The sequence below is a fragment of the Erinaceus europaeus genome, chromosome 20 (assembly GCF_950295315.1).
Source record: "Erinaceus europaeus chromosome 20, mEriEur2.1, whole genome shotgun sequence".
Taxonomy (NCBI): Eukaryota; Metazoa; Chordata; class Mammalia; order Eulipotyphla; family Erinaceidae; genus Erinaceus; species Erinaceus europaeus.
In genome coordinates, this window is record NC_080181.1 from 9,096,934 (window position 1) to 9,239,162 (window position 142,229).

General features: G+C 47.5%; 3 protein-coding genes and 1 long non-coding RNA gene across 11 annotated transcripts in view; 1 reads left to right on the forward strand and 3 right to left on the reverse strand.

Moving 5' to 3' along the window:
- Window positions 1-369: 369 nt before the first annotated feature.
- Window positions 370-24,578, reverse strand: EI24 (EI24 autophagy associated transmembrane protein). Of its 5 annotated transcripts, none has more exons than XM_060179782.1 (11): window positions 24,378-24,573; window positions 21,195-21,305; window positions 17,051-17,196; window positions 13,834-13,894; window positions 12,927-12,993; window positions 12,238-12,362; window positions 11,785-11,904; window positions 10,885-10,996; window positions 8,073-8,184; window positions 6,333-6,407; window positions 370-1,395 (listed from the first exon to the last, which is right to left on the reverse strand). In XM_060179782.1, the coding sequence occupies exons 2-11, from the start codon at window positions 21,234-21,236 to the stop codon at window positions 1,233-1,235; spliced, it is 1,023 nt and encodes a 340-aa protein (XP_060035765.1). In that variant the 5' UTR covers window positions 21,237-21,305; window positions 24,378-24,573; the 3' UTR covers window positions 370-1,232. The 5 variants fall into 5 exon arrangements, with proteins under 5 accessions (XP_060035765.1, XP_060035766.1, XP_060035767.1 ...); XM_060179783.1 differs by lacking the exon at window positions 24,378-24,573 and adding an exon at window positions 24,339-24,356; XM_060179784.1 differs by lacking the exon at window positions 6,333-6,407 and having other exon boundaries at window positions 24,378-24,572.
- A 1,707-nt stretch (window positions 24,579-26,285) lies between these two features.
- Window positions 26,286-51,952, reverse strand: LOC132534964 (uncharacterized). Its single transcript, XR_009546730.1, has 3 exons — window positions 51,751-51,952; window positions 26,539-27,905; window positions 26,286-26,369 (listed from the first exon to the last, which is right to left on the reverse strand). It is a non-coding gene; the product is annotated as an uncharacterized LOC132534964 (long non-coding RNA).
- A 373-nt stretch (window positions 51,953-52,325) lies between these two features.
- FEZ1 (fasciculation and elongation protein zeta 1) lies at window positions 52,326-90,731 on the forward strand. Of its 4 annotated transcripts, XM_060179788.1 has the most exons (11): window positions 52,326-52,569; window positions 58,022-58,368; window positions 70,651-70,750; window positions 77,034-77,162; window positions 80,596-80,685; window positions 82,346-82,526; window positions 82,865-83,136; window positions 83,285-83,365; window positions 84,253-84,328; window positions 88,363-88,428; window positions 90,433-90,731. In XM_060179788.1, the coding sequence occupies exons 2-11, from the start codon at window positions 58,058-58,060 to the stop codon at window positions 90,447-90,449; spliced, it is 1,323 nt and encodes a 440-aa protein (XP_060035771.1). In that variant the 5' UTR covers window positions 52,326-52,569; window positions 58,022-58,057; the 3' UTR covers window positions 90,450-90,731. The 4 variants fall into 4 exon arrangements, with proteins under 4 accessions (XP_060035771.1, XP_016042593.2, XP_060035772.1 ...); XM_016187107.2 differs by lacking the exon at window positions 77,034-77,162 and having other exon boundaries at window positions 52,330-52,569; XM_060179789.1 differs by lacking the exons at window positions 52,326-52,569; window positions 58,022-58,368 and adding an exon at window positions 65,946-66,044.
- An 8,699-nt stretch (window positions 90,732-99,430) lies between these two features.
- PKNOX2 (PBX/knotted 1 homeobox 2) overlaps window positions 99,431-142,229 on the reverse strand; it is a 53,816-nt gene continuing 11,017 nt past the window's right edge. Inside the window, exons 2-9 of the mRNA XM_060179791.1 lie at window positions 141,632-141,803; window positions 127,444-127,632; window positions 119,602-119,731; window positions 119,147-119,244; window positions 118,449-118,568; window positions 103,185-103,261; window positions 102,443-102,621; window positions 99,431-101,329 (exon numbers count right to left, since the gene is read on the reverse strand). Of these exons, the coding sequence (XP_060035774.1) occupies window positions 101,094-101,329; window positions 102,443-102,621; window positions 103,185-103,261; window positions 118,449-118,568; window positions 119,147-119,244; window positions 119,602-119,731; window positions 127,444-127,632; window positions 141,632-141,803 (1,201 nt within the window). The 3' untranslated portion in view covers window positions 99,431-101,093. The remainder of the gene's footprint in view (window positions 101,330-102,442; window positions 102,622-103,184; window positions 103,262-118,448; window positions 118,569-119,146; window positions 119,245-119,601; window positions 119,732-127,443; window positions 127,633-141,631; window positions 141,804-142,229) is intronic.

The following is a 142,229-nucleotide window of genomic DNA, read 5'->3' on the forward strand; positions in this document are numbered from 1 at the left end:
AATAAATAAATAAAAACCAAAACTCAATAACCCCAAATTTCTTCTTGAGATGTAAGCATGATTATGATCACATCATTCAAATTTCCCCAGGGAATACTTATCAGGAATCAAAGCTATAACCAAACTACCCAAGATAAAAATCTTGTGATCCATAAATACATTTCTTGGAGCGATCTGTAAAAAAAATTTTTTTTATTTATTCCCATTTGTTGCCCTTGTTGTTTTGTGATCTATAAATTTAACCACCACACACTCTGTGGGAAACCAGCTCACGTTTTAATTGTGACATTTGAAAATTGTACAAGTGTTTTGATGCCTACCCCTCCCCCCATATGCAGTCTGTTAAAATGACAGGAAACACACCAATCACAGGTTTAATAAGTTTATCCTTTCAGTTCCTATTTGCAATACCCCATATTCCTTTGAAATACCAGACAGAACAGCAGTAGCCAACAGTGAATTTAGACCTTTAGAGATTACAAATTCAGCTTCTCTTGAGCATTCTGTGTTACAGTGGCACATGTCCAAAACTGGTACCTCCCTGTAGCTGGGAAACTGAGAAAAGTACCAGAGAGGAAAGCATTCTTCCCCACTAGAGGAAGAGAAGAAATCACTCTTCAAATCCCAGCAGACCTGGCTGTGAGATCTTTCCTCCTGTCCCATGTTTTCAGACTTGTTTTTTGCAGTGGACCAAACAGAGACCAAAATCTAACCTGAGTTACAAGAAACAAGACAGTGATGGCTGTAAGGGAGTGGCAGGAGTGGCTGAGAGACTCCTTCAGCCCCCCAAACATCTGATATATGTGCTTCACAGGAAAACAACAATAAAAATAACAAGTCACAAAATACAACAGCTAGAATTATAAAATCCATTTGTCCCAGGGTCCCAGGGCAGTGGGTGGCAGGTGGGGGGGGATGGGGTGTAGGGAGAGATGGCACAGGGAAAACAACTTCCTCACGTGGGTCCAGGCACAGGGGCTGGCTGGAAAATGCTAGAAAAGAGCTGCAGAAACCCGAGGTCCTAACTGGTGTTAAAAATCCACATGCTGGTTTCAGGAAGAGGCTGCAGCCTTCCTTGTACCAGAGACAAGAATTCCAATTTCTCAGAGATTGGGAATAGGCAGTGGGCCCTCGGCGGAGCGGGTCGTGCCTTCCCCGGTGGGAAGGTGAACACAGGAAAGAGCTGCCTTGGTCTCTTCCACTCCCACCCGCCCCTCCAGATGCCAGGCAACTCAATGGCCTGCAGTGGCCTTCAGTTTGGCAGGAGATGGATGTGGTGAAGGGAACTTATCTGCAGAGACCGAGCTACTCAGGGCAGACTGCAGGTAGACCGTCTTGTGGAAGAGTCTGTTGCTTAAGAAAACCACCAAGGAGAAGAGGCGCAACTGGAAAAGGCTAAAAGGTAAGAGAACCAATGTTAGACCCCGAGTGGATTAAAATCAGCTTTAGCTAGGTGTCAATGGACTTGACTAAATCAAACAACATGATTTTCTCTTTAGAAAACAAGGCAATTGCTATCTAAAGGCTGAAGAGAGAGAACACCAGGTAGGGTGAATGCATGGCCAGCACATGGCCCCAGTTCAAACCCCAGCACCAGATGCAAGGTGCCATGACACTAGGGATGGTCGGGTATTGGGTGTCCCTTCCTCACTCTGAAGGCAACCACAAGCAGCGGAATCACTAGTGCTCAACCCCCACACTACTTACCACCCCTCCAAACTGTCCTGCAAAAGAAAAAGGAAATCTGAAGGAAGAAGTAGAAATAGCATTTGTCATGCAAATGACTCAGGTTCACATGTGGTCCTACCACACTGGAGAAACTTGAGTGCTGTGGTGTCTTTCCTTCTCCATCTCTCTCTGAAAAAGTCAGCCTGAAATGGCAAAATCCCAGCAATGACAAAGAAAGAGCTGAAGGAAGGAAGGAAGGAAGTGAGGGAGTGAGGGAGGGAGGAAGGAAGGGAACATTGATAAACAAGGTGAACCACTACTTAGAGTAGCAGGGCTTATAGGAAATAAGTGCTGTATAGAAATACTGTCCTGGGAGTCAGGCGGTAGTGCAGTGGGTTAAGCACACATGGCATGAAGTGCAAGAACCAGCACAAGGATCCTGGTTCAAGCCCCCGGCTCTCCACCTGCAAGGGAGTCACTTCACAGGCGTTGAAACAGGTCTGCAGGTGTCTATCTTTCTTTCTCCCTCTCTATCTCCCCCTCCTCTCTCCATTTCTTTCTGTCCTAACAACAACAATAATAACCACAACAACAATATAAAGGGCAACAAAAGGGAAAAAATATATATAAAGAGGTTGTTATCCCCATCAAGATCCCAAGCACATTTTTTAGGAGAATAGAAAAAATGCTACAAATGTTTATCTGGAACCAGAAAAGACCTAGAATTGCCAAAACAATCTTGAGAAAAAAGAACAGAACCGGAGGCATCACACTCCCAGATCTCAAACTGTATTATAGGGCCATTGTCATCAAAACTGCTTGGTACTGCAACATGAACAGACACAATGACCAGTGGAATAGAATTGAGAGCCCAGAAATGAGGCCCCACACGTATGGACATCTAATCTTTGACAAAGGGGCCCAGACTATTACATGGGGGAAGCAGAGTCTCTTCAACAAATGGTGTTGGAAACAATGGGTTGAAACATGCAGAAGAATGAAACTGAATCACTGTATTTCACCAAATACAAAAGTAAATTCCAAGTGGATCAAGGACTTGGATATTAGACCAGAAACTATCAGATACTTAGAGGAAAATATTGGAAGAACTTTTTTCCGCATAAATTTTAAAGACATTTTCAATGAAACGAATCCAATTACAAGGAAGACTAAGGCAAGTATAAACCTATGGGACTGCATCAAATTAAAAAGCTTCTTCACAGCAAAAGAAACCACTACCCAAATCAAGAGACCCCTCACAGAATGGGAGAAGATCTTTACATGCCATACATCAGATAAGAGTTTAATAACCAACATATATAAAGAGCTTGCCAGACTCAACAACAAGACAACAAATAACCCCATCCAAAAATGGGGGGAGGACTTGGACAGAATATTCACCACAGAAGAGATCCAAAAGGCCGAGAAACACATGAAAAAATGCTCCAAGTCTCTGATTGTCAGAGAAATGCAAATCAAGACAACAATGAGATATCACTTCACTCCTGTGAGAATGTCATACATCAGAAAAGGGAACAGCAGCAAATGCTGGAGAGGGTGTGGGGTCAAAGGAACCCTCCTGCACTGCTGGTGGGAATGTAAATTGGTCCAACCTCTGTGGAGAACAGTCTGGAGAACTCTCAGAAGGCTAGAAATGGACCTACCCTATGACCCTGCAATTCCCCTCCTGAGGATATATCCTAAGGAACCCAACACAGCCATCCAAAAAGATCTGTGTACTCATATGTTCTTGGCAGCACAATTTGTAATAGCCAAAACCTGGAAGCAACCCAGGTGTCCAACAACAGATGAGTGGCTGAGCAAGTTGTGGTATATATACACAATGGAATACTACTCAGCTGTAAAAAAAGGTGACTTCACTGTTTTCAGCCGATCTTGGATGGACCTTGAAAAAATCATGTTGAGTGAAATAAGTCAGAAACAGAAGGATGAATACGGGATGATCTCACTCTCAGGCTGAAGTTGAAAAACAAGATTAGAAAAGAAAACACAAGTCGAACCTGAAATGGAATTGGAGTATTACACCAAAGTAAAAGACTCTGGGGTAGGTGGGTGGGTGGGGAGAATACAGGTCCATGAAAAATGAATGAAATAGTGGGGGTTGTATTGTTAAATGGGAATCTGGGGAATGTTATGCATGTAAAAAAAAAAAAAAAGAAGTAGAAACGCAAAGCAGAAATTGACTGAGTTTGGAGTATGGCACCAAAGTAAGAAAGCAGAAGTACACTAGAGTTTGCAGTGAGTACCTCCCTAATACTTCCTCTCCACTTTTCCCAGCTTTGGGTCCATGATTGCTCAACAATTTGTTTGGCTTTGTATGTTAACTCTCTTTTCAGTCACCAGGTTCCAGGTGTCATCAGGATGCCGGCCAGACTTCCCTGGATTGAAGACCCCACCAATATGTCCTGGAGCTCAGCTTCCCCAGAGACCCACCCTACTAGGGAAAGAGAGAGGCAGACTGGGAGTATGGACCGACCAGTCAACGCCCATGTTCAGCGGGGAAGCAATTACAGAAGCCAGACCTTCTACCTTCTGCAACCCACAATGACCCTGGGTCCATGCTCCCAGAGGGATAGAGAATGGGAAAGCTATCGGGGGAGGGGGTGGGATATGGAGATTGGGCGGTGGGAATTGTGTGGAGTTGTACCCCTCCTACCCTATGGTTTTGTTAATTAATCCTTTCTTAAATAAAAAATAAAATAAAAATAAAAAAGAGGTTGTATTGTTAAATGGGAAACTGGGGAATGTTATGCATGTACAAACTATTGTATTTACTGTTGAATGTAAAACATTAATTCCTCAATAAAGAAATAAAATTAAAAATTAAAAAATATATATATATAAAGAAATACTGTCCTATGGCTGACTACAGAGCACAAACTTCACAGCCTGTGTCTAAAGATCATGTGATCATGTGCTGTATGCCATCAGTTTCAAGTGCAAGCCAGTTAACACTCACAGAGCAGACATTGAGCTTTGCTGGAAAGCAAACTCCTGCAAAAATCCAAACTCATGCAAATTTCTAAAGCATCTTCACTATTTAAGCAGCATTAACCAGAGAGTAACTGAACTTTTCTTTCAAATGATGTACATTTACAATGCTACTTGGTAACAAGTTATTTTAAAATACTGAATGTTACTATCACTATCAAAAACTCACATAGCCAGAGAACATGGTCCACATTTTCCCCTGGTATAGACTGGTCATTTGCATAGAAATGAGGTTTGGTATGGGTGCATACAAATGCCTTATATCTACTGAATTACTAGGTTTCTTTTAAAATATATTTTATTTAGTTATCTATTTAGGAGACAGAGAGAGATAAGAGAGGAGAGGGGTGGTAGAGACACCTACAGCTACAGCACTGCTTCACCATTTATGAAGCTTTCCCTCTGCATGTGGGGACCGGGGGCTTGAACTTGGGTCCATGTGCACTGTAATCTGTGCACTTAACCAGCTGCACCACCACCTGGATCCCTGAATTGTTAATTTTTTAAGCTTTTTTAGAAATGTTTTTCATGAGAGAGAAACACCAAAGCACTGCTCAGCTCAGCATATAGCAAATTCTTGAGGCCTCAGGCATGAGACTGAAGTGCTAAAATTTAAGAGTGTGTACAATAGGATCAATTTTTGAAACATGTTTAAGGGTTTACCCCCAAAGTGTTTTTCTCTCATTAAATTATATATTGGGCTGAGGAGACAGCGTAATGGTTACACAAAGTCATGTATGAGGTTTCAAAATCCCCAGTACCATTGTAATAAACCAAAACTGAGCAGTGTTCTGGTAAAATAATAATAAATAAATAAATTCACTGGGGCCAGTAGTGGCTCACCTGGTTGAGTGCACATATTACAGTGCACAAGGACCCTGGTTCAAGCTCCTAGCTACCATGGACAAGGGGGAAAGCCCCAGGAGCAGCAAAGCAGTGCTGCAGGTGTCTCTCTCCTTATCTCCCTCGTCTCTTTCAATTTCTCTATCTTTATCCAAAATACATAAGTAAATAAAAATGTTTTCCTGCAGCGTAAGAGGTTATTTTAAAAAGTATCATTCCGGGAGTCAGGCAGTAGCACAGCGGGTTAAGCACACATGGCGCAAAGCGCCAAGGACCAGCTTAAGGATCCCGGTTCGAGCCACCAGCTCCCCACCTGCAGGGGAGTCGCTTCACAGGTGGTGAAGCAGGTCTGCAGGTGTCTTTCTCTCCCCCCTCTGTCTTCTCTCTCTATTTCTCTCTGTCCTATCTAACAACAACGACATTAATAACAGTTATTACTGCAACAATGACAAAAAAATAAACAGGGACAACAAAAGGGAAACTAAATTAAAACTTAAAAAAAAAAAAAGAGAGAGTATCATTCCAAATGGCCAGGAAGTGGCACAGCTGGTTAAACGCACACATTACTATGTACAAGGACCCTGGTTCAAGCCCTCCGCTCCCCACCTGCAAGGGGATGCTTCACAAGTGGTAAAGCAGGTTTGCAGGTCTCTCTCTCTCTCTCCCACCCCCTCCCTCTCTCCCTCTCTCTCTCCCTTACTTTCTACATATCCTAGTTAATAAAAATAGGAAAAAAAAACATCATTTCAATCATTATTCACAGCCCCAAGGCCTCATATAAACAATGTATAGCACTGGCAAATACTCACTAGGCTTTACCAGGGGTCTTTGCTTCATTAGCGCTGATAATGAATAAAGGAAAGAGGATAGAGAAGAGGCAGCCACTGTAAGGAGAAAAAAAAAGTTAGTGAGACATTCATAAAACCAATGACCTTGAAGAAAGTAGCAGCCTGACAATTCCTGCCTCTTACACCAACATTTTGGCTTAGTGAAACCTCAGTATAACAAAAACAAATAAAAACACCATAAAATAAAGGGATTTTCTAAGCACCAGCTGTTTGTTACCTCTCTCTTTAATTATCTTTACTTATTTACTGGGTAGAGACAGCCAGAAATTGAGAACGATGGGGGAGAGAGAGGAGAGACAGACACCTGCAGGACTGCTTCACCACTTGCAAAGCTTTCTCCCTGCAGGTGGGGACCAGGGGCTCAAACCTGGGTCCTTGAGCACTGTAATGTGTGTACTTAACCAGGTGCACCACCACCCAGACCGTTTAATACTTCTCCAAGAGGCAACATAAGAGTGTGGCATCGCATCAGGATGCTAGCCAGGCTTCCCTGGACTGAAGACCCCACCAATGTGTCCTGGAGCTCAGCTTCCCCAGAGACCCACCCTACTAGGGAAAGAGAGAGGCAGACTGGGAGTATGGACCGACCAGCCAATGTCCATGTTCAGCGGGGAAGCAATTAGAGAAGCCAGACCTTCCACCTTCTGCAACCCACAACGACCCTGGGTCCATGCTCCCAGAGGGATAGAGAATGGGAAAGCTACTGGGGAGGGGGTGGGATATGGAGATCGGGCGGTGGGAATTGTGTGGAGTTGTACCCCTCCTACCCTATGGTTTTATTAATTAATCCTTTCTTAAATAAAAAAAAAATTTAAAAAAAAAAAAGAAAGAAAGAAAGTGACTGGGATCCATGTGGATTCAGTCGGCTAGGAAGGATCGTCAGTTTCCCCAATGAATGGAAAAAAAAAAAAAAGAGTGTGGCATCGGGAGTCGTCCAGTAGTACAGCGGATCGGCATAAGGATCCCGGTTCAAGCCCCCGGCTCCCCACCTGCAGAGGAGTTGCTTCATAGGCGGTGAAGCAGGTCTGCATCTGTCTATCTTTCTCTCCCCCCTCCTCTCTCCATTTCTCTCTGACCTATCTAACAATGATGACATCAATAATAACTACAACAATAAAAAACAACAAGAGCAACAAAAGGGAAAATAAATAAATTTTTAAAAAGTGTGGTATCCAGGATCAGTCAGAATAGATTTGAATGCTGACAAGTGTGTATGACCGTACGTCTTTATTTTATTTTATTTTATTTTATTTTATTTTATTTTATTTTTATTTTTGACCAAGGCACTGCTCAGCTCTGGCTTATGGTGGTGTGGAGGATTGAACCTGGGATGTGAGAGCATCAGGCATAACTATTATGCATAACCACTATGCATAACCATTATGCTATACCCCCACCCTATGATTGTATGTCAAGGAGGAAATTTGTACTAATCTTCTTAGAGACAAAAAAGAATGTAGAATGCTCACAAAGAAGCAGGAATACAGAAGGTGTTCCCTTACTGCATCTTTCTTCTTCTTTTTTTAATAAAAAAAAAAAAAAAAAGGAGAAAGAGACACCAACAGCACAGCCTCACTGCTTATGATGTTTTCCTACAAGTGGGGACCAGGGGCTTGAAACTGGGTCCTCGTGCATGATAAGGTGTGTGCTCAACCAGGTGTGCAATTCACCAGTCCCCTTCAAGACCTCTGCACATATTACCTGATAATGTATGAGGACTGCATTGCAGTGAGGAAAGCCAGGGGCAAACCAAATCCAAAATAGTAAGGCCAATTCCTTTCTATGTTTGACAACCGCTGGTGCATTTCAATTCCTAAAACAAGAGAGGCAGTATCATTAGATTTTGTATTTCCTTTCAGTCAAATGATTAAACATGGTAGATGAATTATTTCAAGTTTGGGTTTTCAGTAATATATCTGCCATTCAGAACACAGCTATAGGATGTACATTAGAATTTACAAATCTGCCATGACGCTCCCATCCAAAGCTTTTGCAATTCATTAATCACAGTTTCAAAGTTGGCAGATTAAGCAGAATATCCTCCTTTGTCAGGATTAGCCTTGAACAAAAGCGAGATATCAAATAATTAAGTCATCCTGTAGAAATCAGTTCACCTCACTCAACCATACACACCAAGACAAATACACCAAGGACCTTTAAAACATCCCTCAAGTAGGGATTTTGGCGGTAGCGCAGTGGGTTAAGTGCACGCGAAGCGCAAGGACAGGCATAAGGATCTTAGTTCAGAGGCTCCAGCTCCCCACCTGTAGGGGATTTGCTTCAAAGGAGGTGAAGCAGGTCTGCAGTTGTCTTTCTCTCACCCCGCCTTTCCCTCCTCTCTCCATCTCTCTGTCCTATCTAACAACGACATCAATAACAACAACAATAACTACAACAATAAAAAACAGCAAGGGCAACAAAAGGGAAAATAAATAAATAAAAAACATGCCTTGGGGCTGGGCAGTAGCGCACCAGGTTAAGCACACATGGTGTGAAGTGCAGGGACCAGCACAGGGATCCTGGTTCGAGCCCCAAGCTCCCTCCATGCAGTGGGGTTGCTTCACAATGAATGAAGCAGGTCTGCAGGTGTCTTTCTCTCCCTGTCTTCCCCTCCTCTCTCAAATTTCTCTCTAAACAATCCAACAACAGCAATAACCACAGTAACAATAATAATAAGGGCAAGAAAGGTAGGAAAAAAATGGCCTCTATGAGCAGAGGATTCATAGTGTAGGCAGCGATAACCCTGGAGGCCAACAACAACAAAATCCTTCAAAGAATTTGAATACAGGGGCTGGCAGTAGCACAGTGGGTTAAGCACAAAGCACAAGGACCAGCATAAGGATCCCAGTTCAAGCACCCCGGCTCCCCACTTGCAGGGGGGTCGCTTCACAAGTGGTGAAGCAGGTCTGCAAGTGTCTATCTTTCTCTCTCCCTTTCTGTCTTCCTCTCCTCTCTCAATTTCTCTCTGTCCTATTCAAGAACAATAACAACAACAATAAACAACAAGGGCAACAAAAGGGGGGGGGAAGTCCACAGGAGCAGTAGATTCATACTGCAGGCACCGAGCCCCAGCAATAACCCTGGAGATAAAAAAAAAAAAAGAGGGAGTCAGGTGGTAGAATAGTGAGCTAAGTGCATGTGGCGTGAAGTGCAAGGACCGGCTTAAGGATCCCGGTTCGAGACCCCAGCTCTCCACATGCAGTGGAGATACATCACAGGTGGTGAAAAGCAGGCCTGCAGGTGTCTGTCTCCCCCCCCAGACTTTCCTTCCTCTTTCCATTTCTCTCTGTCCTAACAACGATGACATCAACAACAGCAATAATAACTACAACAATAAAACAAGGGCAACAAAAGGGAAAACAAACAAATAAATAAACAAAATCTTTTTAAAAAAAGAAAGAAAAAAGAAAAATTCAAATAAAAGAAAGAATTTGAATACACTCACTCATGTCAAGTGGAGGCCATTTCCCCCATTTTTTTTATTGGATAGAACAGAGAGAAATTGAGAGGGGAAGAGGAGGGGAAGATAGAGAGAGAACAAGAAAGACAGACACCTGCAAACCTACTTCACCTCTTGTGAAGCATCCCCCCTGCAGGTGGGGAGCCAGGGGCTTGAACTGGAATCCTTGTGAAGATCCTTGTGCTAACCCAGTGCATTTATAGTCTGGCCCCTTTCTTCCTTTCTCTCTCTCTCTCTAATATATATATATATATATATATATATATATATCTTTAAGATTTTATTTATTTATTTATTTATTTTTGAGAAAGATAGAAGGAGAGAGAGAGAGAATGAGACATCACTCTGGTACGTGTATTGCCAGGAATTGTGCTTGGGACCTCATGCTTGAGAGCCCAATGCCTTATCCACTGTGCCATCTCCTGGACCACTCAATTTAGTTTCTCATTCAGAATAGCTCTTGCTCTTTTATGCCACTTTATGGTGCAGTCAGGTACATCACACAAAGGTAATGTGACATCCCCCAGACTCCCAAGATAAAAAAATAAACTCCCCAGAGCCAAAAATAAATTCCCTCTTGCCAAAGAGGCCACTTCCCTCCAAAGACAGTTTGCCAAGGACCTAAGTATTGAAAAGTTGAAGTCTGCTAAAACACACCATTTCCGGGAGTCGAGCTGTAGCACAGCGGGTTAAGTGCATGTGGCGCAAAGCGCAAGGACCGGCGTAAGGATCCCAGTTCGAGCCCCCGGCTCCCCACATGCAGGGGAGTCGCTTCACAGGTGGTGAAGCAGGGTCTGCAGGTGTCTATCTTTCTCTCCCCCCATCTGTCTTCCCCTCCTCTCTCCATTTCTCTCTGTCCTATCCAACAATAACGGCATCAGTAACAACAATAACTACAACAATAATACAAGGGTAACAAAAAGGGAATAAATAAATAAATAAATAAATAAATGAAACACCAGAGCAAGGCTTAGCTCTGGTTAAAAAAACAAACAAACAAAAAAACCACATCATTTCCAAACTGGACCTCCAACTTTCTTTAGATGGACTTACCTTTATTAAACCAACGATATTCAAAGCAATACAGTGAGTAGAGAAGGGACATATGCAGGAGACTAACCAGTTGACCAATGAGATAGATGGGAAAGAGACTAACAAACATCCCCTGAAAAACAAGTTAACAGGAAATCTTGATTCCAGCACTTCAGAGACCCAACACTATCCACCCACCTGCACTGAGCCAACCCTGTGCCCACATGGCTTCATAGCTGTCCCTGGAGTTTCTAAATAACAGCAGAAAGCAGGGTAGAGAGGTAGAAGCACACTACCTATGTCTAAATTTGCTCCTTGATTTCTCTTTTTTTTTTTTTTTTTTGCCTCCAGGTTTATTTCTGGGACTCAGTGTTAGCACTACGAATCTGCTGCTCTTGGTGGCCATTTTTTTTCAATTTTATTGAAGAGGACAGAGATAAATTGAGAGAAAGGGGAGAGATAGAGGGAGACAGAGGGGCCAGGCGATGGCGTGCCAGGTTAAGTGCACATGTTACAATGAACGAGGACCTGTTTTCAAGTCCCTGGTCCCCACCTGTAGGGGGGAAGTTTCACAAGTGATGAAGCAGTGCTCTCCCTCTCTGTCTCCATCTTCCTCTCAATTTCTGGCTTCTCTAGTAAATAAATAAATATTTAAAAGAGAGAGGGAGACAGAAAGATAAGACACCTGCAGACCTGCTTCACTGCTTGTGAAGCGGACCCCCTGCAGGTGGGGAGCCAGCTGGTTAAGTGCACTAACCGGCTACACCACTGCCTGTTTCACTCGTTCTTGATTTCTTTAGTTGTTTCTGTGGGGAGAATAACCTCTCGGCCCCAGGACAACAGCAATGCCACCTCTCTGTGACGCTCCCCCAACAGCGTGTTTGCACCCGTGCGCATGTGTCCTGAGGAGACCAGTCTCACCTGAATGAGGAAAAGCGCCTGGAGCAAGAGGTTGAAGAGCATATCAGCAATGATTTTGCTGACACTAGGGAATGGGTGAGGCTTCCTCCCTGATACCTCAAATGCAAGATCAGCTATGTCCTGGAACAGAGAAAATCATTCACCAAAACATAAATCAAATTATTGTCCTACTAGTCCCCTTCCCTCCCCCCAAGCTAAGGCTGCTATCTGCCACCAGCCCTGCCAGGTGAGAACAGGCCCTGGGGAACTGCCAGTGAGATGCTTCACTGACCCCAGACAATTAATCCTTTTACAAACGCACAAAAATCTCCCACTAGTTGCTGAGCTGCTGGGCCAAGAAAGACTGCCCTGTAAAACTGCTCCCCTCATAGTCACTAACTTCATAGGCTAAACCCCACCACCTGTCTCCCCAGCATGCTGTTGGACCTAGAGCCTCTCCCACCCTGAACCTACTTGAAACCATATAGCATTCACAACTTTGCTAAGCACAAAGAGCGGGAGCACCCAGAGAGCGCTGAAAATGGATGTGAGGAAGAATTCCAGCCACGACCAGACATCTCCATGCAGTGATGGGTCACCTGGGAAGGGGCAAGAGTTGTCAGTTTCACCTGGTGAAGTAGAAAACCAGGAGACTCAACAGGGAACCCCAATTTGAGGTGATTCTCTCCATCATACACACCACTGTATCCTGCCAGAATATGACTGTTCCCCACAACATTTTTCTTTGCTGACATGCCGCCTGCTGGCCACAGCTCCAGCTCAGAGTAGCCACAGCTACGTGCTGCCTAGCTTGGGACAAATCCATTGACCTTACTTAGTGCCTGAGCTTAAATCCTAGCTCAGCCAGTTACTATGGGTTTGACTTTCAAGTTTCTTTCTTTCTTTCTTTTTAATATTTATTTATTCACAAGAAAGATAGGAGGAGAGACCAGAGCATCACTCTGGTATATGTGCTGCCGGGGTTTGAACTCAGGACCTCATAGTTGAGAATCCAATACCTTATCCACTGCGCCACCTCCCAGACCACTCAAGTTTATTTCTATTTCCCCTTCCATAATGGGATATGTGACATTATTCTATCAAAGAGTGGAGTGGTCTGGGCTCCTGGTACATAGGAGAGTTTATAGCATGAAGACACTTACCAATAATCTGGGCTGTCACTGACTGAAGAACAGGAATGAACACTCGATAAAACAAGAGGAGACTGAACTAAAGGAGAGAAGCAATAAAGTCAGCATTAAAAGCCTTTTTTTAAAACAAGACTTTCATGATCCAGGGTTATTATTTTCCAGATAAAGGTGCCTTTAATAAATTAGGAGGTCTTAAGAGGCACCAATACTAGAAACATGTTACTTTCCCAACACCCCAGCTCAGAATACCAATGCCAACACTGCCAGGACAAACAGCAGTCCTCTGAGAAACACACAAGAACTTAAATAATGGTGAGCCCAAGAACCAAGCAAACAGCAAATATGTGGTGACACTTTACTACTTAGATCTAACAGCTGAAAATACCCAGGAAGTGTTTCAATTAGAAGTTAAATTACATTGATTTCCAAGTCAAAGGAAGTATTTAACTACCAGTTTTTCAGAGTACTCAATTTCTCTTGAGCCTGTGTTGGTTGACAATGAGTGGCTGGCAATTTCCTGTTGTGGGTTTGACAGTAACCCATTCTTTTTGGTCAACTGCTATGACCAGATGCAGCCACCTTCCCTCTGATTCCCCAGAATTGGTTTTGGCAAAACTATCCAGCAACAGGCAAAAGAACACATTGTCTACAACAACACTAAGCATTGAGAGAGAGAGAGAGAGAGAGAGAGAGAGAGAGAGGGAATGCAAGAGGGGGGGAAGAAAGAGAGATCAAATTGTATATTCAGGGTCATCCATGACATCTCATAAAAGTGTACTTTGAGTGGAGAAAACATCGCTGCAGCAGCCCAAATGGAAGTTACCTGTCTCAGTTTCAATAAAACAGTTGAGGAGTATGAACAAAGCAACAACCTGAAGATGTTCACACAGCATCTGAAAGTTAAGGAATAGGAGCTTACCCAGAACACTCCGCCATTCCAAGCACAGCACTGGAAAATTCTATTGACAATCCGGGGCTCACTGGAAAAGACCACATGGCTTTAGCTCAGGGGGCATTTAGGCTTCCTCCACATTGTCATGCAGTAGCTCTCCATTTCACATCTCTTACAGATGTCATATTACATTCCCAGAAACTGTTGTTCTCCCAATGTTCTAATGTTAATGAGAAAGGACTAAAAATAATCCTCAAAAGCAGTTTTTCATAAAAAAAAAATACATTTTCCCCTTGGGGTAGGAAGATAGAGCATGGGATTTGCATGTAAGAAGTCCCAGGATTGATGTGTCTCTCTCTCTCTGTCTCATTCTTTTTTATTATTATTATTTTACTTATTTATTAATGAGAAAGATAGGAGGAGAAAGAACCAAACATCACTCTGATTTATGTGCTGCAGGGGATTGAACTCAGGACCTCATGTTTGAGAATCCAATGCTTTATCTACTGTGCCACCTCCTAGACCATAACCAAGTTCAATCTCCAGCACCAAGCTGAGCAGGTCTCTTGCAAACAAAGCAAAACCAAATTTTAAAACAAACAAACAAAAAAACAACAGGGAGTAGGGGGTCGGGCGGTGGTGCAGTGGGTTAAGCGCACGTGGTGCAAAGCGCAGGGACCGGCGTAAGGATCCCGGTTCGAGCTCCCGGCTCCCCACCTGCAGGGGAGTCACTTCACAGGCGGTGAAGCAGGTCAGCAGGTGTCTATCTTTCTCTCCCCCCTGTCTTCCCCTCCTCTCTCCATTTCTCTCTGTCCTATCCAACAACGAACAACATGAACAATGGCAATAATAATAACTACAATAAGGCTACAACAACAAGGGCAACAAAAGGGGGAAAAATGGCCTCCAGGAGTGGTGGATTCATGGTGCAGGCACCAAACCCAGCAATAACCCTGGAGGGAAAAAAACAACAACAACAAAACAGGGAGTCTGGTGGTAGCACAACGGGTTAAGTGCACGTGGTGCAAAGCGCAGGGACCAGTTTAAGAATCCTGGTTAGAGCCCCTGGCTCCCCACCTGCAGGGGAGTCACTTCATAGGCTGTGAAGCAGGTCTGGAGGTGTCTATCTTTCTCTCCCCTTCTCTGTCTTCCCCTCCTCTCTCCATTTCTCTCTGTCCTATCCAACAACGACATCAATAACAAGAACAATAACTACCACAACAATGAAAAACAACAAGGGCAACAACAAAAGAGATAATAAATAAATATGTAAAAAAACAAAAAACAAACCCCCCCCAAAAACTGAATTAAGCAAATTAACAAAATATATTAAAAATGTTTCTTCCTAAGCCCCAAAATGGAAGACTAAAAAATTGTGGGAAGACATCCAGAATAGTCTCAGCATGTGAGGTTGGTTTGAACTGGCTACAGGATTGTGCAATCCATGGCCTGATCATTCTGCCTGGTCAACAAAGAGCTGTAACTCCTCAAACATGGAGAGGTGTCAATGGAGCCAAAGCTCCAGGTGCCATAGCACCAGGCCATAGCCTATTTGATATCTGATATGAATGAGGGGCTACATAATTTGCTGACCACGGCAGCCATAAAAGCTGCGAATGCCGCTAAGGAGAGACCTTGAATATTAGAGGAGACTTCTAGCTTTACCTCTCCTTATTTGTGGTGCCTCCTTATGCAGATTTTTCCCTCCACTTGATCCTAGTATCAAACTGTTCTACTAATTTTAAAATTCTTCTGACTGATCTTGAACTAGTAAAAATCAGGGGACCCAATGGGCAGGGCCTCACTACTAATTTTATATCAAGAAAGTAAGTTGGTGGGAGTCAGGCAGTAGTGCAGCGGGTTAAGTGCATATGGTGCAAAGCACAAGGACCACCATAAGGATCCCGTTGGAGCTCCCAGCTCCCCACTTGCAAGGGAGTTGCTTCACAGGAGGTGATGCAGGTCTGCAGGTGTCTATCTTTCTCTCAACCTCTGTCTTCCCCTCCTCTCTCCATTTCTCTCTGTCCTATCTAACAATGACGACATCAACAACAACAGTAACAATTTTAAAAAAACAAGGGCAACAAAAAAGGGAAAATAAATAAATAAAGTAAGTTAGTGTGAACCATGCTGTGCCTCTTTAAAACCAGACTTGAGTCTTAAGTAATTATTCACTGATCTTGTATTGGAAATTGCAAGTCACCCCACAAAAAAAAAAAAAAAAGAAATCTAAGAGTTTTTCTATTAATAATTCACGGGCCAGAAAAATAGCTCACTGGATAGTGAGCCTGTTTTGTCATGCATGTAGCCCAAGTTTAAGCTTTGATGCTGTGATATCTTTCTCTCTCTGTTCTCTGTCTACCTGAAAAAGTCAGCCTGGAGCAGTGAAGCCACACAGACAGCAAAAAAATAAACTAATTCACATTTTCCTAGAAATCTCCACTAATGCAAATACTTTTTTTAAAAAAAAATATTTTTATTTATTAATGAGAAAGGAAGAGAGAGAGAAAGAACCAGCCATCACTCTGGTACATGTACTGCCAAGGATTGAACTCGCGACCTCATGCTTGAGAGTCCAATGCTTTACCACTGTGCCATCTCCCAGACCACCAAATCCTTCTCTTGTAGCCAGCAAGTAGCAGTGGATAAAGCATTGAAATATCAAGCACAAGGTGCTGAGTTCAGACCTGGCACTGTCTGTGGATGATGCTCTGGCTCCCCCCCCCATATAAATAAACAAATAAATATTAAAATACTTTCTCTTATGGTCCTTGATTTACCATTCTAATTTAGGATTCAAGATATTTTGAGTGGGGCCAGGTGGTGGCACACCTGGTTGAGCTTGAGTGTGCATGTTACACTGTGCAAGGACCCAGGTTCAAGCCCTTGATCCACACCGGCAGGGAGGAAGCTTTAAGAATGGCGAAGCAGTGCTGCAGGTGTCTCTCTCCCTCACTATCATCCCCTTCCCTCTCAATTTCTGGCTGTGTCTATCCAATAAATACGTAAAGATAATTAAAAAAAAAAAAAGATATTTTGAGCAAGGGCTATTGCTAGGCCCTCATTTAAGTCAATATTGTCAGGGCAACCATATTTTCCACGTCCTAATTACAATAAATACAGAGGGGTGTTGATTCTCCAAGTCATTCTGTGGAGCCTCCTCCCCTAAGGGCCAGTCTCCTCTTGCTGGGCCCCTCCCTTAGACATGCCCACCTGCCCCCCCCCAACCCCTAGACCTCCTCACCTCTCCTGCTTCCTCTCGATGCTCTGAGCTCTCCTCTGTGCCAGGACACTGCTTGCCCGTCTTCGGCGCTGCTCTTCTCTTTTCTGCTGAATTCGAGCATCTAATTTGGAGATTGTACAAATTCCCCAGATGGAGTCTTTGATTCCCTATAAACAAAAGGGAAGATTAAGATCAGAGAAGACATTTCGAAGTTACAAAAGGGAAAGATCAGTAGAAGTCACTGTACTTAGCTGAGCAGTGCTCTGGTGTCTCTGTCTCTCTGAATCTTTCTGTGGCTTTCATTAAAATAAATAAAAATAATAATTTAAACATAAATAAAAGCAGTTTCTCCTTCTTTCCACCAGGGCCTCATGATATGTATGCCTTTCGATTCCACTACCTTTAGCAGACTTTTTAAAAATCATTCTTTTTTCTTTTTTTCATATTTATTTATTTATTTTCTCTTTTGTTGTCCTTGTTTTATCGTTGTTGTGGGTATTGTTACTGTTGTTATTGATGTCGGTGTTGTTGGATAGGACAGAGAGAAAAAAGAGAGGAGGGGAAGACAGAGAGGGGGAGAGAAGGATAGACACCTGCAGACTTGCTTCACCGATTGTGAGGTGACCCCCCCTGCAGATGGGGAGCTGGGGGCTTGAACCAGGATCCTTATTCTGGTCCTTACACTTCATGCCATGTGCGTTTAACCCTCTGTGCTACCACCCAACTCACTCTTAGTAGACTTTTCTTTCTTTTTTTTAAAAAATTTTTTTAATTTTATTTATTTATTCCCTTTTGTTGCCCTTGTTGTTTTATTGTTGTAGTTATTATTGATGTCGTTGTTGTTGGATAGGACAGAGAGAAATGGAGAGAGGAGGGGAAGACAGAGAGGGGGAGAGAAAGACAGACACCTGCAGACCTGCTTCACTGCCTGTGAAGGGACCTGCCTGCAGGTGGGGAGCCGGGGGTTCGAACCGGGATCCTGACGCCGGTCCTTGAGCTTAGCGCCACCTGCGCTTAACCCGCTGCGCTACAGCCCGACTCCCTAGACTTTTCTTTCTTTACCAGATAGTGGGTGAGAGAGACAGACATCACAGCACCACCACTAATGAGGTTTCCCCTTTGCACTGTGATCCTATGTGGTTGCTGGGGGCTTGAACATAGGTCCTTGCACACACTAACGTGTGTACTCTAAGGACCCAGTAAAAGTATGACTCTCAAGCAAGAATGCAAGGGGAAAAAAAGGGGGGTAGAATTAAGGATACTCAGAAGTAGGAGATGTGTGGGGGCTGGGTGGTAGCGCAGCGGGTTAAGCGCACATGGTGCAAAGTTCAAGCCCCCGGCTCCCCACCTACAGAGGGATCACTTCACTGGCAGTGAAGCAGATCTGCAGAGGTCTGTCTCTCCCCCTCTCAATTTCTCTCTATGTCTTTTCCAATAACAACAACAATAATAAAAAACAATAAACAACAAGGGCAACAAAAGGGAAAAAATAGCCTCCAGGAGCAGTGGATTTGTAGTGCAGGTGGATTTGCAGTGCTGAGCCCCAGCGATAGCACTGGAGCAAAAAAAAAAAAACAGTAGATGTGACTTAGAAAGAGAAGGTAGACCATAGGAAAAATGGGCAAATACATATAAATATAGATACTTATAGAAATAATAGTCAACCCCTATCTGTGATCTTAGGAGAACTATTGAAGTTTCCAAAGGAAGGAATGGCAACACAGAATTCTGGTGGTGGGAAAGGTGTGGAATTATACCCGTTATCCTAGAATTTTATAAATTAATACTAGATCACTAATAAAAAAATTATGTGGCCTGAGAGGTGGTATAATTTTATACTTCCTAGCATGAGGTTCCAAGCTCTATACCTAGCATCACCTGTGCCAGAGTAATGCTCTGGTTCCTTTTCTCTCTCTTCATATTGAGCCAGAGAGGCAGTGAGAGAGTGAAGAAGACCAAAGCTATCTATCCAAGTGAGTCACTGTCTCCTGGTTCTCTCCCTCTCAATAAATAAATCTTAAAAAATATATAATAATAGGGCGGGGGTAGATAGCATAGTGGTTATGCAAAGAGATTGTCATGCCTGAGGTTTTGAAGTCCCAGGTTCAATCCCCCGCACCACCATAAGCCAAAGCTGAGCAATGCTCTGGTGTTTCTCTGTTTTTCTCTCTCTGCATTTCTCTCAAAAATAAATAAAAAATAAAATAAAATAATAATAATAATTTAAAGGGGGAGGGGTAGACAGCATAATGGTTATGGAAAAAGACTCATATCTGAGGCTCCAAAGTCCCAGGTTCAATCCCCTGCACCACCATAAGCCAAAGTGGCGTGGTCTACTGGGGGGAAAAAGGAAGGAAGGAAGGAAGGGAGCGAGCGAGCGAGCTGGCTGGGAGCGAACCAGGTTAAGTGCACATAGTATGATGTACAAGGATCTGGGTATGAGCCCCTGGCTCCCTACCTGCAGGGGAGTCACTTCATAAAGAGTGAAGCAAGTCTGCAGGTGTCTATCTTACTCTCTCCCTCTTTGTAATTTTTAAAAATTATTATTTATTTATTTATTTAAAAATTTTATTTATTTACGAGAAAGACAGGAGGAGAAAGAACCAGACATCACTCTGGTACATGTGCTGCCAGGGATCGAATTCGGGACCTCATGCTCATGCTTGAGAGTCCAAAGATTTATCACTGCGCCACCTCCTGGACCACACTTATTTATTTTTTTACCAGAGCATTGATCAGCTCTGATTTATGGTGGTACGGGGAATTGAACCTGGGACTTTGGAGCCTCAGGAATGAGAGTCTCTTCGCTTAACCATTATGCTATCAACCCCACCCCACCCCACTTCATCCTCTCTCCCCTTCTCTCTCAATTTCTCTCTGTCTTATCCAATAAAAAATGGGAAAAATGGCCACTAGGAGGAATGGATTCATAGTACCAGCACTGAGCCCCAACAATAACCTTGTGTATGTGTGTGTGTGAATGTGTGTGTGTGAGAGAGAGAGAGATGGAGATGGGAAGATGTTTCAGTGGTCATGAAAACTCCCTCTATGTAGGGGCTCCACTTAGAGGCCTGGGGCTTGAACCTAGATCCCTATACAAGGAATGTGTGTATTCTACAGGGTGAACTGCTAGCCAGTCTCAGTAATAAAGTTTTTAAAATACCCTCAAAGAGTTAAGAGCCCCCTCCATCAGAACTGGTCTCTCTCAGGGGCCAGGCGGTGATGCACCTGGTTATATATCATCATGTGCTAGGACTCAGGCTTATACTTATGTTCATACCAGCACAGTTTGTAATAGCCAAGACTTGGAAGCAAGCCAGGTGTCCAACAGATGAGTGGCTGAGTTAAGTTGTGGTCTGTATACACAATGGAATACTACTCAGCTATTAAACATGGTGAATTCACCTTCTGTACCCCATCTTGGATGGAGTTTGACAATATCATGTCAAGTGAGATAAGTCAGAAAAGACAGAAGTTGAAAAATAAGATCAGAAGGGAAAACACCAAGCAGAACTTGGACTGGATTTGTTGTATTGCACCAAAGTAAAAGACTCTGGAGGTAGGGGGGAAGGGTTCAGGTCCTAGAACATGATAGCAGAGGAGGACCTAGTGGGGGTTGTATTTTTTTTAATTATCTTTATTTATTAGATAGAGACAGCCAGAAATCGAGAGGGAAGAGGATGATAGAGAGGGAGAGAGACACCTGCAGCCCTGCTTCACCTCTCAGGAAGCTTTCCCCTCACAGGTGGGGACCAGGGGCTTAAACCCAGGTGTGCCACCACCTGGTCCCTGGGGGTTGTATTGTTATGTTGAAATGTTATACATGCACAAACTATTCTATTTTACTGTTGACTGCAAACCATTAATTCCCCAATAACATTAGGGATATGGAGGAACCCTGTACTGTCTATAATTTTTCTTTTAGTCTACTGTTATCTCCAAAACATAAAAGTTTATTTCTATATTCTCTGAAACCAAGCTAGCCAGGACTCCAATACTAGAGATACTCACTAGAAAAGTCTCCTGAAAGATATAGAGTATCAACTACCTGAAGAGTTTATAGATAGGCTGAAAATCTATATGTGACAGACCCAACAAGTGCAATAAAAATTCTGAATTCATCAGTTCCTACAGCAAAGAGGAGAAAGTGTCCAGTTGCACTCACCCGGGCCAGGTCCTGGAGAAAGGTCTTGACACTGTCAGCCATCTCGTCACCACCAGCTACCAACTACACAGAAGAGAGCGCTGTGGCCCCTGGACTTTCATCATGAAGGACCTGGAAACAGAGGAACATTCAGAAGGGAAAACATTTATCTTCCAGCCGCTTCCTGCCTGTCCACAATCTGATCACTAACAGGAGTGCTGCTACCGCCAGCACTTTGGTGGATACATTTAAACCTGGCTCGTAGGGCTGGAGAGAGAGCACAATAGTTATGCAAAAAGGTTTTATGCCTGAGGCACCAAAGGTCCCAAGTCCAATTCCCAGCACCACCATACACCAAAGGTGAGCAATGCTATGGTAAATAAAAAAATTAACCAAATTTAAATTTTAAAAAAGCCTGGCTTATGGCAGTGTTGGGATTGAACCTAGGATCTCTGAGCCTAAGGTATGAAAGAGACATCTTAGCAGTTCCCATGTGGTGTTGGAGCTAGAACCTGTGCTGCACACATGGCAACGCTCAAATCTACCAACTATCCCTCCAGTATTACTGGTATTTATTTTGCTACCAGGGCTAAGGGGCAGAGAGAGAGAGAGAGAGAAGCACAGTTCCAGTACTCATGAAGCTTCCTCCACTGCAGCTCAAACCCAGGTCCTAGCATATGGTGTGTGTGCCCTCTACTGGGTGAGTCACTTGCCAGCCCCTGTATTATTAGTTTAAAATACTGTGGTTCCACTTAATGAGTTTAAGGTAAATAGCAACCCATTCTCAGGAGTCTGCTAAGGAACTTGGGCTTCTAGAGACCTCAGCCCCTACTGAGTCAATCCAGAGTATTCTCAACTCAAAAGAGCTGACCAGAACATGACAGGATTTCACAGGCAGCTTTTACAAGTCTCCAATTTCAAAATCTAAGCACATTTTCCTGACCTACAACCACTTTACCAAACAAGCGTATTGACCCAACTGGACCACAGCCACTAGAACTGGAAAAGCAGGGACCAGTACAGTGGCAAGCAGCTTGCACAATGCAGGACCCACCACCTGCTCAAGTCAGCTACTGCTCCGGGGCCCTCCACCTAGAGGAGGAGGAAGAAACTTCCATTACTATTCCCAAGGAAAAACCAGAAGCCCAGTGCTGAAAGGCTAACTTAGGGGCAGACAGGTAGCAAATATTCAGAGGTGAGCAGACTGCTAAGAGGACCCTGAACTCATTCTGAACCAGCTACTTCCTCAGTTCCTGAAGAAGGGCACTTAAGGAAACATTTAAAGAGTGTTTTGTTTTGTTTTGTTTTACACTACACAGAGCAATAATGTGAAGATTAAAAAAGAAGCAAGGGACGGCAAAACAGCTCACTTGGACAGTGAGCTGCAAGGTCGTGTATATTATGCAAGTTCAAGCCCAGCCCCCACTGCATTGAAGGAAGTTTTGATGCTGTGTTCTCTGTCTATAAAAAAGAAAGCAGGGAGTCAGGCTTAAGTCAGGCAGCGGCTTAAGCACAGGTGGCACAAAGCGCAAGGATGGGTGTTAAGGATCCCGGTTCCAGCCCCTGGCTCCCCACCTGCAGGGGAATCGCTTCACAAGCGGTGAAGCAGGTCTGCAGGTGTCTTTCTCTCCCCCTCTGTCTTCCCCTTCTCTCTCAATTTCTCTCTGTCCTACCCAACAACAATATCAATAACAGTAATAACCACAGCAATAAAACAAGGGCAACAAAAGGGAATAATAATTTTTAAAAAAAGCAAATTAAGAAGGCAGAGATCTTCAGCCAGCAATTTGTAGATGTTACCATGACACCAATCTGACTTCACTGGACAGATGACCTGACCAATGTACCCTGGAACCCCACCTCTGTAGAACCCTGCCCCACTAGGCAAAGATGGAAACAGGCTGGCTGTATGGATAAACCTGTCAACGCCCATGTTCAGCAGAGAAGCGATTACAGAAGCCAGACTTTCTACCTTCTGCATCCCATAATGATCCTGAGTCCATACTCCCAGAGGGATAAAGAATAGGAATGCTTCCAGTGGACGGGATGGAATGTGGAACTCTGGTGGTGGAAATTGTATGGAATTGTACCCCTCTTACCCTACGGTCTTGTTTATCATTACTAAATCAATTAAAAAGAAAAAGAAGAAGGTGGCGGCAGAGGTCATAGCACCATACTACAGACTCTCATGTCTGAGGGTCCAAAGTCCTAGGTTCAATCCCCAGCACCACCATATACCAGAGTTGAGCAGTGGGAAAAGGAAAGAAGTGAAGAAAAAGAACCTCGACTATAAAGAATCCCATAAAGGAGTTAGCTGGGAGTTGAAGGCACCCTAGCTGTCTGTGTTCCTCAAGGACCCGGACCCCCAACACGTCCAGCAGAACAGCTGTGCTACCTGGACTGTGGCCATTGACACCTGGCTTCTGCATGTACCAAGTAGCAGGTGACCTACTGACCAGCACGGACCTTTGAAGGACAAGTCCCTTCAATTGTCATGGAGGATCCTAGTAACCCATCGAGTGGGGAAGGGGTCTTGCCACTGGGAGGCCACAGAGAGTGGGAGGAGGAAACAGAAGCATCTGGTTCAGGTCGTTTTACAGATGGAGCTAGCCTCCCGGAATTAAATGGCTTGCCCAAGATCATAGCCAGGGACAGGCTCCTGCGAACGAACTTCAAGACCTGGGGTTCGAATCCTCTCATTCGGGACTTTTCATTTTCCAAGCTGGGCCACAAGGACTACCGTCTCACCTGTACAGCCCTTGGACAAAGAATTCTACACCCTGGAAATGCAGCTGGCCATGATTCCCAACAGGCATTAAACTTCCCAAGCACCTAGGGACACAGTCACTATGCCACTGAGCCCCGGTAAGGAAAATGGGGCGCTGACACAGTCCCCACAGGGTGCACAGAAGGGGAGCATCCTCACTTCTCACGGGGGTCCGGGCACGGCCTCCGAGGGCAGGGCTCGCCTAGACATGTGGTTGCCACAGGAACCGGGTCATTCCGCCTGGGGACCACGGTCCCCTCCGGAGCCGGGTGTGCGCCGGATGCCTCCTTCGCTCGCACCCACGTCCCGAGTGAAAGGTGGCCGCGCCGCTCCTGCCTAAGCACCCGCAGCCCGTGCCCGGCCAGCCCTGCCGCCCAGCGACCCCGCACGTCCCGTACCGGCCGCGCGGGCCTCCGCTCTACCGAGCCTGCACCTACCCCTCAGCTCCGCCGCCGCGTTCGGCTCCAGCCCGCTTCCCGGCCCCTCGCGGGGCCCCTCCACTCCTCGGCGCCCGGCCGCCCACTGCCGCCCGGGCGCTCCCAGGGCCCGGGCCGCTGCGCCCGCACTGGGCATGCCCGGGCCGCACGGGGCCGCTGGGAAGGCAGGCGACCGCCCAGCCCCGCAGCCCAGGGCGCAAGGGGCGGGACAGCCAGGGGCGGGGCCAGGAGCAGGGGCGGGGACACACGGACAGGCGGCTGGGAAATGCAGTCCCGCAGCCTCGGAACCTGGTCCCCCCTCCCTTCATCCCGCCTCCACCTCTGCTTTCCCGCATGTACTTTTGCAGGGTTTGCTAGTTCTAAGAAAAAAAGATCTCAGAAACCTAAGAATGGTGACACAACCAAATACAGAGGTCACCTTGGTTTATCTGGTTGGAGGTTTTCTGCAGTTCTAATGATGAAGCTTCATTCAAACCTAAGAATACTACCAGCAGCCCTGTGACAACTGAGAAGAAATATATAAATAACAGAAATAAAACTGCTACCACTGTCTCTCCAATATCACGGGCCCACTTCTACCCAGAGATGAAATTTCTTAGCATCAGGCCTCACATATTGTTATGCCTAGAAGTTTGAGTCCCTATCTCACCCCAAGAAGACCAGAATCACATGCAATAGCAAGAGCCTTTATTGGGAAGCTTAAGCTTAAGTATATAAGTATATGACAGTATATGGTTCTTTCCACTGGGGCTCAAGTGTCTCTTTTTGGTGGTGTCTCACCAAGACTGAGTCTCCGGGTTGGAAGGGATGAGGGTTTGGAGGGGGTGCAGCTTCACATATTGCTCTCAGTCTTGGCCACACACACACTTTTGGACTCGAGCTATTATCTGTAAAGAGGCAAGCAGGTTCTGATCATTAATATCAGCAAGCAAGTCTGATCTCAAGGCTAGGATTATGGGAGGGGGACAACCGAACATGATCTCAAATGGGGTCAGCTTTGCAGTATAGGGGGGTATTTCTTACTCTATAAAGGGAAAAGGGAAGGAGAATTACCCAGTCTATGCCAGTCTCCATAGTTAATATTGTTAAGGTCTCTTTTAAAGTTCTATTCATCCTTTCTACCTGTCCTGAGCTTTGGGGCCTATAGGCACAATGTAATTTCCATTTTGCCCCAAGGACACCTACCAAGTTCTGGGTTACCTGGGAAGCGAAGGCTGGACCACCATCTGAACTTAACTGAAGGGGCATACCAAACCTGGGAAAAATCTCGAGTAGCTTCTTCACTGTCTGGGCTGTCATCCTCTTAGTCGGGAACGCCTCAGTCCATCCTGAAAAGGTGTCGACAAACACTAACATATATTTATACCCATACTTTTCCAGTTTTACCTCAGTGAAGTCTATCTCCCGGTAGGCACCTGGTCTGGTTCCTTTCTCATGCACCCCGGGATTTGTAGGCTGGTTGCTAGCATTTGCAAGTCTGCAGGCTTTGCATTCTGCAACTATTTCCTTAATCAGTTGGCTCTTATTGTGGATTCTCAGGCTGGCTTTTTGCAAAAGTTTGGTCATTTTTCTTCATCCCAGGTGGGTGGTTCTGTGTATATGCTGTAGGTGTTTAGCCACGGCTTGGGGTAAGATGAGTTTACCATCAGCTGTTACCCACCAGTTACCACGCTTGTCAGCAAGAGATAACTTTTTTTATCTGGAGCTCATCATCTAATGTATATTTTGGCTCATCAGGCAGGGTGGGCTTTCCAGGGTCTGGCAGACAAAGAGCTAATTCGTCAGTTCTTTTTAATGCAATTCATCTAGCTGTGGCATCCGCTAGGCGGGTGCCCCGTGCCACAGGTGTCCAGGGCAGTGTATGATGGCCACCTACCTCTTCTGGCATCCAGATAGCCTCCAACAGGTCCAACACTTCTTGCTGGCCCTTTATAGCTTCACCTTCAGCTGTGAGCAGTCCCCTTTCTCGATATATATCCCCATGGATGTGGGCTGTGGCAAAGGCATAGCGGCTATCAGTGTAGATGTTAAGTCTTTTCCCTTTTCCTAGGTTGAGGGCTTTTGTGAGGGCAATTAATTCAGCTTTTTGGGCCCAAGTCTCTGTGGCAGGGCAGCTGCCCACACAGCCTCGTGTTCAGTAGTTACCTTGGTCCCAGCATACCTTACCCCATCTCCGATGAAGCTGCTCCCATCAGTATTCCAGTCCACTTCTGCTCCTCTCAAAGGCTGGTCCTTCAGGACCTCCCGGAGGTCAAACGTGCAGCCCAGAATCTCAGAGCAGCCATGCAAGGGAGTGTCCAATTCAGGGTCAGGGAGCAAGATAGCTGGGTTCAAGGAAGCTTCATTAACCAAATTTAAAGTAAGGATAGGAACTGGCATGGAGTCAGTGGTCATAATTACTGGTCTTTGGGGCTGGAAAGTAATGGTTGCTCCCATCTTAGAAAGCAGGTCTCTCCCAAGAAGGGGGTAGGGGCATTTGGAAATAAGCACAAAAGAATGAGATACCTGTCCCTTCCCCAAGTCCACAGTCCTCTGAGTAGTCCAGGAATATTGTTTCAGGCCAGTCGCTCCTTGTACCCAGGTCTTTTGTTTGGATAGTTTTCCCATGGATTGGGTCAACACTGAATGTTGAGCCCCCTATCTACTAAAAAGCTAACAGGTTTCCCCTCTATTGTTAAAGTTACCCTGGGTTCGGGGAGGGGACCCGAACCCTGTCGTCCCTAGTCACCCAGTTCTAGGATTTTTGTCCCAGTGTCTTTTTGTCTCTCCTTTCTTCTCGGACACTCTCTAGCCCAGTGACCCATTTCCCTGCAATATGCACACTGATCTTCAAGGAGCTTCTTTTTTCCCTCCCTGTATGGACCTCTGCTTTTTTCAAACCTTTGGGAAGGATGGGCCTCTCGGCCTTTCCACCAAGGGCCTTGAGCAGTAGCTGCCAACAATACCTTAATGAGGTTCCAAGTCTGTCACTCGTTAGCTGCTGTCATTGTTCGTAATTGGCGTTCTTCAGGGGTCTCTCGGTTGTTAAAAGACTTTCTCTGCTACTGCCAATAGTTCCTGTAAAGACTTACCTACTCATCTATTTTCTGAAGTTTTTTCCAGATTTCAGGGGCAGCCTGATTTATAAAAGCCATAATTACTGCTGACTTATTTTCTGGAGCCTCTGGATCTAGGGGAGTGAACATTCGATACGCCTCCATAATTCTTTCTAAGAAAACAGCTGGGGTTTCTATCTTTTCCTGTTGCACACTACTAATCTTGGCCAAATTAGTGGGTCGGTGTGCCGCCGCCCCAAGACCACCCATCAGAGCCTGGTGATAGACCTGAAGCTTCTCCTTACCTTCAGGTGAGGTAAAATCCCAGGTGGGTCTTATCAAAGGGAAGCTGGCATCTATCTATCAGGGCTGGGTTTAAGGTCAGGTTTCCGTCCGCCCCAGGCACAAGTTTTCAGGCTTCCAAGAGGATCCTTTCTCTCTGTTCTGTGGTAAAAAGAATCTGCAGAAGCTGCTGGCAATCGTCCCAGGTTGGCTGGTGGGTAAAAACAACAGAATTTAATAAATCAATGAGTGCTGCTGGTTTTTCTGAAAACCTAGGGTTCTGCATTTTCCAATTATAAAGGTAACTAGTGGAAAACGGCCAATATTGTATTAATTGTTCGCCATTTTCATTCGGGCGGTCCTAGGTCATCTCACTCTCTGGGTGGTGAAGGCTTTCCTGAACTTCTATAAAATTTCTGTAGGGCAGGGATAGATAGCATAATGACTATACAAAGAGACGCTTATGCCTGAGGCTCTGAAGTCTCAGGTTCAATCCCCTGCACCACCATAAGCCAGAGCTGAGTAGTGTTGTGGTTAAAAAAAAAAAATCTGTAAACAAAGTTCAGGAGAGGGTCTCGGAGATAGCTCAGCATTAGAACACCAACTTGCATGGCTGGGGTTCCAGAGGGCCAAGGCTCAGTCTCCAGCTCCACCATCTGCTAGAAAAGAGCAGTGCTCTCGTCTCACTCTTGTAGAAGAAAGAAACTGGGCTGGCAAAATAGCTCAGATAGAACACCACTTGCTCATGTGCATGACCTAGGTTTGAACCTGTTAACCTATTACAATGGAGGGAAATTTGGTGTTGTGGTCTTTTTTAGTCTCTCTCTTTCTCTCCCTCTCTCTGCTTTCAGGGTTATCGCTGGGGCTTGGTGCCTGCACTACAAACCCACTGCTCCTGGTGGCCATTTTGGTGTTGTTGTTGTTCCCATTTTATTGGGTAAGACAGAGAGAAATTGAGAGGGGAGGAGGAGGTAGAGAAGGGGAGAGAAAGATAGCTATCTGCAGACCTGCTTCACTGCTTGTGAATTGGCCCCCCTGCAGGCAGGGAGCTGGGGGCTCGAACCAGGATCCTTGCTTGGGGCCTTGCACTTTGTACTATGTGTACTTAACCCAGTGCACCACCATTTGACCCCCTGTCTCTCTCCCTCTCGTTCTCTCTTTTTACCACAGCACTGATCAGCTCTGGCTTACGGTGGGGTGGGGGGACTGAATCTGGGACTTTGGAGCCTCAGGCATGAAAGTCTCTTTGCATTGCTGTTATGCTATCTACCCTTGTCAGTCTCTGTCTGAAAAAGTCATCCCAGAGTGATGAAGCCTTGGTGGTGACTACCTACTACTACCAACACTAATGAAATAAATAAGATAAATCAGGAGAGATAATATAGTGGTTATACAAAAAGATTTTCACGGGGCTGGGTGGTGTCACACCCTGTTAAGTGCACATATTACCGAGGACCTGGGTTTGAGCCCCCACTCCCTCCTGCAGGGGGGCACTTCATGAGCAGTCAAGCAGGTCTGCAGATGTCTATCTTTCTCTCTCCCTGTCTATCTCTCCTTACCTCTGAATTCCTCTCTGTTCTGTCCTAGCAAGTATAACAGGAAGAAAGACAGATGGAAGGAAGGAAGAAAGGAAAGAAAAAATGGTCATTGGGAACAGTGGATTCATAGTGCGGGTAACAAGCCCCAATGATAATGTAAGTGGCAAAAATGGAGACCCTAAATCTTTTTTTAAAATTTTTTAAATTATTTATTTCCTTTTGTTGCTCTTGTTGCTTTATTGTTGTAATTATTATTGTTGTCATTGTTGTTGGATAGGACAGAGAGAAATGGAGAGAGGAAGGGAAGACAGAGAGGGGGAGAGAAAGACACCTGCAGACCTGCTTCACTACTTGTGACTCCCGAGACACTAAATCTTATCTGCTCTATTCTTATGCAATTATTAATCAATCTGTTCTGCTTTATATCTTTTCTTTTCTTTTTTTATTAACTGCTGGCTTATAGTGGTGGTGAGGGGGATTGAACGTGGGACTTTGGAGCCTCATGCACAAGGGGCTCTTTACATAACCATTATGCTATCTACCCCCCACCCCTTCATATCTTAATGCTTTTCAGCCACCAAGTTACAGACGCTACCATGACATCAACCTGACTTCCCTGGGCAGATGACCTCACCAATGTGTTCAGGAACCTCAGCTGTCCAGAGCCCTACTCCACTAGGGAAAGAGAGAAACAGGCTGAGGGTATAGACCAACCTGTCAACACCCATGTCCAGTGGAGAAGCAATTACAGAAGCCTAAACTCCCACCTTCTGCACCTCAGAATGATTCTGGGTCCATACTCTCAGAGGAAAAAAGAATAGGAAAGCTTCCAGTGAAGGGGATGAGATACAGAACTATGATGGTGGGAATTATATGGAATTGCACTCCTCTTATCCTATAATCTTGTGAATCATTATTAAATCAATTTAAGAAAAAAAGAAAAAAGAAGACTTTCTTGCCTGGGGCACCAAACATCCTAAGTTCTATCCCTAGCAGAACTGAGTAGTGCTCTGAAAAAGGGGAAAAAAAGGCCCCACACCTATGGACATCTAATCTTTGACAAAGGGGCCCAAACTATTACATGGGGAAAGCAGAGTCTCCTCAACAAATGGTGTTGGAAAAAATGGGTTGAAACATGCAGAAGAATGAAACTGAATCACTGTATTTCACCAAATACAAAAGTAAATTCCAAGTGGATCAAGGACTTGGATGTTAGACCAGAAACTATCAGATACTTAGAGGAAAATATTGGCAGAACTTTTTTCCGCATAAATTTTAAAGACATTTTCAATGAAACGAATCCAATTACAAGGAAGACTAAGGCAAATATAAACCTATGGGACTACATCAAATTAAAAAGCTTCTTCACAGCAAAAGAAGCCACTACCCAAACCAAGAGACCCCTCACAGAATGGGAGAAGATCTTTACATGCCATACATCAGATAAGAGTTTAACAACCAACATATATAAAGAGCTTGCCAGACTCAACAAAAAGACAACAAATAACCCCATCCAAAAATGGGGGGAGGACTTGGACAGAATATTCACCACAGAAGAGATCCAAAAGGCCGAGAAACACATGAAAAAATGCTCCAAGTCTCTGATTGTCAGAGAAATGCAAATCAAGACAACAATGAGATATCACTTCACTCCTGTGAGAATGTCATACATCAGAAAAGGGAACAGCAGCAAATGCTGGAGAGGGTGTGGGGTCAAAGGAACCCTCCTGCACTGCTGGTGGGAATGTAAATTGGTCCAACCTCTGTGGAGAACAGTCTGGAGAACTCTCAGAAGGCTAGAAATGGACCTACCCTATGACCCTGCAATTCCTCTCCTGGGGATATATCCTAAGGAACCCAACACATCCATCCAAAAAGATCTGTGGGGAGTCGGGTGGTAGCGCAGCAGGTTAAGCGCAGGTGGCGCTAAGCACAAGGACCAGCGGAAGGATCCCGGTTCGAGCCCCCGGCTCCCCACCTGCAGGGGAGTTGCTTCACAGGCGGTGAAGCAGGTCTGCAGGTGTCTGTCTTTCTCTCCCCCTCTCTGTCTTCCCCTCCTCTCTCCATTTCTCTCTGTCCTATCCAACAACAATGACATCAATAATAATAACTACAACAATAAAAAACAACAAGGACAACAAAAAGAATAAATAAATTAATAATTTTTAAAAAAAGATCTGTGTACACATATGTTCTTGGCAGCACAATATGTAACAGCTAAAACCTGGAAGCAACCCAGGTGTCCAACAAAAGATGAGTGACTGAGCAAGTTGTGGTATATATACACAATGGAATACTACTCAGCTGTAAAAAATGGTGACTTCACCATTTTCAGCCAATCTTGGATGGACCTTGAAAAAATCATGTTGAGTGAAATAAGTCAGAAACAGAAGGATGAATATGGGATGATCTCACTCTCAGGCAGAAGTTGAAAAACAAGATCAGAAAAGAAAACACAAATAGAACCTGAAATGAAATGGAATTGGTGTATCGCACCAAAGTAAAAGACTCTGGGGTGGGTGGGTGGGGAGAATACAGGTCCATGAAGGATGATAAATGACATAGTGGGGGTTGTATTGTTAAATGGGAAACTGGGGAATGTTATGCATGTACAAGCTATTGTATTTACTGTTGAATGTAAAACATTAATTCCCCAATAAAGAAATAAATTAAAAAAAAAGAAAAAGGAAAAGAAAATCATTTTTGGTGTAAGTAAAATTGCATTCTGCTTTACCATGTGTTTAACCCAGGGTTGAGTCCAGTCCCAACTAAATAAGGAAGTGTCAATGCTGTGGTGGTCTCTCTCCCCCACTGTCTCTTTGTCTCTGTCTGTATCTGAAAAAGTCATCCCTTGAGTGGTGAAACCCTCATCATGCCGAATAGTGATAACAATAATAACAATAATAATTATTTTGTTATTGCTGGAGTACCATTGCTCTGAACCATATTTTCATTCAGAGAGACAAAAAGAGGGACAGACAGCACAGCACCAAAGCTTCCTTTGCTGCCATAGTACCTGCCATGTGGTTCCAGGGTTTAAGTCTGAGTTGTATGTATGGAAAGGCAGACACCCTACTTGGTGAGCTCTTTCTCAGACCTCCCTAAATAAATATTTTTTTAATTTTTTTTTTTTTTGCCTCCAGGGTTATCACTGGAGCTCAGTGCCTGTACTATGAATCTACTTCTACTGGTGGCCCTTTTTTCCATTGTTGCATCTGTTATTGTTATTTTCACTAGATACGACAGAGAGAAATGGAGAGAGGAGGGGAAGACAGAGAGTGGGAGAGAAAGACAGACACCTACAGACCTGCTTCACCGCTTGTGAAGCGATTCCCCTGCAGGTGGGGAACCCAGGGCTCAAACCAGGGTCCTCATACTTTGTACTATGTGTGCTTAACCTGGTGTGCTACTGCCTGCCCCCCCCCCCAATAAATCTTGAGGGAAAAAGTTTCAGACAGTCATTATCCTTTGCTTCACTCCAATTCTCAGCATCCTATAACATCCCATTACCATGGTCACACTGTCCAAAGTCCACACCAGGACCCTATACAGAACACTGTAGTGCACTTTACAAATAGACCTGTGAAAATATGTGTCAGCCATCAAAAGGTATTATAAATAATACATTATTCTGTCCTATCTGACAGTAATTTGCAAATGAAACAGTAGAGGTTTCATTTTGTTCAAGTGAACTACAATAAATTACTGGTCATCATAACTATTCTCCCTTGAGGCTTTCCTTTTGTGGCAGACTGAACCTGTATTTTATACTCATCACTTCATTTAAACCCCAAGGCAACTCTATAGGAACCTGTAAGATGAAACTGAAGCAAGACAACTGAGTTGCAGGAACATGGCTCCTTCTGTGGCAGTTTCAGAAATGGTCTCCTTTTCCCCTTCACCTTGACAACAGCCAGGAATTAGAGAAGCTATACATGTATGGCAGAGCTTAAAAAGTTCTGTGCTGAATTCATTGAGTCTGGGAATGAGAACAAGCTTAAAAGAATCCCTCCTTAGTTAGCTAGTGATTCAGGCCAAGGGGTCTGCTTTGTTTCACTTTGTATGTTAAAGTACAAGAGCTCTTAGAACTCAGCAATTTGCTACCATCTAAGAACATTTTGGGGGGAGGGGTTTAAACAGCATTATTGAGACATAATTTACATTCCAACCATCTCAAATGGCGAAAATGCTTTAGAGTCTGTTCACAGTGTTGTACAGACATCACCACAACCTAATTTTAGAGCTGTTTTCCCGAAAATGAGCCATACCCATTAGCCACACTCCCCATCCCCCCACCCCAGGGCTTAGCAAACATTCTGTCTCCAGATATGCCCACACTGGGAAGTCCCTATAAATGGAATCGTACAACAGGGAGCTTTTGTGTGTCACTTCTGTCACTTAGCAGTGTTTCGAGCTTCATTCATATTATAGCATGTGCCAACACTTCATTCCTTTGACAGCTGAACAACATTCTATTGTATGAATATGTGGTACCTTTTGCTCATCAGTATATAAATTGGTGGACTTCTGGCTTAATGTCCATGTCTTGTTGGATATTACAAATACTGTTGCTATGACCACTCCTGTGTGAGATTCAGTGTGGGCAGGTGCTTTTTTTTTTTTTTAATTTTTGTGAGTAGATTTCACAGGCTTTTTAAATTTTCCCTTTTGTTGCGCTTGTTTTTTATTGTTGTAGTTTTTATTGTTGTTGTTATTGATGTTGTTGTTGTTGGATATGACAGAGAGAAATCGAGAGATGAGGGGAAGACAGAGGAGAAAAGATAGACACCTGCAGACCTGCTTCACCGCTTGTGAAGTGACTCCCCTGCAGGTGGGGAGCCAGGGCCTAGAACCAGAATCCTTTTGCCAATCCTTATGCTTTGCTACCACCCTACTCCCCTGGCAGGTGCTTTTATGTCTCCTGACTTTACACTTAGGAGTGGCACTGCTGGCCCCTGTAGTAATTTGATGTTTCTTATTTGTTTCAAATTGTGTGAAAACACACATGATATAAAATCTACCATGTTAAGCATCTTAAACATCCAGTTTGGGGCAGGACGGTAGTACAGCAGATTAAGTGCACATGGCACTTAACGCAAGGACCATTGTTAAGGATCTCGGGTTCAAGTCCCACTCCCCACCTGCAGGGGTCGTTTCATAAGCAGTGAAGCAGGTCTGCAGGTGTCTGTCTTTCTCTCCCCCTCTGTCTTCCCCATCTCTCTTGATTTGTCTCTGTCCTATCCAACAACAACAACAACATCAACAAGGGCAACAAAAATGGGAAAAAAATGGCATCCAGGAACAGTGGATTCTTAGGGAAACAAAACAAAACAAAAACAAAAAACGTCCAGTTGAGTAGCATATACACATGAGTTTGAAGTCAAGCTCTACAACTTCTTCATCTTGCAAAGCGAAACTGTCTTCATTAAACAACTCCCCATTTCCTCCTCCTCCTCCCAGTTTCTGACAGCCACCGTTCTACTTTGTTTCTATGGATTTATTCCACATAAGCCATATAAGTGGGCCTGTACAGTATCTGTCTTTATGTGACTGGTAGGTTACATTCAGCACAATATCTGCATGGCTGATCCATGTTATAGAATGTGTCTCCCCACCTGCAGGGGAGTCACTTCACAGGTGGTGAAGCAGGTCTGCAGGTGTCTGTCTTTCTCTCTCCCCCTTTCTGTCTTCCCTTCCTCTCTCCATTTCTCTCTGTCCTATCTAACAACAACAACAACAACAACAACAACAACAACAACAATAACTACAACAATAAAACAGCAAAGGCAACAAAAGGGGATAAATAAATAAAGAACATTTATAAAAAATGTGTCAGAATGTTCTTTCTTTTTCAAGACTTATTTATTTTATGAGAAAGAGAGAAAGAGGGGCAGAGAGAAAACAGAACACTAGGATATGGTAGTGTAGGGGGCTAAACCTGGGGCTTCAGAGGTTTCAGCCATATCAACCCTGTGCTCTGACATTGAGCTAGCCCTTAAATGTGGCTTTCCTTTCTTTAGGAGGTTCAGTAATATCCTGCTGTATGTGTATACTGTATTTTGTTTGTTGATTCACATACAGACACACACTTGGATTGCTTCCACCTCGTGCCTATTGTGAGTAATGCAGCTATGAACATGGGTGTATCAGGGAGGCAAATCTTTATCCCTGCTCTCTCTCTCTCCTGTTTTGTTGCTAGGAATCTATGAATTAAATGGACAAAAGACAGATTGACAGCAGAAAAAGACACATCATATTTTATATTATTGTGTCTATGCATGGGAGTTTATAGAAAAGAAGTGAAATCCCAGTGACTAGACTTGGGGGCTTATAGCCTTTTTAGCAAAGAAAAGAGGGTTTGGCTTCAATGGACAATAAATTATGGAGAAGATACTAGAAGATAAAGTAAGGCAACTGATAAAAAATAAAGGTGATTTTAGGAAGATATGTTTATGCAAACTCAGCTTGGTGTTCACCCCCAACATCTGAAAATGAGTCCTTCCTTCTTCTCTTCCTTGCTTTCATATTTATTTATTTATTTATCATTTATTTTATTTTTTACCACCAGGGTTGCTGCTGAGACTTGGTTCTTGTACTACAAATCCACTGCTCTCTTGGTGACCTTTTTTTTTTTTTTTTAAATTAGATAGGACAGAGAGAAATTGAGAAGAGGGGGGGAAATGGACAGGACAAGAGAAAGAAAGACACCAGCAGACCTGCTTCACGAATAGTGAAGCATCCCTCCGGGGGGATGGGGACTAAAAGCTGGGTCCTTGTGCATGGTAACACATGCACTTAACCAGGCACACCACCACCTGACCCCTAACTTTTTCTTTTGTCTCCAGGGTTATCACTGGGGCTTGGTGCTGGCACTACAAATTCACTGCTCCTAAAGACCATTTTTTCCCCCATTTTTAAAAAATAGGATAGGACAGAGAGAGATTGAGAGAGGAGGGGAAGACAGAGAGGGGGAGAGAAAAATAGACACCTGCAGACCTGCTTCACCACTTGTGAAGTGACCCCCCTGCAGGTGGGGAGTGGGGGAGGGATCCCTGTGCCGTCCTTGTGTGTTTAACCTTGTGCACTACCACCGGGCCCCACTACCTTATTATTTTCTAAACAGAGCACTGTTCAATTCTTATGACTGGTGGTGCTGGGATTAAAACTGGGATTTCTTGCACACAAGTACTGTGGACCACAACTGGGATAACTCTCTAGTCCTAATATTTTGCATTTTGGAATAATAAATTATTTGATAATTTTCTTTTGAATTTGATATTAAAACCCACTTCTTTATAACTTGAGGGAAAACAAACACACGGTTTTTAAGAGCCAGCCCAGGGAGGAGAAGCACCAGAGGAAAGCAGGAAAGCAGGAAAGAGAGTGCAAGGGAGACCAGAGCCTGCTTCCAGCTACACAAAGAGCTCAGACGGACTAGTATATTTACATATTAACATCAGCTTCACAATGTGGTGTCTGTTTGGACCCCACACTAGGCAAAACAATGGACCTGAGCCAGTGCCAGGCATCTCTCTGGGCTTATGGAGGAGAGAACTGGAGTGGAGACAACAGGATCTGGTCCAAGGTCCAGCCAGGAGATGTCAGAGATGCCCAAGGGGGGTACTCCAACATGCCCTAAGTTGACACCCCTTGATTCACTTTGTTTTGCCTTGGGGGAAATGGCAGCCTCCCTCTGTCCTGTGGACACCGCAGGCTCCTTAGTAACCATGGGAACCTGATTGGCATGGCAACCTGGCAGTCTTGGGAAGGCAGCCAGGGAAAGAGGGATGGAGGGTGGGAGTCAGGCATGTGTGTGTATGTTTTGGGGTGGGGTGGGGGGAGAAGGCAGCAGCTTTCCTGCGAAGGGTGGAGGAGGACAGAGGCCCAGGCCTCTGGTTGACCCCAAGGAGCTCACTCCACAGCCCAGGTGCCATGACACTGTGATGCCGCCCCTCTCTCTGTGAATGAAAGAGGCTGGAGCAGTGAAATCAACACCATAGCACCTTTCACATGGTGCTGAGACTCAAACCTGCATCATGCCAATATGGCAAGGCAGACACCTGACCCAGTGGGCTATCTTTCCAGCACAACAAGTTTTCTTTTTAATATTATGTGCAGTATTACTGATATTGTGTAATTGTATGTTAATACAGCAGCTCTTTAAAAATAACAGCCTATTAGATATAATCACATACCATAAAAGAAAGCATTTATGAATATACTACTCAGTGGATTCCAGTATAATCTCAGAGCTGTGCAAACATCACTCTCATATAATGCTGGTATGTTTTCATCACTCACAAAGAAACTAAAGAAACCATACACTCACCAACAGTCACTCTCCTTCACTTCTGCCACACAGCCACTGACCTGGGTTCAGTGCTGGCACTACGAATCCACTGCTCCTGGCAGCCATTTTTTTTTCCATTTTATTGGATAGGACAGAGAAAAATTGAGAGAGGAGGAGAAGATAGGGAGAGAAAAAGATAGACACCTGCAGACCTGCTTCACTGTGAAGCATTCCCCCTGCATGTGGGGAGTCAGGGGCTCGAATCTGGATCCTTGCGGTTTGTATTATGTACACTTAACTAGGTGTGCTACTGCCTGACCCCCTCTTTCCTTTCTTTCTTTACTCTGGACATTTTCTAGAAATGGAAGCATGCAATTTGTGGTTTCTTGGTGTCTGACTCCTTTCATTTAACACATCCCAGGTCATTTTGAGTAGCAGCCTGTCTCAATATTCTGTTTTCTGGCTGTGTCATGCCCCTTACTGTGCACATCCCACCATTTGCTCATCCATTCACCTGCTGACAAACATCTGGGTTGTTACCATTTTTGTGAATAAAACCACTGTGAACATTCAGCTGTAAGGTTTTGACTGTCTCTGTAATGTATGTTTTAGCATATGGGTTTATCAGGCCCCACAGTCTACATGTGACCAGATTAAAAAGAGGTAAATATGAAAGAGAGGCTGATGTCATCTTAGTTTGTTGTCAGATGTTACTTAATGATGTCAGCAAAGTGAAAGAGGTCCCCAAAGCTGTCCCCAAACCATGGGGGTTTGTGTAGCTACACTCTGTGGTATTTGCATAACGATAAATTGCCAAAGGACAGTTTCTCTAAGCAACACAGCATTGTATTTCTTTATGAATTCCCTCTTGTTCATACCTTTCTTTATTCCTTTCCCCTCAGAAGATTGATTGACTAATTTCTTTATTTGCAGAGAGACTGGTGCATTGCACTGATGCTAGATATTGAAGTTGGGGCCTGAGGTTTGCAAAGCATGTATTTTGCCTGCTGAGCTACCTTCCAGCTGCTCCCTCTCTCCTTTGACTGCCATCTCTCCCCTTGGAGCGGCTTCCAGAGCCTCATGACACTCTCTAGACCTGGCACTCTGAGATGCTCATAACACTATTTTTGAAAAGGAGGGGCTGAGGAGAGGGACATTGATGCATAAGACCAGACTTATTAATCAAAGACAATTCAAATATTGTTATAACATTGCTTTAAACTCTTACTGAGATGTGCTATGCAAAAAAGCGTACAACTCAGTAAGTGATCACGCATCATTTAGGAGTTGTCCATTTCTTTTTTTTTTTTAATTTTTTAAAAAATTTATTTATTTTCCCTTTTGTTGCCCTTGTCTTTTTTTTAATTGTTGTTGTAGTTCTTATTGTTGTTGTTATTGATGTGGTTGTTATTGGATAGGACAGAGAGAAATGGAGAGAGGAGGGGAAGGCAGAGGGGGGAGAGAAAGATAGACACCTGCAGACCTGCTTCACCGCCTGTGAAGGGACTCCCCTGCAGGTGGGGAGCCGGGGGCTGGAACCCGGATCCTTGCGCTTTGCGCCACCAGCGCTTAACCCACTGCGCTACCGCCCAACTCCCGGAGTTGTCCATTTCTATCAAAGTCAAGAAAGCTATAGGGTTGCTAAAGAAAAAACAAAATGGGGGTCAGGCGGTAGCACAGCAGGTTAAGCGCATGTGGTGCGAAGTGCAAGGACCAGTGTAGGGATGTGGTGCGAAGTGCAAGGACCAGTGTAGGGATCCCTGTTCGAGGCCCCGGCTCCCCACCTGCAGGGGCGTCGCTTCACAGGCAATGAAGCAGGTCTGCGGGTGTCTGTCTTTCTCTCCCCTTCTCTGTCTTCCCCTCCTCTCTCCATTTCTCTCTGGCCTTTCCAGCAATGAATGACATCAACAATAACAATAATAACCATAACAAGGCTACAACAACAAGGGCAACAAAAAGGGGGGAAAATGGCCTCCAGGAGCAATGGATTCATGGTGCAGGCACTGAGCCCAGCAATAACCCTGGAGGCAAAAAAAAAAAAAAAAAAGGGAGTTAGGCGGTAGCACAGTGGATTAAGTGCAGTTGGCGCAAAGCGCAAGGACCAGCCTAAGGATCAGGGTTTGAGCCCCCGGCTCCCCACCTGTGGGGGAGTCACTTCACAGGTGGTGAAGCAGGTCTGCAGGTGTCTGTCTTTCTCTCCCCCTCTGTCTTCCCCTCCTCTCTCTATTTCTCTCTGTCCTGTCCAACAACGATGACAGCAATAACAACAACAGTAATAACTATAACAATACAACAACAAAGGCAACAAAAGGGAATAAATAAATATTAAAAAACATAAAAAAATAAATAAAGAAAGAAAATAAAACAAACAAAATAAAATAAATCTTAAAAAAACAAGTGACTGAGGTGGTGCACTTCCTGGTTAAGCACACAACATGCAAGGACCCAGTTTCATGTTTTTTTTGTCCCCACCTGTAGGGGGGAAGCTTCATAAGTGGTATAGCAATACTGAGGTATTTCTCTCCCTCTCTGTCTTCCCCTTCCCTCTTGATATACCCCTTGTCTTTATCCAATAAATAATTATAATATGAATTAATAATAATAATAATAATATATAGAGATGGGATGTCTAGTTAAATCTGAATTCAGATAAATAATAAAAAAATACAGGGAAGATGGGGCTGGATGGTGGTGTACACAGTTAAGTGCACACAGTACTTTTTACAAGGACCCGCTCAAGGATCTGTGTTTGAGGTCCCCATTCCCCACCTGCAGGGGGGTTGGTTCACGAGTGGTGAAACAGGTCTGCAGATGTCTATCTTTCTCTCTCCCTCTCTATCTCCTCCTCCCTTCTCAATTCTCTCTTTTTATCAAATAATATGGAAAAGAAAAAACAAAGGAAAAGAGAAAAATGGCTGTCAGGAGCAGTGGATTAGTATTGTTAGCACTGAGCCCCAGCAATAACCCTGGAGGCTAAAATAAATAAATAATAATAATAATAATAATAATGAAAAATATGTCACGCATATTGCACAGAATAGACTTACACTAAAAAATTATTCACTGCTGCAGCCAGAGAAGTTGTGCAGTGGATAAAGCTTTGGACCCTCAAGCATAAGGGTTGATCCCTGGCATTGCATGTTACCAGCATGATAATCTGGATCTCTCATTCTTTCTTCCTCAATAATAAATAAATCTTTTAAAAATTATTCACTGCCTATCTGAAATTAAAATTGAGCTAGTGTCTCATATTTTCATTTGGTAGTCTTAGAAGGGAAAATTAAAGAACACCCCACTCATCAATCATGTTTATGGCTAGGTAGTAATGGAGGTTTCCTTAGAGAAAACCCCTGAATAAAAGGGGATTTTGAGTTAATTTGTAGGTTTAATTTGCCTTGCACTCTCCCTGGGGTTTTGTATAACTAAGTATGGCGTCATCTTGCTCTGTGAAAAGCTTAAGTGTCCAAATACCCATAGAGAAACAAAGGCACAGAAATCAAAAAACACTGATTCCCTCAGTGAATCCAGGGTCAATTTAAATAAAATGTGGTTGGTTTTGAAAGAAGATTTAGGGGGCTGGGCAGTAGCACACTGGGTTAAGCGCACATAGTGCAAAGTGCAAGGACTGGGTTCAAGCCGCCAACCCCCGCACCATCACCACCTGCAGGGGGGTTGCTTCACAAGTAGTGAAGCAGGTCTGCAGGTGTCTCTCTTTCTCTCCCCCTCTCTGTCTTCCCCTCCTCTCTCAATTTCTTTCTGTCCTATCCAACAATAGCAGCAGCAGCAAAACAACAATAATGGGAAAAAATTGGCCGCCAGGAACAGTGGATTCATAGTACAGGTAAGGAGCCCCAGCAATAACCCTGGAAGAAAAAAAAATCAAGAAGATGTAGAGCTTAGATTTGTTAAATCAAAGAGTAGGAGAAGATTTTTTCAAATTATTTTTCTTTTTTATAATTTTTTAATTTATTATCCTTTTATTTGATAGAGACATCCAGAAATCAAGAGGGAAAGGGATGGTAGAGAGGGAGAGAGACAGAGAGACATCTGCAGCCCTGCTTCACTACTCATGAAGCTTTCCCTCTGCAGGTGGGGACAAAGGGCTTGAACCCTGGTCCTTGTGCACTGTAATGTGTGTGCTTAACCAGATGTGCCACCACTTGTTCCCCTGGAGAGGATTTTTTAAAAAGTTTTTTTTTAATTATCTTTACTGGATAGACACAGCCAGAAATCGAGAGGGTGTGGGCAATAGAAAGACAGAGAGACACCTGCATCCCTGCTTTACCACTCATGAAGCTTTCCCCCTGCAGGTGGGGACTGGGGGCTTGAACCTAAGTCCTTGTGCACTGTAAAATGTTTGCTCAACCAGGTACACTACACCTGTCCTCAAGCAGGAGAGGATTTTATAGGAAATCTTTTGTCTTTTTTATTTTAATTAGTTAATGGCCACCAGTGTTATAAACTGCCTTCGTGAGGAATCCACTGCTCCCAGCAGTTGTTTCTCCCCCCTTCTTTTATTTGTTAGGATAGAGAGAAATTAAGACGGAAGGGAGAGATTGAAAGTGAGAGAGAAACCTGCAGCACTGCTTCACCACTTAGGAAGCTTCCCCTGTGCAGGTGGGACCAAGAGCTTGAACCCCATCCTGTGTTTGGCAATGTGTGTGCTCAATAGGGTGCATCACTGCTCTGCCCCAGAAAGTCCTTTATCTTTTTTTAGTTATTATTTTTTATTAGAGAGATACAGAGAGAAACAAGAGAGAGAGAGAGAGAGAGAGAGAGAGAGAGAGAGAGAGAGAGAGATTGAGAAACTAGAAAACTGCTCAGCTCTGGAGGTGCTGGGAATTGAACCTGAGATATTAGAGACTCAGTCATGAAAGTCCTGCAGAGCCATGATGCAATCCCCAGGCCCCATTATGCTGTCTCCCCAGCCCTCTTTATCTTATAGATGAGGAAATCGAGATTCAGAAAAGACAAGTCCTCCCTAAATCACAAAGCTAACTAATTGTAAAGCTGACACTGAAATCCAAACCCAACTCAGCCTTGGGTCCCCCCCCCAGATTAGCAACATTAAATATTTTCTCCCTTCCCCTCCTTTCTAGTTTTCTTCTTTTTCAGTGATCTAGATCATCAGACCAGCCTTTACCATACCAGTGCATGGAATATCAAACTGTAAATCCTTCCTAGATCGTGCAAGCAGAAGAAAACTGGATTACTTAGAATAAATCTCCTTTTGCTGTAAGCAAGATGTATTATGAGATAGGGAATAAGAGATAGGGAGAGAAAAGGAGAGACAGCCAGAGCTCTGACATAAGGCAGTGCTTGTGGCCTTCTGGCATGCAAGTCCTCTGCTTTAATGCTGGTCTATCTCCCTAGCCCAAAGAACAATTTCAGTTCATATCTTTGATACGTAAATAGCAGACATTTTTCAATCTTTCTCTCCTTCTTTTCCTTTTCTTCTCTTTCTTCCTTTTCTCTCTCTCTCTCTGTCTGTCTTGCTGCCATCAGAGTTATCACTAGGGATCTGTGCCAGCACTATGAATCCATCACTCCCAGTGGCCATTTTATTTGATAGGACAGAGAAAAATTGAGAGGAGAGGAGAGAAAACAGAAACAAAAACACCTGCAACACTGCTTGTTAAGCATCCCCCTGCAGGTGGGGAGCAGGGGCTTGAACCCGGGTCTTTGAGCATGTTAATGGTGTACTCAACTAGGTGAGTCACTGCCTGACTACCATAATTTTTTTTTTTTTTTTTTTTTTTTGCCTTCAGGATTATCAATGGGGCTTGGTGCCAGTATCATGAATCTACTGCTTCTTGAGGCCATCTATTTCCCATTGTTGTTGTTGCTGTTGTTGTTGTTGCTGTTGGATAGGACAGAGATAAACTGAGAGAGGAGGGGAAGATAGAAAGCGGGAAAGACAGATACCTGCTGACCCCCACCCCACAGGTGGAGAGCCAGGGACTTGAACCAGGATCCTTGTGCTTCGCACTAAGTATGTTTAACTGAGTCCACCACCACCTGGGCCTCATAATCTTTTCTAATAGGTAAGACTGTGATTCCTTTGCTATATACATCTTTTGCTTTTCATTCATGTTAAATAATTACACCCAATGAGCACAGTCTAAAACTGGAAAGAATCTGGATTTATTTGAATATGCAAAACTGACAAAACCAGCAGATTTTCGGTTATCCTAGACTACCAAGCCCCTCGAAGCTTTCGGTTTCATATTCATTCTGTGTCCAGTTGTCCTGTATGCTTCTGAGGGTGACAGCATAATGGTTATGCAAACAGACTTTCATGCCTGAGGCTCCTCTGTCCCAAATTCAATCCCCCTGTACCACCATAAGCCAGAGCTGAGCAGTGCTCTGGTGTTTCTCTCTGTGTGTGTCTCTCTCTGCATGTCTCTCAAAAATAAAAAATTAATAAAAAAATTAAAAAAAGAACTTTGCCTTGAGGGTTTCTCACACATTCCAGAGATCTGACCACTTCTCAACAAAGGAGCCATCCATCTCCCAGACCCACTGCCACGCCAAGGCTAGGATTTGGCCAATGTATTTTTATTTCTTGATTTTTAAAGGCTTGTTTTATTTATTCCATAGGATACAAAGATTTGTGTGTGTGTGTTTCTAGACAGAGAGAAAGAGAAAGAGAGGGAGAAAAGAGACCATAGCGCAAAATCTTCTTTCAGTGTGGTGGGTGCCAGGATTGAGCCTAGGTCACACACTTGGCAAATCAGCACACTAACCAAGTGTGTTATTTTGCCCACCCAAGAAATGAAGTTTTACCTCAGTGATATAGAGAAAGAGAAACTGGAGCACCACTCTGCTACACATAGTGCTAGTGATCAAACTCAGAGCCTCAAGCATGCAAGCCCTGTGCTCCAGCAGCTGAGCTAGCTCCCAGGGCCCTCCTGCATGGTCTTAAAGGAACACTCTTATTCCTCAGCCCAGCAAACTTCCCCTTTGGGTCTCAGTGTTCCATGCTGTTAAGCTTGCACATTGCAGGTGATGACCAGAAGAGGCTGGCTTACTTAAATTCTGGAGACCTAGTCTTTCTGAAAAGTCTAAGTGCTCAGAGCCCAGGAGGCGGCTTGACAACAGTCTTGGACTCCTCAATGTGAGGTCCCACATGGTGCTTTTCTGGCCAGTCTCTTTGTAGCGTATCTCATGAGATAAATAAAAAAAAATCTTTAAACAGAATCTTTAAACAAAAAAGCCAAGGCCGGGTGGTGGTGCACAAAGCACTATGCTGAAGGACTCACACAAGGACCAGGGTTCGAGCCCTGCTCCCCACCTGCAGCAAAGATGCTTCACAAGCGGTGAAGAAGATCAGCAGGTCTTTTTCTCTCCTTTTCTATCTCCCTCTCCCCTCTCATTTTCTCTCTGTCATAATAAATAAGATTAAAAAAAAAAAGGAAAAAATGGCCACCAGGAGCAGTGGATTTGTAGGGCTGGCACTGCAATAAGCGATAAGCGATAAGCCTGGAAGCAATAAATCAATAAATATTAAAAAGCCTAACTGCTGAAAATGAGACTTGAGAGCATATTGAGTTCTTGCTCTTCATTTTCACAGGGCTGAGACATTATGGGACACCCCATCTGAAAGTAAGACAGTCACAGTCAGTCTGCCCATCCATATTCACTGGGTTTATGCTGTCTCTGCTGAGGACCTATGAGGAAGCCATGGGGAAGGGATATCAACCACGCCTCCTGCCTATTTTCCTTTAGAGATATTTAAAGACCTTTAAATTTATTAATGAGAAAGGGAAGAAGAAACCAGAGCATCCCTCTCTGGCATACAGAATGCTAAGATTGAACTCGGGACCTCTGGCTTGAGAGTCCAACATTTTATCCACTGTGCCACTTCCCAGGCCACTTTCTTTTTATTACTCATTATATATATATATAAAAAGTTGGGGGTCGGGAGGTGGCGCAGTGGGTTAAGCGCATGTGGCGCAAAGCGCAGGGACCGGAGTAAGGATCCCGGTTCGAGCCCCCGGCTCCCCACCTGCAGGGGAGTCGCTTCACAGGTGGTGAAGCAGGTCTGCAGGTGTCTATCTTTCTCTCCCCTTCTCTGTCTTCCCCTCCTCTCTCCATTTCTCTCTGTCCTATCCAACAACGAATTGCGTCAACAAGGGCAATAATAATAACCACAACGAAGCTACAACAAGGGCAACAAAAAGGGGGAAAAATGGCCTCTAGGAGCGGTGGATTCATGGTGCAGGCACCGAGCCCAGCAATAACCCTGGAGGAGGAAAAAAAAAAAAAGTCTCCCACACAGGGTTCATTTCCCCTTTTCTATTAAAGTTTGTGTTTTCTTCTCTTGAAATAACCAATTCTCTTCTTACACAAAGCAAAAACAAACAAACAAACAAAAAACAAAACCAAAAAACCAAGCAAACAAAAACCCCAAACCTCTCACTACACTGACACTTATGGGAAATTCCAATATTTGAGGAATCTCTCTCTCTATTTTATCCAGAGTTATTTCTCAACTATGGTTTATGATGGTGTAGGGATTAAACCTGGGACTTTGGAGTATCAGGTATGAGAGCTCCTTTGTATAACCATTACACTATCTCCACCCAGGAACCTCATTTTTTATTTGCTATCTAGTACATATGTCTTATCACTTTTAATCCTGTAGATTCTGGAATTCATAATTATTCTTGGGGTTGATTTATTTTCAGTTTTTATAATTCTGCTTCTTTTTTTAAAGTAATAGAGTCTTGTGCTTGGTGTGTGTGCTTTGTGGTTGGGAATAATTACCTACTGATTAAATGACTATGAGTAGATTTTTGAACTGGGGGAACATTTCATTTCCCTTGTGGAAGTAAGTCAGGGCATTTAATCAACCCTGGAGATTAAGGAAGGAGATGAGTACAGGCTTGAATTGAATGTCAGTTTTTGAGACCCACGACATGAAGGGAAAATCAAGTCATTTTGAAATGTGAGCAGGTATGAGCCTGTCTTTATTTGCTGGACTGTGATTGATGTTGGTTGTCAATAAAGCAGCAGAAGCTCATTTCCAGAGTGTCAGGGAAAGCTGATTTCTTAGAAGGATGCTTCTAAGAAAGATCAGATAGGATGAGGGCAGTCGGGCTTTCACCCAATTTCTAAGCTTCATGAGCCATGCCCAGCTCTCAAAGTCATTAAAAAGGAGAGAAACTGGCATCCCCGTGAAGTCAAGTTTCTTGTCATCCCCGTGAAGTCAAGTTTCTTGTCACGAGATGTGTCTGAGTAGAAACTGTGTGTCACAGTATCCAAGAGGGATGTTGGTTTCTGAACCAGGTGGGGGTGCTCCATAGAATTCAAGATTCTTCAATTTGACCAAGTACATAAGGGACCAAGTTCAGTTCAGGAACTAAAATACACCCCTAGAACAGAATTGATGTGATTCCTAAAGAGATCATTCACTTTTATACCCCACAACCAGCAGAATGCCTGTGACCCCCTCTGATTTTCTTTTTTTTTATTCTTTTTTTTAATATTTATTTTATTTACTTATTCCCTTTTGTTGCCCTTGTTGTTTTATTGTTGTAGTTATTATTGTTGTCGTTGTTGGATAGGACAGAGAGAAATGGAGAGAGGAGGGGAAGACAGAGAGGAGGAGAGAAAGATAGACACCTGCAGACCTGCTTCACAGCCTGTGAAGCGACTCCCCTGCAGGTGGGGAGCTGGGGTTGGAACCGGGATCCTTATGCCGGTCCTTGTGTTTTGCGCCACCTGCACTTAACCCGCTGCGCTACAGCCCGACTCCCGCACCCCCTCCCTCTGATTTTCTAACTTAAAGGTGGTACTGTTTTGCTGTCCCAGGCTGGGGGTTGCTGGCTGCTCTGCAGGAATGGCAAAATGCAGCCCCTCCGTGCAGTGTATCTGCTCAGCCCTTAAAGACCTACATCTGAGCGAGCCTTTCTCAACTGGGATGATTTTGCCCTCCACCTCCCTGAAACCAGGGCTCCCTAGATGTTCAAAGGTATCCTTTCTGGTCCTTACAACGTGGACAGGTGGGGAGCAGAGGATGCTACTGGCCCCTAGTGGCCAGAGCCACCGCCCAGCACCTACAACTTCCAGGCCCACAGTCACCCAGCCACAAGCACCCACACTGCAGAGCCTGAGAAACCCTAGTCTAAATTAGGAGACCTTTGGGGTAAAATCCCTGCCCCATTCCTCATTGTCACACGGTCATCACAGAGTGTGTTAAAACCTCTATATATTTCCCTTCCTTCCTTCCTTCCTTCCTTCCTTCCTTTTGCCATCAGAGTTTTTGCTGGGGCTTGGTGCTGGCACTGCAAATCCACTGGTCCCAGTAGCCATTTTCCCCACACCCTCATTTTTTTCTTTCTATTAAAAAAATTCATTTATTAATTATTAGGTAGAGACAGAAACTGGTAGGGGAGGGGGAGGTACAGAGGAAGAAAGACACCTATAGCTCTACTTCACCACTTGTGATGTTTTCCCCCTGCAGGTGGGGACCAGGGCCTTGAACCTGGGTCTTTGTGCACTGTAATATGTGTACTTAAGCAGATGTGCCACCACCTGGCACCCTTTTTCTTTCTATTTTTTATTTGATAGGACAGAGAGAAATCAAGATGGGAGGGAGAAATAGAGAGGAAGAGAGAAAGAGAGACACTATAGACCTGCTTCACTGCTTATGAAATGACCCCCCACCCCATTTCAGGTACAAGCAGGGAGAGCTCGAACCCAGGTCCTTGCACATGGTAACATGTATGTTCAACTGAGTGTGCCACTGGCTGCCCTCCTACAGTCTCTTTTTCCCTTCTCCTTCTTTTTGGCACCAGGGTTTTGAGCCTATGTGATTCTCTTGTTCCTGGTAGACTTTGTTTTTTTCTTTTTAAATTTCAGATAGAGGGGAGTCAGGCGGTAGTGCAGCGGGTTGAGCACATGTGGCGCGAAGTGCAAGGACCTGCGTAAGGATCCCAGTTGGAGCCCCCCACTCCCCACCTGCAGGGGAGTCGCTTCACAGGTGGTGAAGCAGGTCTGCAGGTGTTTATCTTTCTCTCCCCCTCTCTGTCTCCCCTCCTCTCTCGATTTCTCTCTGTTCTATCCAATGACAGCAGCAACAATAGCAATAATAATAATCACAATAATCATAAAAAAATACCCACAAAACAAGTTCAACAAAAGGGGGGAAAATGGTCTCTAGGAACAGTGGATTCATGGTGCAGGCACCAAGTCCCGGCAATAACCCTGGAGGCAAAAAAGAAAAATTCAGATAGTGACACTAGAGAGAGGGAGGAAGAGAAAGAGAGAGACAGAAGGAAAGATACCGCAGTATTGATCTACCTTTCATAATTTCCCCTTTGTACCATGCATGGTGTTCCCAGGTGGTATTGGGGGCTCAAATCTGGCTCCTCCCAAGTGGTAAAATGTATACACATCATCTACTGGGTGAGCTATCCCCTGGCCCCTCCATTATATTGTCTTTAAAACCCTTATTAGTTTTGTTCACTGGGACATTTGTTTGGGCATCTTTTTGAGCTCTACAGAATCTCAGTATATACAAAAATGAAATTGGAAAAAAAAATAGATTTATTCGGATTGGGTATAGCTCTCATCCCTAAGGTGGATCCTTGAAATTCCTACCAACAACATACAGCAGTACTTACTGAACACTGAGTACATGCTGCCACACACTGGGCCTGGGGGACTGCATACAGGCAAGACTGACTTGGTGAGTGAGGAATTATCTCATTTGATAAAAAAGTGCTTTTATTTATTTGTTTTGGATAGAGACAGAGAGAAATTGAAAGGGAAGGGGGGAGATTGAGAGAAACACCTGCAGGACTGCTCTACCACTTGTGAGGCTTCTCCCTTGCAGGTGGGGATCAGAGGCTTGAACCCAGGTCCTTTGTCATTGTAACATGTGTATGCTACCAGGTATGTCACTGCTCAGTCCCTGTTTCTTGTTTTTTGATCTGAGCACTGCTCAGCTATGGCTTATTATGTGTTTCTGGGGATTGAACCTGGGATCTCAGAACCTCAGGCATTAAAGTTGTGTATTCATTTCTTTTCTTTTTTTGCCTTCAGAATTATTGCTGGGGCTCGGTGCCTGCACTATGAATCCACTGCTCCTGGAGGCCATTTTTTCCCCATTTTGTTGCCCTTGTTGTTGTTATTGTTATTTTTGCCACTGATGTTGTTGTTGTTGGATAGGACAGAGAGAGAAATCGAGAGAGGAGGGGATACAGAGGGGGGAGAGAAAGATAGACACCTGCAATCCTGTTTCACCACTTTTGAAGTGACTCCCCTGCAGGCGGGGAGCTGGGGGCTTGAACCAGGATCCTTACACTGGTCCTTGCGCTTTGTGCCATGTGTGCTTAACCCGCTGCACTACCGCCCAACCCCCATGTATTCATTTCTTCAGGCTGCCTAGCTAGTGATGCCAAGTCTTAGGATTCAAGTCTCATTCTAATCCAGTATGATCTTATCTTCACTAATTACTTTTCTTTCTTTTTTAAAGAATTTAGTTATTCATGAGAAAGATAGGCAGAGAGAGAGATAGAGAGAGAGAGAGAGAGAGAGATAGAACCAGACATCACTCTGGTACATGTGCTGCCAGGGATGAACTCAGAATCTCATGGTCGAGAATCCAATACTTATCCACTGTGCCACCTCCCTGACCACCTAAGTACTTTTCTTAAGTTCCTCTTTGCAAAGAAGGTGGCATCCTGAGGTTGGAGGTGCTGTGGTCTGAATGTTTGGCTTTTCCCAAAGGTCACCTACTGCACACCTAGCACTCAGTATAGTGGCATTAGGATACAGGGTGTATGGAAGACACCAGGCCTGAGGTGGAGCTTTAGCATGAGTGGGATCAGGGCCTTTATAAGAGCAGCCCCTTCTACTCAGAGGACCTGCAGCCTGGAGGAGGCTCCTCCATACACTTGAGCCTGCTGGCACCTGAACTTGGAATCCCAGCATTCACAGCTGTGAGAAATCAGTATGTCCTTTTTAAAAAATTTTCCCTTTTGTTGCCCTTGTCGTTGAACATTGTTGTGGTTATTGATGTCATTGTCATTGGATAGAGTTATTGTTGAACTAGCACAAAATTTCAGTTTGAGATGATGAAAAAGTTCTGCAGATGGACAGTGACAGTGGTTGCAATCATAATGTGAATACACTTACTGAGTTTTAAATACTTGAAAATGGCTAAAATGTAAATTTTATTTTTAAGATTTATTTATTAATTTTTAATTTGGCAGGAAAGAGAAATTGAGAGGGAAGAGGAGGGAGAGACACCTGCATCACTGTTTCACCACTTGTGAAGATCGCCCCCTGCAGGTGGAGACTGGGAGCTTGAAACTGGCCTTGTGCATAGTGATGTGTACACTCAACCAGGTGTGCTGTGGCCCAGTCCCTAATGGTAATTTTTCTTCTGTATATTTGCCCCAGTGAAATGAAGGCAATATTTTTCTGGGAGAATAGCATTGTTCACATTCAGGACATTCTCCCTTCAGGTGTCTAAAATATCAGTCCTTAGCTTCCAGTGCTTCAAGTCCTCACAAGAATAACAGAACAACAGAAACCACTCGCTAAATAATCATCAGATGCCAGCCATTCTGTGAGGCATTTTGCAAGCATTCTGTTATTTCATCTGCCTACCCACTACTACATCCTTGCAGTAGATTCTGGAATGCCTACTTAATAGGCGAGAAAAATGAGGCTCAGAGAGGGTAAATAATTGCAGTCACCGCCAGCGATTAAGTAGATGTGTGTGTGTGTGTTTTGTTGTTATACAGCAGAGACCTTGCACATGTACAATTCCATCTCTTTGGGCTCCCTTTTCATTCACACAGCACTAGAGCTTCTGGTGTTACACCACCTTCCATGTGGTGCTGGGGCTGGAATATAGGCCACGAATGGCAAGGCATGTGCCCTACCCTGTGAGCTCTCTCTCTGGCTCAACAAGATTTTGGATTCCATGGGTTCTTTGCAGCGTTCAAGTCCTTTATCACTCTGCATTACTATTTCCTTGGAAACCTCTCCAAAGTCCCATGCTTTGAAGTTAGGGACAGGAGGTGGCCTCCAGCACAGCGTCCCCTTCCTGGTGCTCAGAATCCTCTCCACACATTAGCCCCTGGGTGCCCACACTGAGCCTGCGGATTCGGTGCTGTTACTGTCGTCATTTTCTGGAAGAAGAAATGGGCCTAATGCACAAGCCAGGGGAGAGTCCCGGAAGTCGGCTCAGGGGTCTTCGAACCACCTACCTTTCTTCTGAGTGACAGTGACTGGAAGACCGCCTCTGGCCAGAGCTGTCAGAAGGGCAATGGCCACCCCTCACTCTTCCTCACTCCGAGGGGACTCTCTTAGGTGGCCTTCTTCTCAGGGAAGGGGGTGCAAAGGAGAGACCCGACATGTGGGTTTCAGCCTGTCACCTACCAGGAGCCACCACTGCAGGAGTCCCAGGCCTGCAGGAAAGCGGGCACAGCGCTGCGCCGGGGCCGCGGACCTCCTGCCACCGCCTCGGGTGCTCACGCTGGAACCTGCTCTCCGCCCTCAGCCCGGCCGGGCGTGGGCGGCAGAGGCTGAGGAAACCTCCAGGGCAGCGGGACTTGGGGGAAGGGATCCTAAAAGTCCAGGGAGCCCCGGAGAGTGTGGGCGGTCCCCTCGGGGCCCCGCGCCTGCACCCTTCATCTCCTCAGCCTTTCTGGCCAGGCCCTCCCCTCCCCTCTCCGCGCCCACTCAGGAGTTTTCGTCCGCGCGCCGCCGCTGCTGAATATTCATGAGGAAGAGGCCGGCCGCTCATGAATATGAATGAGGCGACGCGCGCGACTGGCCGCGAATGCTGAGGACCCGGGGCCGGCGGCGGAACGGCGCGTGCCCGTGGGCGGGTTCCCGGGCGCGGGCCCGCGCGGGAGGGGGCGGAGGGGAGCGGAGGGGAGCGGAGCCGGGCGCCGGTGGAGCCGTCGCGGGGGGAGCGCTCGCCGGCTCGCCTGCCGCCTTCGCCGCCGCTGCTGCGCCCGGCCGTCCCGCGGCCCTGGAGGGGGTCCCCTGCGCCCGGCGAGTCGCCGCCAGGACCCGCACAGGTGCCGTCCCGACCGCCAGCTGCCGTGGGCGGGGGTTGCCCTGGGTGGTGAGGAGGAGGTCCCGCGGGCCCGGGGCGCCGCAGCCCGCACCCCTGGACTGTCCCACCCGGAGTCTGCAGGGAGGAGCCCGTGGCCGTCGTCCTCCTGCCACGCCCCGGGTCGGGAGAAGCGGGGTGCCGGGCGCTGCGAGCATCACTGGGGCGTGGGGGCCCAGCCAGGCCTGGTGTGTGCGCGCACGGGGGACAGGGGCGGGGGGCGGCGGGTCCCTGCCTCCTCCCAGCGCCATTATGCGGCTCGGACCCGCGCCCCTAGCCACCCGGCCTGGCCGCGCCCCTCGCTGCAGAGGTCCCCGGGGTGGCGCATTCCTGCAGAGCCCGGGAGAGGACGCCCCCGAGCCCCGAGGCCGTGCCCCCTATCCCGGACCCCATCCCGCTGGGCCCTCAGGGCGGTGGCGGGTGTGCGGCCTGTGTGTCTGTGTTGGGGGGATGGCGGAGCCCCGCTTTCAGCGAACACCAGCCATTGTGATGCTCCGAGGAGCCTTTCTTCACCCCCGCGGCCGCGGGTGGGAGTGGGAGAGCGGGGCCGCCTCCATGCACTGCAACTGCGTGAGAATGGGAAGCGCTCGGCCCTGCACCCCTCATCCCTGCGCTGGGTGCTCCCGGGGAAGCTGACCTGGGGCGCGCCGGGCAGGTTTCAGGGATGGCGTGGGGGCTCCCCACGGGACAAACCCTGGGAACAAGGGAGATGCGGGATGTGGGGGGCAGAGGCCCGCATGGAGAGATCCCTGTAGTGGTGCGCGGCCAGCTGGGGATTCTTGCTGCAGTCCGGGCTGCATGAGCCCCCCTCCATCCTGCACGAACCCCCTCCATCTTTTGCAAGCCCCCCTCCATCAAGCGCGAGCCCCATTCCATCCTGCACGAGCCCCCCCTCCCCAGTCCATCTTGCACGAGCTCTCTCCATCATTCATGAGCCCTCCTCCATCCCGCGCGAGCACCCCTCCAGATCTCTGCTGCGAGCTCCAGCTTGCTTCGCAGAGTGACACCACCGCTAAGGAGCCAGGCAAACGGGCCAGAGTATAGGACTTCATCAAACTACATTCTGTCCTAGGAAGGCATAAAGACCACTTCTCCTGTGGTTCCTGCCTTCTCCCACCCCTCATGTATTCTTGAGAGATGGGTTTTGGAAGCAGAAAGAGCAGGCCTCGGAGATGGGCGGTGAAGGAAGACAGGGGCAAGCATGCCCAGAGGCAAGGGGAGGATGTGGAGAGGTGATGGAAAGGAAGTGGGAGAGGAAAAGTGGGAGAGAATGGGGCACCACTAGGGGTCGGGGGGTGTTGCCAGCCCAACCCAGAGACCCATCATTGCCGCCATGGTTGAGCCCAGCAAAATGTGTGCTCTCACCTGCCTGGCAGGCTCAGGCTGCTTCTGCACATGCTGAGTTTGGTGTGGTGACTGTATGGGCTCCAGCTTTGTCCCCCTCTGGCCATTCCTGCAGAGCTTCCTGGCTCCCCGGTAGTGAGCTGATGGAAAGAAATCAGGTTTTATCATGGACTGTCTCAAATGACTATGCTCCTGAACTCTTGAGCTGTGATAGCATTTCTCCTTTCCTAACCTCCTGCATGAATAGCTATTTTTTAGCACACCCCCACTCCCACATAGGACCCAGGATAGACTTACTGAACAATCTTCCACGTCCAGCACTCAAAACTCAAAATCCCTGTCTGAGGTTCTGGTTGGATTGCCCTCTGGTTGTCTGTCGATAGTATAGATTGTGCTATTGCAGATGGGAAAACAGATCCTTGGTGCTACCTTCTCACCTCAGCTCTGGAGAAGATTTAAAAGGCAGTGTAGGGGTTGAGTGGTGGCACACCTGCTTGAGTGGACACTTTACCATATGCAAGGACTGGGGTTCAAGCCCCGTCCCCATCTGTAGGGGGAAGCTTCATAGCAGTGTTGTAGGTGTCCATCTTTCTCTCTCCCTCTTTATACCACTCCCCCATTTATCTTTGCCCTATCAAATAAAAGAGAGAGAGAAGGAAAAAATGGCCATAGGGAGCAGTACATTCATCCTGTAGGCAATGTGCCCCAATGATTGGGATGGCAAATAAAATAAAGATTTGGAACAGGTCTCCAGTGTGAGACCAGTGATCCAAGAAGCTTCGACCAAATGAATGGAAAATGACGGGATTTAGTAGTAAAGATGATACATTTCATTCAGCACCAGCCCTCTCAATGAATAAGCATTTAAAGCATCAGATATCATGATGGATTTTTTAAAGCACTTTTACCCAAACATTTCCCTTCACTTTTCCAAAATCATTGCCATTTACTGGGTGCTTTGTGTTTTCCACACATTGTGCTTAGCTCTTCAAAGATGATCTCACTTACTTCACACAGTAAGTAACCTTCCACATGAGTCCTAGTGTGGGTTTCACTTTAAGGATAGTCACTGAAGCCCACAGAAGCTGATTATTTATGTGGAATTTCACAGGCTAGAAGTAATAGGACCTGGAGTGCAGGTTCAGAGATGTCACAGGGCGCTCGCTGTCTCAGCACACATCTGAAAATGCTTCGGCACTGCACTGTGCTCTGCCATTTTGTCTAAGGGCACCTTTTAGGGATCCCTAACCATTTTTTTTTTTTTTAGCTCTGGGCCCTTTTGGCAGTACAAGAAAACTTAAGAGAGTCCCCACATCTGCTTATAAGTGTGCATTATAAGCTGTGGCTATAGCCAGTCATTAGGAATCTGCAGCCCCTAGGTGAAAACCTGGCTTGCAATTGGTGGTGCACTGCTTTAGAGTGTCTGGTGTGGTGCCAGTCGCCCTGCGTACCAATCAGGCATGTGAAATGGGGCTGAGCAAATAGAGATGCACTGAGAATGCCAAATACACTCGATTTCAAAGGCCTAGGATGAAAAAGGAATGTAATGGCTGTTAATAGTTTAAAGTCGGGGTTGCTTTTAGAACCATTTTAAATACATATTGTTAAAATATTATAATAGCATTTGCTAATTAAATTGACAAGTTATTAAAATGAAATTGTGAAGGTATTAGTCCCATACTAACACATTCATTTAACTTACTTTCAGCATGTTTATTTTAACAAGTAAAGAAATCAGGACATGGGAATTTGCCCCTCTGCCATTGGCAGGTCTGCCGGCTCCTGAGCCCTGTCCTTCCTCTATCTTTGTGTACCAATGACCATCATGTTGCCTTTGCAAACCACAGAGGCCCAGAATGTGTTTTGATTTTATCCCACCAAGCAAGTTTGGCATGCCCTCTCCCTTGCTCAGAGTTTGAGTCTTATAGGTAAAGATGGAGAATAGCGGCTCCAGGGCAAACCCATGGTTTTTGCTCTCTCTTTTGTTTTCTCCTTGGGTGTCTTTTCCAAGTTAAGCATCTAATTGGATCCATAGTTATGCAGACAGGAGAGAAGTAGGCACCATCAGGGAGGACTGAATATGGAGAGGAAGGGAGAAGGACAATACTGTTTGTGCTGTTGAGACTGGAAATGAGGAGCTGTGAGGGATACACATGGCGGCTTCTCAGTGAGCACACACTGATGGACGGCCCAGCCGCCAGCAGCCTGCGATTGGAGCCTTGGAGGAGAGCCAGAGGTTGTCTGTGCCCTCCAGGAATGGGAGTAAAAATGGGGACAGACATGCAGTCTACCCAGACAGATAGGCCACTGTTGGATCCAGAGTCTGGTGAGGGGAGGGGTGCCACGACTGTTGAGACATGGAGGGCAGACAAGTGGCAGCTTCCTGGGTGGGGCCTGACTTTGGAGCTTGTGGCAGTGGGTCTGTGTGATAGGGTCACAGTCCATTGCTGTACTCCCAGAACAAAGCTGGATGCTCATTGGAAAGTTTCTGTTAGTATTTGTTAAAAATTTTTTATATTTTATTTATTTATTTTCACTTTTGTTGCCCTTGCTTTTCATTGTTGTTGTAGTTATTATTGTTATTGATGTTGTCATTGTTAGATAGGACAAAGGGAAACGGAGAGAGGAGGGGAAGACTGTGAAGCGACTCCCCTGCAGGTGGGGAGCCAAGGGCTCGAACCAGGATCCTTCTGCCAGTCCTTGTGCTTTGTGCCACATGTGCTTAACCTGCTGCGCTACCGCCTGGCTCCCCTGTTAGTTTTTTTTTTTTTAAGTCTTATTATTGACAAAGGTAGAAAATCCAGGTTCCTGGGTTGGGGAAATGGCATGATTCTGCCAAAGACTTTCATGTCTGAGGCTCTAAGCCAGAGTTGAGCAGTACTCTGTGTGTGTGTCTTTCTCCTCATTAAAATAAATAAATAATAAGTAAAATAAACCTTCAAGTCCCATCACTAAGCCATTGGGGTAGGTGTGTTTTAAAATTTAGACTATCTCAGATTGTGGAGGGCACCAGTGGAGTGGACATTCTGAACATCACCTCCTGGGTTGGGGCTCTCATTAAAAACAATACTTCAACAGCAGAATACACTAAATGGTATAAATCGCTACTATTTAAAAAGTATTTATTTATGAGAAGAGGAGAGGAAGAGACGAAAGTACTGCTTAGTTCTGCCATATGGTGGTGCCAGGGATTGGACCTGTGGTATCTGGGACCCCAGGCATGCAAGACCTATCCTCTAATGCTGAGCTGTCTTCCCAGCCTAAATGGGATAAATTATAATAATAAACAGTTTCATATTCATAAAGATCAGGTCTAGCTGTCGATTGAGTTTAGGTCAGGTGAGATCTGTTTGTTTCTTTTGCCACAACACTGATCAGCACTTGTTTATGGTGGTGCTGGGGACTGAATCTGGGACCTTAGGTGTGAAAATCCTATTGCATAATCATTATGCTATTTTCTCAACCCAGGTCATATATATATTTTTAAGGATTTATTTATTTGTGAGTAAGAGAAAGAAGGGGGCTTGGTGGTGGTGCACCTTTTTGAGCGCACATGTTACAGTGCTCAAGGACCCGGGTTCAAGCCCCCAGTCCCCACCTGCAGGGGGAAAGCTTCACAAGTGGTGAGGCAGTGCTGCAGATGTCTCCCTCCCTCTATATATATATATCTCCCTTCCTCTTGATTTCTGGCTGTCTCTATCAAATACATAATAAAAAATAAATTAAATAAGTATTTAAAAATAAAATAAAAATAAGACTTACCTTCTCTACCTACATGACAGCCGTTTAGAGGTGGGCCCTGTTATTATTTCTGAGAAGAAGACAAGCAAGCAGAAAAGCTCAGTCGCTTGCTGAGCTCATGGCTGGCAGGAGTGGGCCAGTGTGTGAGCCTGAGCAGTCCAGGGACTGGATTAGGGAGCTGGGTTGGAGAGAGTCACACCTACTTGGGCATGTGGATGCCTTGAGGGTTAAGTGGGGAGGAAGAGCAGAAGCAGCGTGCATTGAGGAGGACCCAGGGCCCTGGACTCCTGCAGAGTGGGCACCAAGCTCACGGCCCTTTTTTCCTCTCTTAGACGAACACATCCCCACAGCCTCTGCTGCTCTCCGAAATGGAGGCCCCGTTGGTGAGTCTGGATGAAGAGTTTGAGGACCTGCGGCCCTGCTGCTCTGAGGAGCAGGAGGAGAAGCCGCACTGCTTCTATGGGTCCTCTCCCCACCATCTGGAGGACCCTTCCCTCTCGGAGCTGGAGAATTTCTCCTCAGAGATCATCAGCTTCAAGTCCATGGAGGACCTGGTGAATGAGTTTGATGAGAAGCTCAATGTCTGCTTCCGGAACTACAATGCCAAGACGGAAAACCTGGCACCTGTGAAGAACCAGTTCCAGATTCAGGAGGAAGAGGAGACACTGCAGGATGAGGAGTAAGGAACCCTCTATTTCCTTCCCCTCATTTGGGCTGAGGGGTTTACGTGTGGGTGGCACAGTGTCCTGACAGTGGTGGTGGTGTTCAGAGATGGCTCTTTGCAGCCACCTGTAGAGCTTTCTAACTTAAAAAAATATATTGGATAGAGATGGGGAGAAACTGAGAGGTAAGGGGGAGATAGAGAGGGAGAGAGAAAGAGACATTTGCAAGCATTGCTTCAAGCTTCCTCCTTACAGGTGGGGAACCAGGGATTTGAACCTGGATCCGTGTACATAATTTGTGCATTTGCTCTCAGTGGGGTGTACCACTGCCTGATTTGTCTTTCTAGCTTTTAACAAAGATTTATTTATTTACTGATATGAAAGCATGAGAAGGAAGGGGAGAACTAGAGCATCACTGACATATGTGATGCTGATATTAAACTTGGGAGCTCATACTTTTATGCTCAGTGCTCTAGCTGTTGTGCCACTTCTTGGGCTTTCCTTCTTCTGTTCTTTTCTTTCCCTTCTCTTTCCTTCCTTTTTAAAAAATTTTTTTCTTTTATTTATTTATTTCCTTTTTGTTACCCTTGTTTTTATTGTTCTTGTAGTTATTGTTGTTGATGTCATTGTTGTTGGATAGGACAGAGAGAAATGGAGGGAGGAGGGGAAGACATAGAGGGAGAGAGAAAGACAGACGCCTGCAGACCTGCTTCACCACCTGTGAAGCGACTCCCCTGCAGGTGGGGAGCCGGGGGCTCGAACCGGGATCCTCATCCCTGTCCTTGCACTTTGTGCCACATATGCTTAACCCACTGAGCTACCGCCCAACTCCCCCTCTCTTTCCTTTCTTCCCCTTCCTCCTCCTTACTTTTTTTTTTTTTAATTTTTTATTTTCCCCCTCCCCTCTCCCCTTATTTAGTGAGAGAGAAAGGCATTGCCAAGGATTAAACATTCAAGTCCTATTTTTTTTTCTTCTTTTCGCAGAGCACTGCTCAGCTCTGGCTTATGGTGGTGCCAGGATTGAACCTGGGACTTTGGAGCCTCAAGCGTTAGAATCTCTTTGTATAACGATTATGCTATTTCTCCCTGAATCCTGTGTTATTTAATTTTTTTATTATTATGACAGAGACAGTGGAATAGGGTGATGAGAGAGAGAGAGCGAGAGAGAGAGAGAGAGAGAGAGAGAGACACACACACAGAGAGAGAGAGAGAGGCTTTCAGTTTGTTCCATTGCTTGTGAAGCTTTTCCCCCCGTAGGCAGGGACCAGGGGCTTGAACTGGGATCCTCACACATGGTAACTTGTGTGCTTTATACTGGTTGAGCCACTACCTAGCCCTCCTTTTATTTTCCTGTCCTGTCCTGTCCTCCCTCCCTCCCTCCCTCCCTTCCTTCCTCTCTCTCTTTTCTTTTCCTTTCTTTTCTTTTTTCCCCCCTCTCTCTTTTCTTTGCCTTCCTTTCTTTCATTTATATATTTGTTAATGAGAAGAGGAGAGAGAACAATAGCATCATTCTGGTTCATTTGATGTTAGGGAGTGAACTTAGAACCTCATGCTTGAGAGTTCAGTGCTTTGTCCACTGTGCTCCCTCCTGGATTTCTGTAGAGCTTTCTTAAGCTGAAATCTTAGAGGAGTGAAGGACTTTTAGAAAGTAGAGAGGCAGGCAGAGGGTAGATAGCATAATGGTTATGCAAATAGACTCTCATGCCTGAGGCTCCAAAGTCTCAGGTTCAATCCCCTGCACCACCATAAGCCAGAGCTGAACAGTGCTCTGGTTAAAAATAAAATGAAATAAAATAAAAAGAAAATAGAGAGGTGTTCTTAGATGCAAAATAGAATTTCAGCAATATGGTAAATTTAGATTCTATTGTAAACTTCTGTTTATAATTTTATTTATTAGCTAGAGACATAGGGAAATTGAGAGGGGAGAGGGAGACAGGAGAAAGAGACAGAGAGACACCTGCAGCCCTGTGTCATCACTTGTGAAGCTTTCCCCTTGCAGGTGGGGACCAGGAGCTTGAACCTTGGTCCTTGAGCACTGTAATGTGAGCGCTTAACCAGGTGTGTCACTGGCTGGCCCCTAATTTTTCATTTTTTTTAACTAGTGGTATTATTCTCAGATATTACAAATAAGGACCAGGAAAAGAATTACCTGTAATGGAGGAATCTATGTTACTGGATTTTTATGGGTTTAAACTCCCCCAGATGGGAGTCGGGTGGTAGCGCAGCGGGTTAAGTGCAGGTAGCACAAAGCGCAAGGACCTGCCTAAGGATCCCAGTTCGAGCCCCCGGCTCCCCATCTACAGGGGGTCACTTCACAAGTGGTGAAGCAGGTCTGCAGGTGTCTATCTTTTTCTCCCCTTCTCTGTCTTCCCCTCCTCTCTCCATTTCTCTCTATCCTATCTAACAACAATGACATCAATAACAACAACAACAATAATTACAACAATAAAACAACAAGGGCAACAAAAGGGAGTAAATAAATATTAAAAAAGAATCTTAAAATCCCCCAGACTTGGAAAATTACTCTAAAATGTTAAAATATATCCAAGTAAGAAAATGTACAAATTGAACTAAGAGCCCAGAGAGTTTACCCCAGACAAAAGAAAGGCAGTAGCTACATGAAATGACTTCTGAGTATGTGTATTTCCTGTGACTGAATTTAAGAGACACCTACTTATTTGGTGGCTAAGAGCATATCTCTGTGTATATGGGGCTTGTAGTGGTATTATGTCCCACTGTCTAGTACGGTGCTTGCTGTGCAGTACCTGATCAATCCCATCATACTTTTGAGTGAAATACTGACTATTGAGCGATCTGCCTGAGCAGTAACAGTGAGCTTTGCAGGTGCATGGAACTTGTTTCTAGGCTGACGACATTCCCTCCTTTTCTTTTTTAATTAAGGCTGACCTGAAGGCATGCTTGTCGAGAGCGTTTCACTCTGGTGACCAATTCTACAACTGGGGCCCATGTGTTTCAATTCATTTTTAAGTTGCAAACAGATTCTTTTGAGATTATGAGCCTATGATAATTTGTTCAACCCCTTTACGTCAAAAAGGAATGACTCTGGGGCTTCATTAGAGAGTCTCTTCTACTCTAGTTCATTGCACCAGGCAATGAACTAGGAACAACAGAGACTATGAATTCTAATTTCTGCACTCTTGCTAACTCCTGGTGTGACCTTGGGCTAGTCACTTAACTCTAGCTGACTGCCTGGGTGCTCATCTTTGAAACCTCCAGAGCTCAGTCTTGATGAAGCGGGGCTAAGGACTTATAAGAACCTAATTTTTTACCTCACCCAGGCAGTGCTCTGAAATGACATTTTAAGATTTGTTCCAATTTCTTTTGCTTCCAACAAATCATCTCCTACTCCCTCACCCCCCATAAAGGAAGAAGACCCACCGAGTAGGTTCTTAGTCTCTCCTGGCCCATTAGCAGAGGCCACTCAATGTTAATTACCATCTCATGAGATTACTGGGCTTCACATCCTGATTTTCTGACTTGCCCGCCTCATTGATTCCCTCAGCAAAAAGACCAAAGGTTGAATAATTCCACAGAGATGACGTATGATTTGGGGACAGTGCTGAAGGAGGAACCTGGGGAAAGAGAAATGAATATGACCCTTTTTTGACATTCAGTGTGCCTAAAGCTTTACAATTTAAGATAAAAAGAAATTAGAATTAAAGGACATTCTTTGTTTTATAGGCATCTATACTGATATTTCAACTGTACAATTACGATAGCTAAGGGAAAAGATAATTTAGTACCTAACTAGCAATTTGTCTGAATGTAATTTAGTATGTACCTAGCAGTTTATTTGAATGTAGCCCTAGTGTGGCAGTAAACTGGCTTAGGTTTAGTAGATAGAGGGCTAGTTCATCCACAAGGGAATTTAAAATATTTTGCGTAGATTAGAGCTAAATATGGAAGCTTAAAACAAAAGCAGTGATACTCTTATCTGAACTCCTTTTTTAAAAAACTTAAAACAAATATTTTTATTTATTTATTAATAGATAGAGGCAGAGAGGAACTGGGGGGGAGAGATGACGAGGGAGAGAGACAGAGAGACACCTGCAGCCCTGTTCCACCACTTGTGAAGCTTCCCCCCTGCAGGTAGGGACAAGGGGCTTGAATCTGCAACCTACTGAGCTTTTTAAAAAAAAATTATTTATTTAATTTTTTGAGAGCGATGCAGAGAGAGAACTGTACAAAGAGAGAAACACCAGAGCACTGCTCAGCTCTGGTTTATGGTGGTGCAGGGGATTGAACCTGGGATTTAGGAGCCTCAGGCATGAGAGTCTGTTTGCATAACCATTATGCTATTTCCCATACCCCTGAACTTCTTTAAGATGGTAAAAATCGGGGCTGGGTGGTGGCAAACCTGGTTGAGTGCACATGTTACAATGCACAAGGACCTGGGTTCGGGCCACCAGCCCCCACCTGTAGGGGGAAAGCTTCATGAGTGGTGAAGCAGGGCTGCAGGTGTCTCTCTGTCTCTCTCCATATCCCCTTCCTTATTGTTATCTGGCTGTCTCTATCCAATAAATAATTAAAGATAATTAAAAAATTTTTTTTTAAATTAAAAAAAGATGGTAAAAATCAGTGGTCTGAGAGGTGTGTGCAGTGGATTAAGTGTTGGAATTTTTTTTTTTTTATTTATTAATGAGAAAGATAGGAAGAGAGAGAGAAAGAACCAGACATCACTCTGGCACATATGCTGCCGGGGACCAAACTCAGGATTGAGAGTCCGATGCTTTATCCACTGAACCACCTCCTGGACCACAAGTGTTCGAATCTTAAACATGAGGTTCCAAGTACAGTCCCTGGCATTGCATATGCCAGAATGATGCTCTAGTTCTTGCACTCATAAATGAATAAATTGATTTTTTAAAAGGGAATTAATTACAAATAAATTTATTTAAGGAATGCAGTACAGATCATAAAGGCAAAAGTAATGATTTCCTCTGAAGTTTTTGATTTCTTTTTAAAAAAATATTTATTTATTTATTCCCTTTTGTTGCCCTACTTGTTTTATTGTTGTAGTTATTATTGTTGTTGTCGTTGTTGGATAGGCCAGGGAGAAATAGAGAGAGGAGGGGAAGACAGAGGGGGGAGAGAAAGATAGATACCCATAGACCTGATTCACTGCTTATGAAGCAACTCCCCTGCAGGTGGGGAGCTGGGGGCTTGAACCAGGGTCCTTACGCTGGTCCTTGTGCTTGGCACCACGTGCGCTTAACCTGCTGTGCTACCGCCCAACTCCTGAAGTTTTTGATTTCTTTAGTTTTCATTTGTATATTAGAGAGTTGACTGAGATACAGATGAGCTCTGATTTGTCAAGGCAGGGAAGGTTAAGTATTAAAAGAGTCAGATTTTGATTTATATTTCCCTTTTTATATGTTTTTGGTCATCACTGGGGCTACACTGCTTTGGAATGGTTTTTTTCAGGTAGCAAGAGACAGAGAGACACATGGGAGATTTGATAGCACCAAAATCTCAATCAGTGCTGTAGTACCCCAAATGAAGTGCTAGGGGTTGGAACCTGGGTTGTGCACATAGCAAAGGTGGTACCGTACCAGGTGAGTTATCTCAATGGCCTCATTTTTTTGTCTTTTAAATTATCCACTTTTCATTACACTTCCTGTTGCTTCATTTAGAAAATATTCCAGGGGGCTGAGCGGTGATACACTGGGTTAAGGGCACATAGTATGAAGTGCAAGGACCCGTACAAGGATCCTGGTTTGAGCACCCGGCTCCCACCTGCAGGGAAGTCACTTCACAAGTGGTGAAGCAGGTCTGCAGGTGTATTTCTCTTCTCCTATCTTCCTCTCCTCTCTCAATTTCTCTCTGTCCTATCCAATAAAATGGGAAAAATGGCCACCAGGAGCAGTGGATTTGTAGTGCAGCCACCGAGCTCCAGATATAAACCTGGAGGAAAAAAGAAAGAAAGAAAGAGAGAAAGAAAATATTACATAATGCCATTATTGCCCATGTGTGATTACCCTCTCTTTACAGAAATGGCCAGAACTGGAGGCCAGAGGCTCTTAGAGGTCACTGAAAAATGGGGGCAGACATTCCCCAGCCCACCCCCTGCACTGGTGTCTCATTCAACCTTCTTACAAGTGTCCTTTGTGAAAACAATTATAGTTTTCTTTTCTTCAGATGGAATTGTGGGACAAAGGAGATGTCAAAAATAAAACCCACAGAACAGATAAGCTCTCTACTGTCAGCCATGCTTTACTTTGAAGGCAATTTGTTACCAAATAATAGAAAATAGAATAGTGACTGTGGGGCTGGGTGGTGGTGCACCTGGTTGAACGCTGTCCCCCCCCCACCCCCCCCCGCCGTCCCCATCTGCGGGGGGGCGGGGGAGATTCATGAGTAGTGAAACAGTGCTGCAGGTGTCTCTGTCTCTCTTCCTTTATATTTCCCCCCCTCTCAATTTCTAGCTGTTTCTATCAAATAAATGGAGATAGTAAAAAATTTTCAAAGTCTTTGAAAATAAAAGAAAATTGACAGACAACTGTGATTTTTAGGAACATAAATTTCCTATTTAGGATTTTGAGAAAAATCTATAATGTGCTAATAATTGATAATTATTTGAATAATTGAATGTGCTAGTAATTGATAATTTCCAAGTATTAGCTTCAAAAGTATGCCCAGTTATGCACAGTGAGCACTGTGTTAGCACTGGCCTAACTGGAACAAACAAAACAACCTACAAAGACAGTGACGGCTCCAGAGGGGATGAAGGAAAACATGTTGCCAAGTTGGGATTCCAAGAAATTCTTTCAGCTGCCTGTTGTACTGGGAGGTGGTGTGTGTGTGTGTGTGTGTGTGTGTGTGTGTGTGTGTGTGTGTGTTTGCGCGCGCGCGCGTGCACTGCAGTGAACGTGGCCCTGATGGCTGTGTTGCCAGTTCCATGTTTGTCTACATGCCTTGTCACAAGCTGTTCTGTTGGGTCTGTTAATACTTTGTCAGCATCCATTTCCAGGTCCCTGCCCTCTACAGTGACATGTTTATTCCTTAGGCACCTAAGCGCAAGCCATAAAATAAGCACATGAAGAGCTTTTTCTGTTAGTATAGTGGGAGAGGGAGAGGGAGAGGGAGAGAAGACACAGATTGAATCTTGGGTACCATGGGAGCATAATGAGAGGAATTGCGATAATCTTTTTAATCTTACTTCTTTGATAAAGGGTACAAGAGGTGGTTTTCAGAGTCTCCTATTCCCAAGATTAGTGTAAAAGGGAGAGTGTGTGTGTGGGGTGTGTGCATGTGTGGTGGGGCCAGTGGAATTTTACAGTATCTCTGTGGCACCTATAAACAGGAATAGATCCATTCCCAAGGACGGCTGAGGACTGGATTCCCTACCTCTACACACTCTCTCTCCCTGAAAGCTTTGAGCAGCTCTCTCCACCCTGGCACTCACTATGTCACTATGGCTGCCTGCCAGCCGGCCCACTGCCTCTGCCTTCCTGTAACGTTCCCTGGGCCAGAGACAAAGCCCAAGGCAGGTCTGTACCCTCTGCCCCCCTTCTTTTGGAGGTCAGCGGAAGCATACGTGGAACAATGCTGCTTTCACATTTCTTGCTCACAACCCATTCTGAACTGCCAGCCTCGGATATGATGTGGAGCTTGGTAGGTTGTTCTGAGGCCCAGGCTGTACCAGTCCTAAAGTCATGAAGAATTGGAGTGGGTGAGTGATGTGGAGGATGGGCTCTGTGGTTTGTTGCCTGGGTACTAGCCTTGCTACTGTCACCTCTGGCTGTGTGAGCTTGGCCCCAGTTAATTGATTTCTCTGTGATTCACCTGTTCTCATTAGCATCTGCCTTATGGAAATGTGAGAAATGAATGAATGAATCTACACACAGAAAGAATTTAGAATAGTACCTGGCTTGCAGAGAGTGCTTGGTAAGCCTTGGCTGTTGCTGTTATTATTGCTCTGTGGTACCAAGGAAGTACAGAGGGTGATTGTAAAGAGGTGAGAGACCCTCTCTCTTAAAGGTTAGTTGTGAATCTCAAAGGACTCCCCCCTCCAAAAATAAATGGGAGTCGGGCGGTAGCGCAGCGGGTTAAGAACAGGTGGCGCAATGACTGGTGTAAGGGTCCCGGTTTGAACCCCTGGCTTCCCACCTGCAAGGGAGTCGCTTCACAAGTGGTGAAGCAGGTCTGCAGGTGTCTGTCACTCCCTCTCTCTTCCCCTCCTCTCTCCATTTCTCTCTGTCCTATCTAACAACGAAGACAACAATAACTATAACAAAAAAAACAAGGACAACAAAAGGGAATAAAATAAATATTAAAAAAAAAAGAAAAAAGTACATCAGAAAGAAGGATGAGAACATGGGGAAAACATGAACGAGAATGAGGATGGCTTGAAACTCTCAGGAGACAAAGAATCATCCTAAAAACTCTAGAATTTAAATGACTCAAGGGTGCCAGTGAAGGAAGGCTCAGAGGAGCCAAGGAGCCTATCTTGTAAGTGATCCCAGGTGTCAGCTTCATGAGGGGAACATTTTCAAGGTCACTGGGAAGGGTGCAGCCCATCAAAAGGGCCCAGCTTTCGTCCTGCCTGAGAGAGTTATAAAAGGCTTCTGTCGATTTTGGTTTTTGCTGAATTTCACTTCTCTAGGCACTTCCTGCAGGGACAAACCCAAGGTCAGTGCCTCCCCTGCACACTGGCAGCAGAGAATGTGCTGCAGGGATGTTGGGGTGGAGGGAGGAGCCGCCCTGTGGGTGTGGTGCCCTGGTGCCAGCAAGGCCTGTTTGCCTCTTGGCTTAGAATGCTAATGCACTTGGATGTGGAATTGGCTAGATTAATGAGGCTCTAATAGTGGCTGATGGAGATTGGATTATCGCCCTTGGCTTAAGACTCCAACTCTGAAATCCTGCTTGGATAGATGTCTGATGAACATGCCATGGGTTCTCTCAAAGTGTTTTCTTGTAGTAATAGCAAAATACGGAATAATAATAGCAATAATAATCAGGGAACCCCAATACTGCCATTCTATTATGGTTTTGGAGTCCTTGGATTTGTTTCATTAGCAATTGTATGCATTGTGCACTAGGAAAATCTCTGCTTATGTGCCCACATGTCTGATTTTACAGACACTAATACATCCTTCTCACAGTATATGTATTTGTTTTCAAGTATATATTTTATGCTATATGCTTACACGTAACCCTTCAGAATTAAAAAAAAATATTTATTTATTTACTTTTTGTTGCCCTTGTTGTTTTTATGGTTGCTGTAGTTATTATTGTTGTTGTTGATGTCATCATTGTTAGATAGGACAGAGAGAAATGGAGAGAGGAAGGGAAGACAGAGAGGGGGAGAAAAAGACAGACACCTGCAGACCTGCTTCACCGCTTGTGAAGCGACTCCCCTGCAGGTAGGGAGCCGGAGGCTCGAACCGGGATCCTCACACTGGTTCTTGTGCTTTGCGACAGGTACACTTAACTGCTGTGCTACCGCCCGACTCCCCAACCCTTCAGAATTTTTGCTGTATTTTTTAAAAAAGGTTTTTAATTTGATCTATATGTGCATAAATTTGCTCACTTTAAAGAGGCTATTTCCTTAATTAGTGCATCTTTTTTTTTAACATTTATTTATTCCTTTTTGTTTCCCTGGTTGTTTTATTGTTGTTGTTATTGATGTCATTGTTGTTGGAATGGAGAGAGGAGGGGAAGACAGAGTGGGAGAGAAAGACACCTGGAGACCTGCTTCCCTGCTTGTGAAGTGACTCCCCTGCAGGGGTCTCGAACCAGGATCCTTACGCCGGTTAATTACTGCATCTTAATTAGTTTGCTCTGGCAGACCCTGATCTGCTGTAGATAGAATGCAGAGAGTACACAGAGCCCTCATCTGCTGTTCTCTGGCACTTACAGGTACTGCTGATTTCCATGAATGGTATTATTTTAGCAACTTGGCTTACTGATTTACTGTAATCTCATGGTGCTGACTAATCTACTTATTTTCCCATGTGTATTTGCAACTTCCAACTACCTTTCCCTATCCCACCCCCCAAGAGGAATTTTATTAAATGAGTTAAACAATAACAATTATAGAAAGGTCTTCCTTTCCCCCAGCTGTATGCATTGGATCCTTCCCTTTTAAAACACTTTATTCATCGCTTCTGGCCAAGATGGCAGAGGGCCAGCAGGTCCTATTTTATTTGCTGCTACCACCACAAGGAAAACTAGAACATAAACAGAGGAACCACCATAGAAATGAACTTGGAGCTCAGGTAACTAACAACAAAAAAGTCCAGAATCCAGGCAGTGAGAACAGACTGACTGACTTTCACAGCAAAGGTAAAAGTCTGCTCTCTGCTCAGGCCCCTGGGGCTGCAGGCGCCCACTCTCCTGGGTCTCAGCACTGTTCTCCCCCAGCCTGCCTCGCCCTGGTTGGACTTCTGCTGCTGGTGCCCACTGCAGCCCAGTGTACCCTGCCTCTAAGACTTTGTGTACATAACTTGGCAACTGTGGGGGAGAAAAGAAGAGAAGGGAGGTATAAGAGCTGCAAATCAAGAGCTGCAGTGGAGTACAGCATTTGCAGAACTCACCCCCCCATAACTATAGGACCCTGGGGGTAGAGCCACAGAGAAACACCCTGGGGGAGCAGACTGCCAGAGTCTCCCCACCAGTGTGTGACACACCTGCAGCTTCACACTTGGAGTTGGACAGCCTTGGCAGTACAGCCTCAGCCAGGCACTTGTGACTGTGAGTCTTTAGTCACTGCCCAGATCTGCTCAAACCTAGACTGCTGACTCTCAACTTCATGGGAAATTAGACATCATGGGAAGACACAGGAAGGCACCCTCAATGGTGGGCCAAGACTGCAGCTAGAAGAAAACCCCCAATTCAGTGGAGTTCTATAGACCTCCATATGGAGCCTTCAGAGCTGTGGCCATAAGGAATTCTCATGGAGATGAAAAGCTCTGTGAAGGAGATAAGGGATCAAAGAATTCAGAGAAATTCAAGGAAGAAAGAAAGAGAAGAAGCAGGCAAGAAAAAACTAGCCAAAGAACTCAGGGATTAAAATAATATGAAACAACTGTCAATTTCCACAATTGTGAACCCTTTAATTATCTTACTTAGTTACAAGTCAATCCAGGTAAGAGTGATCAGTAATTTGAAAAGTACTGAGAGAGGGACCTCATAACATACTATATAGAGTGGTTAAACCAACAAGAAGAAATATTGTTGAAATGAACCAGGACAAGAGTCCAGCTAAAAGCCCCCCAAAGGTTGAAGCACAAAATAATGAGGTCAATATCCAAACACTAGTTAAGGAAATAATCACAGAAGTGAGGAAAGAATTTGAAATAATTGTCATCACAAATGCAGAAACAACAAACAAGACTTTGGAAGAAAGAACTAGCCAAAGTACAAACTATTTCTAAGACTTTGTGAGAAATGTGATGGGATAGGGACACAGAACTCTGTTGGTGGGTGCAGCATGGAATGCTATACATGTAATCTTATAATCTGGTAAACCACTGGTAAATTAAAAAACAAACAAACAAAAAACCAGTTGCCTTTCTCTAGCCCATGACCTGTGTGCAAGGTGTTGGTTCTTGACACGTCTTCTGGAATTCTGTAGCCCTGCTCCTCCTGGCCCTGCCTGGGGTGCTGGGGCTCCCATGACCACGGTAGCAGTCTGACGGCTACTCAGATATTCCACCATCCTCTCATCACTCTTCTCCTTCATCATTTCTTAAAAAACAAAAACCAGAGAGGCAATAAGGGAAATTATAGAAAATTTCATAATACTGTTCCTGGGGTACAAGAAGGAGAGAGAAGGGCAGAATTTTAATTGTAGACAAGTGATAAACGGGTATCAAAGCAAATGTAAGTGAAATGATAATGACGTAACATGAGAACATGGCAGTAGTATATAATGTATGCTGTACTTTAGAAATAGAAGCAGTATGTGGGTATGTAAACAAAAGATGCATCCAGCACACAGTGCACACAGCTGGTGATGGAACATGTCGAAGGAACTCAGGCAAACATAACTGGCCAGCAGTGCTGGGTTCCCATTTGTATCTCAGTGGTGAGAACTTTGCTCTGTGCAGACATCTTTCCCCCGAAGCCCCTGGATGGGATCTCAGCTCCTCTCTCTCTTCCCTGCTAATGGCTCCAATTGGGTTTCCAAGCCACTGTGGGCCTGCAGGCTGGCAGGCAGATGAGCTCAGCCTGGCACGTACAGAGCCCGCTCTCCTCCCCAGCCCAGCTCTTCCTTCCTTCAGGCGGGGCCAGACCACAGATGTGGGCTAATGAGAGCTTCTCTTTGTTTCCAGGGTTTGGGGTGCACTGACAGACAATTACATCCCTTCACTTTCTGAAGACTGGAGGGATCCAAACATCGAGGCCCTGAACGGCAACAGCTCTGACACTGAGGTACCTCTCTGGGGATTGAGAAAGATGTGGTTCTAGTGAGAAAAGTACTCAATAGCTCAGCAGTTTTCCCTGTTAAGTGAAGAGGTCCCGCAATAGCTCAGGGCCATTGCCTGCAAGGTGGGAGCTGAGGAGGAGGTGGGAGAGGATGGCTGGGACACCATGTCTGCAAGGTGACAAAGCAGAGATGCGGACAGTTCCTGCTGCTGGTCTGTACAGCACCATACTCACAGTCAGGGAGCAGGAGTACAGCAAAGGCCAAAAGAAGTGAGGTTTTCTCATCTAAGATCAACAGTTCAGTCTCATTAAGAAAGCATGTAGGGGTGGGGGTGGGGGTGGCGCACCTGGTTGAGTGCATGTTACAATACACAAGGACCTGGGTTTGAGCCTCCAGGCCACACCTGCAGAGGGATAGCCTTCCAAGTGGTAAAGCAGTGCTGCATCTCTCTCTCTCTCTTTTTATCTCCCCTTCCCTCTTGATTTCTGGATATCTCTCTTTAATAAATATTTAAAAAGAAAAAAATATTAAAAAAAGAAAAAGAAAAACCATATTGGCAGACCTGGCAGTGGCACAGCAGTGGGAACACATGTTACAGTGCACAAAGATCTAAGTCCAAGCCCCTGGTCCCCAACTGCAGGGGGAAGTTTCACAAGTGGTGAAGCAGGGCAGGGCTATAGGTTTCCTCTCTTTGTCCCTGCTCTCAATTTCCCTGTCCTATCAAAAAAAAGAAAGAAAGAAAGAAAGAAAGAAAGAAAGAAAGAAAGAAAGAAAGAAAGAAAGAAAGAAAGAAAAACATGACCACTAGGAGCAGTGGATTTGTTATACAGGCACTGAGCCCCAGCAATAACCCTGGTGGCAATAAAAATAATCATTAAAAAGAAGGGATAAATAAAGGCACTCGTTAGGAGCAGGTACTGACAACTACAGGTCCCAGGACATTGCTGGGACCCAGGCACAGGGAAATGATCATATAGATGGAATTCTCTGTGAAGCCTGCCCACCTCCACAGCATTGAAGGCAGCTTTGGTGCTATTATCTCTTGCTTTCATTTCTCAATCTAAAAAAAAAAAAAAGAAAAAAAATCTCATTGATGCTCATGTGGCTGAACCAGCCTCATAACCTGTGACTGCTGATGTCAGAGAAAGATGTAGTAGAATGCCATCTGAAATAATGAAGAGGACACTTAATGGGAGTTGATGTGCATAGGTGATGGGGAGTGACCCCTTGACCCAGCTGTCCCTCCTTGCTGGACCTACACACAGAAAGGTAAAGGGTTCTGTCCAGAGTGAAAATGGTTTCTATAGGCTGGAGGGGTTTCTTACCTGGGAGGGTTGCCCTGTCAGGGGGCTTAGTAGATGTGGAGGGTGGGCACATCTGACTTTCCCACTGCTCCAGAACTGAGTCTGACTAAAAGAACAGAAACATTTCCCTTATTGGGCAGTTTTTCTACAGCTCACTGTCTAGAATAGCACAGTAAAGACATCAGCAGTTGACTGGTTTGTTGAGAAGGAAGGTGCTAGCTTTCCCTGCTCTTCTGGTCACTAGCAATCCAGAATCCTCACCACCTCTAGGTTTCACACCCCTCCCATCCAGCCCCCCGAGCAGGTGGAGTGGAGGCTATGAGGCCAGGAGTTTGCTCTGACACTGGCTCAGTAGGAACCTGTGTTTCTGGTTCAGTTTGAACATCTGACTGTTCATTTTCCTGCAGAGGTTACGCATGCAGGAAATGCCGAGGAGGAGGCAGTGATGGAATACACCTACTTACAGAAATGAAATCAGGTCCACATGGTGCAGGAGGCAGATTTTGCTTTGTTATCTCTTTTGCCACCTTTCTGACTCATTTTTGGATTGAGCCAAAGGATATCTATGAGAGCCTGCCTTTCAAAAGGGCTCTAATTTATCCTCATTTGCAGATTTCCCTCAAGAGGGGTAATATTTCAGGGCAAATTGAATGACCCTGAGAAGGATGATCTTGAGCTGCATTCCTTGTAGAATTTCTTCTATTGAACCCCTGGGAAAAGGACAGAGAAGCCAGAGAGGATGGATTAGGGCTCTTTTATTTCATTTTCCTTTATTATCTGGATTCATTGCAATAGAAGCTCTTTTAAGTGACCTCAGTTCAAATTCAGTTTAAACTACTTGCTAGATAAGTCAGTGTGGTCCAGTTCTATGAAACACTGTGGCACAGGCCTTTGGGAAAGTACACAAGACCAGTTGTTTCTTTGGTCAGGCCTCATCCTTCTGCTGCTTAGGTGCCTCCTTGCTAAAAGATCAGCTTCATATGTTCCCAAGCTTGTTCCTCTTCGTCCTCACGACAGTATGTATTTTATTTGTCTGCCATGTGACTGAGTGCTACATTTCTTATTTGGAATTTTAAGGGCATTCTCTTTTATCTTTCACTGGAAAAATGCTCCAGATATATTCTGACTTCTTATTTTTTTTTGATTCCCTGTTTTAAAAATACTTTCTTATTAATGAGAGGGAGCACAATAGACAAAAACCCAAAGCATCACTCTGCCATTTAGGATGCTGGGGATCGAATTTGAGACTTCAGGGGTACAAGTTCCACATTCTACCTACTGTGTCCATCCCAGGCCATAGAATCTGTTATTTCCATGTGGCTGTCTTTGGGGTGTCACCAGTGGTTTTTATTTTTATGCCTTCCTGATCATTGTGGCGAAGTAGACCATTTTTCTCTGAGAACACTCTTTGTCTTGAAATCTCCATTGTCTGCTGTGAAACTAGCCAGAACAGCTTCCTTATACACATGGTTGCCTAGATGTACATGGTTTTCAATTCTCTGTGTTTTTCTATTTAAAGTATCTTTTACAGTTGGATCTTTTGTATTCAATCTGCTGGTGACAATTTGTTTTTTTCTATTATTGTTTATTGTGTTCAGTTGACTTGTATAGTGCTTAGTACATTAACATTTAAAGTAACATTAATATTTAAAAAATTTAAAAAAATATTTATTCATTTTCCCTTTTTGTTGCCCTTATTGTTTTATTGTTGTAGTTATTATTGTTGTTGTTACTGATGTCGTCGTTGTTGGATAGGACAGAGAGAAATGGAGAGAGGAGGGAAGACAGAGAGGGGGAGAGAAAGACACCTGTAGACCTGCTTCACCGCCTGTGAAATGACTCCCCAGCAGGTGGGGAGCCGGGGGCTCGAACTGGGATCCTTATGCCTCTCCTTGTGCTTTGTGCCACCTGCACTTAACCTGCTGCACTACCACCCAACTCCCAACATTAATGTTTTTAAGGAGTTATTCACACAAAAGAGAGAAGAGGAGGAGGGGGGAAAAGAGAGAGAACCAGAGCAATACTCTGGCACATTTGATGCCAGGCACCAAACTTTGGGCCTCATGCTTGAGAGTCTAATATACTGTATTTACCATTCCATCTCCTGGGCCACAGCGGTCTGTTTTTCTCTTTTTATAAGCAGAGCACTGCTCACTCAGTTCTGGCATAAGAAGGTGCAGGGGATAGAACCTAGGGCTTCCTCCTTGCAGGTCTCACAAGCTTCCCCTTTGCTGTCTTCCCATCCCTGATAATGAGGTTCTGTTCAGGTGGACCATCCTGCATTTCTGCTGGACTCATTTGCATTTTCTTGTTTCCTTCTTTTGAGTTAATTCTATGCCATTTTGCTTCTTCTATTGGATTTTAGCTAAACCTTTGTAACCTGGAAAAAAATGCTGATCTACATAATGCACTCTGCATTTTTATACCGCCATAGTCTATTTACGGTTGAAACTGTGTCACATCACGTTCAGTCTACATCACTCTCAACAGTACCATTCTGCTTGCTTGCCCTTTAGGAAATGCTTTGTTTCCATCCACACTGCATACCCACCGCGCAGTTACTGCTTTTGATTTAAACAATTGTCTTTGGGAGAGATTAAGGGAAGGAAAAGCTGCATATTTCTTTTCTTTTCTTTTCTTTTCTTTTCTTTTCTTTTCTTTTCTTTTCTTTTCTTTTCTTTTCTTTTCTTTTCTTCTTTTGTCTTCTCTTCTCTTCTCCTCTTTTCTTTTCTTTTTTTTTTGCCTCCAAGGTTATTGCTGGGGCTTAATGCCTGCACTACAAATCCACTGCTCCTGTCAGGCATTTTTTCCATTTTTGTTGTTGCTGTTGTTATTGCTGTTGTTGTTGGATAGGGCAGAGAGAAATTGAGAGAGGAGGGGAAGACAGAGGGGGAGAGAAAGATAGACACTTGTAGACCTGCTTTACCAGTTTTGAAGCGACCCCCCCCCTGCAGGTGGGGAGCTGGGGGCTTGAACCAGGATCTTTGCTTTGGTCCTTGTGCTTTGCGCCACGTGTGCTTACTGCCCGGGCCCCGTCCTTTTTTCTTTCTATTTTCCTTTCTTGGTATTCCTTATTCTTTCTTGTAGATCTTCCTTTCCATTATTTCCTTCTGGGCTAGAAAACTCCTCCTGTGGCATTTCTAGTTGTGGAAGCCCACAGGTGACAGATTCTCTCTACTTTGGTTTGCCCCATTCTTTCTCTTCATGTAAGGATCACAGTCTTGCACTGTCTGTAGCCAGAGCACAATTGCCTCTTTTATTGTCCGGATTCGTAGTTGTTTGCAGCAGGAGGGGGGCCGTCCAGAATGAGCTATTCTGCTGTGGCTGAAAGAAGCCCTCTTTCCTGCTTTTTGGAACTCCTTTTATTCAATTGTTGGACTTGACTCACCCTCTGGTTATCTCCCTCCCACCCCCCATTTTCTGTATATTTATTTTCGTTAACAGCTTAGGGACTTTCTGCTATTGCAAATCCAAATTTTGCTACTCTATTTTTAGTTTATAAGAATTCTTTCTCATTGTTGCTTAATTCTGACAAACAGGTTGGGTTTCCAGGAAGCCTTGTTTTCCAAGGTCCCTGTGAGGGAGGTGCTGGTCACCTTTGGGAAGGAGTTTTCTCTGTGCTCTGGGCCACTTTCCATTGTCTTTGGCTGCATGTTACTTCAGGCCCAAGTTTCATGTTGGGGGTTGTCTGCGAAAGTCTGACATGCTTTGAGCACACTGTGTATTTGAAAGTGAGGCCGGGTGGCTGCGCTGTCCCTGTGGGGACAGGGGCCACACCAGATGGACGGTGACCGTTAAGGGCCTGGGCATTTTGCTTGTAGACCTCAGATACTGCCTTGGAGCTGTTGAATTTTCTGACAGGCAGTGACCCTGGAAGGTGTTGAGCTCAGTGTGAAGCCATGTGGTGCAGATTCCCACTTCATCCTTCTGGTTTTTTTTAGATTTCTTTATTCTCATGTGAGTGAGAGAATACAGAGAATACGGACAGAGAACAGGGAAGCCATGTGCTCAGCTCTGGCATCAGGTGGTGCTGGGCATTGGCTCAATACCACTGGGAGCTCAGGCCTGCGAGTCTGGTGCACTAGCACACACCCCCTCCCCGGCCAGTCCCTCTGTTTGCAGTAACACTCCTCACCCCACTTCTAGAGCCCAGTGCTCCCCCAGTTGGGCCTTCCTGGGCTGCACTCTCTAGGCTCCCATAGGCTATGAGTGGAGGATGTGAGGGAGGCTGAGCGCCCTGTCCCTTCTGTGCCCCAGGAACCCACATACTGCTTCCTCCAGTCCATTCTCATACCCAAACTTCCTCAGATGTTCTGTGTGAATCTACTCACTTCTGGAAGCTTTTTCTCACAGTGTGTGACACTCACCCGCTCAGATCTGCTTTCTAGCACCTCTGTTACTGTTTTTTTTTTTTTTTCCCTCCAGTCTGCTTTGCCCCTGTGAGTTGTTCCCATTAATAGCCTCTTTTTTTCGGGGGGTGGTGGTGGCAGAAGGGGGGGAGCTAGTACCCCAGCTCCTGTGTGCTTTTCTTCTACTGTAATGAGCAGAAATAAAGGATTACTGTTTAAGCTGTGTTAGGATGTGTCCATTACAAGAAAGACCATGTGAACCTCCACTTAGGGGCCCATAGTAGAGGAAAATACCTCTTCTTTTCTTTCTAAGAGCTGGGAGAATAAATTGTACACACACACACACACACACACACACACACACACACACACACACACACACACACACGTGTAGACACACATAGGGCACACACACATGTGTAGACACACATAGGGCACACTGATAGGCTTGAACTATGCATTATTTATACTCCTCCACTATTATTACAGATTTTCAGTTAATCAACTTATCCTCTTGTCATGAAGATAGTCTTTTTTTTGTCTCAGTGGTTATTTATTTGGCCTAAGTTTTTGCTGGGTCTTCATGCCTACATGATTCTACTATTCCCAAAGAACTCTGTTTTTCTGTTTTATAGGAGAGAGAGAGAAACAGACAGACAGAGAAGGAGAGAAACTACAGCATTGTTCCCCCACTTATGCTTCTTCCCTCCGTGCAGGTGCTCCTTTGTGGTGGCCAGGGGCTCGGACCTTGCTCCTTACACATGGTAAAGTGTGTGCCCTACCAGGTGAACTGTATGCCCTTTAAACATGCCTTTTAAAAGGTTTGTTTATTCTTCTCAGGAGAGGGGGGAAGGAGAGGGAGAGGGAGGATGGGAGGGGGAAGGGAGAGAGAGAAGAGGAAGAGGAGAGGAGAAGGAGAAAGGATGAGAGAGAGAATTGCTTTGGCATGTGCAGTGTCAGGGGCTGAACCTGTGACCTCAGGCATACAAATCCTGCTGTAATTCTGCTTACTCACTGAGGGTGACTGTCTTCTACAAGAGGAGAGGGAAGGGAGTTGGGCAGTAGCGCAGCGGGTTAAGCGCAGGTGGCGCAAGCGCCAAGGACCGGCAGAATGATCCCGGTTCGAGCCCCCAGCTCCCCACCTGTAGGGGAGTCGCTTCACAAGCGGTGAAGCAGGTCTGCAGGTATCTGTCTTTCTTTCCCCTTCTCTGTCTTCCCTTCCTCTCTCCATTTCTCTCTGTCGTACCCAACAACAACAACATCAATAATGACAACAATAATAACTACAACAACAATAAAAAACAAGGCCAATAAAAGGGAAAAATTTAAAAAAAAGAGGAGAGGGAAGCCCAGGGCGGAAGCTACATCTTCTATCTTCCAAACAACTGAGTAGCTATGTTATCTGTGGAGGCAGGATTGAGAACTGAAGTCAGCCCTCGCTGGCCCTCCCTTTTTCATTTCTTCATCCCTTCTTTTAGCAAATATAGTTGAGTGCTCCCTGTTTGCTGTGCTCTGGTGTATCTCTCCATGGGGTGCTGGTGTTTGCTGGCTGCTCTCAGGCATCCAGGGCCTATGGCAGCTCTTCCCCAAGGCTGCATCCCTGTTGGTGATTTTGTCCTTTCTGACCAGAGTTGCAAATGTATCTCGAGTCTCATAATCTCCTCCAGGAGATATCTGTCTCTGTTAAAGAGCTGTGGGAAGGGGAGGGAAATACCATGCTGTAGAAATTCCCTTTCCTGTGAATGGAACCATCTGGAATGTTTTAATGAAAGATGCCACTTGGCAGTCATTATTGCCCACAAGTCCTCAGGGTGAGTTTGATCCTCACTGAGTCTGTGGTGCAGGAAGCTGCAGCAGTGTGAGAGGCTCCAGGGGATTTCTCTGCACTTGTCTTGCAGGCCTTGACACTAGCCATCCAGCCCTGACAGCATGTACACCCTTTAGCAAAAGCAGGGGCAGGGGCAGCCCCTTGACTACAACCCCATCTTCTCTTCTCACTTCTGGGAAGAAGTCACTTGGCAGAATGATTTTCATTGGAGCAGACATAATTCACTTCCATAGTGGAAACCAACTTGAGTTTCTGTCCACAAGGAAATGCAGCCCTAATGAACTTGGCCTGTGTTGCTCTTGCCTTTGGTCTCCAAGTTCCAGTGCTCTCAGACAGCCAGCAGAGCTCCCTGTGGGACTTGTGTGGCAGAATGGCCAAGAGAGGGTCTGGGTTCGTACTCCTTAATGTACAAGAGTGGGCATCTGCTTGTGAGTTATCCCCATCTGTCTGTCCATCCTCGCCTCTTTTCCTGTCACATACACTCTTACCTGTGTATGTCAGTGCTCATCCGCGCATTTGTGAGAGCCGGTGTCCATCTTCGTCTCCATCCCCTCTGACATCTGCCCCACCCTGTCATGTTCCAAAGCGCCTTCTTCTTCCAGCTCTCCACTCTGCACAAGCCTCAGTGCTGGTGACAGACAGGTGCCGTGTCCCTAAGTGGCATTTGTGACAGTGAGGGCTTGGTGAAACATGACAGGAACTATTGGAGTGGAGCAGGTTCTAAGGAGATTATGAGAACATGTGGGATCAGGCTAGGGAGGGGGCTGAGACCCTGACCTAAGAGCTGGGAGCAGGGGAGCAGAAGCAGGGAGCAGGGTGTGCAGGGTGCAGGCAGAGAGCCTCTCTCATACAGCAGGGGGATGGACCCGGGGCTTATAGGAAGAAGCTTGTTTGCATGCCTTTCATCCTGGGGACAGGCTTCTCCCCATGAACTTGGGGGCTCCCTTGATCCTCCACAAGTTTGTAAGTGGCTTCCTAGTCTTAATCCTCCTCGCATTCCACTCAGCATCCCTGGAGGCTTTGTGCTTGAGTGTGGAGAGGGCAGAGTGCTCTGACAGCTGGCCACATCATTGCCAAGTCACGTGAGCAGCTGGGGCTCAAGATCTCCACTCTACTCCACTCTCTGTGGGGGCCCCAGAAACTGGGTGGCTCCCACAGGTGGCAGACTTGCCAGAGCGGGGAGCAGATGGGTTCAGCCGTAGATGAGATGTCACCATCTGGCCCTGCAGTGATCCCACCCTGCCCTGATCCAGGTTGAGCACAGATGGCACCTGAGATGCCTCTGGTTCATTTTTTTTATGACACAATCCTGGTTTTAGGTGTACACAGAGGGAGGGCGACGGCTTTAGTTCCAGGGCTCTGCCAAGGTGGAACTCAAAGGTGAGGAGAGCAGCTTCTGAGGATAGTTATCTTGGATGTGATGGCTGGGAATGGAATTTAGGGTGCGTCCTCCTAGACTAGGTGCAGTGCAGTCCCAGGAAGGAGGCAGGGTGGGGGACACTTTAAGAAAGGCTTCTTGGACATGCTTTTTGCCAGGCCCATGCAACCTTCTAATCTGACTCCCAGATACAGATGTCTTCCTGGTTTAGTTTGTGTAAGATTTGAGCCTCAGAGCCAGACTGGTTGTTGTGGATGCAGTCAGTCAATCCAGTAGTAGCCTGTGCTGGTCCTCAGTGTTTAGAATCCACATGACTATGACCTTCTAGAGCCTTGCTTGGGATGACAGCATCTTGGGGGTTCAGGGCAGACACTGTGATGTCTTCCTCTTATTCAGTTAGTCTTCGGTGCCTGTGGCCAGGCATCCTGTGGTGTGTCTTGTGTAGATTTAGGACACCCTGCAGCAGCTGGCCACAGCACATAGTGTCACTCCACAGGCATGGCTGTTAGCCAGGGAGGAGGCTCAGCTAGCAGGGTGCACATGTCACACATGAGAGGCCTCGGGTTGGTGTCTAGCCCCTGCAAGTATCACCAAGCGGTGCTCTCATCTCTCATTACATTAGTAAATAACTTTTTTTTAAAAAGCATGACTGTTTGTACTAGAACAGCTTAGTAAAGTGAAACTTTGGCATTCCTGGTCATAGCCATTGTGCCTTCATGCAGGAACCAGTGGCATCCTGGTTTCCCAAGGAAGGTTCTCTGGTCAGATAAGGATGATATGTCCATGGGTTCATTCACAGTGCTATGTCCTTGAGTCTGAATGACCCTGGCCACTCACATCCTATCTTCCTCTGACCAGGCTGGATGGGATGGCACTCCGGACACCTCCCCAGGTGCCCTAGAGGTTGTGGTGGCTGGGCTGGCATTCAGCCCAGAGACTAGAGAGTCCTGCTTCTGATAGTTTCTCGGAATGCAATCTCCCTCCCCTCCAGATCCATGAGAAAGAAGAGGAGGAGGAATTCAATGAGAAGAGTGAGCACGATTCTGGCATCAACGAGGAGCCTCTTCTCACAGCGGACCAGGTAGGATGGGCTCTTGCTCAGTGCTGGTGATGCTAGGTTCTTTCTTGGAGGACATGTGTAAGAAAACAAGGTTGCCAGTTACTTACAGTAGATGAAAAAATGTCTGATTTTGTGGTGTCTGTGGTGACATGGGGCAAGTCTTCAGTGAGAGATTCCATTTCTCTTTATGCCTTAGTTTACCCTGAGTCCTGACTTGGCTTGGATGGGTTCTGTGTTTGATGACAGCCTGGGGTAGCCCCTCTGCAGACAGTCTCTGGTTCCTGCTCAGCCTCCCACTGTCCTCATTGTAGTTGGAGTCAAAACAGTTAAGTGAGGCCCCCAGACACCCATTCTTCCAAAAATAGAAGTGACAGATGAGCCTTTTGTGATGGACATTTTCTCATATAAAACACCAAGGAAGAAATGATCCAGTGCTTCATATTTGATTGAGTCACTTATATTTTGATTTTTGAATGAAGTGAGGTCTTTGGTTCCTCATTCAGCCTTTTAACGGTGCTTGTTTTGAGCAGGCATTGTGTAAGATTTCTCATAATGTAGTTCTGAAAAGGCACCTCCAGGAGCCTATGAGGGCTGAAAGTTCTTTTTAGTGGAAGAAATTCCTATTTGTGGGTGAAAGGTGTGCTAGACACAGGTAAGATTCAGAGATTGACAGGAACCAGATACAAATGAATAGGAGTCAACAATTACTGTAGTGAATTTTAGAGGAAATTACAGGTCAGTGATAACTGAGAGAGTAACTCAACCATCAAATTCTCAAGGGGGTTCCTGTCATTGGTTGCATTCTGTCTTTTGGTCATTAAAGATGAACATATCCCCTACCTTTCTGAGGGGAGATGAGGTGAAGTAGCACAGGACACCAGGTCCAGCCTCTTGTGAAGGAATGTGGACAACAGACACATGACCAGCCCCGTCTTTGCTTCTTCCATCCTCTTCCTGTGCTGGCTATTCCCGCACAAGGGAGTCCCACCAGATTCCTTTGGGCAGATGACCCTTTTGCTCAGAGCTGTCCCCTTCCAGAGCCTAGAGGAGAACTGAGTTTCTTATCAATTTACTATTTTCCCAGCCTTGCCTATATGTTTCCTAGTATCCTGTTCACTTTTGCTTGTTGCTGGGCAGTTTTAGCTCCTGTCTAGGTTGTTTCTGGAAAGAGAGTTCTTTCCTGTGTGTGAAAAAGCCTCCCCTCGGCAAGTGGTTCTGGAAACATGCTTTTGAGCTAGTCATATGCACTATGACAATTAATGGACTGGGTTTTTTTTATTAAAGTCAGGCAGTTAAAATAGTCTCCCAATTAGAGATAAAGTTCCGGGCAGAGGGAAGTAGCTGCTCTCTTTCAGGCAGCTGTGCTTGGTTTCCTGAAAGTTGATGATTTCCAATGAAGCACTCATCCAAATAGTACTCTTGGAAGAGGTCTGACATTCTAGAGTGCTTTACATTAGAGAGAGAGAGAAAGAGAAAGAGAGGGAGGGGGGCTTTTGGTCAAGTCAGGAGGCCTTTGGTCAGCTCTGTTTTTATTATTAGTCTTCATTCATTCAATAACGAAAGTGCTTCTTCAGGAATTTGATGGACAGCAACAACTGTCCTAACTGGATCAGAACTCAAGCTTGAGTGTTCCTCCTCGGGTAAGAACAGAACCCACGGCTTGCCTGTGTCCTTGCTGCAGGTGATCGAGGAGATTGAGGAGATGATGCAGAACTCCCCAGACCCTGAGGGAGAGGAGGAGGAGGAGGAGGAGGGCCTGGAGGAAGATGATGTTGCAGAGACCTCATCCCAGGCCGACTCGGTGCTGCTGCAGGAGATGCAGGCCCTGACACAGACCTTCAACAATAACTGGTCCTTCGAAGGTGAGGCCCCCAGGGAAGCGCTGGGCCACCCCTGATACCACCTATAAGCCAGAGCTCAGTGGTACTGTAGTCTCTTCCTCTCATTAAATAAACAAGTAAAACACACACACGCACACACACATTACACACACTCACATCACACACACTCACATCACATCACAAAACCACAGTGCTATTCTTCTTGCTGGCCCACCCCTGCACTTTCAGGGTATTACTTGGCTGATTAAGGCACAAGGCAGCCCCCCCAGGGGGGTGGTCTTGTCTGTGGCAGTATTGGGCAGAGCCTTGGGTAGCCAGGAGGCAGGGATAGGTCATCCCGGGATGGTCTCTCCCTGCAGGACTGAGGCATATGTCCGGGCATGAGCTGGGCGAGCTGCTGGACCAGGTGGAAGGCGCTATCCAAGACTTCTCGGAAGAGCTGGTACAGCAGCTGGCCCGGCGGGATGAGCTTGAGTTTGAAAAGGAAGTGAAGAACTCTTTCATCACGGTGCTTATCGAGGTGCAAAACAAGCAGAAGGAGCAGCGCGAGCTGATGAAGAAGAGGCGGAAAGAGAAAGGGCTGAGCCTGCAAAGCAGCCGGATAGACAAGGGCAGCCAGATGCCGCTCAAGGTACGGGGCTCAGCAGACCTGGGGCCCCAGGAACGCAGGGCCCAGCAGGGAAACACTGGGGAGACAGGGCATGAGTGAATGTGGCAGGTCTGGGCTGACCTGAGACGGGGCTGGCCGTGGGTGCTGAGAGCAGGCCTCTCTCCCCCAGCGTTTCAGCATGGAAGGCATCTCCAACATTCTGCAGAGCGGCATCCGCCAGACTTTCGGCTCCTCAGGGACAGACAAACAGGTACAACCACCCTGTCCCCCTTTTCATTCCTTTGAAGTTCTATTTAGCTCAGAAAATGATTTTAGCAGCATCTACTCAAGTCCCTCCCTCCACAGACAGGAGGCATCTCCCCAAAGCTGTGCCTGCACTCTGGATGGAGTTCTGGGGTGTCCCCAAGGTCCAGGGTGAGTCTGCTGCAGAAGCACCTCACATCCAGCAGAGGGAGCAAATCCAACCTACTAACCTACCTACACACACACACACACCCACACACACACACACACCACACCACACCACACCATACCACACACACACACCACGCACACACCACACACACACACACACACACACACCAAACACACACATACCCCAAATCCAACTACACACACACACATACATACACCCCAGATCCAACCCCCCACCACACACACACACACACACACACACACACACACACACATACACATACACACACCCAGGGTGGGTGGTAGTGCACTGGAAGTGCACCAGAATTCCATGTTTGAGGGCCCCTCAAACCCAGCACCATCAAAAGCCAGAGCTCAGCAGTGCTGTGGTCCTTTTTTTAATTCTCCTCATTCATAAATATATCTTTTTCTTTTTTTTAAAGAAACTATTAACTGTCAAACATAACATAAATGTGCTCTCACCTGGGAGGAGAGAAAGCCACCAGAAAAGTTTCCAGTGCCAGAAGAAAGCACAGAATGAGATGAAGGGGGCCATTGTTGTGTCTAATTCAGCAAAGCCTCACTGTTGGGGAATGGGCCCTCAGCAGAGGGGTGCATGCTCTGGGCACTGCTGAGAAAACCAGGTCCCGTGGTTCCCACACTGACATGCACTAGAGCACAGCGAGGGACTGTGTCTCAGGCCCTGTGCTGTCTGTCTCCTAGTATCTCAACACCGTCATTCCCTATGAGAAGAAAGCCTCCCCTCCATCGGTGGAAGACCTCCAGATGCTGACCAACAGTGAGTCCCCCCTCAGCACCCCCCCAACCCCTAGTCTCAGGAACCCTTTGAGATGATCACAGCACTGGCCCTGCTGGGGTAGATTGTATGTACAGCTGTAGTGGGGCGGGTAGGGGGACTGAGGAACATCTGCCACGACTATATGCTGCCCAACCCCACCAACTCAGCACCTGCCACGCAGGCTGGGAAATCTGGCTTCAGCCAGAGCAGAGACTTGCCAGGAAAAGAGGAGCTGGTGGAAGATCTGAGGTAGAGAGGGTTCAGGCCTGTGCTTCCACTCAGCTCTGCTGCCTCTAGGTTGCCCTGGCTGGACTGGTGGCCCTCAGTCTAGGCCCAGGCTGCGTTTAGTGAGGAGAGAGAGAGAGAGAGAGAGAGAGATATTTCTCAAGTGGGCTCAGACTGACTGGAAAGAAGAAGCTGGTTTTCCTTCCAGGCAGCGCCTGCCTCTTTGCCCCCACTCTGCTCTGTTGTCAAATATTAATAAACACATCGGGCCAGGGAGAAAGCTATGTGTCATAAAGATGCCTTTGTGGGCAGATTCTCTTTTTTGTGCACCAAATGCTATAACCCGCAAAGGGCTGTAGCCACATGGCCTTTGGTCTCAGCTAGATTCTTTTAGAAGTGGAAACCCAGGCTGGGCTGAGCCACTCAGAGCATCCCAGGGCCCATCTTCTCGGCTATGGCTAAGCCAGTGTGGCACCTGTGAGGGCTGGGCAGCCCAAAGCAGTTTCATTCTGGGGCCAAAAGGGCTTCGTCCTTTCAGCCAGGAAGACAGATATCTGCCAGTCCAGTGCCAAACTGCTCTTTTTTTTTTTTTTTAGAATTTATTTATTCCCTTTTGTTGTCCTGGTTGTTTTATTGTTGTAGTTATTAATGTTGTCATTGTTGGATAGGACAGAGAGAAATAAAGAGAGGAGGGGAAAGACAGAAAGGGGCAGAGAAAGATAGGCACCTGCAGACCTGCTTCACTGCTTGTGAAGCGACCCCCCTGCAGGTGGGGAACCGGGGGCTCGACAAACTACTCTTCTTTATGTCAGCTTGGAGAACAAAAGCTAGAGGTTCTGGCTGAGTAAATCCTGCCAAATCAGCAGCTTCCATGCCCTTGAGAATCTAGACTTTAAAAAGCAGAAGTACATTGACTGCCTCTTAACTCAAAATTCTTTTCTGTGCATAAAAAGGCACAAAGGTTACTTCACTGACTTATTTATTTAGAGGGGAGCAGATAGATATGGAACAACTTTGCATAGGGGTGTGTTTTCACAAATAGTACCTGAGAAGTATTGTGAACCAACCTAGAAGGTTAACATCTAGCAAGCAGGCTCTCATAGTCAGAGAAACAATGGATTTATCACAGAGGCTCACTGAGCCATCAGTGTGAAATCCTTTCATTTCAATAAGAGGCTTTGGGCTTGTTTACATTTTCAAGTTAATTGACAAAACCATAGCCAGAGAATGCTCATCATTTAGAATACTTTGGAAAGACAAGTGAACAAAGGGAAATAAATAATCCACTGCCTTCGCCACCATGACGCCTATTTTGGTGTTTTTCAGCCATGATGTTTTATGTCTTTTCCCTCCAGTTAGGGTTACACTGGCTATAAAGTCTTGCATTCTGATTTTAGTCACATCAGCTAACATTTGGCTAACATTCTCCTTTATGGCTCTCTCTCCCAGCACATGGGAACTCTAATATTTCATTCCTTTGAGATGGAAAAAACCTTTGCCATCTTCCCTGAATACTGATTCCCCTGCAGGTCCTGAAAGCTCTGTCCTGCATGGCCATGTATGGATTGGGGACAATGTGTCTGTCCACTGTGCCTGAGCCAAGGACAAGGGCCAAAGACTGGCTCTCAAGACAGGACAGCACATATTAAGTCTGGGTTTAAAAGATCAATTTATATACGGAAATGAGCATGAGCATAGCTATTGTGTGTTTATGTTATGTATTTTGCTACCAGGTTTATCCTGTGCATGTGTGATTCCTTACCTCCCAGTGTACTCTTTTTAAAAAAAAAAAAAAAAAGACAGAAGGTGAGAAAAAGAGAGGAGCAGAGAACAGCAACAGAAGCATTGGCACTATAGTTCTGCTTCTTGCTTATGAAGCTTCCCCTCTCTGTAGTACTCCCACACTGTGGTCTCAGACTGGGGTCCTCTCATGGCCTAAAGTGTGCACTGTACCAGCTGAGCTATCTCCTGACCCCTGTATCTTTCCGGCTGTCTCTGAGGTGCATCATCTGGTGTGTCTATGCTCAGAGGTAAAGCTGGGATAAGCATGTGTCTAAAAGTCACACAAGGCCTCCTGGCCTCTCTCCTTCCCTGGGCCTGGCCGCTGACTTATGTCTACTCAGGCTTTGTCATCACCACTCTGGGTGTGTGGAGTCACTTTCCATTGCACTGGCTCAGAGCTATGTGAAGCTAACCTGGACAGAAAGGACTTGAAATGGACAGTGAGCCCTGGGCTGCCCCAAGTGTTGTGGCCAGCTGGTCTCATCGTTTCCTGGGCTTGCCAGTTGCTCCAGTGTCACTGGGAACAGCTGGCAGGAAGGTGGAGCTGAAAGCAGCACTGCTATGAACACACTTGCCCAGGGCGCCACCTTATCTGCGTACTCTTCCAGATTCTTAAGAGTTAATATTGGGGTGTGTATGTTTTCCTTGAGAGTTAACCATTGTCCTGTGCCTTCTCACTCTGCTGACAAGAGTGTCTTGTGCACACAGACCTCCCTCACACTCTGTACTACTCACAGACCACATTCACAGCACACTAGTTACCCACGGAACTTACCCATGGGGAGATCTACAGGTCGGCAGTGCCCTTCCTCATTCTCTGAAACTGATAAGCAAGGTCCAGTTACCTTCTCAAAGGGGGCTGTGTACAGTGCAATTCTACAAATACAGATTATAAACATAAGGTACTGTCTGGTTTAGCTACAGGAAAAACCATTTAAAAAGTGTATGAAGAGCCTTTGGGTTCTAGTCACTCACCCAGGACTCGCTTGCAGCTGTAGCTCATGTGTCAGTGAGAAGTCCTTGAGGGTCCACAACTGGGACTGCATTTCCATACATTCTAGCACTATACTGGAATGAAATAGGAATTATTTGTTCAGTTGAATTCATTTCAGTGAATCAGAGGTGAGAAGTTTTACTCTTCACACCTGTTTGTAGAGGTAGGTTGTCTTAAAAACAGTGTCTTTAAAGAACAGCTTTTCTAGTGACTCTGTGATATAACTGTTGTTGTTATTATTATTTGAGAGAGAAGGTAAGTAGAGAGGGACGAACAGTGAGCTCAGGACCTCATGCTTGAGAGTCCAACACTTTATCCAGGGTACCACCTCCCAACTATACTATTCTTACCATTTATAGTGACTGCATCTAAAAGCTGACTCTATTAAATGTTTTTAAAGATAGTGACAGAGAGGCAGAGGCAGAGAGAGAGAGAGAGAGAGAGAGAGAGAGACTATAGCACAGAACCTTCCTTCAGTGCAGTTGGGGGCTGGGCTCAAACCTGGGTCACACACATAGCAAAACAGAACACTGTGCTATATTGCCAGTCTACTTTTAAACTGTTTTTTATGATTATTACAGATACACACTTGGAGATGGTGTACAAATTATAGATGAGGGAAAAAAGTCAGAGAGAAAAAGAGAACTCTTAAATCAAGGACAGAGAGGTAGCTCACTGGATAGGATGTCTGTCTTGCCTCATGAGAGGTGCCAGTGCCAGTGCACAAGAAGCCTGGTGGTGTGGTGTCTCTCCCCATCCTTCTGTCTGAATAAAAGAGTCAGCACAGGAGCAGTGAGGTTGTGCCTGGGCGAGGGTCTGGCTCCACAGGAAAGGCAGAGAAGCACTGAGGGATTGGTAAGCGGCTCTGATGATGCTGAAGGCTGGCTCTTGGGAGAGACTTGGGCCTATGCTCAGCATTGTCTTCATCAATATTCTGCAGCCACTTGGGGTGGTGGGCTACCTGGCACCCCACCATGAGAAGGGAGCTGCCCACCCTGCTGGCATCTTGACTCACCGCCCTCTCCTTCCCTAGTTCTCTTCGCCATGAAGGAGGACAATGAAAAGGTGCCCACTTTGCTAACAGACTACATTTTAAAAGGTAAGCTTGGCCCCTAGCAGACACAGCCTGGTGTCCCCCTGATGCCTCCCTAGAGCTGGGTGAAGAGGTTTTGCCCTTGGTGGAGAAGAAGAGTCCAGTGCCCAGGGCTTCAGGGTGAGTTCCCAGAGGAGCAGCGTGACCACTGAGGCCTTATTGTGAAAGTTTAGGGGACATTTGGGCTACTGAGTTGGGAGAAGCAAAACCTGAAAGAACAAACCAGAGTCAAGGTTGGCTGCATCCTTTCATCGCTGGTTTGTTGTCTGACCATTTACGATGAACACTCCACATAGAGGAAGTGGGGTGACCGGTCCGGAAGCTCCCAGGTAGGTGCCCCAGTGGCCAGGTCGCCTCTCTGGGGCCAGTGGTCTGTGTTCAGTCTCACCTGCTAAGTTGCTAAAACAATTCAAGTTAATATGGTTGTGGTGGCTTTACATCTGGAGGCCTTGGTGCTGGTGCTGCGTGCCAGAGCCCTGCCCCAAGGACCCGAGGACATGGCTCAGCTGCTTTCTGTTTGTATTGCTGGCCCCTTTTGTCTGTTTCTTGCTGCCAGAATTATCACCAGGGCTCTGCGCCTCCACGTGATTTCACTGCTCCTGATAACCTTTTATTAGTTTCAGATAGAGGATGAGAGAGAGAAAATTAGAGGGAGGAGAGACACCAATGGGCCAGTGAAATAGGTTGCTTGGATAGTGCACTGCTTTTTTTTTTTTTTCTTTATTTGGGGATTAATGGCTTACAGTAGATAGTAAAATACATAGTTGGTACATGTGTACTATTTCTCAGTTTTCCACAGAACACTTTAACCCCCCCACCTAGATCCTCCTCTGCCATCATGTTCCAGGATCTGAACACTCTCCTCCGCCCCAGAGTTCTTTACTTTGATGCAATACACCAGTGCACTGCTTTTTCATGTGCATGACCTAGGTGTTAGTCTGGCCCTCATTGCATTGAAAGAAGCTTTGGTGATCTGTCTCTCTCTCTCTCTCTCTTTTTTTTTTTTTTTTTCCTCCTCCAGGGTTATTGCTGGGCTCGGTGCCTGCACCATGAATCCACCGCTCCTGGAGGCCATTATTTTTTCCCCCTTTTGTTGCCCTTGTTGTAGCTTCGTTGTGGTTATTATTATTATTGCCCTTGTTGACACAATTCATTGTTGGATAGGACAGAGAGAAATGGAGAGAGGAGGGGAAGACAGAGAAGGGGAGAGAAAGATAGACACCTGCAGACCTGCTTCACCACCTGTGAAGCGACTCCCCTGCAGGTGGGGAGCCGGGGGCTCGAACCAGCATCCTTAGGCCGGTCCCTGTGCTTTGCGCCACATGCGCTTAACCCACTGTGCCACCGCCCGACCCCCGATCTGTCTCTCTCTTTTGCCTGCAGGGTTATCACTGGGCTTCAGTGCATGCACTACAAATCCACTGCTTCTGTGGCCAGTAGACAGAGAGACATTGAGTGGGGAGGGGAAAATAGAGAGGGAGAAAGATAGATACCTGATTATGAAGTGATCCCCCTTCAGGTGGGGAGCTGAGGGCTCAAGCCAGGATTCTTGCGCACGTCCTTACGCTTTGTACTATGTGCACTTAACCTGTGCGCCACCGCCTGGCCCTGTGCTATGTCTCTATCTGCCTCTGTCCCTGTCTAACAACGGTATCAACAGAGAGAGACACCATAGCACTATTCCACTTGCGAGTCTTCCTGTGTGCTGGTGCTTCCATGTGATAATGGCCAGGGTTGTTGAACCCAGTCCCTTGCACGTGGTAAAATGTGTACAGTACCAGGTGAGCTATCTCCAGGCCCCAGCTGGCCACTGGTTTCTGAGTCACACGCACAGTGAGAGCACATCTCTCCAGGTAGCTAGGGATGAGTGGAAACACGCTGCTGGGGAAACCCTGGCACCCCAGAAGGCTGCCCTGGCAGTCAGCTGGCAGGGAGGCCAATGCCATGGGGTCGTGGAGATGGAACCCTTGCTGCTCGCCATACCACGAGCCCCCTCTTCTTTCTTTCCAGTGCTCTGCCCCACCTAACCTCGCCTGGGAGCAGCCTTGCCGTGGAGGTCACTGAGCAAGAGCCCTCGCACCCCAGGACTGCATGACACCATGGAACCTCTGGCGCGGGCTTCCACGTGTGTAGTGAACCTGGGCTCAGCGCGGCCCTCCACTGTCGGCTTCTAGTCCTAGTGCTCGTGGGATGCATGACCCAGGGTGGAGCTGGGGGGCGGAGCGGCTCCCTACCATGTAGTCTGGCCCCAGCCTGCCACAACCGCTTCCACTCAAGACTAATTTTGAAATAAACCGTCATTTAATTAATCTTGTGCTGTGGTGCGTGGTGTTGTGCCCACATCCATCCTGGGCTGCTGAGGCGTGTGTGTGTGTGTGTGTGTGTGTGTGTGTGTGTGTGTGTGTGTTTTCTCCAGTTGGGTGAGGAGCCATCCGGACTCCTGAGCTCTGGCTGCTCAGCTGGAAGTGCTGGTGAGGGGGTGTCTGCCTGGGGGGCACATGGTGTTGGCAGGTGGGGCTCCCTCTGCAGGAGGAAGAGCAGGGCTTTGGTGCCTCCTGCTGGAATGGCCTCAGCTGCCCTCCCCACCTGTCCCCCAGCCTGGATACTGTGCCTACTCCCAGACAGGTAGTCTGTGACTGTGCTGCCCTGCCCTTAGGCACTCTCCTGAGCAGGCCTCTGGGCTCCTGCCAGCTGCTGCCTTGACTGAGGCTCAGCCTACTGCCCTGGACACCCTGCTGGCTGCAGTGCCTGTGCCCTGGCTCTTCTCTTTACATTTTTCCTCCACCTTGGATTCTCTTGGCTTCTATCCCTCTGGCCCAAGTGGTGTTAACCCCACCCACCCCCCATAGCCCTGTCTGGAAGCAGAGACTGATGACTTGTTGGGGTTGGGTCCATGCACAGTGGCTGCATACTGGACTTGTGTTTCTGAGGCCCCAGGTCCCAGGCTCTGTCCCTGTCATGCTGAGTACTGCTCTAGTCTCCTCACTTCAGTAAAATAAAGTGAATCTTCAAAGAAAGGGAAGATTGGCTTGAGAGGTGGTATGGTGGGTAAAGCATGGGGCTCTCAAGCACGAATCCAGAGTTTGGCTGTAGCATCACATGTGCCAGGGTGACACTCTGGTTCTCTCTCATTAAATAATCAGTAAATATTTAAAAAATAAAAATAAAAAAGGAAGGATGAGGTAATAAAAGAGGCAAACTAGGAGGGCCAGACAGTGGAGCACCTGGTTAAGTGCATATACTGCAGAGTGCAAGGGCCTGGGTTCATGCCTCTGGTCCCCCTCCTGCAGGGGAAGCTTCATGAGTGGTAAATTAGAGCTTCAGGTGTCTCTCTGTCTCTATTCAATAATAAAATTAAGAAAAATTATTTAGAAAGAAAGAAAAAAAAGAGGCTAGCTTCTCATCCATGCACCCTGTGCCATGGTCACAGTGGTGGGGAAGTGCCAGCTCCTCCCTGACTGAAGTCAGGAGAAAGGTGTTTGTAGGGGTGAATGAGGGCACTGTTGGCCTTGCTGCTGGCCTTACCACTGGCCTCCCCATCTGCAGAGCCACCCAGGCAAGATGCACCCACCAGGCTGGGTGACTTGCAGGCCTCTGCCTCTCTAGGACCTGCCGCAGAGCAGGTTCTGTAAGCTGGGGTGCTGTCGGGAAGACGAGGTGCCAGCTGGTCCCTCTTGCAAGGATGCAGAGCCATTAGCATGGTGAACCTCTGGCAGCTGTGGGGGTTCACACATGTGAGCTCCCCAGAGTTTAGCTCCCCTCCTGAGATCTGTTGGATCTGGGTCAGCTCCTTATTCCCCCACCCCCCATTTATCCTGCCAGCAGGTGTCTAGAGCTAATCAAAGCTGCTCGTTAAAAATAAATCTCCAGAGTCGGAGCCACTGCTCTAAGGGAGGTGAGAGGGGAGGGATGGAGAAGGGCGTGCTCCCTCCTTTTGTCCCATCAGGAGTATGGAGGCAGCATCACTTCTCCTAGGTTTGCCTGTCCCCCCGCACCCCCACCCCCACCCCCAGACTCAGCCTGGAGCTGTCACTAAGGCCCCTCCTTGGACTTACTCCCTGGAACTCTGGCCTCAGAACCCAGACTCCTCTGTGAGCGGAGGAAGAGGGACCAGATCTGCTCGGCCTACTCTGAATCAGACTGGGTTTCAGGCTGCCATCCTGGCTCTGCCCGAGTGCCCCTGAGTGCCCCTGAACACAAGGCTGGCACTGACTCTGGACCTGGAGAAGCCCTGCCCCAGTGTCACAGCCCCAGGACACACACGGGGCCAGAGGGGTAGCGCCTTCCCTCTTCCCATCAGCACTGCCATCAGCACTGCCCAAATGGGGAGGAATCCCCCACCCCCGGCCTGGGTCCAGTCACTGAACCAACTGGGGACAAGTTGCATCCAAATACAACAGCACACACTGCTTTCTTCACCTCCTTTTATTGAGATAAAGTTGATGTAGAAGACTGTGTTTGATGGGTACAGTGGCACTTCTAAGAGTGTGTTTACATGTCACATGCCTACCGCCAAAGAGCCAGAATCCACCCCCCATGGCCCATTGGACCCTCTTCCTTTTCATGTGGGTCCCACTCGTTCCAGGTCAGTATCTCAGGCTTGGTTTTTGTGATAGCATCTGACATGTGCCCTTTGGGCTTAAATCACTGAACACGATCTCTTCTGTTCCATCTGTGCTGTGCTTGAAAGCAGGATCTCATCCTTTGTCATCACTCCGCCATTGTGTGCAGACACCCTGACTGCTTTCCCCTCTCTCTATTGCTGGGTGTCTGAATTACTTGCACTTCCTGGCGTCTGTGAACACACTTGTGTGTGGCACTCCCAGGAGAGTGACTCAGTGCCATAGGGTTGCTCAGGGAGCAGTGGGGAGCTGGATGGCATGGCGGGGTCTCTGTGTCGGAGGACTCTGTTCTCTCCACACCCACTGGAATGTGTTTCTGCATGAGCTATCATCTCCCTGGGTGTTGTTAAAATTTCGGAGGCTCTTGCCGGGCTGGCTTGCTTCACGGCTGGTAACAGAGACGCGGAGACAACGGCTGGGCAGGGAAGCTGTATTTCTTTATTCAGGAACAACGATTCATAAACTAAGACAAACTAATCACCAAACAGAACTCTGCTGTCTCTTTGCGGCGGCGCAAGCACTCTCTCTTTTTCTCTGGAACTCAGGAACCCAGGAACTCTGTCTCTCTGGCACTCTCTCTTACTCTGTGACCCTGAAACTCTCGAACTCAGGAACTCTCTTTTCTCTCGAACTCAGGAACTCAGGAACTCTGTCTCTCTGGCACTCTCTCTTACTCTGTAACCCTGAAACTCTCGAACTCAGGAACTCTCTTTTCTCTCGAACTCAGGAACTCAGGAACTCTGTCTCTCTGGCACTCTCTCTTACTCTGTAACCCTGAAACTCTCGAACTCAGGAACTCAGGAACTCAGGAACTCTGTCACTGGGGAACTCAGGAACCCTCTCCCAGGGTCCCTTGGGGCGGGGCCAAGCAGGCCCGCGAAATTAACAGGACTCATCCAATTCTCTTGGAGGGGGAGGGCTAGAACAAGCCAATGTAAAGCATACGACAATTCCCCCTTTTCTTTTTAACTAAATGACTATAGTATCAAGGGTGTGGGGTGAACAGAAACATATATAACCAAAACCAGCATGTTGCCAAGGGAAGGCCTGAGGGGGCCATATCTGAAAAAAAAAACATTTCTTGCCTCTGGGGGGCTACTTGCCTCGACGGGCATTTGCATGGGGGCGGGGAACGGCCTAGGGTCCCAAAGGCAGCTGGCTGCAACTTACTTACTATGAAACAAAACTTGTTATTAGCATATCTACTGCACGATCTAACATTTCTAATAGAGAAGGAATTTGAGACTTTTACATATCAACAACGTCTTTTAACCTTTTGTTACACCCATTCAAGATGGAGACACACCCTAGGTGTGGGCCGGAGAGGAAACCTCAGGCATGAGAATAATTAGCATAGCCATTGTGCGATCTACCATTTCTAATAGAGAAGGTAGTGTTTTACATATCAACAAGTCTATTTAACCTTTTGTTTAGACCAACTTAGTTGAAATATATTGATTGTTAACTAATTTTTACCTCAGACTTTAAATGTAAGTTAATTTTTATCTTTATGAGAATTACGTTGAAAACCTTTTTCATTTATCTTTGACTAGTAAGAATTTAGCCTTAAAGCTACTGTTTACCAAACTTTAAACATACACATAAACATAGTCATTAATACACGAGGAGAGAAACCTTTGTTACGAAGACATGTCATTTTAAACACGAATTTAAATCTATATTGTCTTAGTTGTTGGGGGGGGGTTCACCATCCGGAGGTGGCTTCCCGCGCAGCTCCACTTCTAGGAATTGCAGGTTGCGATCTCTGCACAAGTCTCTGCGTACTCCAGCTTGTCTGTCTTCAGACCGGACCGGCGGCTGGAGATCTCGTGTGCCCAGTTTTGGCAGGGAGCCCGGGGGTCCGGGAGGCCCGGGATGGTTCCAGAATTCATAGAAAGAGGGCAGGCAGGCCATCTTTGTAGAAGGTGTGAGCCTAGGTGCCCAGGGGTGGCGGCCATGATAGAACGCCGCGGCCCTGCCCCATGGCCCTGCCATGTCTGCTGCCCTGTTCGCAGTGGCCGAGCAGCGTGGAGGGATCAAGCGTCCAGTGCCCTGCACCACGCGGTGGAGAGCCGGCTCCTGTGGGCTGGCCTCAGGCTCCAGCATGTTGGCATCGGGCTCCAGCATGTTGGCCTCAGGCTCCAGCATGTTGGCATCGGGCTCCAGCATGTTGGCATCGGGCTCTAGCGTGCTGGCATCGGGCTCTTGCATGGTGGCGTAGGCCTCCTGCGGGCTGTGGGGCTGCGGGGTTGCTGGCGCGGTGCGCGGGGTTGTCTGGGCGCAGCTGGCTGGCTGGCTGTTTGACCAGGTGGAAACAGCAGCTCCGCGCCTTGCCTCCCGCCCGCTGGCTCTTCCCGCTGGCTGTTCTGAGTTCGCTCGAGCGAGTGGAAACCACAGAGTGGTCCAGAGATAAATGTTCCAGAAACAGCAAAACAGTCTCGTGAAGAAAGAGCAGAGGCCTTTGGAGATCTCTTCACAAGCAGAAGAGAAGGCCATCGTGCATAGGTAGCCAAATTGTCTTTACTTATCTGAGAGATGCGCAGGTCAGGTCCACGTGGGCGCCATTTGTTGTTAAAATTTCGGAGGCTCTTGCCGGGCTGGCTTGCTTCACGGTGGTGAACAGAGACGCGGAGACAACGGCTGGGCAGGGAAGCTGTATTTCTTTATTCAGGAACAACGATTCACAAACTAAGACAAACTAATCACCAAACAGAACTCTGCTGTCTCTTTGCGGCGGCGCAAGCACTCTTTCTTTTACTCTGGAACTCAGGAACCCTCTCCCTTACTCTCGAACTCAGAAACTCTCGCACTCTCGCACTCCGGAACCCAGGAACTCTGTCACTGGGGAACTCAGGAACTCTCGGACTCCGGAACCCTCTCCCAGGGTCCCTTGGGGCGGGGCCAAGCAGGCCCGCGAAATTAACAGGACTCATCCAATTCTCTTGGAGGGGGAGGGCTAGAACAAGCCAATGTAAAGCATACGACACTGGGATTCGACTGGATCCTGCTCTTTCATCTGTGTCTGGAGGGATGGGAGTCAGGTGGGCTCAGAAACTCCAAAGGAAAGAGACTGTGTCCTTCAGGATGAACTGGATCTTAAAAACCAATAAGCCTCTTTTCATGGGCTGCTCCAGGTCTGGATTTTGCACCTCAGCGAATGGCCAGGGAGAAGACACGACACGGAGAGGCCCCTAGTCCTTATGCACACACGAGAGTCCCTTCCCTGAGGGTCCTTGAGCCCCACCATGTCTTGGGGGATCCTCCTGCAGCCCAGGAGCCCCTGACTCTCACTGGAGTGCCGCAAGGTGTCCAGCTGATTGCTGGACTTGGCAGAGGAGCCTCCTCGCAGCCTGGTGATTAGAATGCACCAGAGTGGCAGTTAGCACAGCTCCTGGAGAAAAGCCTGGACTGGATGCGCCTGGTTATTTATCTCTTCACAGGCCAGGTGGGAGCACAACAGCATTAGCCTGCCAACCCCCTTCACCTGCTGACCAGGGAGGCAGGCTCCCCCCCTTCTTTCCAAACAAGGAGCACCTAAACCCAAGCTCGCAGTGCCACACCCGCCTGGCCCTCATGCATATTCATTCTGCTTCAAAGAGCACAGCATGGAATATGCAAATTGGCCAGGCAGGAGCAGGCTGGCATTTTGATAATAGCTTTGTCTGCAAAACCCTAGAGACAGCACATCTAGTTCTCTCACCTATTCTACATCCCCTCCTTGCTTTCACTCCCTCAGAAGTCGCCCAGCCAGGCCTGGAAGCAAGGGCTTGGGGGAAGGGCGGCTCTGTGGCTGAGCCCTGCTGTCCACTCTGGTTCCCCCACTTTGTCATGGAAACAGTCTGGCCTTTGCGCCCAGCCAGGGAGCCCCAAGGCCTGAGGGGGCAGTAGAAGTGGGGTCTTCTATTCAGTGTGTGTTACCAAGGAATGGACACAAGCCTTACACACACGAGATACTGTGGACCCACTTTCTGGGCCCCATTTTTCACATTTTATCTGGACAGAGCAAAGATACCATAGAAACCTCTATAGCACCATCTGTGCTGCCCATGGTGCTCCCAGACAGTGCTGGGTCTTGAACCCAGGGCCGTATGCACAGTCAGATCACTCAATGTATAGTGCAGAGGGGGCAGGGATTCTTGGGGTGGGGCCGGGGGGTGGGCAAGGTGCGTGGACTGAGCAAGGATTTCTCACAGGGCTTGGCTTTCCAAGGCTAGTGCCCTATTTGGGGCAAGCCGCTTAGAGCTGCCACACTGCAGAGCCTCAGTTGCATCCAGTCAGGCCTGGGTGTGAGTGATGAGAGTCTCTGGGGTGCTGTTAAAATGCACTTACCTTGGCCACCCTTGGAGAGCAGAGAGCTGGGGTGGGGATGAAGATGCCAGCTAGCCACTTGCACTGTGCCACCCCAGCCAACAGGAAGCCTGGCCCTGACTGAGGTCATCCTGGGCTTCTGCCCCACGGCTGGGGGCCCAGAGAGGACTCCAGGGGAGGCAGGAAAGGGCTTGTTGTTGTCCACAGGTCTCCATCTGCCAAGAGGAACTAGAGACCTTCTCTTCTCCCTCCTTGTGATTACATGAATCCTGAGGTCTGCAGGTGTGCGAGGGTCCATGGCCCATTAGGCTGAAGCCAGAAGCCAGCCTCCCCTGCCCTGCACTTTCCCCTCCTGTCTTTCCCTCCCCTCCTCTTTCCTTCACTCCTCTCCCAGACCCTTCCTGCAGGAAGCCTGCAGTTGGGTAGAGATGCCCTTGAATCAGTTTGTGTAATAAAACCTGTGACAATGTGGGGTGACCACAGCTGAAACTCAGAGAACTGGTGGAAGTGAGTTCTCTGCTTAATGCTTGGGTGTAAACTAAGAATAAACATACTTGCAAGTGAAAAGGTATTATGGACACACAAGTGAAGGGGATTGTCTGAGAGAGCTGATTGTAATGAGATGCACATAAATTGTGAGACTTGTAATGAAATAATAGTAAATAATAATAACAATAAAAAAACCTTCTTGCCTGATAATACTGGGTGTCATGTCTACACCTGAAATCCAGCATCTTCGCCACCGCGAGTAATGAGATGCACATAATTCTAAAGGATGTAATGAGATGAGAAATAAATCAAACACTTGTCTTCAAATGAAAGATGGAGGGTGAAGCACCCACCTGTGGGGCATTGTCCTAAATGGGCTCCCTGGCTTAATGAGATGCATTTGATTTCCAAGGGACCAAATGAGATTGGAGTGCAGAGACAGAGAAGACACATGTACAGGGGTACAAGAAATCTTGTGTTGAGGGTGGGCTAGGAATAAGAGGAAATAGGGGGTTGGGTGGGCATGCTGCCCTGACTTATGGTCCCAATTCTTCCTCTGTCCCCAGGCCACACGAAGACCTGCTACCTCAGTGATGGAAACGCTAGCCAAGGAAGAAACTTCTATATGCAGCTAGAAATTTTTTTTTTCTCCATGAGTGAGGTTTCTCAGAGTCTTAAGGCATCTTGCTTTGGAGTGGGGGCAAGGAGTCAATTGGGGGACCTCATCTGCTTATCTAAGGGGAACCCTGATGCCTTTTGTGCCCTAGACTTGGTCTAGTGGCCAGGTGGGCAACTATCACAAGAGGGAGAGGTCCGAATGTGATACAGTTAAAAGGAAGGGTTTCAACCAAAGGCACAACCCTCTAGGGCCTACAGGTTGAGAGAGAGAAGAGAGAGAGAGAGAGAAGCACTGCTCAGCTCTAGGGTGAGGCAGTGCTAGGCCTTGTGGGACCTCAGGTGTGCAGACCCCCAGGCTTTGCCAGGAGGAGTGGCCACCCTGCCCTTCCTGGCCAATGCATGTCTAACCACGCCCTAGTTCTTTCCTGGCCTGGAGTGGGTATGGGCTGTGCTGTGGGTGCCTTCTCCAGTGTAATGGCATGTGGGTGCTGTCAAGGTGACCCAAGGCACCTTGGGGACCCACAGACACTGCACACTCCCCTGCCTTTGTGCATGTGGACCCTAATTCCCCCCACAGCACCCCACAGAGGGAGGAGAAATGTGTCTGCTGCACACTGATTGGGGAGCTGAGCCACCCCTCAACTTCTTTCAGACCTACTCCCCCCCCTTCCCCAACTGGGCCAGTCCCAGGAGACAGGCAGCAAGTGGCTGCAGGCGATGAAGGCACAGCCCTGGGAAGAGCCCAGGATGGAGAGGGACACAAAGACATTCAGTGAGGGTGGGGAGGAAGGTCTGGCCTGGACCCCTGCTAGGGAACAGGGACAGGCAGTACAGAACCTCCTCAGGTTCCGCCAGCAGCCACCCAGCCAATGCCCCTTTCCATGGGAGCTGTTGGTCCCAAGATGTGCTGTGTCTCCCCCCCCCGCACCCCCCGCAAACCCCCCCCCCCCCAAAGAGCAGGGCACGCAGGCTCAGAAGGTGGTAAGATTTACTGAAAACGTCCCTCCACATCCAGTGCTGGCTGGTGGCTGCATTAGGAGGAGGCTGTCACAGGAGGCAGGAGGAGGGTCTGGACGACAGGGTGCTGGGGGCAGGGGTTTGAGCAGAAAAAAACACCGCAAGAAAGAAATGTCTTTTACCCACTGCACGTTGCAAAAGTCTCACAAAAACTTGAATTCCTTGACCTGCGGCGTCATGAGGGAGTAAAAAATGACTGGATCACCCAGATTATAAATAAGGTTGTTTTTCAAAAACCCCTAGTAAAACATTAAATACCAGCGCTTTTCTGGGGGGTTGGGGTGGGGGCGAAGAATGTGTGTGTAGGGGGGAGAAATACATTCATTTTTGGGAGACCTCAGAAAGTGGCCAACCTTGGTTCTACCCCCAGCCCCTGGGAAGTGGAGCCCCAGAGGGCTCTGAGGGGTCCCAGGGGGAGCCAGGTGATCCTCTCACCACCTGTCCCCAGAGGAGATGGCAACACACAACTGACACAACCGCCAGTCATTGAACGTACATCCAGGGGGAGGCACATGTGAGGGTCTGGGAGGGGGTGGCAGACCTGGGGGCTGGTGGGCAGGGAGTATGGAAAGCCTCCTCCTGGCAGGAGCCTGGGCCCAGGTGGTGCATGGCACCACGGGCAGCTCCACGCTGTGGACTGATGGGGAGGGGGACGTAGCACCTTCTCCAGCCCCTGGCTTCCTGCGGGCTGGATACTCCTTGCCAAGGTTTCCCTACCTTCTCTCAAGGATAGAATGAAGAAGAGAGGATGGAGGCTGGTGGAATCAACCTGGAGAGGAACGGGGGTGGGGAGACCCCCACAGCAGAGAGATTCCCAGCTCTTCTGGCCCCACCCTCTCTGCTGCTTTATGGAGGGTTGGAACACATATGAGGAATAACTGAGATAAGACACCACTGTCCTGTGGTGACAGGAGCTGAGTCTTGTGACCATCTGGGGACAGTGTGGCTCCCAAAGTCACCTTCACAAGGCCCCTGGCCCAGGTCCTGCCATCTGCTGGGTGTTGAAGCCAGCCAGGTGGACAGACTTTCAACTCTGGCAACATAGGCCCAGGGCTCTCGATGTATTTCCAGAATAGGGGAGTGGGGAGAAAGAGAAGAAAGAAGAAAGAGTTGGGGGGGGGGAGAGAAGAAGAGAGAATGAGGCACCCAGGTGGCCCCACCCATCTCCAAGTTCACTGTGTCTCCAAGCCACCCTGAGCTGCGGGCTGAACAGCTGGAGTTTGGGGCTCCCTCCTGCTGGAGGCTCCTGGGGTGGGATGCGGGTGGGTGTCTCCTATCCTGGGCCTGGCTGCCACAGCACTGTCCCCTGCAGTGTGGGCTTAACCACACATGTCCCTGGGGTAGGTGGGGTGGGGCATGGGCCCTCTGTCCTCAGGTGCTGGTGAGTCCATCTCACCTGCCCTTCCCCACATGGAGTCCCCCACAGTTCTGGGGAGAGGAGCTGGTGGAAGCTCAGTGGGTGAGGAGGGACAGGTGTTCCCTCTCACGGCGTCTCTTCAAGCTACTAATGGGGGAGCCAGGGCCTGACTTCCTGGGTGCAGCCACCCATGCTCCTGCCCCAGCTGTAGCTGGGGTCATGCTCCCCACCCACCCCCGGCACCAGTGGCGGGGCGGCCCCTACTCCAGGGAGTCACTATGTTCCAAGCTTAGGTCACCAACATCTGTAGTCTGCAGCTCATCTGCCTCCTCCTCCAGCTCCTCTTCTTCCTCCTCTTCTTCCTCCTCCATTTCGTCTTCATCTTCCTCCTCCGTCCCATCCAGGGAATCATCATGGGCGGCCATCATGGCCTGCTGCATGGCCATTGTGGCGTTGTCTGAGGACAGGGACTGCAGGTTGTCCAAGTTGATAGAACCTGTACAGCAGAGGGGTAGAGTGGAGGGGCCAGGTTCCTGGGCTGAACCATGCTCCCAGATACCGATCTCTGCCCCGCTCCACCTGCCTGTCCCTCAGATATGGAGCACCTCCCTCTTCTCTATTCTGTATAGTACATGTTAGTATCACCATCGTTTCTTTTAATGTGGGCCCTGGCCCATTTTTTCATTCTTTGAGGGGTAGAGACATCCTGGCACCACTCCACCCATAGATGCACTATACCCTCCATGGTGCTCCCAGGTGGTACCTGGGCTTGGACCCAGGGTCTAGCATGTGCTAAGGTATGGCTTCTATCAGGTGAGCTCCCCACCCCCATGGTATATGGGGCTCCCCCATTCTTTTTTTTAATATTTATTTATTTCCCCTTTTGTTGTCCTTGGTTTTTTTTTTGTTGTTGTAGTTATTATTGTTGTTACTGATGTCATCATTGTTGGATAGGACAGAGAGAAATAGAGGAGGGGAAGACAGAGAGGGGGAGAGAAAGATAGACACCTGCAGACCTGTTTCACTGCCTGTGAAGCAACTCCCCTGCAGGTGGGGAGCCAGGGAGATTGAACCGGGATCCTTACGCCAGTCCTTGCGCTTTGCGCCATCTGTGCTTAACCTGCTGTGCTACCACCTGACTCCTGTGACTCCCCCATTCTAAAGAGGAGTTTGAGCCCCACAGGTAAGTCACTGCCTCCAGGTGACTTAGCCAGGTGAGTCTCCCAGGTAGCTGGTTCCAGCCCCCCACCACCTTGCCATGGGTGGGCACATCTGCTTGAGGCCCGCCTCTGTCAGAGCCTGTTGAGTGTTTATGTGGACAGGCAGCAGTGAGGAGCGTGTATGGGGCATGTGAGAGGATTGTTGGGAGAACACAGACCTTTCTGGCCTGGGGTGCTCCTGGGGGAGTGGAGGCTGCCGGCTCTAAGGGGCCTCTGCTGAGCAGCCCCCCACTGCACAATCACTGCTCCCCAGTCTCTGCCACCCTTCTCTGGCTTGCCCCAGGTGCCTGCTGAAGCACCCTCTTTCAGTCCCACACAAGGCCCTGGTGGGGTCAGAGAGATGACTGTGTCCAAGCTGCTTGGAGGAGGGCCCTCAGCCCCCCTCTTACCATCAGGGTTTGTGCCCGGGGTGCCCCCCTGCTGCTGCAGCACTCCTGCGGCAATGGAGTTGGGCCAGAATCTCTGGGTGGGCCGGTGCTGCGACTTGATCTTCTTGGCTTTGGGGGCAGGGTCTGGGTTGCTGGCGTCCAGCATGGGCTGCAGGATGCGCCTCCGGGCGTTGATGAACCTGTGGGCAGGGGAGCAGCTGAGCCACATGTGTGCGTGTGCCTGTGTGTATGCATGTGTGTGTGTGTGTGGGGGGGAAGGACCCCCTGGTGACCTGCTGCACCAGGTGCGTGGCCCAGCCAGAAGGAGCTGAGTGAACAGGGATGGGGGGGCAGAGGTCACAGCTACTGAAGAGCCTCAGCCTAAGGCTGTGACCACCACCTCCGTCTCTGGGACCAAGGGCAGGGCCCACCCTTGGGGCCACTCCCACTAGGCCAGGAAGTCCTAGGCCTCCCTGGCAGACATACAGAGAGGGGGAGCTCTGCTGAGAGGCTTGCACCCCTCCCACCCCTGGCTTTGTAGAATGCTGGACTTGGAGCTGGGTTCACATTGTGGAGAGATCACATGGTCAGGTGCTGCCCTCCCCTCATCCTGGTGCAGGTGCTCCTGAGTCAGGGTTGCAGGAGGGGAAGTGTCAGCGCATTCCTGCGTGGGCTCCCAGCAGAGGGCGCCAGGAAGCTGCTGCTGAGACTGGTGCAGGAGGATCCATGGGTGGGAGAGCCTGGTGCAGGCTGGAGAACTCACCAGTTATTTACTTGCAGGAGGGTGAGGTTTGTCTGGGCTGCGATCTGCCTCTTCTCATCCTCCGTGGGGTAGGGGTGCTGGAATGAGAAGCCGAGGGCTGATGAGGCTGGGCCTGTGAGGAGGTGAGGGGGTGGCTGGACCCCTATTGGCCAGGGCCAGGCTGTTCCCCTCAGCACAGTTCAGAAGCCCAGCTCCAAGTTGTGTTCACAGCTTGCTCCCCTGGGACCTATAGTATCCCTCTCGGCAGGCAAGTGAGCATCTTGCGAGAGGTCACAGGAGGCTCCGAGGGCAGAAACGTGTGCAACTCTGTTCATCGCAAGAGCACAGATGCTCACAGAACAACTGCCACCCCCCCTCCCCCACCCGCCCCTGCCCTAACAATTCTGGGCCACTGGAAGGCATGGCTAGGAGAGCTCAGGCTAAGTCTGCATTGCACTGGCAGGACTCCTACTCATGCTGAGGGAAGGGGGCAAGGCCAGCAGGAATCCAGTGGTCAGATGCCAAGCTCTCTCTCCACCAGGGCCCCTTAGAAGGAACTGCTGCAGGGGAGGACACCAGGAAGCCATTCTCCTGGAGGAAGAGCATGGATCCCATCCCCTTCCTGGAGTTGGCACTCCATATGGAAGCTACTGGGGGAACAGCAGTGTCTGGGGACAGGTGTGGGGTGAGAACATCGCTGGCAGCACATCTGAATGCGAAGTGGCCCAGTGTGAGCACAGTGCAGGCCAGATGCTTCCTGAGGACACAGTGAAAATAGCCCTGGCCCCTGCCCAGCCCTCGGCCCTCAGCACTACTTTTAGCACAAATGGAGGGGCCTGGCCCAGGATGGGCTGAGAACTTGGGGGCTGGGAAGAGATGATTCTTCCTTAAGAAAGAAGTGAAGGGACTAGAAATCAGAGGACCTAGTGGGGGTTGTATTGTTATATGGAAAACTGGGAAATGTTATGCATGTACAAACTATTATATTTACTGTTGAATTAAAACATTAATTCCCAATAAAAAGTGTTTTAAAAAGGACTAGAAATGACAGGCTGTTCTCAAAGCCACAGACCTGGTGGTGCTATGGTGGGAGTTTGAGTCCTATGCCCCACAGAGGACACCCTGTGTTCTGTCATCCATTCTCGGTTCCCTGAGCCGACTTAAGATGCAAGCCACAAGCCAGGCTTGCCTGCCTCTGAGTCTGCTGAGCCCAGGTGGAGAGTGCATGTGCTGGGGAACAGAAGTCCAACCTAAAGCACATGGGCCAGGGTCTCCAGAGAATGGAGACAGCCTTCACACATATCACAAGTGCTTCACAAGTTCTGTGGGGGCCAGGATGTAGCTCTGCTTTATGGCTGAGCATAAGCCTTACCATGCACATGGTCCTGGGTTCAGGCCCCAGCACACATGGGGGCACCACGGATAGCACCAGCATCCCATGGATATCTCTATTCTCTCTCTCTCCTTCTCTCCCTTTCTCTCTAAGAGCTACAGCATCATATCAACAGCAACACAGTAATAGTAGGAGACTCTAACACCCCACTCTGTCAACTTGACAGATCATCTAGACATAGAATCAATGAATAAATGAGGGGATTAAATTGAGAGATAAACTACAACTATTGGACAAGAAATTGGAATACACATTCTATTCAAGTGCACATGGGTCATTCTCAAGGATAGACCATATGCTAGATCACAAAGATAGTGTCAACAAATTCAAGAGCATTGAAATCATCCCAAGTATCTTCTCAGACCACAATGGAATTAAACTAACACTTAACAATAAACAAAAGATTAGTAATAGTCCCAAAATGTGGAAGCTCAACAGAACACTACTTCACAACTACTGGATCAAAGAGAAAATAAAGGAAGAAATCAAAATGTTTCGAGAATTCAATGAAAATGAAGACACAAGCTATCAAAATATTTGGGACACAGCTAAGGCAGTTCTGAGAGGGAAGTGCATAGCCATACAAGTACACATTATGAAATAAGAAAAAGCACAAATAAACAACCTGACTGCACACCTTAAAGACCTAGAAGAACAAAGGAACCCTAAAGCAACCAGAAGGACTGAAGTAACTAAAATTAGGGCAGAAATAAATAACATCCAAAATAAGAGAACCATACAAAAGATCAATGGAGCTAAATGTTGTTTCTTTGAAAGGGCAAACAAAACTGACAAACCATTGGCCAGACTCATTAAAAAAAAAAAAAAAGGAGAAGACTCAAATCAATAGGATTATAAAAGAAGAGATATCACAAAAGACACCAAAAAAAATCCAAAGTATCATGTGAGGCTTCTATGAACAACTTATATGCCACCAAGCTAAAGAACCTAGAAGAAAAGGACAAGTTCCTACATACATACAAACTTCAAAAATTAAACAAAGAGGAACTAGAAGATTTGAACAGGCCAATCACAGCCAAAGAAATTGAAACAGTTATCTAGAACCTTCTCAACAATAAAAGTCCTAGATCAGATGATTTTACAAGACCTTCAAGAAAGAGTTAATACCTCTACTTTTGAAACTCTTCCAAAATATTGAAGACACAGGAATACCCCCTTCTACCTTCTATGGAGCCACCATTACCCTGATACCAAGAGCAGACACGCACACGTGCACACACACACACACACACACACACACACACACACACACACACACACACCACACACACACACTCTACAGACCAATATATCTAATGAACATATATGCTAAAATATTGAACAAAATTCTAACCAACTGGATATAGCAGTATATTAAAAAGATTGTACATCATGACAAAGTGGGGTTTATCTTAGAGATTCAAGGCTGGTTCAATATATGTAAATCAATGTGACCCACCATATCAATAAAAGAAAAACCAAAAAAAAAATCACATGATTATCTTAATAGATGCAGAGAAAGCCTTGACAAAATCCAACATCTTTCATGATCAAAACACTACAAAAAAGGGAACAGATGGAAAATTCCCTAACATAGTGGACTCCATATACAGCGAACCTACAGCCAACATCATATTCAGTGGTGAGAAACTGGAAGGATTTCCTCCTCAGATCAGGTACTAGACAGAGCTGCTCACTATTGCCATCCCTATTAAACACAGTGTTGAAGTTCTTGCCACAGCAATCAGGCAGGCACAGGAATTAAAGGGATAGAGATTGGAAGAGAAGTTAAACTGTCACTATTTGCAGATGATATGATAGTATACTTAGAAAAACCTAAAGAATCCAGCATGAAGCTCCTGAAAACTATCAGGCAATATAGTAAGGTATTGGGCTACAAAATTAATATGCAAAAGTTGGTGGCATTTCTTTATGCAAACACTAAGTCAGAAGAAGAAGAAATCCAGAAATCACTCCCTTTTACTGTAGCAAGAAAAACAATAAAATATCTAGGAATAAGCCTAAGAAAATAAGTGATAGACTTATATACTGAAAATTATGAGTCACTATTCAAGGAAATAAAAAAAGACACAAAGAAGTAGAAAGATATTCCATGTTCATTGATTGGAAGAATTAACATCATCAAAATGAATATTCTACCCAGAGCCATATACAAATTTAATGCAATCCCCATCAAGTTCCCACCCAATTTTTTAATTAAAAATTTTATTATCTTTATCTATTTAATAGAGACAATCAAAAATTTATAAGGAAGGGGGAGATAGAGAGGGAGAGAGACAGAGAGAAACCTGCAGCCCTGCTTCACCACTTGCAAAGCAGGTGGGGACTGGGAGCTTGAACCAGGATCTTTATGCATTGTAACATGTGTGCTCAACCAGGTGTACCACCACCTGGCCTCCCCAACTAATTTTTTTTTCTGAGAATAGAACAAAAGCTACAAATGTTTATCTGGAACCAGAAAATACCTAGAATTGCCAAAACAATCTTGAGAAGAAAGAACAGAACTAGAGGTATCACAATCCCAGATCTCAAATTGTATTATAGGGCCACTGTAATAAAAACTACTTGGTACTGGAACAGAAATTGACACAGTGACCACTGGAATAAAACTGAGTGCCCAGAAACAAGCCCCCACACCTATAGATATCTAATCTTTGACAAAGGTGTCCAGACTATTAAATGGGGAAAGGAGAGTCTCAACAAATGGTGTTAGAAAAATTGGGTTGAAACATGCAGAAGAATAAAATTGAACCACTACCTTTCACCAGACACAAAAGTAAATTCCAAATGGATTAAGGACTTGGATGTTAGACCAGAAACTATCAAAATACTTAGAGGAAAATATTGGGGGAACTCTTTTTTTATAGGCAACTTCAGTGATACAAATCCAGTTGTAAGTAAGATTAAACCAAAAATAAGCCAATGGGATTACATCAAATTAAAAAGCTTTTGCACAGCAAAAGAAACCACCACCCAAACAAAGAGACCTCTTACAGAATGGGAGAAGATCTTCACATCAGACAAGAGGCTAATGACCAAAATATATAAAGAGCTCATCAAACTCAGCAGCAACAATGACAACAACAAAATGACCGCATCCAAAATGGAGAGTGGATATGAACAGAATATTCACCAATGAAAATATCCAAATGGCAAAGAAATATATGAAAAAATGCTCCAAGTCATTGACTGTCAGAGAAATGCAAATAAACAATAATGAGATACCACTTCATCCCTGTGAGAATGTCACACATTAGAAACAATAGTAACAACAAATGCTGGACAGGTTGTGGGAGCAAAGGAGCCTTCCTGCACTGCTGGTGGGAATGTTAATTATTCCAACCCCTGTGGAGAGCAGTCTGGAGAATTCTCACAAGGGTAGAAATGGACTTACTGTATGTCCCTGCAATTTCTCTCCTGGGGATATAGCCTAATGAACCAAACACATCCATCCAAAAAGATCTGTGTACCTACCTATGTTCATAGCAGCACAATTTGTAATAGCCCAAACCTGGAAGCAACCCTGGTGTTAGTGGCTGAGAAAGTTATGGTCTATATATATATAATGGAATACTACTCAGCTATTAAAAATGGTGATTTCACTTTCTTTCTTTTTAAAATATTTTTTATTATCTTTATTTACTGGCTAGAGACAGCCAGAAATCGAGGGGGAAGGGCGTTATAAAGAGGGAGACACCTGCAATACTGCTTCACCACTTGCAAAACATTCTCTCTGCAGGTGGGGACTAGGGGCTTGAACCTGGGTCCTTGTGCATTGTAACATGTGCACTCAACCAGGTGTGCCACTACCCGGCCCCTCCCTCCCTCTCTCTCTCCCTCCCTCCCTCCCTCCTTCCTTCCTTCCTTCTTTTCTTTCTCTCTCTCTTTTTTTTTTTTTTTTGCCTCCAGGGTTATCACTGGGGCTTGGTGCCTGCACATAAATCCACTGCTCCTGGAGGCTATTTTTTCCCCCATTTTGTTGCCCTTGTTATTTTTGTTATTTTTGTCGCCATTGATGTTGTTGTTGGATAGGACAGAGAAAAATTGAGAGAGATGGGGAAGACAGAGAGGGGGAGAGAAAGATAGACATCTGCAGACCTGCTTCACTGCTTGGGAAGTGGCCTCCCTGCAGGTGGGGAGCTGGGGACTTGAACCAGGATCCTTACACCGGTCCTTGGGCTTTGTGCCATGTGCACTTAACCTGCTTCGCTAGCCCGACTCCTGATTTCACTTTCTTAACCTTCTCTTGGATGAAGTTTGAAGGAATCATGTTAAGTGAGATCAGCCATAAAGAAAAGAATGAGTATGGGATGATCCCACTCATAGAAGTTGAAAAATAAGAACAGAAGGGAAAACACAAAGTAGAACTTGGAGTGGAGTTGATGTACTACACCAAAGTAAAAGACTCTGGGGTGGTAGTGGTGGTGGTGTTTAGGTCCTGGAACATGATGGTGGAGGAGGACCTGGGGGGGTATTTAATTGTTATGTGGAAAACTGAGAAATGTTACACAGTACCAACTACTGTATTTTACTGTTGACTATAAACCATTAATCTCATAAATAAATAATTAAATTATAACCATTCATCTCATAAAATAATAAATAAGTAAATAGAAAATTGGTCTTGGAGAGACCACTCAGTGGCATCACTTGACCCTTTGTTCGTTCCCTGGATCCTGCCTCATAAGAAACATTTCTCTGAAATCACCCCTGGGGCTGAGGCACTGCTCAGTCTGGGCCCCAGAGGGGGCCTGGATCTGAAAGTGGCTGAATCAGGCCTCACTTGCCTGTCCACACCCACCAGTTCACATCTACGTGGCTCTTCCAAACTCTGAGCCATCGAATAACTATGGGGCTGGCCAGGTCCCCCAGGGCGATAGAACCACACAGGGTCACCGTGCCCTCCTTCCTCAATTCCTGTCCCTGGGGCACAGAGCTGCTCAGGTCACAAATCTGCGGGCTTGGCATAGCTTTGGGGTGTGGGCAGCCTGCTTGGCGAGGGCCCCAGTTAAACTAGAGATCACATATAAGGCGCCACCCACAGCAGGCTCTGGTTCCGGTTCCAGAGCAGCTTTGGGTCCACAGGCCTGTGGGTACAGTGATGGTCAGTGTCCCAGCCCTCCTTCCCGGCTGTGCACATGCAGGAAGGGGTCAGAACTCGAGTGCAGAGCAGCGCATATATTCACCATCTCCCGGCACCCCAGGGTCCCTCCCAGCCACCCTCCAAGATAGCTCCCCAAAGAACCTGATACTGACTGGCCTTCCTTTATAACCTTACTATCTGTGTGATTTTTAAAAGTTTCTAAAGATTTATTATATTATAAAAGGGAGAGAAGGAGAGAGGGAGGGAGGGGAAGAGAGATAACACCAGGGTACTGCTCAGCCTTGGCATGAGGTTGACTGGGGACTGAACCTGTGGTTCTGGAGCCTCAGGCATGTAAGTCTCAAGGTCTAATATTGAGCTACCTGCTCAGCCCTGCACCATATCTTCTGACTTCATGCGTTAGTGCTGCTGGATTTCTGAAGCCTAGATAAATGATATCACGGGCAGGAAGTCCTTCATTCCTCGGCACAGTTGTGAGGTTATTCTACAGCTCTTCAGTGTGCCATTAGCCTCCACATCTCCCTTCCTGTCCGGCCCTATGTCCTGGCCACCTTCCAGGCCTGGCCCAAATCCCAGTTCTCTACAAAACTGCTCTCTCATCTCAGCACTGCAGAGCTTCAGGACCAGATCCCCCGTCTCCATTTCAGCGTTGAAGAACCGCATGGCCCTGCTCCCTCATCTCAGCACATCAGAGCGCCTGGGTCTGGGAGACAAGTCCCTATGAAGGCAGGGTCCTTTATGCTTCACTTTCTGAAGCATATCCCATGGAAGTAGCAGGGGTGCAGAGTTCTTGCTGTCCTCAGCCCTGGGATGAGAGAATCCCTGGCAGTCTCCACTGCAAACAGTCTGGTGCTTTCTGACGCCTTCCTTTCATTTCTGCAGTGCCGGGGCCTCATGCACATGCCTTCCCACCCCTCCAGGCCCACCTTTTCACTCCTCTTCTTTCAGATAGAGACAGAGAGACAGGGACTGGGCAGTGGCATGCCCGGTTAAGTGCACATAGTACTAAGCACAAGGACCCACGCAAGGGGGGACGCTTCACAAGTGGTAAGCAGGTCTGCAGGTGTCTGTCTTTCTCTCTCCCCCTCTATCTTACCCTCCTCTCTCATTTTCTTTTTGTCCTATCCAATAAGATGAAAAAAAAAAAGAGCAGTGGATTTATAGCACCAGCACTGAGTCCAGCAATAACTCTGAAGGATAAAAGAGAGAGAGAGAGAGAGACATAGAGAAGGAGAGACACTTTTGCATGCTCCATGCTCTGTGTAGCTTCCCCCAGTGCTGGGGTTCTGCCATGTGATATCAGGGCTCAAACACAGGGCCTCACACATGGTAAGACATGCACTCTACTAAGTGATTGTCACTGGTCCCTTTGCTGTAATTTCCTGGGTGCCAGCCTGGGTCAGGTGGGGCACTACACTGTTGCAGGAAGGCTTTACTTCATATGGGCTCCAAGGAGTGGACTTAGAGAGGGAGTGCCCACCACCACTCCCCTCACGCATCCCTGCAGCTCCTCACTGGTGCCCCCATGCAGTGCCAGGCACTGAACCCAGGGCTTTAGGTACCAGGCAGTGGGTGATCAATTTTCTGGCCTGGGAAGAGCTTTCTGTGGCACAGGACATTCCCCCAGCCATTATACACAGTGCTTTCTTTTCTCTTCTTTCTTTTTAAAATTTTATTTATTTTAAATATTTATTTATTTATTTATTCCCTTTTGTTGCCCTTGTTTTATTGTTGTAGTTACTATTGTTGTTGTTATATAGGGCAGAGAGAAAGACAGACATCTGCAGGCCTGCTTCACTTCTTGTGAAGCGACTCCCCTGCAGGTGGGGAGCTGGGGACACGAACCAGGATCCTTATGTATTTATTATTTTTTTTAGAGAAAAGAGGGAAGATGAGGAAGAGGGGGAGAGAGAGAGACAGAGAGAGGGAGAAAAAGACATCTATGTCACTGCTTCACTGCTTGTGAAGCTTCCCCACTGCAAGTGAGAACCAGGGGCTTGAACCCAGGTCTTTGCACATTGCAATGTGTATACTCAACAAGGTGTGCCATCACTTGGCTGCTTTGTCATGCTTTCTATTAGCATCATTATTTTCATTCTTTAAAAAGAGTTGAGGGGGGTTGGGCGGTAGTGCAGCGGTTTAAGCGCACGTGGTACAAAGCACAAAGACAGGCATAAGGATCCTGGCTCAAGCCCCTAGCTCCCCACCTGCAGGGGAGTCGCTTCACAGGCAGTGAAGCAGGTCTGCAGGTATCTGTCTTTCTCTCCCCCCTCTGTTTTCCTCACCTCTCTCCATTTCTCTCTGTACTATCCAATAATAATTACATCAATAACAACAACAATAATAACTACAACAAGGGCAACAAAAGGGCATAAATAAATAAATAAATAAATATTTTTAAAAAAGAGTTGAGATAGATAGACCAGAAACAGTTTAGCCCTGGCATATGGTGATGCTGAGGATTAAACCTGGGGCCTTTGGGTTCTCAGGCATGCAGGGCTGGTTGGCTTCTGCTGTGTCTTCTCCCTAGCCTAGAACTGCTTGGACAGACACTACCCCATCTTGCCTAACCTCTGGACACAGCTTGCTGTAGGGTCTTTGACACTGGGGACTCAGTGCTGGGTATATGTTGGTATGCACGAGACCCCTTCTGTTTCATTTGGTTTAAATCCCCCCTGCTTAACACTATTATATTTACATAACCACTTCATTCTATTTACATAACCACTGTTAACAAGCACCACCCTCCCTCCAGGGCATTGGTTCAATCCCCACTGTTTCATGATATGTTTTTGCTCTACTCCCTCTCCTTGTCACACCCTGATCCTCTCCTTGTCACACTACTCTGATTTTCACCAGTCACTTTTCTCTCCACTCTCTCTATGTCACATCCTCTTTCCACCCTACTTGGCAAGTATATATAAAGACAGCATTGTGAGTTTTACAGTACCTTTAGTTTAGCTTACTTAGCTCAGCTTAAATTGTGCTGCATCCTGCATGAATAAAGAGATACTGCCTACAGCTCAACCATGAGTCCCTGGTCATCTGTTACCCGCCTGTGAAGCCAGCCCGGTGAAAACAACATAGCCGGCGAAAACAACATATGTCGCCCAACGTGGGGCTGGACCTGCACAACTCCCAGATAAGTGAAGACTTTGCCTACCTATGCACTATGGTCTTCTCTTCTACTTATGAAGAGGTTTGCCAAAGCCTCTACTGTTTCATCATGAGACAGTTACTCTGTCTCTGGAACATTTTGCTTTGGGCCACACTTTGTTTCCCTGACCGGGAACTTTGGTTTCTTGTGACTTTAATCATAGAGCTTGGGAGATGCATGGAGATTTCTCCTTGGACTTTCTCGATTCCCTTGCCCATGTTTCCCGAGGAGAAGGACTGCATTTTGCTCTGGGCCACAATTTGGTTCTTTATGACCATGATCATAGACCTTGGGATATGCATGGGGATTTCCACTGGGACTTTCTGGACTTCTTCTCGCATGTTTCCCATGAAGAAGGACTACTCTAATTTGAGGAGTGTTCTCCAGTACCCTGGCAGTCCCCAAGAATGGAGACACGTGGTTAGTTCTACTCTCCTGATTGGATTCTTTCTTCGATGGGAAGATGCTTTTAAAAGTAGATGCCTGAAGCAATCCAGCAGGAACAGTCAGAAGCAGCCTAAATGGAATTTCGAGGAGCTTTTTGGACTAGGACGCCCTCCGGGGACTCTTAATGCTACATGGTGAGATCTGTTTCATAAGAGAGTGATTTGAATGACTGAATTTTTGTTTGACATTGACTTAAAAAAAAATGCTGGACGCAGCCATGATTTCTAGAGACATCCAGAAATAATCCAAAAAATTGTTTTTTCCTCCTTTGATTTCTTTTTTACATCTTGGCATAAATCTGAAACGTTTAATCCTGAAAACGGTATGAGTTATGGGTGGGGCAGATAGTGCAATGATTATGTTAATTATTCTCATGCCTGAGGCTTCTACTGTGGTTCTTCTGTTTACCTTTCCACATTTTATTGAGTTTAAACTGTTTAAACAACCTTAAAATCATACTAGAAAGGACTTCCAATTATAATGGAGTTATCAATTATAGTAAACTTCTAATCTGCTACAAGTTTTGTTTGACAAGTAAGTGAATTTCAGCTGTCAAAGTCTTCACATGAAAAAGCATCTACTCAAATGGAATTCCTGGAAATCCATTTGGATCCTGTTCTCTGACATCACCCACAAGATGGAATGACTACAACACACCCCCGGAAACGAATGAGGTGACCTGGCACGACCTGAAGAAACAGATTCACAGACTCCAAAGATCACTCTCTACAGAAAATCAGAATTCTGGTGGCCAACATTCCCATCGAGACAGACGTGCAGCATTTCATCCTCTGGCATTTTCTTCTGTGATCAGCTACTTTGGACTGACACCTCCATCAGACTTACTGGTACACGCTGCTGTGTTTCTCAAAGACTAACTTCAGCCAATTGCCTTGAGACTTTATAGACCATGTCCCCTCGCCTGCAGGCTCTGCACCAGAGGCAGAAAACTCCCCCCTCCTTATTAGGTTATGCCCACAGAGGCATGAAGCGCCCCAAGAGGCAAGAGATGCCCACAGAGGCAGGAAACGCCCTTTGAGGCAAGAGATGCCCCCAGAGGCATGAAGCACTCCCAGAGGCAAGAAATGCCCTTTTGCCTGCTAGGCCTTGCCCTTTGAGGCAAGAAACGTTCCCCTTGGCATCACACTGGTTATTGCTGCTCGCCTATTTTGTTTTCCATGTCTTATGCCAGTTCTTTTGAAAACGTCTGTACGTATAGGTTTCTGTTCACCCCACAATCCTAATACTATGACCTTTTTACCCATTTTATTGCCCTTGTTTTTATGGTTTCATTGTTGTTGTTGTTGGGTAGGACAGAGAGAAATGGAGCGAGGAGGGGAAGACAAGGGGGAGAAAGGGGGAGAAAAAGATAGACACCTGCAGACCTGCTTCACCACTTACGAAGTGACCCCCCTGCAGGTGGGGAGCCGGGGGCTCAGACTGGGATCCTTACGCTGGTCCCTGTGCTCCATGCCTTGTGCACTTATCCCGCTGTGCTACTGCCCACCCCTCCCCCAATTTATTTCTTGAACTGAACCTATCCAGTGGCGGGCAAAGGCTGGGGCAAATGGTTGTTCCTCCCTCTTCACCTCTGTGGACAGGCCCCTCTGCCAGGGCCTCTTGCCCAACCAAGCTTTGTTATGGAACCACCCTTTCTAACCAAGAAAGGCCCCTTTCAGCCAAACAGCAATAGCAATAAATCTTTGCATTCTCTAAAGTAAGCAGTGAAAGGCGGAAACCACCCCAGCAGCTTAACAGCAAAGAGGCTCTGGGACTCAACCTCTGGGGCCTTCTATCGTCTGAATCCTTCTCTGCCACTGCAAACACTACAAAGTGCACACAAAAAATGCTGCAGACACAAGACGAAAGGAATCAAGGATAGACATTCCTGCCCCAGGAAGAGAAGAGGAGGGAAAAGCCAGGATTTGTGGGAAGCTCCAGCAAGGAAGGAAAGGACCGCTGCTGGCCCAGCTCTGCAGTCCTTCCCTGAGCCTCAGGAGAGCTGCCCACTTTGGCCCAGATGCTGGAGAGGAAGAGATAGAGCTGCAGAGCAAGCATTAGCCAGTATGTCTGCTTACCAGAAAAGCAGCAGAGTGTGGACCCATGCAGGTCTATGCCAGCTGGATGTTACTGCTACCATGTAATTTAATTTGCCATTCTGTAAGTCAGTGCAGTGTGAGTGCAGAAGAGTTACTGTTGCTAAGAAAGCTAAGTGGAGTGTTCTGGAAAGACTCAGAAGTGCTTTAAGAAATGCTATCTAGGGAGCCTGGTGGTAGTGCAGCAGGTTAAGCGCATGTGGTGCAAAGCACAAGGACCGGTGTAAGGATCCTGGTTCCAGCCCCTGCCTCCCCACCTGCAGGGGAGTCACTTCACAATCAGTGAAGCAGGTCTGCAGGTGTCTATCTTTCTCTCCCCTTCTGTGTCTCCCCCACCTCTCTTCATTTCTCTCTGTTCTATCCAACAACATCAACAATAACTACAACAATAAAACAAGGGCACAAAAGGGAACAAATAAACAAAAAAAGCAAAAAAAGAAATGCCATCTAGTTAGGATCAGGTGAGACAAAAGTAAGGCTGGAATACACATCAGAAAGTCTGGAGAAATCCTGCAGCCCGATGACCTCCTGAGCCACAGTTCTAACTCCATTTTAAATAAAGATGCAATTTAAAGCTAAACTACAAGAGAGGTGTGGGCAAGCCAAGTGACAGACTCTATTTCTCTCTCTCTCTCTCTCTCTCAGAACCAGTGTCACATGTATGCAATTTCACTGCTCTGGGCTACTTTTTAAAATTTATTCAGATAGATAAATAGAGAGGGAGGGAGTGAGAGAAAAATACCATGGCACTGTGGTTTTCTCATTGCCAGCACCTCTCATGAAGTACTGGGACTTAAACCTGGGCAATGTAGGCTCCCTAGCCAGTGAGGTCTGTCCCAAACTGACAAACTCTAATCATAAAAAGGGCTGGAATCTATATAAAAAGATCTACAAATACATACATTTAAAATAAAATAAAGTATATCCATTTGATTGTGTTTCCTTTTTTTTCAGCCAGTTAACCAATCAACACAGTAGCTGCCCTTGCCATGCTGGACATGAGAACATCTATAGGTCTATCATTTCCCAGACTTCTTTCCCCTTCTCTGCTGAAATGAACAGCTCTATACCCAAGCCAACAGCTCTATGCCCCACACAGTGTTACTACAGACCTGTACTCCCAAATACTGCAGCCTCAGAGTTGCTCTTCAAAATTTCAGTGCAAACAAGAATAGATTAGTGATGACAGACAAACTTGGGGACAGCTTTACCCCACATGCCCTTGTAAATTCAGTGTCTTCTAGTGCATCTACTTGTAACCCACAAAACTCAGAAACAGGCTAAGCCTCATATAATCCAAGTTTCCTCAAACTTACTTCACCATGTAAATCTTCCAACGTAGGGTCTGAGTTCCCCAGAACTGAGAAACACTGTGCAGGCCTTCTGCCTTCCTGAGGGCCTCCCATTTTAAATAAAGGGATGTGGGCTGACTGGGGGAGCACTCCGTCCTGTGATGCCTCTGGTTTCTCTCTTCTCTGAAGAAGAGAGTGTCTCTCTTTCCCTGAAACTTAGCAGGCTAGCTCATCTCTGGAGGTTGGCCTAGAACTTGGTATTTGAGCACTGCAAGACAAAATTGAGAGTCAGCTGGAGGCCTTTCCAGCTCCAGGTCTGTGGCCCCAGCCTGAATACACCCACCCACATACCACTCACTCACACTCCCTAAGCTTGGACAGAAACAGTACCCTTTGTTTATTGCTCTAGCTCTTGAATGGAGGTAGGGGACTACAGTTGTGTTTTTTTTTTGTTGTTGTTTGTTTGTTTTTTGGGCCACCAGGGTTATTGCTAGGGCTTGGTGGCTGCACCGTGAATCCACTGCTTCTGGAGGCTATTTTCCCCCCTTTTTTGTTGCCCTTGTTATTTATTTTTTTTATCATTGTTGTGGTTATTTTTATTCTTGTTGTTACTGATGTCATTGTTGTTGGATAGGACATAGAGAAATGGAGAGAGAAGGGGAAGACAGAGAGGGCAATGGAAAGATAGACACCTGCAGACCTGCTTCACTGCCTGTGAAGTGCCTCCCCTGCAGGTGGGGAGGAACCCAGATCCTTACACCAGTCCTTGCGCTTAGCACCATGTGTGCTTAACCCGCTGCGCTACTGCCCGACCCCTGGGGACTACAGTTTTCAAGTGATTTCTAGCATTCAACTGAAGGCCTGTTGCAACTAATGACATACACACACACACACACACACACACACACACATACATTATACACACATACCACACTCCATACAGATACATATGCAAACACTGTACAGATACATGTGCACACATCACACACAGAAACACACATATGTACATACAGCACACAGACATGCACATACACACAACCTACACATTGTGTTGGGTCACCCAGCAGGCACCTTATTAATTCCATCTAACTACAGTTTTCTTTGCCACAGTGTGGCTGAGCTCTGGCAGTTGGTGACACTGGGGAGTGAACCTGGGGCTTCTCAAATGCCAAGCCCTGTGCACTGCCACAGTGCTATCTCTCAGCACTCAAACACTGTATGTAAACCTAATGCTGTCATACCACTTCATCAAAACAGCCACAGAGGCATGTGGAAGACACTGCTCCTTTATGGACTCAGTGGATGGCATGTAGTCCAGGTCCCAGCCTGGCTGCACCTCTAGGGCCCAATATCCCCATACACCAAGGACTCAGGGGGCAGAGTACTACCCAGGATGGACACTTTCTCCCTCAGGGAAGGTGAAGGGTGTTGGGCTAGAGCTGGCATCTCTCCCAGCCTCTCTGGACCCTGGAGGTACACCTGGGAAAGTGTGCATGCTACCATGCACAAGGTCCAGGGCTCAAGACCCCAGTCCCCACCTGCAAGGAGAAAGCTTCACAAACAGTGCAGTGCTATAAGTGTCTCTCTGTCTCTCTCTTTCCCTCTCAATTCCTTTCTGCCCTATCAGTTCTGCACACTAGCCCCTGCCCCTTCTGCAAGTAGAGAGCCAGCCTCTTGGGGCTCAGCAGGGAGCTCCACCAGGGAGCCAAGGTTCTGCAGCCAGTGGAGGTAGAGATCCTGCTTGCTTGCCTCTCCACACCCCCCATGGCACTCACCATGAGATGCTGGAAGAGCCAAGAACGCATTATATTGGTGGCGTGCTTGGGCAAGACTCCGCGTTTGTTCTTGGACTTCTTATCCTCATTGTCCAGGAGGGAGGTGAGGTCAAGGTTAACCTTCAGGGCACGTGGAGAGAAAATCAGCATCAGCAGCCCAGCCTCAGCCAGACCTGTTGCCATAGTTACTGCAGGCTCTCTTGGCCAGCCTCCTTCTTAGGGCTCTGAGGAAGCCGCCTTTCCTGATGCCCTTAGAGACTGGGAATAAGGGGAGAAGGAGGAAGTGGGGGTGGAGAGAAGGGTCCTGTGTGTTTATGTGTGTGGGGGGCAACTTTGTGGGGGTGGCCTGGTAGTTCCTAGCACTTGTAGACTTTCATATTATGGGGAGCCCTATCTGTCTGTGACCACGACTCCTGCTCTCACCCCACTGGTAGGTGTGCTGTGTGCACTGTGTGTTCCCCCGCCCTCCAAGCAGACTCTTGGGCACCAGGCTCATACCTCCCATCCTGCCCAGATAAGTGCTGTTCTGTGGCTTCACAGAGAGCAGGAGCCCAGGAGCCTTCAAAGCCTTTGCATCCCCCTCCCCTCATCTGACTCTTTCAGAGGAGGGAGGGCTGTGGAGCTTTGGGCAGGTGCCCCCTGTCCTGCCCTAGCCCAGCTTGCAGCTGTACACGGGATGCATGCACTCATGCACTTACCTGTGTGTTCTGGAGCTGCAGGGTTCCCTGAGGGATTGCCTGTGTGACCACTTGACCCTGCGAGGTTACCATGGTAACTGGCTGGTATAACGCTCCACCTGAAGAGACAACCAGTTTTGGGGTCCCCTGCCATGGGGGTAAAGGAAGTGAGGGCAGGCAGGGTCCCCATTCGCTGGCCAGTCCTTACTCTGGTGGCATTCAGCCTCTGTGACAGGGCTAGGGGTGGGGGCAGGGGGTGTGTGCAGAACTGCTGGTGGAAGCATTTAGGGCTGTATCTCTGAAGGGCTCAGGAGACTTTGACCCAAATTTGTTGCCTACCACCTATATACTTATGTTCAGCTGGGAGCCCCGTCTTGGGTTGGAGGCGGCCCTCACACTCCTAGGACCTGAGTAGGGTCCTGCACCTCCACAGGCTCCAGGCCTTCCCCCAGGGCTGCCCTTGTCCCCTCACCGACCTGACACCACCTGTGAGTTGACAGTTGTCATGGCGATGTTGCCCTGCTGGAGCGCTGACGCTGGAACCACGATCCCCTGGGGGTTACTGGAGACTCCAGACATGGAATTGGGGGAGCTCTGCAGGAGGTCCTGGCAGCAGGAGGGGGAGGCTCAGGTCATGATGTGGTCACTGTTCCCAATTCCTCCTCTGCCCTTTCCCCTTCCTGATTTCCCTCCTCGCTTCTCTCTGTTCCCCCAGATCCAAACCCAAAGGCAACCCAGCAACCAGCCTGCAGTGGCCTTCCAATTGGCAAGCCCACTTGCCTGCAAGCCTGAGGCCCACAGCAGCCCATAAAGAGCATCCCCATCTTGACTGCCTTGGGGACTTCCCCTGGTGCTACCTGGCTTTTAGTCGGCAGAGGTCTCCTTTGACTAGCCAGGGGTGTGGCCAGGGCTTTAGAAGCTTCCTCTGTAATTCTGTCAGTAATGTGCACCCTCCTTCCCACTCAAGTTTCTGCAGCTTGCTCTCTGTCTCCAGAGCCCTGGACCTGGCTTGCCAAATTATAGCCTGGTTTCCACAAAGTCCACACCTATGAGCAGCCCTGGGAACATTATCTTTGAGCTCTTTGCCTTGGTGTACTCAGAACACATCAGAAATGGCTGTGTGCTGGGGCCACACTGCAGTAGGAAATGATAGCTTCCTACCCAAGATGCCCTGGCTCCTGCCTCCACACTAAAAGCAAGCAAGCAGCCAACCCACTTGCCCGCCAACAGCGGCCCTGGCTCCTTCCACCCCTCACCCCTGCCCTTCAGCCCCTCAGCCTTTCAGCCCCAAGTCCTAGGGTCAGCCTGATGCCTGTCTGCCACTAACTCCTAGGGCAGGTGACCTCCTCTGCTCCCATCCCACCTGTGTCCCCAAGAGGACTGTCCTCAATGGTGGCTCAAAGCAGCCAGGGGGCCAGCAAACAGTAGGGTACAAGGAAATGCTTGAGGGTGGGTAGGTGAGAAAGGAATGGGGTATGTGCATGTCAGGGCCTCAAGGCTGTGTTTGAAGAGGCAAAGAAGGTGCCATAGCTGTTCAGCCAAGCCACAGGACTGGCTTGGGGACTGTCACTGAGGACATGCCGTGTGGCTGAGTTCTCGGAAATCTCAGGAGACCAGGCTTTATGGGCAGAAGGAGGCACACCCACCCAGCTTTCCTTTAAGCACCAGGAGAAACGGGGGCCTCCAGTCTGCAGAGCGTCCCTCCCAGACCTTGCCCCTGGAAGCTCACTTGATCAGCAGAACCCCTGGCCCCCACTGCAGCGCCTATAAATAAGTAGCACTCACAGAGCCAGGGTGATGCCCTGTTCCACCCCCCTGCCGGGCTTCTCTGGGGGGTGAGGGGGATGCCTGCTTCTATTCCTGCCTCACCCCTGTGGCTATGACCTTGACCTCTTCCCTGGCATCTGTGGAGCCTCCCAGCTAGGGAGGGATGTTTCTTGTGCTTCAAGTCCAGCCTGGAACTAGAGGCCCAGAAACTGGGGGTGGGGAGGACCTGAAAACTCACCTCTGCCTATGTATGCCCTGGGATGCAACAGAGACTTAGGAGCACAAGTGACTTGCGGGGCCCCTCAGCTGGTCAGCAGAATGGGAGCAGAACTCAGTAATCCTTCACCCACAAATACTACACACCCCACCCCCACCAACTCATGTGAAGAACTGGGCTCCCAGGTGCCTCTCTGGTCAAGGGCTCAGTGAGAGGTTACTGGGGACAAGATGACCCGACAGAAGCCAGTGCATCCAAATGGAGGTGGCCTAGGGTGACAACATGGGGTGGGTTTGAATGCTGGCACCACAGGAGAGCACCATACATGGCACCAGGGGAAGTCCCACAGGTGGTGGATTGGTGCTATAGTCTTTCTCTTTCTTCTCTCTCTCTCAGTTCTGAAATTTAAGGCAAAACATTGTCTGGAGTGGTGGAATTCAGAACCACTGAATCTGCCCCTTGGCAATCTGCGTTTGCTCAAACCTCCCTCAGATAGTGCCAAAGGTCAGAGGGGTCTGGACACGACCTACTGACTCACCGCTGCTGCTGGCACGCCACTTTGTGGTGACTGCAGGTGGAACCACAGCCTCCAGAGGCAGCTCTGCAACCAGCTGCATGTCTGGAAACTTCTGCGGCCTTTTGGCAGTGGCCAGGAAGCCCCGCAGGGAGAGGACACTGGTGAAGCACAATGCCACTATCTCCTCACCAGCTTCCTCTGGGGCTTTGCCCACTCAAACCAGGTGGAGGCCCCTGTGTGTCGACCGAGTATGACGGCCCCTCCCACTCTCCTCAGCACACAACAAGGGGTGAAGAGCACACTGGGGAGCATACTAGGGACACGTCTCGGCTCCCAGAGCCTCAGATCCCTGCCACAACAGTATGGGAATGGCGGAAAGCCGTTGATCCAACTCAGGAGGTCTGCCTGGTGTCCCGAGCGTGTGTAAGCTGCCATGAGCTGGGCAGTGGTTCCGGCTTGTCTGGTGGAGCCTTCCATCTGAAATGGGGCTCACACACTCTCTCAATTTCAAGTCCTAAGGGGCCTCGTGGAGAGCAGTAAGAGCTGCTTCTAGGTAGGAACTGGGACAGCAGCCTGAACCCTCCTTGAGACCCCCGGGGGCATGGACCTGGGCAGCACGCATCAGACTTCCCAGAGACACAGACAATCACACTCCCCCGAAGACACAGAGAAGCTTGGGACATCTTGGGGGTATGAGTGGAGTGGGGAGCAGGTTTAGAGGGGCTGAGAACCTGCAGCTTTCACTCCATTCGTGGGTCAGCTGCTTCCAGAGGCTGTGTCTCATGCTTTCTCTACCACTGAGGTTGTTGGGTGTGTCTTGCTGCAGACCTCGAGTGTGGAACACAAACAGATGCCCTGTGCCAAACACAGACCTGGCTGAGGAGAAGTGAGGGGCCCTGGGATCACTTTCACAAGTAGAGGGTGGTAAGGAGGAGGTGGGGGGGGGCAAATAAATTCACGGTGACTGTGAACTCTGACAGGGTGGTCTGGGCTCGGACCTGAGGACCACCTTCTGGACCTGAGCTGGGAGAGTGCTTGTGTTGTGGGGTGATGGGACACAGGACTTGACTTCCAGGGGAGGAAGGCATTTCTATAATAAGCCATGATGGGAGGAAGACATGAAGGCAAGAGCTAAGTCTCCCTTTGGGTGTTCCTGAAGAAGCTCGGTTTTGTCTGGTATGGAGAGGCACGGACTGGACTGCTTGGCAAAGCTGCCTGCAGGGAGGATTTGAGAAGAGCCAAGGCCAGTCCCTGGAAGCCACCCTGGAGGGGGTGGGATGTGGGGTGGAGCTGCCTGGGTGGAGGGGTGTATGAGGGCCTAGCTGCCTGCCATCCACCCCCAGGCCACTAGGGGGCTCCATGGATCTACAGCTCAGAGGATGCTTCCCAAGCTCCCAGGGGGAAGGCCTGAGGTAGACTCTGCTGGGCGGGGCTTGGGAGTAGGGTGATGACCGGGACTCCTCACTTCTGCTGGGGAGCTTGCCTCATTCAGCTCCTGCTCACCGCTCCTCTCACACCTCCCTCAGCCTCAAGTACCGTCTTCTCTGCATACGTGGCACCCTCTCTCCCTACCTCAGAAGCAGTGTTTTTGAGGGAAAGATGGGGTTTCCTCTGAAACAGCCTAGCACTGAGCTAGGTGCATGATTGATGTCCTATAAAGGTGTGGGAAGGGGTGAGTGTGAGTGTGCCCTGGGGCGGGGGAGGTGGCAGGGAGGATGACAGACCCGTCTCAGGCCAGTGAAAGTGGGGATTCAGGAAGCTGGGCACCTGCAAGCAGGCATCTGGCCCCTTGGGCTCTGGTCTAAGGAAGTGCCCTGTGTGCTGGGGCACACAGCAGCTGTTGCTCTTAAGGAACATTCCTTTTTCCTTCTGGGAAGCTGAGGGCTTTGGTTCCTTTAGCCTGCTGGGAGGGACCCCACCTGCTCTCTGGCCTCTGAGCAGGGCTGGGGTTAGGGAGGAGGCACAGGAGTTAGGAAAGGTGACCCCCGAAGCTCAGCTTGCTGTCACTTGGGTCTAGGGGTATCTAGCATGGCACTGTAACCTGCAGGACCGAGTGCTCACCAGACTCTGTCAGGCTTCAGAGCACCCGCAGCAGGCTTGGTCACCAGGCAGAACTGCAGGGCTTGATCCACTGACCCCCACCCTGCTGGAGCCCCACCCTGATTGGGGAAGTGCGAAGTCCTGGCAGATCAAGAAGCAAGTCTTTCCCCGCTCAGTCCCCTTGCTGTTTTCCCCAGGGTGGGGGTCTCTGCAGAGACCACACCTCATGTCTTCCCAAGTGAATTCTGGGAACTGGTCAAGGTGCCGTGTTCTCCTCCACATTCGTCTTCCCTCCAATCTCAGACCCCCAGCTCTTGCGAGGCAGGCTCAGCCCTTCTACCCAGGCCAAGGTATTAGCAGGGGGAGACTGCCAGAGTGCTGGGGATATACCCCTCCTGTGCTTTGCTGCTCCTTTTCAGCCCTTCCTCAGTGGTGGCCCTGCCCCTGAGCCTTGAATGGCCTTCAGCCCCCACAGTGCCCAGGTGGGGCCCAGCTGCCTTTGCACAGCCTATGTGCTCTCTGAGTCTCTCAATGCTTGCTTAGTAGGTGAGTGAACCCAGGCCCTGAGCCCTGAGGCTTCAGGCTCCCAAGAGAAAGCAGGGTGACTATCAGATCAAACTGATAAGAGCAAGGATGGGGTGTGATTCTCTCTGTGTAGGAGGCTCAGACAGTGCCCTCGGGAAAAACCTGAGAATCCAAGTGGGAGAAAAGATGGGGTTCTTCCTGCGGTGCTGCTCCGAGGGCCTGGGAAGCCAGGGCACTGAAGCCAAGGGGCAGTCAGTGGAAAGATCTGGCTGTGACCCCAAACCTTGGAAACCATGCTGTTCTCTGCTGGGTGGTGTATGCCCCTCAGCCCTGGAGAGGTTAGGCCTGGTAAGGGAGAGGCCTGCACCCTGGGGAGCTAAGGGAGAGGTGTGGCCCTTACTAAAGGGGGACAGTCAGAACAAAACAGTATCTCCCACTTGGCAATACTTGGCAATACGCAGCCTAACGATTAGCACACGGGGAACCATGAGGCAGTATTCTGGGACAAAAGCACAGGGGCTGGAATGTTGAGCTGGGGATCGGGTTCCTCTGGAAACACCCTGCCCGGCCAGGTGCTCAGCTATTTCAGGCTTCGGGGATTAAGCTGGGCCCTGACGGACACGTGTGCACACGTTCCCTCACACTCCCACATGCCTCTCTCACTCCCTGCTGGCCTGCCTTCCTGGGAAGCCTCCCCCTAGCCCTCAGACTCTCAGGAGCCTTGCCAGCCTGCCCACCCCTTCTCATTGCTGGGGTGCCTTCTTGCCAGCTCCCCATCACTCTGCTCCCCTTTCCTTCCAATTGTCTGAGTCAATTTCATCATGCAGTATGCCCTTCCATACTCATCTTTCTCTCCCTTCATCTTTATTCCTCTTTCCTTCCCTCCTTCCTGCCAAGAACCTGCCATGATGCTTATGCACCAGGCCCTGTGTAGTCAGCACACGGTGGGGACTGTCCCCACAGAGAAGATACTATATCTACTTAGGACAGCCTGTGGACTAGAGAGGACGGTGACGCCTGTGGGGAGAGGGACAGTCGTGGGAAGAGGCAAGTTCACAGTCCATGTACGTGGTCCACCTGCTGCCGAGGCCTCTGTGGGGAGGCAGCCTGGGTGCTGCCCCGGGAGAGAAGAGTGTGGATCTGCAGAGCCCTGAGGGTTGCCTGAATTTCAGCAACCAGATAAGGGGACCTCTGGGCCTGGGGTGGCAGGTGGGGGTGGGGAGGCTCCAGGCCTCCAGGCAGAATTGTTGAGCAGAAGGAGCATGTGAATAGCTCTGGGAGGACAGAACCAGCAGCAGAGGCTGGAGCTGAAAGAGAGAGAGAACGCGCACACAGAACATGTAGGACTGTATGTACATTGATGCTCCTAGGGACACACTCAAGCGTATAGTCATGTGAGCGAGTGTGTGCACACGTGGAGTGCGAGTGTGTCTGGGTATGCAGCGTGTGTGCAGCAAAGTGAGCCAGAGCAGTGGAGCAGCCAGGGAGGAGCTGCATGTGAGTCCCCTCACTAGCCCTTCACACCTGAGCTGGACATTCAGTGGAGCCAGGAAATGAGGGGCTGCAGTCTAGAAACGCCGTGGAGGAAGGCTTGTGGCAGGCCATCCCCTCACCTGGCCCCTCTGTCTCTGTGCCTCCCAGCTCAGCCTCATCTGATGTTGAAGGCTGAGAGCTGAGGCTCATAGGGACTGGAACCCAGCTCCTTCCTCTCCCTCAGCTCAGCGGCAGGAAAGACTGGCAGGTGGTTTCTCTGTGACCACTCTCTGCTGCCAGCTGGGGCCAAGCCCTTTGCTGCAGCCTAACCTGCCAGCCCTGAAGCTGTGGCTTCTGAGCCCCTGGCCCACCCTTCCCCCAACCCCCATTCTTGGAAGTCAAGTCGGAGAGCCCAGGAGGGGAAATCCAGGGCCTCTCCAAGGACCTGATTATTTCCAAAGACTTGTGCTAATTTTCTGATATGATCCTCACATCTCTGTGAGGCACTAAATCCTCATTACTTTTCCTGACCGATGCATTCTAATTAGATCAACACTTAAAAAAAATTCACAATAGCCACAGGATGGCTTTCCATCTCATTAACTCCTCACTTATTATTTTCATGAAAATTACTGATAAAAATGTGCATCTCCATTTGGTGGGGCCTTACAGCCTCCCTGGCTCCTATCTCGCATCTCTCCCGTCACCAGGCTGCGAGGCATCACCATGGTAACCCACAATAATAGAAACTAATAAATTACAAACGAGATGCTCGTTGAGCAATTATTGTCCTCTTTTATGCAAGTTTCTTGCTAATTTTGATCATAAGGGAAAGTACAATAAGACTCTGAAGGAATGAGTCTATTTCAAGAGAATATTAGCAGGCAGGAGCCCGGGCGGCCGTTTTTAGAGCTGTAATAAAGTGATTTGCGGATTTCAAGCCAGGGGAAGAGGAAATAAACTTTGTGCCTGATGTCCCATGCAGGAGTCACTACCAGGTCCCACACAGATCCTGTGGGGGGTTTGATGTGACACCTGTCACAATGTGCCTGTCATGGATGGCCTTCCAGAGGCCACCTATCCCTGCCCCCCCTTGACTGCCAACCGGAGGAGACAGCTCAGTGTGTGTCTTCCTTGCTTTGGCCTGAGAACAACACCCCCTTCTCAGGTGTAGTCCCTGCACTTCTCAGCTGTCGTCTACGAAAGTCTCACCAGGTCCTCAGTGATCATATCTTGAGAAGAGGCTGCCACCAACCCCTGAGTACAACCACACCCTCCTTCCCAGTTCCCAGCATGAATCCCAGGAGAATGAGGGTGACTCAAAGCCATGCTCACAGGGCCCTCAGCTCTAGGGAGATCCAAGTGCCAGAGCAGGGGTGGCCCCTGAAGAATGACTGAGGGGACACTGCAGTCACCACTCAGGTGGGTGGGAACCAGGGAAGAGTCCCCAGCTTTGCTCCCCAGGGGCAAGAGAGCCAAGAGGGGAGCTGACTGTAGGGCTCATTTCCAGCTGTCCCCTCTCCTCCTCATCTGGGGATGCTTTCCACCTCCTTAGCCAACCTTGTGCTCATTACTTGGGGCCTTTGTGCCAGGACCCATGTAGAGGCTGCCCCTCTCAGGCCCGGTCACCATCTAAGGAATAGGAACCCTGGAGTGGTGAGCCCTGGTATGTGAACACTTTGCCAGGGGGTGGGGGTCAGAATGGGGCCCCTTCAGTGAGCCAGGCTCCTCCACCTCCCCAGCTTACAAGTGCCCCCAGGAAGCCCTGTCTCGTGGTACCTGGGAGTGCAGGTTTATGGAGGGCTGGTTGGGGGAGTAGGGCCCCCCGAGGTCATTCCTGAGCAGGTTGTCACTGTGCATCTTGGTTTTGAGGCAGGTGATATAACGGTTGCAGAAGTCCTTGCAGAGCTCATTGACTTTCTCCAGCTCCAGCAGGTGGATCCTCAGCACCTGGATTGCCTTCACCATCTGCAGGGTAGGGGTGGGAGAGAGGAGGTGAGGGGGCAGGGTCCCCCACCTGCAATGTAATGTCACACTCTCATTGTAGCTCTCCACCCAGTGCCCTCTTGTTCCTAGCTGAGAACAGCACTGGTCTCAGGTAGTCTGCACCTGGTTGTCTGACAGTTGGGGGCAGAGACAGTTGGGTGGGCATGGAGAGGACAGCCCATGTGCTGTGAAGCCCTGGACAACAGAGGGGGAACAGACTTGTATCTGAGGGCCTAGAGGACAGCATGCACTTGTGCTTGCTCTCTCTCTCTCTCTTTCCTGCCAGGGTTTCACACTTGTATAGTTTCACTGCTCCCAAAGGACTCATTTTATTATTATTTTTTTTAAGTTTGAAGGTGTGCGTGTGTGTGTGTGTGTGTGTGTGTGTAAGAGAGATAGAGAGAGAGAGAGAGAGAGAGAGAGAGAGAGGCGAATCACCAGCTTCCCCTGTGCAGGTGCTCCCCTATGGGCCAGGGGCTTGAACCTGGGTCCCTGTATGTGGTAAAGTATGTGCTATAGTGGGTGAGCTAGCTCCCACCCCACACTGTCTCTTCTTAAAAGTTTAGTTTTTATTTTTCAAATTGCATGAGGGTTTCACATGAGAGAGAGAGAGAGAGAGAGACCAGAGCACCACTCCTGCACCACTCCTGGGCCTCAGGCTTAAAGCTCTTGTGCTCTAATGCTGAGCCACCTCCCTGGTCCTTAGCCTGCTTGTTCTTAACTGTGTCCTGACCACCTCATGACACAGACACCTTATACATGCCCCGTGACACCCACTGATTGGCTTGCTCACCCAGGTGTGCCCATGTCAGGCTGCCCTGGGGCCTCTCCGGTGCCACTGGATGCTGTGTACGTGCCTCTGCTGACATTGCTATCAGTCTCAAAGGGAAGCACTTTGCAGTACATGGAGAGGACAGAAAGCATGTTCTTTTATCCAATCACCCTAAGAGAATGGTGATCATTATTTTTGGTTTTTCCCACATGCTTTCTTTTGGTTTTTCCCAGTACTATAGCACTCCCATGTGACGTACAGGTGCCCTCCTAGGTGAGCTATCTTGCCTACCCTACATATATTTAACATAATTTCATTTACTCTATCTTAAGAAAAATTTTTTTCTTTTCTGATTTTTTTTTTTATTGGGGAATTAATGTTTTACATTCAACAGTAAGTACAATAGTTTGTACATGCATAACATTCCCCAGTTTCCCATTCAACAATACAACCCCCACTAGGTCCTCTGAATCCTTCTTGGACCTATATTCTAAGAAAGTTTATTTCCTGTTTTCCCCACTTTACTGAGTGGCAGATAGCTTTCTCTGTTCTCCTAGGCTGTGAGCTCCTGGAAGGCAGGGTTGGCATTTTATTTGTTCACCAGGCTACCCTTGCAAGCAACACATATGGGGACCAAGCCAGCATTTGCAGTAATCAATCTGTGGGTCTGATGTGTGCTTGAACATGGATAGCTGACAGCCTCCCTCCAGAAGTTCGTCTGTCAGTCTCCCCTTGGCATGCCAGCCTTGCGGTCGAGCAAGATGTGGCAAGAGTACACGGGGGAATTCCAACCTTCCTATCAGTCTTGCCACATCACCTACCCTCCCCGCTCCTGGTGGGCTTCTCCTTCCTTATATTTCTATTTCCCTGTTCCTGCATCACCACCCATACCCTCTCATTGCCTTGCTCTCTTTTCCTTTATAAGGAGATACTGACCTCATTGGCCAGCTGGCTACTTCGCCTGCACAGCTAGCCCTTTATAAACTTGTAACTGCATCAATAAAGATGTTCTGTTCCCCGCAACAGGACCCTAAAGAGGCTTGTGTATTGTCTGCTGCCACGATATGCTGGAAGACCCCTTTAGCAAGCTCACTCCTGCCTCGTTCCCCCCGAGGAACCCCGACATCTGGTGCCCAACGTGGGCACCCCAACATCAATCAAACATATTTTTAACTGTTGCACATTCTTCTGTGTGTGGTACAGCTAGCCAATCCCTGCTTGTAGGGTATTTAAATGACTTGCAGTGCAACCATTTTATAAAGAGGTTACAGTGACTCTTTCCCATGCTTAAAACAGTTGATTATGTTGTTTGCCGTTTCTTCAGTGGGAAACCCCAGAACGAAAGGCAAAGGCTCTGGGCATTCTTCAGGCTCATGGTAACTATTACAGAGTTGCTTTTTCAAACAGGGGCTGTTCTGGGGCTGGGGAGATAGTATAGTGGTGCCACGACAGACTTGCATGCCCAAGGCCCCACGTTCCATTCCCAGGACTACCGTATGGCAGAGCTGAGAAGTGCTATGCTGTCTCTCATGGATATAAACAAACAAAAAACAAAAAAAATTTTTAAGGCAGAGTTGCTCTGGAACAGTTGACTCCACCAGTGGAAAATGTGAACCTTGATTTACATCTCACAGTTTATACAAAAACTCACATGGATCAGAGACTTAGTATAAGACATAAAATGACAAGAGTTATAGAAAAAAGTAGTAAGAATTTGTTAGGACCAACAGCTAGGCAAAAGGTTTCAGACTTGAACCCAAAGGAATGTTGTAGAAGAGGAAACTTGGTGTATTGTCTTTAAAAAAATGAAGAATGTTTGCTCTTTAAAAGACCTATGAAGGCTAGCAAGACAGCTCTCCTGGGAGGGGGCTTGCTTTGCTAGGCATGTGAATCAGGTTCTAGGCTGGTCCCCACTATGCTGGAGAGAGCTTCGGTGCTGTGGTGTCTGTCTCTTCCTATGTGAAAAAGTTGGAGATAAAAACAAAACAAACAAACAAAATACACACATAGAAAGATTAGAAGGCAAACCATTTGCAAACCACACATCTGACAAAGGATTCCAGTACAGAATATATAAAGAGCTCTTGAAACTAACTAGTGGTGGTGGGGGGACTGGTTGGTAGCACAGCAGGTTAAGTGCACAATGTGAAGCGTAAGGACCAGAGCACAGATCCTGGTTCGAGACCCCAACTCCCCACCTGTAGGGGTGGTCACTTTACAAGTGGTGAAGCAGGTCTGCAGGTGTCTATTTTTCTCTCCCCCTCTCTGTCTTCCCCTCCTCTCTCAATTTCTCTCTGTCCTAACCAACAACAACAGCAGCACCAACAACAGCAGAACAACAATGGAAAAAGGATGGCCGCAAGGAGCAGTGGATTCATGGTGCAGGCACTGAGCCCTAGCGATAACCCTGGAGGCAAAAAATAAAACAAAATAAAATAAAATAGCTAGAAGGCAACAGGCCACCCGTGAGAACACAGGCAAAAGACTGCCTAACCATTGTTCTGGAGAGGATATACAGAAGGCCAGTGAGCACGAGAAAAGATGCTCAACACCACAGCCACTTATCAGGGAAATACAATGAAAGTCACAACAAGGAACCACAACACATCTACCAGAATGGCAGGAATAAAAGCCAGTGGTAACACCAAATTCTGGGCAGGGACTGGATCCTGGGTCCCTCCTTCACTGCTGGAGACCTAGGAAAAGGTGCACCACTTTGGAAACAGTGTTAATGGCATCTCATAGAGTTTAGCTCACTGCCTGCCCCAGCAGTCTCATTCTCAGGCACTGGTTCCTGAGAAATGAAGATGGGTGTTTCAGAAAGACCTGCATGTGAGTGCACAAAGCAGCATCAGGCCCAATAGTTCAAGTCTGGAAACAGCCAAAATAAGCTTCAACAGGTGGATAAAGACACTGCAGCATATCTGTATCACGGGGGAGCACTCAGCCACAGAAAGGAACAAAGCACTGACACACTCAACAAGTTGGATGGATTACCTGGGAAATATGCTGAGAAAGAAAAGGTGGTCTCAAAAGCTTACCTGCTGTGTGACACCATGTATACAGTCACAGAGTAAGAAAGCAGATTAATGAATGCAACTTGACTTGAATGGACATGTGGTAACTCTGTGTAGAACTAAACACACACACACACACACTCACACACACACACACACACACTCACACACACACTACTGTGCTGAGACGGTCCCTACAAGCTCCTGGTTGGGAAATAACTTTGCAAGAAGGGGATCAGAATTGCTCTGGACAGGTTCTTCCAACTATACCAAAGTAAAATGTGATAAAATTGTGTGGAGGGTTGCTGCCCTGCAAGACCAACTGATGGGGGTCAGGCAGTGGTGCACCCAGTTGAGTGCACATGCTATCATGCACAAGGACCTGGGTTTGAGATCCTGCTCCCCACTTGTACGGGAGACACTTTATAAGTGATAAAGCAGGTCTGCAGGCTTCTGTCTTTAACAACAACAACAACAAAATGTCTGCCAGGAGTGGTAGATTCTTAAGTGTTAGCATCAAACCCTAGTGCTAACCCTGGTGGCAAACAAACAAAGAAACAACAACAACACCTGAAGATGATGGAAGAAGCAGTCAGTCCCTGATCAAGCCTACCCTGGCAGTGCACAGCTTGCACTTGGATGCCCAGGACAAAGGAAGGCTGCTGTCTCTGGAAACCTGGATGGTAGGCTATGAGGGAGCTGTGTGGCTGGCAGCTAGTGTTACACCCTGCTCTGCACTGGCATCTCAGTGGAGATAGTCTCAGGAGCCCCTGGACTATCTGGGGGGTCAGGGGTGCTGCTCCTGGGGAGCTGTTTTAGTCTGAGTGCCACTCAGAAGGAAGCCACCAATTCCATGTCTATGTTCAGGGCTCAACCATGGGACCTTGTCCTGAGAGTTTTCCTTCTTCTCAGGGGTCCAAAGCTGAGGGACAGTGCCATCAAGGCAGTGGGGAGCAGGGACAGTAGATAGGTTATCTGTTGCTGAGTAAACACTGTCTTTTGCCCCAACTTTCTACTTGGCTAGATCTCAGCTTATGTCTCTTGGAGTAATTTGCACAATGCAAGGTGTTTGATAAATATTCTTGGTGGACTGCTAATAACATCCAACATAGATCCCCTCTGACTAAGTTCATACTCAGACCCTATGTCCCATTCATTTATCCTTGGTCTTAATGAGTCCACACATTGCACACAAGCGCCTCTGCCCACAGATACCATCACTGCCCGTGCTTTGTAACTGAAGAAAAGGAGTCCCAAAGACATTACACTTCCTTGCATGAAGTCCCAGTGCCAGTGATGGACAGTGCTAGGGGGTGCAGCCAGGTTGTCCCTGTGGCCCTTGCTCCAGGCCCTCAGCATTCCTGTCACTGGCAAAGTGGCTCAAGGACAGGAAGTGTGGGACTCCACGAAAACCAAAGAGCTCTGGGGACACTAAAGTGGAGCATTTCCAGATATCTCCCTGACAGGGCTGCCTCCCCAGGGCTCTATCTCCTCTCTTACCCAGGCCTGGCCTGAGCCAGACACCTGCTTCCTTGTGTGGGCTGGGCAGCTGCAGGCTGGCTTCTAGCTCTCTAGGCCTTAATGATGACTTTGTCTGCACATCTCTGTGGGTGCTGGGAGTGGCTGAGAAGTGACTTGGTGGTGGACCAAACACCTAGCATACACTGCAGCTTTGCTCCTGGGCTCTCCCAGTGGAGACCATCTTCTTTCTAGACCCTCAGCAAAGAAATGTTTCCTTACCTTTTTTTTTTTTGCCCCCAGGGTTATCACAGGGGTTTGGTGCCTGCACTACAAATCTACTGCTCCTGGAGGCTATTTTTTCCCTTTTGTTGCCCTTGATGTTTACTGTTGTTATTATTACTACCGTAATTGTTGTTGGATAGGACAGAGAAAAATGGAGAGAGGAAGGAAAGACAGAGAGGGGGAGAGAAAGACAGACACCTGCAGACCTGCTTTACTACCTGTGAAGTGATCCCCCAGCAGGTGTGGAGATGGGGTCTCGAACCAGGATCCTTACGCCAGCCCTTGTGCTTGGCGCCATGTGCACTTAACCTGCTGTACTACCACCCAGCCCCAATACTTCCTTACCTTTAGCTCTTGTCCCTCCTGCCTGCTCCTGAGCACCAGAAATATCTGGCTCCTCCCGCATCTGAGCTGTCCCACTTAACACAGGCCGAGTCTCACTGGAGGGCACTCATTGGACAAGGCACCTGACCCAAGTACATTGTTCAATTCACTTCTCCCCTCTGGCTCCAGGCCCAGGGCTGCTCAGGTCTCCCTCTGCTCCATCACCACTACCCCACAGGGGTCTCCTTCCTGGGGCCATAAAGTTTTCATTTTCAAATAGGACTTCCTGTCTCTCCCCAGCACCCAAACTCTGCTTCTTCCCTTCTCTCTCCAAGCTTTCTTCTAAGGGACTCTTCATTTTTAATCTATATTTTATTCTCTCACTTATTTTGTGATCTCTTTGTGAAGTAACACATACATTTTCACACAGAGAAGTGCTGGTATCCATATACAGTCAATAACTATGACTTACAGAAAGGTATCAGAACATACAAATAAGGGAAAGAAAACAAGTATGTGAAACCTGGCCAGGGAAGCTTTGCTCAGAGGCCCTGACACCGACCTGGTGCCCAGAGGCCCAGAGTGGACCCACTTTATGCCTTTGTCTAATAAGGCAAGTGGAGGGAGCACTGCTCCATAGGATAATAGGCTCGCTTTAAAGATTTAAGAAGGGAGAGTAAATCATAATGGCACTGAGGCAATGAATATGCAGGGCCTCCCCAACACCTGAGTGACAGGTGGCTTGTCCTCACACAGGCAGCTGCTTGACAAAGCAAGGCGCCCGGCTGGGTCTGCACCAGCTGCCTGGACTTGAGTCCGGTTCTGCTGCCTACAAAGTGGGGGACATGAGCCAACTCCCATAGATTCCGTGAGCCCTGGTTTCCTTCTCTCTAAGGTGGGGAGCCCTCACTCCATCTCACACACTTGAAAAGGGTCAGTGGAGACAGCAATATGCTAGTGTTTTATAGACCACTGGGAAGCAAATAACCTCTTTTATTAATTCCCAGCATCTGCTGCCTTCCTCTTGTTATTCCACATTCAGCCAGTGGACGAACCACCAGTCCTAGATTTTTTTCTGTCTACATTTATATGTGGAGAAATCACCCTCTAGACTACATGTTTATAATTTTGAATTTTTACATCTAAATCAGAATAAAGCTGTGATTTATTAATATGGTGTTTACTTATTTATTTTTTATATCAGAGTACAGCTCAGCTCAGGCTGATGGTGGTACAGGAGATTGAACCTGGGAATTAGGAACCTCAGGCATCTTTGAATAATCATTAAGCTATCTCTCCTGCCCTAAGCTATGTTTTTTTTTTCTTCTAGTGTCTGCACACAAATCCACTGCTCCTGGAGGCTTTTAGTATTTATTTATTCCCTTTTGTTGCTCTTGTTGCTTTATTGTTGTAGTTATTACTGATGTCGTTGTTGTTAGACAGGACAGAGAGAAATGGAGAGAGGCAGGGAAGACAGAGAGGGGGAGAGAAAGATAGACACCTGCAGAACTGCTTCACCACTTGTGAAGCGACTCTCCTGCAGGTGGGGAGCTGGGGGCTCGAACTGGGATCTTTAAGACGGTCCTTGCTTTGCACCACCTGCGCTTAACCCGCTGAGCTACCACCCGATTCCCTAAGCTATGCTTTCTAAATGATCGATGTTATGTAAGAATTAGTCTAATGCAATCACATTTCCATTTGATTTAATGTCACTATTCCATGTAACAAATGTGCCCTTACAACCTTTCTCCAAATTTTGCTTTGTTTTTCAGTTTCTCTCTTTTCATTCTCTTTCAAGATAAAGAAATAGTTTTATGCTTTTAAGAGGAACCTTTCAAAGTAAAGTAAAATCAGATGCACTATCATGTTGAGTTTAACTGTCACATGCCAGCCCAGAGTGGGCTTCTCACTTTCCATGAATCCCTCATGATGTTCTACTTGGTTCCTGCAAGCCTGAGGGTTTTGGGACTAGTGGCTTAGCTTCCCCTCTAAAACCCAGGACAGCCACAGGCCTACCCTGCAGAGCTGTGAACACTGCCTAACGGGATATGTTGAGGCTTTGGCCGCCAATAGCCATCCATACTGCACATCAGTGCTCTCTGCCTTGTGCCCTCCCACTACCATCAAGCTCTTTTCCAGAAAGTGTTCTTGCTCAGTGGGTCATGGCCTCTTCTCTTGCTAGTGATGGATCCTTACCTTTCAAACAGAACTTTGCAGTCTGCAAACTGCTTCTCTCTGGGTGATCTCATTTGCATCTGATGTGCATAGGGGCACTAGCAGAGTGCAACTGGCTGGCTACATTCTCCGAAGCACTGAGGGAGGCAGCCAGCTCTGCAGGCAGCTCACCTTCTGCATCCTGGATGCTGTGCTGTGTCCCTCCCTCACTGGCGGTGGAGCAGGTAGAATTGTACTCCTCCCAGTACTCTGATACTCCCTGCAGGTCTGCAGGATGGTCAAGGAGAAAATTCAGGCCAGATCTGTTCAATCTGACCCATAGAAGGTATGGCATCCCAGGAGTGGGGAGGAAAACTGGGAGCTGGAGAACCACTGAAAGGATGGGGGTCAGTTTATACATTTTGTGGAAACAATTGTGTAGAGTGAAATGACTTTAAGTTACTGTCCTGACATATCCCTGCAAGGTCCTCAGGCTTTGGATAATTCCTCTCCTCAGCTTCTCTCTCCTCTCTCTTCCAAAACAAAGAAACAGTCCAGTCCTGTCAAGAAGAACCCTTCAAAAGAGCATGGCCAGATACCAGATACATGCTTGCACTTGGGTCTTGCATGTGCAGGGCTGTGGGAGTGCAAACCTCAGCTCAGTCCGAGGCTCAGATTCTCTCTAACTCTAGTGGGAGACTCTTCCTAGATAGGAGTGGACATCAGGAGCTAAGCAGGGAGCTGGAGGATGTGGGTTCTGGAGCTGCTCTGCCTGCCGGAGGGAGGTAGCATTCAGCTCACCTCTGTACCTGTTTGCTCCTCTGCCAAACGGTTGGTGGGGGGAAGAAGGGGTCACAGGCACCCCTGCCAGTTGCCCTGTGGGAAGAGACAAGCTGTGCCTAGCACGCAGGAATCCCGAGAAACAGGTAGCTCAGGAGCCATGTGACTGCTGAGCTGTGGACACTGGAGCCTGGCATCTTGAATGAGCTGTGCTGGACAACTACTCTATCTCTATTTGCCACCTCATCTTAAAATGGGGATGGCGACAGTGCTTGCCTTGTGGACTTGAAGAGAGGCCTGACTGAGGTACTGCCTATAACTCTACTAGAATGGCACCAGGTGTTTAGTAAGGTTGGAGAAATGCTAATTGGCACAGCTTTGATTATTCTGAATCCTTTCCCTTCCCTGGGCCTGCGGGATTGCTCTCCCTCTAGGAAGCCTGTCCTGCAGGTGGGAGAGCATGGCCAAGGGCTCTGTGGGCTCCCGGAATTCTTACTCACAGCCCTGGCCTTGGGCCCTGCCTCTGCAGAGTGGGCCCAGGGGTGGGGGGGGTGGGGGGCATTTTGGAGGTGGCTTTGCGGTCAGACAGCCATAATCTGCCCCCTGAGCTACACTGGAGTCTCATTAAAACGTGCCCCATAAATGTTAAAAAATTTACACATAAAAAATTCCACGCATGAAACTGAAACCATACGTTTTACAGCTGCGGTTTGAAATCTTGCATAATATATAAAACCTCGGCCCTGCACCGGGGGCCTGTAAATCAGGTTTTATAAAATAGAAAGCTTTTACCTTTCAAAGGGGTTTGGGGAACCTGCAAATTTTACAAACTTTACTGAGTGCCAGTCAGAGGAAGCTGGGCCCAAGCTGGAGCTCGGGGGTGTGGGGGGATAGGTGGGATGGGGGAAGCCCCAGCAGGTGTGGGAACTAGAGTAGAGACTGGGCCCGGGGAGCTGCCCAGGGGCCACCCCAGCTTAGCCACTATAGGGGTTCTGGTAGAATGTCACCTCTGGAGTATTGCAATGGGGGTGGGGGGTGGGAAGGTCAGAGAATGTGGGTGCTGGGGAGACATAGGGGTCCTCTTCTGTCACTGAGGACTTCATTGCCCCCAGGAGAGGCCTGAGGGTGGGGGTGACAGAGTGAAAGGAGATTGTTTTGGGGGACAAGGCAGTGACACATGTGGTTAAGCATACATACTATAGTGTGCAAGGACACAGGTTTAAGCCCCTGGTTCCCACTTGCAGGGAGAAAGCTACATGAGTGGTGAAACAGTGCTGCAGGTGTCTTTCGCTCTCTCTCTCTCTCTCTCTCTCTCTCCCTCTCCACCCTCAATTTCTCTGTCTCCATCCAATAATAAATAAACAAAATAAAAAAGAATAAAAGAATATTAAATACAATTTAAAAGAGAGAGAGAGAGAGAGGGACCATGCTGCACCCACACAGGGCTCTTTTCTCTGTAAGTGCTCTCCCTGAATGCTTGGTTACCCAGGTTCCCTCCCTGGGGCCAGGGGAGGTGGTTGGCAGCCCAGAGCAGGGCTGGGCCCCTCCAATACCTGCATTATGGAAGTCTCTCTGTTCTTTGGGAAGGATAGGCAGCTGTCCTCACAGGAGCTGTCTGGAAGACCTCAGGAAGGAGGTAGGCAGAGGATGACACCCTTAGCTGATTTTTGGGGGAAGAACAGGCCTCCAGCTAGAAGTGTGAGGCTCCTGTCCAAGTGGCAGGCCCAGTGGGGCTGGAGAACCCGGGTCTGCCGACCTTGGGAGAGAATCAGGGTATTGCTGAGGGTCCAGGCTGTGACAAAGTTTTGGGGAACCCTCCTGACAATCCCCTCTGTGAAAGTCAGCACTCAAGGGCAAGGCAAGCTGCCCTGACACACATATATAAAAAATAAATCTCTCAATTATCTCAGCTCATTTGCTTGGGGTCTCTCATTTCATGTCGCTGCTCGGCTGCGCAGTATATCTGTCCGGGTAAAGAGTTACAGTCCGCCAGGCTACGTGTGCGGGGTTGTAAAAAATACAGATGCCAAATTAACTGGCTGTGGCGCTTGGCAGCTGATTGAGCTGATAATGACGCGATCTGACCTTTTTCTAATTTCTAATTATGTGTCTCTCGCCTGTGTGGCTCCCATGATTCCTGCTCTAATGATGGCCCCTGTGGCTGGCCCCTTCCCTCCCTGCCCCATGCAGGAGGTGTGGTGGCAGGGGGCTCTGCCTTATTTCTAACTGCAAGTTTTGGGGTCCCTTTGGTCACCCGGAGGAAAGGTGGAAAGTCTTGTCCTAGACATGCAACACTGAGATTCGTCTTCTGGTGCCACACACCCTAAGGATTTTATTATTTAAAAATATACTGATGCATTTATTTGCATGGGGGGGCAGATGGTATTAGGGATTGAAACTGGGGCCTTTGGGACTACTGAAATGCAAGTCCTGTGTTCTAACACTGAACTGTCTCCCCAGCTATGGATGCTAGGCATTTTTAGAGCTCACTTAATCCTATAGCCACCTTATTGTTGCTGTCATCATTACTATTATCATCATTACCACCATTATTTTGGTCTCTGAGTTTTTACCTTACTAAACAGAAAGAGAAGGAAAGCCACCACTGCACTGAAGCTTCTTTCAGGCTATAACCTGGACAGTGCACATGGCAAAGCAGTGCACCATTCAAGCGAGTTATTTTGGTGGTCCATCATCATCATCATCATCATCATCATCATCATCATCATCATCATCATCATCATCACCATTTTCTTTCTCTCACTTGGATGAGGGCTTTATTAGATATACAGATGAGGAAACCTAACTGAGAGGAGTTAAAGTCCTACATAGGATTTGGTGAGACTAGTCTCAGAGCTTATGTCTCTAAGAGCTCCTTTGACTCTAAAGACCTCTGGGAGGTGGTTCAGTGCGTGGAGTGCAGGACTTGTCTGTGTGAAGCCCTTGCTTCAGTCCCTGCTACTGCCTATGTCAGAGATAAGCAATCCTCTGCTTTCTCTCTCATAAGATAAATGTTAAAAAAAATAGTCAAGCCCTAGTACCACATAGACTGGGGGAGTGCTCTGGTATCATTCAAACATAAATAAAGACTAAAGAAGTCCATGCTCACCAGTCACTGGCTGTGACTCATTCACCTAGGTAAGTGGGGCTATGAGGGTGGGCTGTGGCCCAGTTCATTCACAACAGCACATCGTCGTCTCGGAATTACTAAGCACAGTTTATGATCTTTTTCTGGGTGGATCGGCCAGATTATGTACAGCAAACCTGGAAATTCTGCACAATTCTTCTGCATGACAGTTCTCTGCACAACTCGGTCACTAGACCTCACTGATGATTGAAACCATCTGGGGAACTAAAAATGTAGATCCACAGCCACACACCCCTCTTACTGCACTGCAATCTCCAGGTGGTGGGGCCCTGGAATATCTTTTTTAAACTGTAGTGACCACCTGGATGACAAGAGAGAGAGGACTGGGTTAGACCAGAGGTCAGGGGTCATAGAGCAGCTTCCCAGGTTGGGTTTGGCACATGACAGACACTGAGCCAAGTTCTGCTGGATTGCCCCTGATATCAACAAGTCTTCTTCAAGTCAACAGAACTCAGGAGGCCCAGGCAGTGGTGGTGGGGGCAGAGAAAGGGGCTGGCTGCTTTGGGCCTCAGTGAGCTATAGTGGCTCCCCTGGCTGTGCAGGCAGGGGAAGATGGCTCCCCGGCCCTCTGCTTCTCAGGAAGGCTGATACACTTTCATGTGACTTAGCCTGATTTCCTTCCAACTTAGGCTTCAGTTTCTTTGGAGGCTCTGACATCCCCAGACCCAGTCTGGCTGGTACAGAAATGGAGGCTTACTCCCTGGCTGTGTGGCATTAGTAGATCCAGGCACAAGAACTCTAATCCTGGCTTCTCAGCTGTAGTCTTGAGGCTGGTGGCTGTTGGCAGGTCACCCAGCCTGCACTAACTCCCTGCCATGTGGAGCACTACATGGGGATGTCTCCATGGGCACCCAGGGATGCCAGACTAGTGTGGCTGCCCAGCCACCAGGTGAGGGGGGATGGTACAGGTAGAGGTGGGGCCTCAGAGCCCCACTCTAACATTCCCCATGGCAGTCAGGACTCATTGTCTGGCCGAGGCCTGTTCCCTCCCTCTGAATGCCAGTACAGTCCACAAGTCCCCAGGCTGGGATAGGTTCTCCTGGACTCTATGAAGCATCCTAATAGTGGACTGGATAACTCATACACAGAATGATGCCTGAGTCACTGAAATCTGTGCTGAAGGAGCACTGTATGTGTGTGTACATGCATGTGGGGCTTCTCTCCTTTTCTGGAGCTATATTTGCTCCTCTGATTCCATCTTCTTTTAGGGGGCAGACACAGGCTAAACCCAGGGTGCAGGAGATCAGAACCACCATCAACCAATTTTTGGGGTAGAATTGTGCAGAACTTCGAGATTTGCTGATCCACCCACAAAAAAATAAACCATCAACTGTTCTAGCTCTTCTCTCTCCTCCTTATCCCAGCAGACTTTAAGGCTTCGAGAAAGTCTCTGGTGCCAACCAACCTAGCAGTCACCAAAACTCACTAATGATTGCAACCACCTGGGGAACTATAAACAGGTAGATCCACAACCCCCCCCCCCCAAGACTTACTGCACCGAAATCTCCAGGTGGTGGGGCCCTGGAATGTGGATTTTTAAAAAGCTGTATTGATTATCTGGGTGACAAGCTAGGCTGTGGAGCCAGGTGGCTGTACCTCTCAGTGGACAGCACTGGTGTGGGTCCTCCCCTGTTGGTGCACATGACTACACCTGGGATCCCAACTCATCAGCTCTCTCTGAGCTGCCGATGGCAGACCTACCAGAATGCCAGGCTCCAGCCCTCAGAACAGCTGCCCTTGGGCTCTCCCACTCTCCTGGTCTCCTCTGCACCATCAGGGCTGCTGATTGGGATGCTGGGGCCACAGAGAGTATGTGCGAGGGGGGCTTTGCAGCAGAACCTATGTGTGCGGGGCTGCTAAAGATCGTGTGAGGATCTGGCCCACTGGGGGCATACCCAGCCTTCTGCCCCCAGGCAGCATGAATGAATGAATGAATGAATGAATGAATGAATGAATGAATGAATGCAGGGACCAGTTGACAGTGCATGGAGGGGGTCCTGGGGAAGAAGGTCCTTGCCAGGTGGGCGGAAATGAACACTTTACCAGATTGTCCAGTTCTGGGTCATCGCTGAAGAAAGGCTTGTGCTCCTGCTCCTGTTGGTGTACGAAGTTCTCAATGTCCACATCGAAGCTGGCGGAGGTGATGCACTCGGAGCCCTGCGTGGCCTGCTCACACTTCTCAAATAGCAGTGTCAGCAGCGGGAAGAGCGGGTGCCTGTGGGGACAGCGAGAGCTCGCACCAGAACCTGCACATGGATGCTACCTCTCTACCTTTGTTTCCAAGAGGCTTCACTGGGGCTCTGTGCCTGCACCACTCTAGCCTCTTGACTCTCTCTCGTTCTCAGGCAGATGGAGTGGGGAGGAGAGACACCACAGGAACCACTCCACTGCTCATGAAACTTCCTCTTTGCATGGTGCTCCCATGTGATAGCTGGGGGCTCAAACTCAGGTCCTTCAGCATGGTGAAATGTGTGTTCTAGCTGATGAGCCGTCTCCTGCCCACTTTCTGTCACTTTCTCAGAAGTCCTACCCCTGGAGAATGTCCTCAGCATTTGTTGCTCTCCTGGGTTCTGAGGCCTCACAGGTCTGTCCCCCAACCCTGGAGCCACACACATGACAGGTGACAGGTGACAGGCACAGC

Bases quoted from the DNA above. Each gene is read 5' to 3' on its own strand.
- EI24 (XM_060179782.1), bottom strand. From the start codon at position 21,236: ATGGCTGACAGTGTCAAGACCTTTCTCCAGGACCTGGCCCGG. The intron at 8,185-10,884 runs GTAAGTCCATCT...CTCTTGTTTTAG, and splicing joins ATATCGTTGGTTTAATAAAG to GAATTGAAATGCACCAGCGG. The intron at 6,408-8,072 runs GTAATATGTGCA...TTCTCCTTACAG, and splicing joins CAGTCCTCATACATTATCAG to TGGCTGCCTCTTCTCTATCC.
- FEZ1 (XM_060179788.1), top strand. From the start codon at position 58,058: ATGGAGGCCCCGTTGGTGAGTCTGGATGAAGAGTTTGAGGACCTGCGG. The intron at 70,751-77,033 runs GTACCTCTCTGG...TCTGTTTTATAG, and splicing joins GCAACAGCTCTGACACTGAG to GAGAGAGAGAGAAACAGACA. The intron at 83,366-84,252 runs GTACAACCACCC...TCTGTCTCCTAG, and splicing joins CCTCAGGGACAGACAAACAG to TATCTCAACACCGTCATTCC.